Consider the following 136079-nt stretch of genomic DNA (forward strand, 5'->3'; position numbering starts at 1 on the left):
TTAGCGGCAGAAGGTTTCTTTGCAGCAGCCTTCTTTTCTCCACTGGCCTTTTTGGGTGCGGCAGCCTTCTTTTTCTTATCACCAGCTGGGGCCTTCTTCTTTTCGGCGCTCATTGCTTTAGACATTTTAAATGAACCAGATGCACCCTTACCTTTAGTTTGGATCAATTTTCCACTGGCAACAGCGCCTTTCAAATACTTCTTGATGAAGGGAGCCAATTTTTGGGCATCAACTTTGTAGGTGCTGGCCAAATATTTCTTGATGGCAGGCAATGATGAACCACCACGTTCTTTCAATGTTTTGATGGCAGCATCGACCATTTGTTGGGTTGGTGGATGAGATGGGGCAGCAGAGGGCTTCTTTGCCTTGGCAGCAGCTTTTTTAGGTGCCTTTTTCTCAACAGCGGCAACTGGAGATGCGGTGGCTTCAACTACGGCGGCGTCAGACATGTTTTTGTTTTTCACTTTGATTCACTTCAAGCACTAATATACACTAACACGCGTGTACGTTTATTATATATGATTTTTACCGTTCGAACTAGCTATTCTTGGGTACATCGGAATTATGAGAAGTACATAGTAGTCAGCTACGAAATTTTGTGAATTCTTGTGTGGAAGAGAATAAATTTTTTCACAAAAGTTTTGATAGAATAATTAAATTTATGATGACATAGTAAATATATTTAATTGGAATTTATCACATTTCTCTAGTAGAGATATCCACCTAAATGACAAAAAGAATTTCAATTAATAATATTGAAGGGCTAGAGTATTATAATCTTTTGAGTTGTAAGTTTATAAAAGTGTCATCATAAATTTCCAACTAAATTATATAAATTTTACTATTTTTATTGAAAATTGTATAAAATAAAAAAATTATAGGGAATCTTGATATGTTTTCTTTAAAGAAATACGAAAAAATTATACAATTTGCATAGTTTTCATGGTAAAATATTCAATTATATTATGTCGTCTATGACAGTGGAATTCATCATATTGGGATATTTTCCATGAATAAAAGTTTTTCTGCAAATTAATTTCAAAGCTCAAAACTAAAAATGTTTTAGGAAATTTTCATTCAAAAATATAATAGAAATCACACATTTATACTAAAATATAACATTATTAATAAAAAGTGTCAAATTGTAACGAAAAGTTAAAATAATCGTGAAGGTGTGGTATATCATGTACAGCGATGTTAACAATGTTGAATATAGTTGAAACCATAAAATTAAAATATTTGCAAAAGAAATGAAATGTATATATGAAAAATATTAAAACATCGTAGAAAAAATACATGTCGGATTATAATACCATTTTAACAAAATTTTAAATCGAAATACTATGAATAAAAATTTGCCATAGCTGATATACCACCTCTAGCCAAAGAAGTAAAGTAATTGGCTATTTTTGATATAAAATTTCGCAAAAAAAAAACTAAAAGAATTATAACAGCAGAGGGAATAAATTTAAGTCTAACGACTTTAGGAAATATATAAACAATAAACACCCTAGAAAATTCAAAAATAATCTCCGATTTGTTACGAAAAGTTTGCCATATAGGGTTAGAAAATATTTCATAAAATGTTTGCCGCATTGAATGTAGCATTAGATGAAAATAAGAAACAAATCCTCCTACTTATATCTTTTCTTCTTTTGAAAAAATAAATTAATAGAAAATAAATTGTGAATGAGTACGAAAAAATGGAAATTGTGAATGAGTACGAAAAAATGTAAAACCATTGGAAAGCAAAATCTACATCATATAACAACATTCCCTTCATATCCAACCTAATACAAAAAAAAAAAAAAACACAAATGCAATATAGTTTATTGATATCAAATAATAAAGAATAAATTCTTGTCAACTGTAAAGTATTGAAAAAAAATTTTCTCTTTTTATAAAAATATTGTGGTCCTGAAAAGGACCGATTGTTTTTGTAAAAAAAGTTGGCTTTTAATATGTCAAAAATTTAAGCACGTTCTCCACGAATACGTCTGGCCAATTGGATATCCTTGGGCATGATGGTGACACGCTTAGCATGGATAGCGCACAAGTTGGTATCTTCGAATAGACCAACCAAGTAGGCTTCGCTAGCTTCTTGCAAGGCCATGACAGCAGAACTCTGGAAACGCAAGTCAGTTTTGAAATCTTGGGCAATTTCACGAACCAAACGTTGGAAAGGCAATTTGCGGATCAACAATTCTGTGCTCTTTTGGTAACGACGGATTTCACGCAAAGCAACGGTACCAGGGCGGAAACGATGGGGCTTCTTGACACCGCCGGTGGCTGGGGCACTCTTACGAGCAGCTTTAGTAGCCAATTGCTTACGAGGGGCTTTGCCACCGGTAGATTTACGGGCAGTTTGCTTGGTACGAGCCATTTTTCACTTTAATTCTTCACTTCACAAGATATGAACACAAACACTGTCAAAACGTTATTACTTGTGTGCCGATTCAGATTCAGATTCGTTTTTATTTTCCATTAGTCTTAAATCTAATTTTACAATATTTAAATCTTGTATCTTATATTATATTGATATCTACTCCTCAGCATGAACATAGAGATTCATTTTTCTAGGAATGCATTCGTTTCGTTAAATATTAAGTAGCTCAGAAAGACTAGACCACTTTATAATGCCAATTTTGTTTGTTATTTCAATTTGTATGAATTTCCCGTTAAAAAAGGGTAAAAAAATCGGGAACACTTTTTGGTTTTTCCATTGATGCTTAACTACTACGATATTTACACTATTTACAAAAATAAAACTAAAAAATAATAAAATAAAATAAAATAGGGAATTCAAGTCTACTAATTGAAGGTGTTTACAAAAAGAAAAAAAGATTGGAATAGGAAAAAAAAAGAAACTAAGGGAACGTATTTACAAAGATTGCCGGACTATGTGGATCACGACAAGGTCATTGTGCTAGGCTGTACGTATTGCTCAAAGAGTCTAGTGACCCGAGCGTTCTATTGAAGAAAACCAGTCTTCCCTCATCATCAAATAAGAGACCATCATCATCGAGGTACTGAAGGCATATAGGGGGGAGATGGCTGCCCATCTCAGCGGCCCTCTGATAAACCTCCCTTGTAGCACAACCACCCCTGACTAAACCATTCGGGTGCGTTATATTTCTCCCAATTCTGGCCAGCGTCGACCTCACCATGAAGGCGTCTATCCTTGGCGTTCCACTTGATTCATATACCAGTTCATTAGAGGGCGAACGATAACGTCCATCTATGGAAGTGCCCCGAAGGCAGAGGCAATGTCTCAAAATCTTCCTTTCGAGTATTCTTACTCTCTCCATTTGAGTCGAGGAAACATTAAACCATATGGGGAAACCATATGATATAACTGGTCTGACAGCAACCTTGTATATTATCATTTTCACCTGTCGAGTGAGTCCCCTTCTTTGTCCCATGGCCTTTTGTAGCGCCTGATACGCCGCCCTACCTTTCCTAATTGCTTCATCCACCTGTTTGGTGAAGGAAAAGTTCTCTTGGAATTTCACACCCAGGTATTTCAGTTCACCATCATTCCGGATAACCTCATTTCTAATCCTGATCATAGGGGTGAATCCCCTAGCATTCCTATATAATGTGTTTCTTCTGCCCTTGAAGATGATAGATCTACATTTGGGTATGTTCAGTTTCAGCCTCCATCTATCGAAGTAGTCCGAGAGTACTGTTAAATACTGTTCTAGGCGGGTTTGCGCGATCCTAGCCCTCGCATGAGTAGCCGCTACCAGTATGTCATCAGCATACATTATCAACAGATCATTACCATGGGGCTGTGGGATATCTGCCAGATATAAATTATATAGTGTCGGGCCCAGGATTGATCCCTGAGGCACTCCAGCCAAGACACTCCTGGGACCCGATGTCTCCTCTTGAACTCGCACCGTGAACGATCTTCCCATGAGATAATTTCCAATCAATTTGGTCAAGTGTGATTCAATACCATAATTTCCCATTTTCTCCAAAAGGCCCTCGTGCCAGACCGTATCGAATGCTTTCTCAAAATCGAGGCTGACCGCCACCGTCGCACTACGGTCCATGAAGCCCCTGGACACTTTATCGGTCAAAACAGTTAGGGCATGCTCTGTGGATGTCTCTGCTCTAAAACCAAATTGGAAATCCCCAACCACATGGTTATCCTCAATTTGATCCTCCAATCTATCCAGAATCAAAGCTTCAAATAGTTTGCCAAGATTTGATAATAATGATATGGGCCTGTAAGACTTAGGGTCTGTTGGGTCTTTTCCTGGTTTTAATATCGGCACAACAATAGCCCTCTTCCATTTAGATGGGAAATATGCAGAGTTTAGGCATTGATTATATAAAATGGCCAGGTGTGTCCAGATTCTACGATCAATTCTCCTTACCACAAAATTAGGTATGCCATCCTCACCGGAGCTCTTTTTATTGTTCAATCTTCTCAATCTAGCACCTATCTCATCGGATTTGATGAACCTAATAGGACTTGTATATGATGCTCCAGTTCGTTCTCCATTTGCAAGTATTTGAGATCCAAAAGACACTAAAGGGGGCGGGGGATCGCCAGAAACTGCCAGTCCAGCCGTATTCACCTGTCCCTGGATGTCAGCAAAAGTTGATGCCAATAACTCCGTCTTCTCCCTATCAGAGCTAATAGTCTGGCCTCCGTTGCATATGAGATCACCAGTCGCCCTTCCTGCCTTGGTGCATGTGAGTTTCTTCACATCTTTGAAAAGATTATTACCTGGTCTAATCGACGAAAGTATCCTAACACAATGTTCCTCCTCGAATAATGTTATTCTTTCTCTTATTATCTTATCCAATAGGCGGATTTGCACTCTAATTTCTCTTGCGTCTTGATGATTGTGTATTCTGAAAATCCGTCTTCTAAGGTTTTTCTTCTGGGAGATTAAGGAAATTATGTCCCTCGGTAGTCGATTCATCCTGCCGACTCCTGGTTTTCTCTTCGGAATGCTGTTTTCCATGGCCGTCTTCACTGAAGCCGTGAGGAAGTCCACGTGCTCATCAATTTCAGATATTGTCAAATTCCGGTCCACAGGTGGGATTCTTGTAGACAAAATTTCATTCAAAGAGTCGTTAAATACACGGTTCCTCATTTTCCCATATAAGTAGATTTCATCAGGGTCCCGTACCTCTAGGTCGCTGAGCATAATATTAATCTCAACTGCCCTATGGTCCGAGTCGTAATCTAGTGTCCGTAGTCCGTTCACTGTTTGTCCTCCGTTTGGTCCGTCAGTAAGTCTTATATCAGCTGAAGTCAAGAAAATGTCTATAAATGATGTCCCAGTTGTTGGGCTATTAGTTGGTCTAATTACCAACGTTGGGCTCATATCAAGCCATCTTTTGAGAGTCCTTCCACGGGTGTTATCCAGACAATCCCCCCAATATGTGTGTCTCGCATTGAGATCACCACCAATCACTGCACAATCAGGTCCTATTATGGTCTCTAACATATCTAAATCTATCCTATTCAACACCGCCCTAGGGCTCGAATATAATGATATAAATAAAATCGCCCTATTGCCTATACCCCTAACTTTAACAATAGTACCCTCCAGATCTATGAAACGGACAGACAGTCTTTCCCCCTTTATATTTTCCCTGAGGCATATCGCCGTACCACCCCCATTACCATTATTCCTATTTTGACGAAAAACCGTGTAGCCCTCCAGTTCAAAAATATGATTGTCCTTAAGTTTATGCTCAGCGACCATTAAGACGTCAGGTTTTTTCGCCTTCACAAACATATTAAGATAGTGTCTCCTAGCTAGGGACACTATAGAGTTGACATTGATGAAAATACATTTAATGTTGTCCATTTTCACGGAAACTCCATAACAACCCCATCATGGCTTGCATCTTCTCGTCATCATTTCTCAGGCGGCTATACTCAACCCGGAACTGATCAATCCTTCTCATACAGGTCAGAAAATCCTGACCTAATACTCTTTTGACCTCATTATTGAAGCCAGCCATTGCCGCGCTAGCCTTTGCCATTTCAGTATTGTTCCCTCGAACTTCTTCTCTCCCTTCGGGGCTCATAAACAAAAATGAGGAGGGCATCGCCTGTGGTCCTCGCGTAACATTTGCATAAGACAAATTGCCAGTCCTGGGGGCACTACGTCCCGGGTTTGGAACATTGCGAGCAGGTATAGCATTATATCTCGCGGCCTTGGCTGCCTGATCAGCAGCCTTTCTTTCTGCTATTTTGCGGACTAAATCAAGTCTTCTGGGACAGTTCCTATCGCTAGCAACATGTCCTTCCATATTACAGTTAACACATCGGACTGGAATCCCAATCGTCTGTACTATTGCTCCAGTTTTCGGGTCAGTGGTGGTGAACTCCTTGTTATTGTGTTCTTTATCAGGAATCTCGCATTTTCCGGGGCCATGGGATTGACCACACTTAACACATCGAAATTCTAAATGACAATTTACTGACGAATGTCCAAATCGCTGGCAATTTCTACATTGTAATAATCCTCCTTTCTTCAGCCTGGACATGCTCACTTTGCAGTTTATGATATACTGAATCTTGCGGAACGCCTGGACATCCGACCCCATGGAGAGCTGTACGATCCATCTGTCATTCTCAAGGTTCATTAAATTCCTTATGTCTATGTCAAGGTTTTTCTTGAGTAGAAAAGCCCTAACCTCCTCAACATCATAGGTCTTTGATAACCCATTTATCGCCAAAGTATATGGTTTCCTATTCTTAGGAGTATAAGTAAAGAAACGATACATCCTATCCACTAGCATCTTACATACTTTGTCGTAATCTACAAGTTCTACCATCTTTAGACATACCATGTTACGGTTCGCAATTCTTAAGGTAAAGAGGTCATGGCCTATCAAATTTCTGATTCTATTTCCTAATTCTTTAATATTGGCATTGTATATTTTAATAACAGGTGGTCTAGTCTTACCTGATTTCCTGTTGTTTTGGTTATTGTTATTGTTGTCATCATTTCCTTGTTCTGCATTTTTTGTTGAGGCACCTATTCCCGCTCCACCTCCCTTTGGGATGGCTCCTCTGCTGGTGTCAATGTGTCTCTCGTCCTCTAAAACACTGTATCGGTTGGTTGTGACCGGTATTTCAATTTCATTTGGAGTCACCTGCATTGTGACATCTTCATATCCACACGCCATATCGAAGCCTCCGGCTACTTCGATAGCATTATTATTATTATTTAAATTCGATGGAATAATTTCATCCACAGCATTATTCGAGGCATTATTATTTCCTGCGCCATTGTTATTATCATGGACATATCTCTCCAGTTCGGCTATTCTATTCAATAAAAGTTGCCTTTCTTGTTGCAATTTTTCAATTGTCTCATTGAATTGTTTGAGAGCCAAATTGAATTTCAAGGTTTCGTACGGGGAGTCGCTGTCATCCCCAGTCTTCTTCTTCCTTTTCTTCTTACGATGCTTCTTATCCACGACGGGCTGAAAGCCATCTGAAGTACATAGGGTGGCGTCAGTTGCACATTCACCCTCGTTGTCAGGGGCACCCATATTATTATTGATTATTTCAATGGCTTTTCCATGTCCACTGTTGTTTGTTATAGTTATATTAGACATATTACCAGTCTTTTTAACTGCCCCAAGATGACCAACGGCTTCCTCACGTCCACCGCTGGCACTCATGCTTGAGGCCGTTGCAACAACCCTCCTTAGAGAGTCCAATATGAAAAAAGTTCAATTTTCACTGCCTCCTTTTCGATTCTCAAAATTTCATGTGACCAGAAAAATGTTGAAAAAATTTTCTGCTTACTATGTGATTCTCACTTTTTCAGGTAAGTGACACCAATAGTCAAAATATTCGAAGACTACTATTTCTTCTCAAAAATCCAGGTAAGTATCACAAAATTCACTGCGATTTAGATTATTTTTTGTTTCAAACTGAGTGGATTAAAATTTTGTTTCAAGCTAGTGTAGTGAAATACAAAAGCCGTCGGCAAAACACCAATTGTCAATTATCAAAAAGCCGTCGGTAAAACAGCAATTTGTGTTATATAGTTTTTTAGTCTTTATCACTTTGCACTGACACTGTGAGTATTAAAGTGAGCTGGCACCTTTACCACGACCAGTCATTTTTCACTTTTTTTTTAAATTCACTTCACAAACAGTTTCACTTCACAAACAGTTTCGTTAATGATATCTTCGAACGTATTGCCGCCGAAGCCTCTCGTTTGGCTCACTACAACAAGCGTTCCACCATCACCAGTCGGGAAATCCAAACTGCCGTTCGTCTATTATTGCCCGGTGAATTGGCTAAGCACGCTGTCAGTGAAGGTACCAAAGCCGTTACTAAGTACACCAGCTCCAAGTAAATGGCTTTATATTTCGTCGAAAATTTATTTCCTCCACCATCAAAGGCCCTTTTCAGGGCCACAAAAATCATTAAAAAAGAGATTTTCTTTGTTGATCAACTAAAAACAAAATATCTTTATTTTATTTCAATAAAAAAAAAAAATACATCTTCCATCGAATAATAAGAAATAATTGATTTTTCAACTAAGAAAAATTCAATGTTGTAATCTTCATTTTATTAAAATTCTATTATGGCATTTCATTACTATGTCTAACTTCTATTAAAATTCTAATTTGGCATTTCATTACTGTTTCTTCAATATTTCTTCTTTTTATTTTTCTTCATTATAATAACGTCGCTATAATATTTTTCTCAGAGTAAAAGACTTTATTACATTGATCGTATGCATTACTGTAAATGGCGTAGAGTTAAAGGATGTGTGTGTGTGTGTGAGTTTTGATGATGACTCTATGCGTAGGTACATGAAACCTTTTTTTCTAGAATTCTAATTGCTGTGGTTTATTACCACATCCCAATTGGCTAATCCAGTTTTGGAAAAATTCCCATAAAACATGTGATTATAAATTTCAATTTTACCGTGAAAAATAGATTAAGTACAATGTATATTTATTTAAATAAAAATTAGGTAACAAAACAAAATTGTTTGCATAAAATTTGTTCTCTTTTTCAAAGATATTTTGTAGCCCTGAAAAGGGCTGTTAGATAAACTGCTTTCGAATATCGAAAATAATCATTCTGCCATGAAATAGAAAATTTACTTCTTGGCGGCGGCTTTTTTAGCAGCTGGTTTCTTGGCAGCCTTTTTGGGTTTGGCTGCTGCTACTGTTTTTGCCTTGGGTGCTTTTGGTTTTGTGGCGGAGGCCTTGGCCTTGGCGGCGGTTTTTGCTGGTTTAGCTTTAACTGTACCGGTCTTTTTGGCAGTTTTAGCCTTAGCCTTTTCGGTCTTCTTCTTTTCTGCTGTCTTCTTAGCGGCAGAAGGTTTCTTTGCAGCAGCCTTCTTTTCTCCACTGGCCTTTTTGGGTGCGGCAGCCTTCTTTTTCTTATCACCAGCTGGGGCCTTCTTCTTTTCGGCGCTCATTGCTTTAGACATTTTAAATGAACCAGATGCACCCTTACCTTTAGTTTGGATCAATTTTCCACTGGCAACAGCGCCTTTCAAATACTTCTTGATGAAGGGAGCCAATTTTTGGGCATCAACTTTGTAGGTGCTGGCCAAATATTTCTTGATGGCAGGCAATGATGAACCACCACGTTCTTTCAATGTTTTGATGGCAGCATCGACCATTTGTTGGGTTGGTGGATGAGATGGGGCAGCAGAGGGCTTCTTTGCCTTGGCAGCAGCTTTTTTAGGTGCCTTTTTCTCAACAGCGGCAACTGGAGATGCGGTGGCTTCAACTACGGCGGCGTCAGACATGTTTTTGTTTTTCACTTTGATTCACTTCAAGCACTAATATACACTAACACGCGTGTACGTTTATTATATATGATTTTTACCGTTCGAACTAGCTATTCTTGGGTACATCGGAATTATGAGAAGTACATAGTAGTCAGCTACGAAATTTTGTGAATTCTTGTGTGGAAGAGAATAAATTTTTTCACAAAAGTTTTGATAGAATAATTAAATTTATGATGACATAGTAAATATATTTAATTGGAATTTATCACATTTCTCTAGTAGAGATATCCACCTAAATGACAAAAAGAATTTCAATTAATAATATTGAAGGGCTAGAGTATTATAATCTTTTGAGTTGTAAGTTTATAAAAGTGTCATCATAAATTTCCAACTAAATTATATAAATTTTACTATTTTTATTGAAAATTGTATAAAATAAAAAAATTATAGGGAATCTTGATATGTTTTCTTTAAAGAAATACGAAAAAATTATACAATTTGCATAGTTTTCATGGTAAAATATTCAATTATATTATGTCGTCTATGACAGTGGAATTCATCATATTGGGATATTTTCCATGAATAAAAGTTTTTCTGCAAATTAATTTCAAAGCTCAAAACTAAAAATGTTTTAGGAAATTTTCATTCAAAAATATAATAGAAATCACACATTTATACTAAAATATAACATTATTAATAAAAAGTGTCAAATTGTAACGAAAAGTTAAAATAATCGTGAAGGTGTGGTATATCATGTACAGCGATGTTAACAATGTTGAATATAGTTGAAACCATAAAATTAAAATATTTGCAAAAGAAATGAAATGTATATATGAAAAATATTAAAACATCGTAGAAAAAATACATGTCGGATTATAATACCATTTTAACAAAATTTTAAATCGAAATACTATGAATAAAAATTTGCCATAGCTGATATACCACCTCTAGCCAAAGAAGTAAAGTAATTGGCTATTTTTGATATAAAATTTCGCAAAAAAAAAACTAAAAGAATTATAACAGCAGAGGGAATAAATTTAAGTCTAACGACTTTAGGAAATATATAAACAATAAACACCCTAGAAAATTCAAAAATAATCTCCGATTTGTTACGAAAAGTTTGCCATATAGGGTTAGAAAATATTTCATAAAATGTTTGCCGCATTGAATGTAGCATTAGATGAAAATAAGAAACAAATCCTCCTACTTATATCTTTTCTTCTTTTGAAAAAATAAATTAATAGAAAATAAATTGTGAATGAGTACGAAAAAATGGAAATTGTGAATGAGTACGAAAAAATGTAAAACCATTGGAAAGCAAAATCTACATCATATAACAACATTCCCTTCATATCCAACCTAATACAAAAAAAAAAAAAAACACAAATGCAATATAGTTTATTGATATCAAATAATAAAGAATAAATTCTTGTCAACTGTAAAGTATTGAAAAAAAATTTTCTCTTTTTATAAAAATATTGTGGTCCTGAAAAGGACCGATTGTTTTTGTAAAAAAAGTTGGCTTTTAATATGTCAAAAATTTAAGCACGTTCTCCACGAATACGTCTGGCCAATTGGATATCCTTGGGCATGATGGTGACACGCTTAGCATGGATAGCGCACAAGTTGGTATCTTCGAATAGACCAACCAAGTAGGCTTCGCTAGCTTCTTGCAAGGCCATGACAGCAGAACTCTGGAAACGCAAGTCAGTTTTGAAATCTTGGGCAATTTCACGAACCAAACGTTGGAAAGGCAATTTGCGGATCAACAATTCTGTGCTCTTTTGGTAACGACGGATTTCACGCAAAGCAACGGTACCAGGGCGGAAACGATGGGGCTTCTTGACACCGCCGGTGGCTGGGGCACTCTTACGAGCAGCTTTAGTAGCCAATTGCTTACGAGGGGCTTTGCCACCGGTAGATTTACGGGCAGTTTGCTTGGTACGAGCCATTTTTCACTTTAATTCTTCACTTCACAAGATATGAACACAAACACTGTCAAAACGTTATTACTTGTGTGCCGAGCATGAACGCGCATATTTATAGAAAAATTGAGCGCGCAAACTGTTAGTTAAGGGTGTGTGTAGGGAAAGATTGAAATATTGTATCTTACAGCTGCCTGTATAAACACGAAGTATACACGAACGAACCCGAGGGTAGATCGTGTCATTAATATTAGTAAGCATTTCAGGGCATTTTTGTATAAATAGAAGCGAAATGAGGCTGGAACAGTATTAGTTCTTGTGCATCATTCGTGAAGTGAAATTTAAAAGTGAAAAATGACTGGTCGTGGTAAAGGTGGCAAAGGCTTGGGAAAAGGTGGCGCTAAACGTCATCGTAAAGTGTTGCGTGATAACATCCAAGGTATTACCAAGCCTGCAATCAGACGTTTGGCTCGTCGTGGCGGTGTAAAACGTATCTCTGGATTGATATACGAAGAAACCCGTGGTGTCCTCAAGGTGTTTTTGGAAAACGTTATTCGTGATGCTGTCACCTACACCGAACATGCTAAGCGTAAAACCGTCACCGCTATGGATGTCGTCTACGCTTTGAAGAGACAAGGCCGCACTTTGTACGGTTTCGGCGGTTAAACATTTTCTTGACGCTATTTGGAGAATATTTAAATACTTTAATACAAAAACAATCGGTCCTTTTCAGGACCACAAAATATATTTACAAAAGAGATCATCTTGTTACAAATTTATTTAATTATTTTAATAATAAAATTTTAAATTTACTTGGTTTAAATAAAATTACAAACATTTGGTTTGCCGTCGGCAAAACATTGTTACTAACCCAATGAAACAATTATGTATGGACTTACCAAAGGCGACTACTATGCTATTTTTCTGAAAAACATGACATACGCTACAAAAGAAAAACACTACGAATGTAATACATACGAAACATATATGCAATTCTCTATATGTCATTTCTCGTCCCATTCCCCAAAGAAAATGATTCTATGATTCTCTTACTCTCTTTTTGCAGAAATCAAAGAAAATGATTCTATGTTGCACTGTACTCGATCCTAGTGTCATTTGTTCTTTTGCGTGACGTTCTTACTCTCTTTTTGCAGAAATCAGTTATGTATGTATTGATACAAACAGCTTTCTCTGTCATCAACTATTTGCAACTTCCCGCTAGAAGTTACGAACACTTACGATCCTACTAGACTTCGGCTTTGCCAAAGCATACAAAAGATACATATGTAGTAAATAATCAGGGTTGATACAGATGAAAATTAAAACACTTCGGCTCAGAAAACGAATGCTCTCTTAATGAAATTGGTGGGAATTTGTTGTTTTTCGATATTAAGCTGAGTACTATGTTCAGTTTTCAAGCTGAAAACCAGCTTATTTTCACGGTTACTTTTTTTAATCAATTAATTTTGAAATATTAAATGGTTCGCAATCAATACATTGGATCCTTTCCATCCATAATTTGAAGAGACTTGATAAAAATGTTATCGTCTTCATATATATTTTTGCACTTTTAATTTAGTGTTTTGGTGAAAAACTCGAACATAGTACTCACCTTTAGGAATAAATGGCATTAGATAGGAACAAAATGAAAATATGAAGTGGCGAAATTTTTCGATGCCATGACAGATGAATATCTTCATATAAATTTTTTTATAGTAAATTTTATTGTTACAGAAAGAAAGTATGTATGAAATTATATTGTTTGAAAATATTTTTTCTCTTTTTAAAAATGTTTTGTCGTCCTGAAAAGGACGGATTGTTGTTTGATAGAGATACGATGGTCTGTATTTACATTTTCTTGTAGATAATTTAAGCCTTCTTTTCGGTCTTCTTGGGCAAGAGAACAGCTTGGATGTTTGGCAATACACCACCTTGAGCAATGGTGACACCGGACAACAATTTGTTCAATTCTTCGTCATTACGGATAGCCAATTGCAAGTGACGAGGGATAATTCTTGTCTTTTTGTTGTCACGAGCAGCGTTACCAGCCAATTCAAGAACTTCAGCGGCCAAGTATTCCATCACAGCAGCCAAGTAAACTGGAGCTCCAGCACCAACACGCTCAGCATAGTTGCCTTTGCGCAAAAGACGATGAATACGACCGACGGGGAATTGAAGCCCAGCACGATTGGAACGAGACTTTGCCTTTCCCTTAACTTTGCCACCTTTACCGCGTCCAGACATGTTTCAATTGTTTTTTCTTTTTCACTTCACTTCACAAAACACTAATGATAGCGTTTAACTAGTTGTCAGTTCTTTATATACTTTTCGTTCGAGCTATTTAATACATTTGAGGGTTGTTTTGCTGCACGAAGAGGCTCGTTTTCCGCTACCTGAATATCTTGTCCACGAAATGGTACAAATGTGTGCTCATCGCTGCGCACACACAAAATTCTCTTTTGAACAGTGTAAACAGTGTTTGTGTGAAAAAAAAAATAGTGAAAATGCCTCCAAAAGCCAGTGGTAAAGCAGCAAAGAAGGCCGGCAAAGCCCAAAAGAACATCACAAAGGGTGACAAGACCAAGAGACGCACCAAGCGTAAGGAGAGTTATGCCATCTACATTTACAAAGTGTTGAAGCAAGTACATCCCGATACTGGTATCTCTTCAAAGGCAATGAGCATCATGAACAGTTTCGTTAATGATATCTTCGAACGTATTGCCGCCGAAGCCTCTCGTTTGGCTCACTACAACAAGCGTTCCACCATCACCAGTCGGGAAATCCAAACTGCCGTTCGTCTATTATTGCCCGGTGAATTGGCTAAGCACGCTGTCAGTGAAGGTACCAAAGCCGTTACTAAGTACACCAGCTCCAAGTAAATGGCTTTATATTTCGTCGAAAATTTATTTCCTCCACCATCAAAGGCCCTTTTCAGGGCCACAAAAATCATTAAAAAAGAGATTTTCTTTGTTGATCAACTAAAAACAAAATATCTTTATTTTATTTCAATAAAAAAAAAAAATACATCTTCCATCGAATAATAAGAAATAATTGATTTTTCAACTAAGAAAAATTCAATGTTGTAATCTTCATTTTATTAAAATTCTATTATGGCATTTCATTACTATGTCTAACTTCTATTAAAATTCTAATTTGGCATTTCATTACTGTTTCTTCAATATTTCTTCTTTTTATTTTTCTTCATTATAATAACGTCGCTATAATATTTTTCTCAGAGTAAAAGACTTTATTACATTGATCGTATGCATTACTGTAAATGGCGTAGAGTTAAAGGATGTGTGTGTGTGTGTGAGTTTTGATGATGACTCTATGCGTAGGTACATGAAACCTTTTTTTCTAGAATTCTAATTGCTGTGGTTTATTACCACATCCCAATTGGCTAATCCAGTTTTGGAAAAATTCCCATAAAACATGTGATTATAAATTTCAATTTTACCGTGAAAAATAGATTAAGTACAATGTATATTTATTTAAATAAAAATTAGGTAACAAAACAAAATTGTTTGCATAAAATTTGTTCTCTTTTTCAAAGATATTTTGTAGCCCTGAAAAGGGCTGTTAGATAAACTGCTTTCGAATATCGAAAATAATCATTCTGCCATGAAATAGAAAATTTACTTCTTGGCGGCGGCTTTTTTAGCAGCTGGTTTCTTGGCAGCCTTTTTGGGTTTGGCTGCTGCTACTGTTTTTGCCTTGGGTGCTTTTGGTTTTGTGGCGGAGGCCTTGGCCTTGGCGGCGGTTTTTGCTGGTTTAGCTTTAACTGTACCGGTCTTTTTGGCAGTTTTAGCCTTAGCCTTTTCGGTCTTCTTCTTTTCTGCTGTCTTCTTAGCGGCAGAAGGTTTCTTTGCAGCAGCCTTCTTTTCTCCACTGGCCTTTTTGGGTGCGGCAGCCTTCTTTTTCTTATCACCAGCTGGGGCCTTCTTCTTTTCGGCGCTCATTGCTTTAGACATTTTAAATGAACCAGATGCACCCTTACCTTTAGTTTGGATCAATTTTCCACTGGCAACAGCGCCTTTCAAATACTTCTTGATGAAGGGAGCCAATTTTTGGGCATCAACTTTGTAGGTGCTGGCCAAATATTTCTTGATGGCAGGCAATGATGAACCACCACGTTCTTTCAATGTTTTGATGGCAGCATCGACCATTTGTTGGGTTGGTGGATGAGATGGGGCAGCAGAGGGCTTCTTTGCCTTGGCAGCAGCTTTTTTAGGTGCCTTTTTCTCAACAGCGGCAACTGGAGATGCGGTGGCTTCAACTACGGCGGCGTCAGACATGTTTTTGTTTTTCACTTTGATTCACTTCAAGCACTAATATACACTAACACGCGTGTACGTTTATTATATATGATTTTTACCGTTCGAACTAGCTATTCTTGGGTACATCGGAATTATGAGAAGTACATAGTAGTCAGCTACGAAATTTTGTGAATTCTTGTGTGGAAGAGAATAAATTTTTTCACAAAAGTTTTGATAGAATAATTAAATTTATGATGACATAGTAAATATATTTAATTGGAATTTATCACATTTCTCTAGTAGAGATATCCACCTAAATGACAAAAAGAATTTCAATTAATAATATTGAAGGGCTAGAGTATTATAATCTTTTGAGTTGTAAGTTTATAAAAGTGTCATCATAAATTTCCAACTAAATTATATAAATTTTACTATTTTTATTGAAAATTGTATAAAATAAAAAAATTATAGGGAATCTTGATATGTTTTCTTTAAAGAAATACGAAAAAATTATACAATTTGCATAGTTTTCATGGTAAAATATTCAATTATATTATGTCGTCTATGACAGTGGAATTCATCATATTGGGATATTTTCCATGAATAAAAGTTTTTCTGCAAATTAATTTCAAAGCTCAAAACTAAAAATGTTTTAGGAAATTTTCATTCAAAAATATAATAGAAATCACACATTTATACTAAAATATAACATTATTAATAAAAAGTGTCAAATTGTAACGAAAAGTTAAAATAATCGTGAAGGTGTGGTATATCATGTACAGCGATGTTAACAATGTTGAATATAGTTGAAACCATAAAATTAAAATATTTGCAAAAGAAATGAAATGTATATATGAAAAATATTAAAACATCGTAGAAAAAATACATGTCGGATTATAATACCATTTTAACAAAATTTTAAATCGAAATACTATGAATAAAAATTTGCCATAGCTGATATACCACCTCTAGCCAAAGAAGTAAAGTAATTGGCTATTTTTGATATAAAATTTCGCAAAAAAAAAACTAAAAGAATTATAACAGCAGAGGGAATAAATTTAAGTCTAACGACTTTAGGAAATATATAAACAATAAACACCCTAGAAAATTCAAAAATAATCTCCGATTTGTTACGAAAAGTTTGCCATATAGGGTTAGAAAATATTTCATAAAATGTTTGCCGCATTGAATGTAGCATTAGATGAAAATAAGAAACAAATCCTCCTACTTATATCTTTTCTTCTTTTGAAAAAATAAATTAATAGAAAATAAATTGTGAATGAGTACGAAAAAATGGAAATTGTGAATGAGTACGAAAAAATGTAAAACCATTGGAAAGCAAAATCTACATCATATAACAACATTCCCTTCATATCCAACCTAATACAAAAAAAAAAAAAAACACAAATGCAATATAGTTTATTGATATCAAATAATAAAGAATAAATTCTTGTCAACTGTAAAGTATTGAAAAAAAATTTTCTCTTTTTATAAAAATATTGTGGTCCTGAAAAGGACCGATTGTTTTTGTAAAAAAAGTTGGCTTTTAATATGTCAAAAATTTAAGCACGTTCTCCACGAATACGTCTGGCCAATTGGATATCCTTGGGCATGATGGTGACACGCTTAGCATGGATAGCGCACAAGTTGGTATCTTCGAATAGACCAACCAAGTAGGCTTCGCTAGCTTCTTGCAAGGCCATGACAGCAGAACTCTGGAAACGCAAGTCAGTTTTGAAATCTTGGGCAATTTCACGAACCAAACGTTGGAAAGGCAATTTGCGGATCAACAATTCTGTGCTCTTTTGGTAACGACGGATTTCACGCAAAGCAACGGTACCAGGGCGGAAACGATGGGGCTTCTTGACACCGCCGGTGGCTGGGGCACTCTTACGAGCAGCTTTAGTAGCCAATTGCTTACGAGGGGCTTTGCCACCGGTAGATTTACGGGCAGTTTGCTTGGTACGAGCCATTTTTCACTTTAATTCTTCACTTCACAAGATATGAACACAAACACTGTCAAAACGTTATTACTTGTGTGCCGAGCATGAACGCGCATATTTATAGAAAAATTGAGCGCGCAAACTGTTAGTTAAGGGTGTGTGTAGGGAAAGATTGAAATATTGTATCTTACAGCTGCCTGTATAAACACGAAGTATACACGAACGAACCCGAGGGTAGATCGTGTCATTAATATTAGTAAGCATTTCAGGGCATTTTTGTATAAATAGAAGCGAAATGAGGCTGGAACAGTATTAGTTCTTGTGCATCATTCGTGAAGTGAAATTTAAAAGTGAAAAATGACTGGTCGTGGTAAAGGTGGCAAAGGCTTGGGAAAAGGTGGCGCTAAACGTCATCGTAAAGTGTTGCGTGATAACATCCAAGGTATTACCAAGCCTGCAATCAGACGTTTGGCTCGTCGTGGCGGTGTAAAACGTATCTCTGGATTGATATACGAAGAAACCCGTGGTGTCCTCAAGGTGTTTTTGGAAAACGTTATTCGTGATGCTGTCACCTACACCGAACATGCTAAGCGTAAAACCGTCACCGCTATGGATGTCGTCTACGCTTTGAAGAGACAAGGCCGCACTTTGTACGGTTTCGGCGGTTAAACATTTTCTTGACGCTATTTGGAGAATATTTAAATACTTTAATACAAAAACAATCGGTCCTTTTCAGGACCACAAAATATATTTACAAAAGAGATCATCTTGTTACAAATTTATTTAATTATTTTAATAATAAAATTTTAAATTTACTTGGTTTAAATAAAATTACAAACATTTGGTTTGCCGTCGGCAAAACATTGTTACTAACCCAATGAAACAATTATGTATGGACTTACCAAAGGCGACTACTATGCTATTTTTCTGAAAAACATGACATACGCTACAAAAGAAAAACACTACGAATGTAATACATACGAAACATATATGCAATTCTCTATATGTCATTTCTCGTCCCATTCCCCAAAGAAAATGATTCTATGATTCTCTTACTCTCTTTTTGCAGAAATCAAAGAAAATGATTCTATGTTGCACTGTACTCGATCCTAGTGTCATTTGTTCTTTTGCGTGACGTTCTTACTCTCTTTTTGCAGAAATCAGTTATGTATGTATTGATACAAACAGCTTTCTCTGTCATCAACTATTTGCAACTTCCCGCTAGAAGTTACGAACACTTACGATCCTACTAGACTTCGGCTTTGCCAAAGCATACAAAAGATACATATGTAGTAAATAATCAGGGTTGATACAGATGAAAATTAAAACACTTCGGCTCAGAAAACGAATGCTCTCTTAATGAAATTGGTGGGAATTTGTTGTTTTTCGATATTAAGCTGAGTACTATGTTCAGTTTTCAAGCTGAAAACCAGCTTATTTTCACGGTTACTTTTTTTAATCAATTAATTTTGAAATATTAAATGGTTCGCAATCAATACATTGGATCCTTTCCATCCATAATTTGAAGAGACTTGATAAAAATGTTATCGTCTTCATATATATTTTTGCACTTTTAATTTAGTGTTTTGGTGAAAAACTCGAACATAGTACTCACCTTTAGGAATAAATGGCATTAGATAGGAACAAAATGAAAATATGAAGTGGCGAAATTTTTCGATGCCATGACAGATGAATATCTTCATATAAATTTTTTTATAGTAAATTTTATTGTTACAGAAAGAAAGTATGTATGAAATTATATTGTTTGAAAATATTTTTTCTCTTTTTAAAAATGTTTTGTCGTCCTGAAAAGGACGGATTGTTGTTTGATAGAGATACGATGGTCTGTATTTACATTTTCTTGTAGATAATTTAAGCCTTCTTTTCGGTCTTCTTGGGCAAGAGAACAGCTTGGATGTTTGGCAATACACCACCTTGAGCAATGGTGACACCGGACAACAATTTGTTCAATTCTTCGTCATTACGGATAGCCAATTGCAAGTGACGAGGGATAATTCTTGTCTTTTTGTTGTCACGAGCAGCGTTACCAGCCAATTCAAGAACTTCAGCGGCCAAGTATTCCATCACAGCAGCCAAGTAAACTGGAGCTCCAGCACCAACACGCTCAGCATAGTTGCCTTTGCGCAAAAGACGATGAATACGACCGACGGGGAATTGAAGCCCAGCACGATTGGAACGAGACTTTGCCTTTCCCTTAACTTTGCCACCTTTACCGCGTCCAGACATGTTTCAATTGTTTTTTCTTTTTCACTTCACTTCACAAAACACTAATGATAGCGTTTAACTAGTTGTCAGTTCTTTATATACTTTTCGTTCGAGCTATTTAATACATTTGAGGGTTGTTTTGCTGCACGAAGAGGCTCGTTTTCCGCTACCTGAATATCTTGTCCACGAAATGGTACAAATGTGTGCTCATCGCTGCGCACACACAAAATTCTCTTTTGAACAGTGTAAACAGTGTTTGTGTGAAAAAAAAAATAGTGAAAATGCCTCCAAAAGCCAGTGGTAAAGCAGCAAAGAAGGCCGGCAAAGCCCAAAAGAACATCACAAAGGGTGACAAGACCAAGAGACGCACCAAGCGTAAGGAGAGTTATGCCATCTACATTTACAAAGTGTTGAAGCAAGTACATCCCGATACTGGTATCTCTTCAAAGGCAATGAGCATCATGAACAGTTTCGTTAATGATATCTTCGAACGTATTGCCGCCGAAGCCTCTCGTTTGGCTCACTACAACAAGCGTTCCACCATCACCAGTCGGGAAATCCAAACTGCCGTTCGTCTATTATTGCCCGGTGAATTGGCTAAGCACGCTGTCAGTGAAGGTACCAAAGCCGTTACTAAGTACACCAGCTCCAAGTAAATGGCTTTATATTTCGTCGAAAATTTATTTCCTCCACCATCAAAGGCCCTTTTCAGGGCCACAAAAATCATTAAAAAAGAGATTTTCTTTGTTGATCAACTAAAAACAAAATATCTTTATTTTATTTCAATAAAAAAAAAAAATACATCTTCCATCGAATAATAAGAAATAATTGATTTTTCAACTAAGAAAAATTCAATGTTGTAATCTTCATTTTATTAAAATTCTATTATGGCATTTCATTACTATGTCTAACTTCTATTAAAATTCTAATTTGGCATTTCATTACTGTTTCTTCAATATTTCTTCTTTTTATTTTTCTTCATTATAATAACGTCGCTATAATATTTTTCTCAGAGTAAAAGACTTTATTACATTGATCGTATGCATTACTGTAAATGGCGTAGAGTTAAAGGATGTGTGTGTGTGTGTGAGTTTTGATGATGACTCTATGCGTAGGTACATGAAACCTTTTTTTCTAGAATTCTAATTGCTGTGGTTTATTACCACATCCCAATTGGCTAATCCAGTTTTGGAAAAATTCCCATAAAACATGTGATTATAAATTTCAATTTTACCGTGAAAAATAGATTAAGTACAATGTATATTTATTTAAATAAAAATTAGGTAACAAAACAAAATTGTTTGCATAAAATTTGTTCTCTTTTTCAAAGATATTTTGTAGCCCTGAAAAGGGCTGTTAGATAAACTGCTTTCGAATATCGAAAATAATCATTCTGCCATGAAATAGAAAATTTACTTCTTGGCGGCGGCTTTTTTAGCAGCTGGTTTCTTGGCAGCCTTTTTGGGTTTGGCTGCTGCTACTGTTTTTGCCTTGGGTGCTTTTGGTTTTGTGGCGGAGGCCTTGGCCTTGGCGGCGGTTTTTGCTGGTTTAGCTTTAACTGTACCGGTCTTTTTGGCAGTTTTAGCCTTAGCCTTTTCGGTCTTCTTCTTTTCTGCTGTCTTCTTAGCGGCAGAAGGTTTCTTTGCAGCAGCCTTCTTTTCTCCACTGGCCTTTTTGGGTGCGGCAGCCTTCTTTTTCTTATCACCAGCTGGGGCCTTCTTCTTTTCGGCGCTCATTGCTTTAGACATTTTAAATGAACCAGATGCACCCTTACCTTTAGTTTGGATCAATTTTCCACTGGCAACAGCGCCTTTCAAATACTTCTTGATGAAGGGAGCCAATTTTTGGGCATCAACTTTGTAGGTGCTGGCCAAATATTTCTTGATGGCAGGCAATGATGAACCACCACGTTCTTTCAATGTTTTGATGGCAGCATCGACCATTTGTTGGGTTGGTGGATGAGATGGGGCAGCAGAGGGCTTCTTTGCCTTGGCAGCAGCTTTTTTAGGTGCCTTTTTCTCAACAGCGGCAACTGGAGATGCGGTGGCTTCAACTACGGCGGCGTCAGACATGTTTTTGTTTTTCACTTTGATTCACTTCAAGCACTAATATACACTAACACGCGTGTACGTTTATTATATATGATTTTTACCGTTCGAACTAGCTATTCTTGGGTACATCGGAATTATGAGAAGTACATAGTAGTCAGCTACGAAATTTTGTGAATTCTTGTGTGGAAGAGAATAAATTTTTTCACAAAAGTTTTGATAGAATAATTAAATTTATGATGACATAGTAAATATATTTAATTGGAATTTATCACATTTCTCTAGTAGAGATATCCACCTAAATGACAAAAAGAATTTCAATTAATAATATTGAAGGGCTAGAGTATTATAATCTTTTGAGTTGTAAGTTTATAAAAGTGTCATCATAAATTTCCAACTAAATTATATAAATTTTACTATTTTTATTGAAAATTGTATAAAATAAAAAAATTATAGGGAATCTTGATATGTTTTCTTTAAAGAAATACGAAAAAATTATACAATTTGCATAGTTTTCATGGTAAAATATTCAATTATATTATGTCGTCTATGACAGTGGAATTCATCATATTGGGATATTTTCCATGAATAAAAGTTTTTCTGCAAATTAATTTCAAAGCTCAAAACTAAAAATGTTTTAGGAAATTTTCATTCAAAAATATAATAGAAATCACACATTTATACTAAAATATAACATTATTAATAAAAAGTGTCAAATTGTAACGAAAAGTTAAAATAATCGTGAAGGTGTGGTATATCATGTACAGCGATGTTAACAATGTTGAATATAGTTGAAACCATAAAATTAAAATATTTGCAAAAGAAATGAAATGTATATATGAAAAATATTAAAACATCGTAGAAAAAATACATGTCGGATTATAATACCATTTTAACAAAATTTTAAATCGAAATACTATGAATAAAAATTTGCCATAGCTGATATACCACCTCTAGCCAAAGAAGTAAAGTAATTGGCTATTTTTGATATAAAATTTCGCAAAAAAAAAACTAAAAGAATTATAACAGCAGAGGGAATAAATTTAAGTCTAACGACTTTAGGAAATATATAAACAATAAACACCCTAGAAAATTCAAAAATAATCTCCGATTTGTTACGAAAAGTTTGCCATATAGGGTTAGAAAATATTTCATAAAATGTTTGCCGCATTGAATGTAGCATTAGATGAAAATAAGAAACAAATCCTCCTACTTATATCTTTTCTTCTTTTGAAAAAATAAATTAATAGAAAATAAATTGTGAATGAGTACGAAAAAATGGAAATTGTGAATGAGTACGAAAAAATGTAAAACCATTGGAAAGCAAAATCTACATCATATAACAACATTCCCTTCATATCCAACCTAATACAAAAAAAAAAAAAAACACAAATGCAATATAGTTTATTGATATCAAATAATAAAGAATAAATTCTTGTCAACTGTAAAGTATTGAAAAAAAATTTTCTCTTTTTATAAAAATATTGTGGTCCTGAAAAGGACCGATTGTTTTTGTAAAAAAAGTTGGCTTTTAATATGTCAAAAATTTAAGCACGTTCTCCACGAATACGTCTGGCCAATTGGATATCCTTGGGCATGATGGTGACACGCTTAGCATGGATAGCGCACAAGTTGGTATCTTCGAATAGACCAACCAAGTAGGCTTCGCTAGCTTCTTGCAAGGCCATGACAGCAGAACTCTGGAAACGCAAGTCAGTTTTGAAATCTTGGGCAATTTCACGAACCAAACGTTGGAAAGGCAATTTGCGGATCAACAATTCTGTGCTCTTTTGGTAACGACGGATTTCACGCAAAGCAACGGTACCAGGGCGGAAACGATGGGGCTTCTTGACACCGCCGGTGGCTGGGGCACTCTTACGAGCAGCTTTAGTAGCCAATTGCTTACGAGGGGCTTTGCCACCGGTAGATTTACGGGCAGTTTGCTTGGTACGAGCCATTTTTCACTTTAATTCTTCACTTCACAAGATATGAACACAAACACTGTCAAAACGTTATTACTTGTGTGCCGATTTTTGATTTGATTTTCAAAAAGTTCATTTTTATTCCATTAAATCAACTATATACGTACATAAGTAGAACTGAACTTAAGAAATTAAATTATTGATAACCAATCATATGAAGTACTAACTTCCTTCATTCTCAAACTCAAATAAACTCTTGCTGCAGATCTACCACAGACACAACTTCCTAACAAAAAACAACTAAAAAATGTCATCTCCAGTCCGTCTCAAAAATTTGGGAATACAAAAAAAAAGACAAAAGTTAATATAAAATGAAAACTTAAAGCTAGGGCTTAAAACTATGGCTTAAAACTAAGGATATTTACAATATTTACAAAATATATTTACAATGTCCACCTAAGTGGTCAGGTCTACTGCGCAGTCAAATAGACCGTGTCGTCAAGGTCATAAGTCCCATACCTTCTGTGATAGAACAATAATTGTCCATCCCTGTACAACATTCCATTCTCCTCTAGGCCCAGAAGTGAGGCCGGCGACAAGTGGGTCCTGCCAGTAAGACTGTCAACGTCCCCCCGAAAGCCCAACATGTCAACAACCATTCCGTTTGGAACAGTCTCCGAGTCTCGCAAAAATACCAGAGCATCCCTCATCATCACCACATCAATACGCAACACATTCGCACAATCATACACTGCCCTCGCAGAGGGACTTCGCACCGTGCCATCATCCAAAACCATGGGTCTCATACCAACACACGCCCTCAAGATGCCTCTCTCCCATATCCTAAGTCTCTCCATCTGCGCAGACGAAATGCCAGCCCAAACGGGGAAGGCGTAGGTTATGACAGGTCGCACTATCTGACTGTAAATCAGAAGTTTGACCCGTTGAGAGAGGCCTCCCCTCATAGCAATCAGCCTCCTATACGCAAAATAAATACCCTTGCCCTTCGCCAAGGTGTAATCCAAGTGCCTACGAAACGAGAATCCAGTATCAAAGACCACGCCAAGGTACTTCAGCGAGTCCGTCACGACAACAGAAGTGCCAGCGATCAACACCTCAGGTCGAAATGACACGAAATTGGGAAATACCGTGCCAGGTCGCCCAGTGATGACGACCGCAGAACACTTCCTGACATTCAGCCTGAGTCTCCACTTGGAGAAATAGCTGTGCAAATCCTCCAAGTAGAGATTAAGACCACGCTCAATCGAACCGGCCCTGGGACCAGAAAACGCAACCATAACATCGTCTGCATACGCTAGCAGCAAGCCCCTTTCGGGTGGTTCAGGGATATCACTTGCAAAAATATTATAGAGTATCGGCCCAAGGAGTGAACCTTGGGGCACACCCACTGAAACATTCCTCCAAGTCGACATTCCATCACCTACTCTCACAGCAAAAGAGCGATCCCGCAAGAAACTTGCTACCATCCCACACAGACGCTCACCAAAGCCGAAGCGGGACATCTTGTACAAAATCCCGTCATGCCACACAGAATCAAACGCCTTGGCGAAGTCAAGGCCAACAGCAATTGTACCATACCTCCTCCCCAGAGACCTAACAACATGCGTCGAGAAAACACCCAATGCGTGAGATGTGGACAGACCTCGCCTGAACCCGAACTGGAAATCCTTGAAGACCCCATTCTCCTCCGCGAACGACCTAATCCTTTCTAGGACGAAAAATTCAAAAAGTTTGCCAAACGATGACAACATTGAGATCGGTCTGTAGCCCGAACAATCTTCACGAGAGCCGCCAGCTTTCGGTATTGGAATGACAACTGCCTTTTTCCACGCCTTTGGGAAGTATCCCAAATTAAGGCAGTGGTTAAAGAGGACAGCTAGAAATCCAAAAACCAAGATGCCAGCTCTCTTGATGACTGTATCCGGGATACCGTCCAACCCAGAAGATCTCTTGGCAGGCCTTAATGCCAAGGCCTGCCCAATATCATCAGGCCTGACAAACCCTCCGTCAGCCCAGAGAGAACGATCCGATATCATTGCCCCATCCGCAGAAAATGTGCCACAAAATGTTGTCAGAGGCGGCCCTCGTCCAATACCATCCGCAACCACGCCGACATTATTGGCGAAGTCGTCATCATTCATATTAACGGGCGCAGAAGACTGCAGGAAGTCGGCTAGAACCTCTGCTTTGTGAGCATCGACAGTCGCCTGACTACCGTCAGGACAACGCAAAGCACCAACAGAGATTCCTGTCGACAAACCGGCAGCCCTTTTCACCCGTCCATATGTCCGATTATCCACCTTAATGCCACGAAGATAACGCTTCAGCCGATCCTCCTCAAACCGTCTTATAGAACCGTCAATGACAACATTAAGCTCACCAATCATAGCCCTGATCTCAGATCGCCTCTCAGGATCTGGCGTCCTGCGAGCCGTCCTACAAAGCCCACGCCGCTCACGAATAAGGCCAACCAAATAAGGCGGAAGATCAGGAAGAGATTTCCTATTCCTAACTCTGGGCACAGAACGGTCCACAGCCTCACGAAACACATTCACCAAACCATCCACACAGTCATCAATCTCATTCACTGTGACATTTCTGTCAACCGGAAGCATGTGCCCCTCCAAACCATTCATAAGATGAGACCTAAATCTTCTCACATTCATACGTCTATAATCTAAATATCCAACTCGCTCTCGCCTAGCAACATCATTCACACTCAGAAACAAACAAATAGCCCTATGGTCTGACTCAAAATCCACCGCATCCACAAGCCCCCCAGGGTTCAACACAGGAAGACCAGGGGAGATCAAAAATAAATCTATAAATGACCCGTAATCGCCATTTGGCCTGGTAGGTCTATTCGCAGCACAAGCTACTAAATTCGGCGAATTCAGAAGGAATTCGGCGAATCTTCTACCCCTATGATCCAACTCGTTGCCACCCCAGGATGGATGCCTCGCATTGAGATCAGCACCAACAACTACTTCGCCCTCATCATATAATGAAAGAATCGCATTAAAATCATCCACACGCAAAGCAATAGACGGAGGCAGGTACAATGAAACAAACGAAATCGAAGACCCATCATTCATCCACACTCTAACAGCACACGACTCAACCACACCAGTATCAAGCACAATCTCATCACACCTGAAGTCATCTCTTACCACGACAGCCGTCCCACCTCCAGACCGACCCTGTCTATCCCTGCGAAACACCCGATAACCATCGATGGCGAATGTATGAGAGGCCGAAAGCTTATGTTCCGCCAATAGCAAAACATCTGGCTTTCGTTCTCTCATAAACATTGCCAAAAAATGTCTCTTGCTCAGGGATATGCAAGAGTTGACGTTCAGAAACACACAATTCAATTCACACATTGACAAGCACACGCATCATGGCCAAAAGGGCCTCATTCTCACCTTTTTCCTTAACCAGTCTTTCATATCGTGGAGCAAATTCCCTCATTCGGGCAAAAACTCCAATGAAATCCCCACCAAAGACACGCTGACAGGCGTCGAACATGTCGGGCTTACGATTTGAGGCACCTGATGAGGGTACCCCCTTCGTAATTCCAACGCCACTTCTGACAGCGAGGGGGGGATTTGGGCGCGCACCTAGGGCGGCAGCATATGACATGCTAGCAACGCGATCAGATTTAGCTTTGGCTTTCGCCTTAGCTTCCTCTTTACGCTTTGCAAGCGCTGCCATAATGGCTACCCTACGTGGGCACTCCAAGGAGCCAGCCGTATGCCCCACGACATCACAGTTCACACATCTCACAGGGGGGCACTCTGAAACCACTCCAGAAATCGGGTCAATAACGCCCTGAGCAGCAATCTCCCTAGAGGGGATATGACAGTCCCCCGGTCCATGAGCGCCCCCACACTTCACACAGCGAAGAGGCATACTACAATTCTCGGAGACATGTCCAAACCTTTGGCAGCGGAAACATTGGGGGGGACCCTTCGATTTGTCCTTGGTGAACCGAACTACGCAGTCGAGGACTGTCCGTAACTTGTACAGCTCCTCGACGTCACTAGTTCGGTCCACGCGCAGGACCCATTTGTCCTCAGCGATATTCTTCACACTCAGTATGCTGAGCTTGAAAGTGATTTTCTCCCCCGAGAAAAATCCTAAAACCTCCTGCTCACTATACTCACTCGAAAGTCCGTGAAGGACAATGGTGTAGGGCAAAACACACTTTGGTGTATGAGTGTGGCCCATATACTTTCGATCCCTAAAAATCGACGTGACCTTCTCAAAGTTCTTCAGACCCTTCACCTTTACATTAATCACCCCTTTTCTTACCATTTTTATATGGAAGTCACCATTCTTCAACGTCCTATTTAAAATATTGGCTATCTCCCTTATACTTGTCTCGTATAATGTTATCGCCGGCATCATACCATCAGTGTTGATTTTCTTCTCCTTCGGTGTATCTTCTTTAGGCTTGGTTGCCGCAGTCTTCTTCTTCTTATTTTTGCCTTTCGCCTCTATTAAAGTGGGGAACTGCTCATTCGCTTTCGACGCTTTGGGTATTGCGCCTGTTGGGGCCTTCTTTAATGCTTCTGCAGTTGACATCGAGGCCACTGTTGCCGGCGGTGCAACAAATTCCATCTTCGCAGTGCCGGGGACTTCGGCTGCCCCGACCGACAAAACATCATCTATCTCTTCTGAGACCATGCCATCCATACCACTTTCAATGGCAGTATCGTTGTGAGTGACTGTTCTACCAGCGCCACTCAATGCCTGAATCTCAGCTCTCAGTCTGTTATTTTCTTCGACCAGCATTGAAATGGTTCCATTTAGTTCGCTAATGGTACCATTGAGCTTCTCAACTGCTAGCTGCAAACGCAAATTCTCGTATGGCGAATCTCGCCCACTCGACTTCTTTTTGCGTTTACGCCTCTCACGCTCTCTATTGCGTGCCTCCTCATTATTAAGGCTAGTGTCAGATAATTGGCTACTAGCCTCACCAGTCATCTTCGCCTCACTGACTTTTCCACCAAGTCTTTGACTTTCACTCATTGTGACTACTTGAATGGCTTCCTCGCGTCCACCATTCAATGTAGTCACTGGAAAATCTTTCAAATTATTGAAAATTTCAATATTTGATTTTTGCTGCCTACTATGCAAATCTCACTTTTACAGGTAGGGTGTGAGATTTTTGCTGCCTACTATTTCGATTTCGGCTTCTCACAATCGCTAGTAAGGTACAATATTTTGCACAATTTTTGCTGCCTACTATATCGTCTTCCGCTTCTCAAAATCGCTGGTAAGGTGAGTGATTTTGACAAATTTTGCTGCCTACTATTTCGATTTCGGCTTCTCAAAAATCGAGGTAAGCTAACCAAATTTAGCCACCAATTTGAGATTTAATTTTGTTTCAAGCTCACTGAGATTAAATTTCTGCTTCAAACTAGTGTTACAGTGAAGTGATAGTTCCGTCGGCAAAACACCAAAAAACTGCCAAGCTTATTAAAAAAAGCCGTCGGTAAAATTACCAATCCGCCAAACTAAAAAGCCGACGGGAAAACAGCAGTTTGCTTGGTAGACACTTCTCACTTTAATTCTTCACTTCACAAGATATGAACACAAACACTGTCAAAAAGGTATTACTTGTGTGCCGAGCATGAACGCCATATTTATAGAAAAATTGAGCGCGCAAACTGTTAGTTAAGGGTGTGTGTAGTGAAAGATTGAAATATTGTATCTTACAGCTGCCTGTATATACACGAAGTATACACGAACGAACCCGAGGGTAGATCGTGTTATTAATATTAGTAAGCATTTCAAGGAATTTTTGTATAAATAGAAGCGCATAGGCTGCGGAACAGTATTAGTTCTTGTACAACGTTTGTGAAGTGAATTAAAAAAAAAGTGAAAAATGACTGGTCGTGGTAAAGGTGGCAAAGGCTTGGGAAAAGGTGGCGCTAAACGTCATCGTAAAGTGTTGCGTGATAACATCCAAGGTATTACCAAGCCTGCAATCAGACGTTTGGCTCGTCGTGGCGGTGTAAAACGTATCTCTGGATTGATATACGAAGAAACCCGTGGTGTCCTCAAGGTGTTTTTGGAAAACGTTATTCGTGATGCTGTCACCTACACCGAACATGCTAAGCGTAAAACCGTCACCGCTATGGATGTCGTCTACGCTTTGAAGAGACAAGGCCGCACTTTGTACGGTTTCGGCGGTTAAACATTTTCTTGACGCTATTTGGAGAATATTTAAATACTTTAATACAAAAACAATCGGTCCTTTTCAGGACCACAAAATATATTTACAAAAGAGATCATCTTGTTACAAATTTATTTAATTATTTTAATAATAAAATTTTAAATTTACTTGGTTTAAATAAAATTACAAACATTTGGTTTGCCGTCGGCAAAACATTGTTACTAACCCAATGAAACAATTATGTATGGACTTACCAAAGGCGACTACTATGCTATTTTTCTGAAAAACATGACATACGCTACAAAAGAAAAACACTACGAATGTAATACATACGAAACATATATGCAATTCTCTATATGTCATTTCTCGTCCCATTCCCCAAAGAAAATGATTCTATGATTCTCTTACTCTCTTTTTGCAGAAATCAAAGAAAATGATTCTATGTTGCACTGTACTCGATCCTAGTGTCATTTGTTCTTTTGCGTGACGTTCTTACTCTCTTTTTGCAGAAATCAGTTATGTATGTATTGATACAAACAGCTTTCTCTGTCATCAACTATTTGCAACTTCCCGCTAGAAGTTACGAACACTTACGATCCTACTAGACTTCGGCTTTGCCAAAGCATACAAAAGATACATATGTAGTAAATAATCAGGGTTGATACAGATGAAAATTAAAACACTTCGGCTCAGAAAACGAATGCTCTCTTAATGAAATTGGTGGGAATTTGTTGTTTTTCGATATTAAGCTGAGTACTATGTTCAGTTTTCAAGCTGAAAACCAGCTTATTTTCACGGTTACTTTTTTTAATCAATTAATTTTGAAATATTAAATGGTTCGCAATCAATACATTGGATCCTTTCCATCCATAATTTGAAGAGACTTGATAAAAATGTTATCGTCTTCATATATATTTTTGCACTTTTAATTTAGTGTTTTGGTGAAAAACTCGAACATAGTACTCACCTTTAGGAATAAATGGCATTAGATAGGAACAAAATGAAAATATGAAGTGGCGAAATTTTTCGATGCCATGACAGATGAATATCTTCATATAAATTTTTTTATAGTAAATTTTATTGTTACAGAAAGAAAGTATGTATGAAATTATATTGTTTGAAAATATTTTTTCTCTTTTTAAAAATGTTTTGTCGTCCTGAAAAGGACGGATTGTTGTTTGATAGAGATACGATGGTCTGTATTTACATTTTCTTGTAGATAATTTAAGCCTTCTTTTCGGTCTTCTTGGGCAAGAGAACAGCTTGGATGTTTGGCAATACACCACCTTGAGCAATGGTGACACCGGACAACAATTTGTTCAATTCTTCGTCATTACGGATAGCCAATTGCAAGTGACGAGGGATAATTCTTGTCTTTTTGTTGTCACGAGCAGCGTTACCAGCCAATTCAAGAACTTCAGCGGCCAAGTATTCCATCACAGCAGCCAAGTAAACTGGAGCTCCAGCACCAACACGCTCAGCATAGTTGCCTTTGCGCAAAAGACGATGAATACGACCGACGGGGAATTGAAGCCCAGCACGATTGGAACGAGACTTTGCCTTTCCCTTAACTTTGCCACCTTTACCGCGTCCAGACATGTTTCAATTGTTTTTTCTTTTTCACTTCACTTCACAAAACACTAATGATAGCGTTTAACTAGTTGTCAGTTCTTTATATACTTTTCGTTCGAGCTATTTAATACATTTGAGGGTTGTTTTGCTGCACGAAGAGGCTCGTTTTCCGCTACCTGAATATCTTGTCCACGAAATGGTACAAATGTGTGCTCATCGCTGCGCACACACAAAATTCTCTTTTGAACAGTGTAAACAGTGTTTGTGTGAAAAAAAAAATAGTGAAAATGCCTCCAAAAGCCAGTGGTAAAGCAGCAAAGAAGGCCGGCAAAGCCCAAAAGAACATCACAAAGGGTGACAAGACCAAGAGACGCACCAAGCGTAAGGAGAGTTATGCCATCTACATTTACAAAGTGTTGAAGCAAGTACATCCCGATACTGGTATCTCTTCAAAGGCAATGAGCATCATGAACAGTTTCGTTAATGATATCTTCGAACGTATTGCCGCCGAAGCCTCTCGTTTGGCTCACTACAACAAGCGTTCCACCATCACCAGTCGGGAAATCCAAACTGCCGTTCGTCTATTATTGCCCGGTGAATTGGCTAAGCACGCTGTCAGTGAAGGTACCAAAGCCGTTACTAAGTACACCAGCTCCAAGTAAATGGCTTTATATTTCGTCGAAAATTTATTTCCTCCACCATCAAAGGCCCTTTTCAGGGCCACAAAAATCATTAAAAAAGAGATTTTCTTTGTTGATCAACTAAAAACAAAATATCTTTATTTTATTTCAATAAAAAAAAAAAATACATCTTCCATCGAATAATAAGAAATAATTGATTTTTCAACTAAGAAAAATTCAATGTTGTAATCTTCATTTTATTAAAATTCTATTATGGCATTTCATTACTATGTCTAACTTCTATTAAAATTCTAATTTGGCATTTCATTACTGTTTCTTCAATATTTCTTCTTTTTATTTTTCTTCATTATAATAACGTCGCTATAATATTTTTCTCAGAGTAAAAGACTTTATTACATTGATCGTATGCATTACTGTAAATGGCGTAGAGTTAAAGGATGTGTGTGTGTGTGTGAGTTTTGATGATGACTCTATGCGTAGGTACATGAAACCTTTTTTTCTAGAATTCTAATTGCTGTGGTTTATTACCACATCCCAATTGGCTAATCCAGTTTTGGAAAAATTCCCATAAAACATGTGATTATAAATTTCAATTTTACCGTGAAAAATAGATTAAGTACAATGTATATTTATTTAAATAAAAATTAGGTAACAAAACAAAATTGTTTGCATAAAATTTGTTCTCTTTTTCAAAGATATTTTGTAGCCCTGAAAAGGGCTGTTAGATAAACTGCTTTCGAATATCGAAAATAATCATTCTGCCATGAAATAGAAAATTTACTTCTTGGCGGCGGCTTTTTTAGCAGCTGGTTTCTTGGCAGCCTTTTTGGGTTTGGCTGCTGCTACTGTTTTTGCCTTGGGTGCTTTTGGTTTTGTGGCGGAGGCCTTGGCCTTGGCGGCGGTTTTTGCTGGTTTAGCTTTAACTGTACCGGTCTTTTTGGCAGTTTTAGCCTTAGCCTTTTCGGTCTTCTTCTTTTCTGCTGTCTTCTTAGCGGCAGAAGGTTTCTTTGCAGCAGCCTTCTTTTCTCCACTGGCCTTTTTGGGTGCGGCAGCCTTCTTTTTCTTATCACCAGCTGGGGCCTTCTTCTTTTCGGCGCTCATTGCTTTAGACATTTTAAATGAACCAGATGCACCCTTACCTTTAGTTTGGATCAATTTTCCACTGGCAACAGCGCCTTTCAAATACTTCTTGATGAAGGGAGCCAATTTTTGGGCATCAACTTTGTAGGTGCTGGCCAAATATTTCTTGATGGCAGGCAATGATGAACCACCACGTTCTTTCAATGTTTTGATGGCAGCATCGACCATTTGTTGGGTTGGTGGATGAGATGGGGCAGCAGAGGGCTTCTTTGCCTTGGCAGCAGCTTTTTTAGGTGCCTTTTTCTCAACAGCGGCAACTGGAGATGCGGTGGCTTCAACTACGGCGGCGTCAGACATGTTTTTGTTTTTCACTTTGATTCACTTCAAGCACTAATATACACTAACACGCGTGTACGTTTATTATATATGATTTTTACCGTTCGAACTAGCTATTCTTGGGTACATCGGAATTATGAGAAGTACATAGTAGTCAGCTACGAAATTTTGTGAATTCTTGTGTGGAAGAGAATAAATTTTTTCACAAAAGTTTTGATAGAATAATTAAATTTATGATGACATAGTAAATATATTTAATTGGAATTTATCACATTTCTCTAGTAGAGATATCCACCTAAATGACAAAAAGAATTTCAATTAATAATATTGAAGGGCTAGAGTATTATAATCTTTTGAGTTGTAAGTTTATAAAAGTGTCATCATAAATTTCCAACTAAATTATATAAATTTTACTATTTTTATTGAAAATTGTATAAAATAAAAAAATTATAGGGAATCTTGATATGTTTTCTTTAAAGAAATACGAAAAAATTATACAATTTGCATAGTTTTCATGGTAAAATATTCAATTATATTATGTCGTCTATGACAGTGGAATTCATCATATTGGGATATTTTCCATGAATAAAAGTTTTTCTGCAAATTAATTTCAAAGCTCAAAACTAAAAATGTTTTAGGAAATTTTCATTCAAAAATATAATAGAAATCACACATTTATACTAAAATATAACATTATTAATAAAAAGTGTCAAATTGTAACGAAAAGTTAAAATAATCGTGAAGGTGTGGTATATCATGTACAGCGATGTTAACAATGTTGAATATAGTTGAAACCATAAAATTAAAATATTTGCAAAAGAAATGAAATGTATATATGAAAAATATTAAAACATCGTAGAAAAAATACATGTCGGATTATAATACCATTTTAACAAAATTTTAAATCGAAATACTATGAATAAAAATTTGCCATAGCTGATATACCACCTCTAGCCAAAGAAGTAAAGTAATTGGCTATTTTTGATATAAAATTTCGCAAAAAAAAAACTAAAAGAATTATAACAGCAGAGGGAATAAATTTAAGTCTAACGACTTTAGGAAATATATAAACAATAAACACCCTAGAAAATTCAAAAATAATCTCCGATTTGTTACGAAAAGTTTGCCATATAGGGTTAGAAAATATTTCATAAAATGTTTGCCGCATTGAATGTAGCATTAGATGAAAATAAGAAACAAATCCTCCTACTTATATCTTTTCTTCTTTTGAAAAAATAAATTAATAGAAAATAAATTGTGAATGAGTACGAAAAAATGGAAATTGTGAATGAGTACGAAAAAATGTAAAACCATTGGAAAGCAAAATCTACATCATATAACAACATTCCCTTCATATCCAACCTAATACAAAAAAAAAAAAAAACACAAATGCAATATAGTTTATTGATATCAAATAATAAAGAATAAATTCTTGTCAACTGTAAAGTATTGAAAAAAAATTTTCTCTTTTTATAAAAATATTGTGGTCCTGAAAAGGACCGATTGTTTTTGTAAAAAAAGTTGGCTTTTAATATGTCAAAAATTTAAGCACGTTCTCCACGAATACGTCTGGCCAATTGGATATCCTTGGGCATGATGGTGACACGCTTAGCATGGATAGCGCACAAGTTGGTATCTTCGAATAGACCAACCAAGTAGGCTTCGCTAGCTTCTTGCAAGGCCATGACAGCAGAACTCTGGAAACGCAAGTCAGTTTTGAAATCTTGGGCAATTTCACGAACCAAACGTTGGAAAGGCAATTTGCGGATCAACAATTCTGTGCTCTTTTGGTAACGACGGATTTCACGCAAAGCAACGGTACCAGGGCGGAAACGATGGGGCTTCTTGACACCGCCGGTGGCTGGGGCACTCTTACGAGCAGCTTTAGTAGCCAATTGCTTACGAGGGGCTTTGCCACCGGTAGATTTACGGGCAGTTTGCTTGGTACGAGCCATTTTTCACTTTAATTCTTCACTTCACAAGATATGAACACAAACACTGTCAAAACGTTATTACTTGTGTGCCGATTTGATTTTGATTTTCAAAAAGTTCATTTTTATTCCATTAAATCAACTATATACGTACATAAGTAGAACTGAACTTAAGAAATTAAATTATTGATAACCAATCATATGAAGTACTAACTTCCTTCATTCTCAAACTCAAATAAACTCTTGCTGCAGATCTACCACAGACACAACTTCCTAACAAAAAACAACTAAAAAATGTCATCTCCAGTCCGTCTCAAAAATTTGGGAATACAAAAAAAAAGACAAAAGTTAATATAAAATGAAAACTTAAAGCTAGGGCTTAAAACTATGGCTTAAAACTAAGGATATTTACAATATTTACAAAATATATTTACAATGTCCACCTAAGTGGTCAGGTCTACTGCGCAGTCAAATAGACCGTGTCGTCAAGGTCATAAGTCCCATACCTTCTGTGATAGAACAATAATTGTCCATCCCTGTACAACATTCCATTCTCCTCTAGGCCCAGAAGTGAGGCCGGCGACAAGTGGGTCCTGCCAGTAAGACTGTCAACGTCCCCCCGAAAGCCCAACATGTCAACAACCATTCCGTTTGGAACAGTCTCCGAGTCTCGCAAAAATACCAGAGCATCCCTCATCATCACCACATCAATACGCAACACATTCGCACAATCATACACTGCCCTCGCAGAGGGACTTCGCACCGTGCCATCATCCAAAACCATGGGTCTCATACCAACACACGCCCTCAAGATGCCTCTCTCCCATATCCTAAGTCTCTCCATCTGCGCAGACGAAATGCCAGCCCAAACGGGGAAGGCGTAGGTTATGACAGGTCGCACTATCTGACTGTAAATCAGAAGTTTGACCCGTTGAGAGAGGCCTCCCCTCATAGCAATCAGCCTCCTATACGCAAAATAAATACCCTTGCCCTTCGCCAAGGTGTAATCCAAGTGCCTACGAAACGAGAATCCAGTATCAAAGACCACGCCAAGGTACTTCAGCGAGTCCGTCACGACAACAGAAGTGCCAGCGATCAACACCTCAGGTCGAAATGACACGAAATTGGGAAATACCGTGCCAGGTCGCCCAGTGATGACGACCGCAGAACACTTCCTGACATTCAGCCTGAGTCTCCACTTGGAGAAATAGCTGTGCAAATCCTCCAAGTAGAGATTAAGACCACGCTCAATCGAACCGGCCCTGGGACCAGAAAACGCAACCATAACATCGTCTGCATACGCTAGCAGCAAGCCCCTTTCGGGTGGTTCAGGGATATCACTTGCAAAAATATTATAGAGTATCGGCCCAAGGAGTGAACCTTGGGGCACACCCACTGAAACATTCCTCCAAGTCGACATTCCATCACCTACTCTCACAGCAAAAGAGCGATCCCGCAAGAAACTTGCTACCATCCCACACAGACGCTCACCAAAGCCGAAGCGGGACATCTTGTACAAAATCCCGTCATGCCACACAGAATCAAACGCCTTGGCGAAGTCAAGGCCAACAGCAATTGTACCATACCTCCTCCCCAGAGACCTAACAACATGCGTCGAGAAAACACCCAATGCGTGAGATGTGGACAGACCTCGCCTGAACCCGAACTGGAAATCCTTGAAGACCCCATTCTCCTCCGCGAACGACCTAATCCTTTCTAGGACGAAAAATTCAAAAAGTTTGCCAAACGATGACAACATTGAGATCGGTCTGTAGCCCGAACAATCTTCACGAGAGCCGCCAGCTTTCGGTATTGGAATGACAACTGCCTTTTTCCACGCCTTTGGGAAGTATCCCAAATTAAGGCAGTGGTTAAAGAGGACAGCTAGAAATCCAAAAACCAAGATGCCAGCTCTCTTGATGACTGTATCCGGGATACCGTCCAACCCAGAAGATCTCTTGGCAGGCCTTAATGCCAAGGCCTGCCCAATATCATCAGGCCTGACAAACCCTCCGTCAGCCCAGAGAGAACGATCCGATATCATTGCCCCATCCGCAGAAAATGTGCCACAAAATGTTGTCAGAGGCGGCCCTCGTCCAATACCATCCGCAACCACGCCGACATTATTGGCGAAGTCGTCATCATTCATATTAACGGGCGCAGAAGACTGCAGGAAGTCGGCTAGAACCTCTGCTTTGTGAGCATCGACAGTCGCCTGACTACCGTCAGGACAACGCAAAGCACCAACAGAGATTCCTGTCGACAAACCGGCAGCCCTTTTCACCCGTCCATATGTCCGATTATCCACCTTAATGCCACGAAGATAACGCTTCAGCCGATCCTCCTCAAACCGTCTTATAGAACCGTCAATGACAACATTAAGCTCACCAATCATAGCCCTGATCTCAGATCGCCTCTCAGGATCTGGCGTCCTGCGAGCCGTCCTACAAAGCCCACGCCGCTCACGAATAAGGCCAACCAAATAAGGCGGAAGATCAGGAAGAGATTTCCTATTCCTAACTCTGGGCACAGAACGGTCCACAGCCTCACGAAACACATTCACCAAACCATCCACACAGTCATCAATCTCATTCACTGTGACATTTCTGTCAACCGGAAGCATGTGCCCCTCCAAACCATTCATAAGATGAGACCTAAATCTTCTCACATTCATACGTCTATAATCTAAATATCCAACTCGCTCTCGCCTAGCAACATCATTCACACTCAGAAACAAACAAATAGCCCTATGGTCTGACTCAAAATCCACCGCATCCACAAGCCCCCCAGGGTTCAACACAGGAAGACCAGGGGAGATCAAAAATAAATCTATAAATGACCCGTAATCGCCATTTGGCCTGGTAGGTCTATTCGCAGCACAAGCTACTAAATTCGGCGAATTCAGAAGGAATTCGGCGAATCTTCTACCCCTATGATCCAACTCGTTGCCACCCCAGGATGGATGCCTCGCATTGAGATCAGCACCAACAACTACTTCGCCCTCATCATATAATGAAAGAATCGCATTAAAATCATCCACACGCAAAGCAATAGACGGAGGCAGGTACAATGAAACAAACGAAATCGAAGACCCATCATTCATCCACACTCTAACAGCACACGACTCAACCACACCAGTATCAAGCACAATCTCATCACACCTGAAGTCATCTCTTACCACGACAGCCGTCCCACCTCCAGACCGACCCTGTCTATCCCTGCGAAACACCCGATAACCATCGATGGCGAATGTATGAGAGGCCGAAAGCTTATGTTCCGCCAATAGCAAAACATCTGGCTTTCGTTCTCTCATAAACATTGCCAAAAAATGTCTCTTGCTCAGGGATATGCAAGAGTTGACGTTCAGAAACACACAATTCAATTCACACATTGACAAGCACACGCATCATGGCCAAAAGGGCCTCATTCTCACCTTTTTCCTTAACCAGTCTTTCATATCGTGGAGCAAATTCCCTCATTCGGGCAAAAACTCCAATGAAATCCCCACCAAAGACACGCTGACAGGCGTCGAACATGTCGGGCTTACGATTTGAGGCACCTGATGAGGGTACCCCCTTCGTAATTCCAACGCCACTTCTGACAGCGAGGGGGGGATTTGGGCGCGCACCTAGGGCGGCAGCATATGACATGCTAGCAACGCGATCAGATTTAGCTTTGGCTTTCGCCTTAGCTTCCTCTTTACGCTTTGCAAGCGCTGCCATAATGGCTACCCTACGTGGGCACTCCAAGGAGCCAGCCGTATGCCCCACGACATCACAGTTCACACATCTCACAGGGGGGCACTCTGAAACCACTCCAGAAATCGGGTCAATAACGCCCTGAGCAGCAATCTCCCTAGAGGGGATATGACAGTCCCCCGGTCCATGAGCGCCCCCACACTTCACACAGCGAAGAGGCATACTACAATTCTCGGAGACATGTCCAAACCTTTGGCAGCGGAAACATTGGGGGGGACCCTTCGATTTGTCCTTGGTGAACCGAACTACGCAGTCGAGGACTGTCCGTAACTTGTACAGCTCCTCGACGTCACTAGTTCGGTCCACGCGCAGGACCCATTTGTCCTCAGCGATATTCTTCACACTCAGTATGCTGAGCTTGAAAGTGATTTTCTCCCCCGAGAAAAATCCTAAAACCTCCTGCTCACTATACTCACTCGAAAGTCCGTGAAGGACAATGGTGTAGGGCAAAACACACTTTGGTGTATGAGTGTGGCCCATATACTTTCGATCCCTAAAAATCGACGTGACCTTCTCAAAGTTCTTCAGACCCTTCACCTTTACATTAATCACCCCTTTTCTTACCATTTTTATATGGAAGTCACCATTCTTCAACGTCCTATTTAAAATATTGGCTATCTCCCTTATACTTGTCTCGTATAATGTTATCGCCGGCATCATACCATCAGTGTTGATTTTCTTCTCCTTCGGTGTATCTTCTTTAGGCTTGGTTGCCGCAGTCTTCTTCTTCTTATTTTTGCCTTTCGCCTCTATTAAAGTGGGGAACTGCTCATTCGCTTTCGACGCTTTGGGTATTGCGCCTGTTGGGGCCTTCTTTAATGCTTCTGCAGTTGACATCGAGGCCACTGTTGCCGGCGGTGCAACAAATTCCATCTTCGCAGTGCCGGGGACTTCGGCTGCCCCGACCGACAAAACATCATCTATCTCTTCTGAGACCATGCCATCCATACCACTTTCAATGGCAGTATCGTTGTGAGTGACTGTTCTACCAGCGCCACTCAATGCCTGAATCTCAGCTCTCAGTCTGTTATTTTCTTCGACCAGCATTGAAATGGTTCCATTTAGTTCGCTAATGGTACCATTGAGCTTCTCAACTGCTAGCTGCAAACGCAAATTCTCGTATGGCGAATCTCGCCCACTCGACTTCTTTTTGCGTTTACGCCTCTCACGCTCTCTATTGCGTGCCTCCTCATTATTAAGGCTAGTGTCAGATAATTGGCTACTAGCCTCACCAGTCATCTTCGCCTCACTGACTTTTCCACCAAGTCTTTGACTTTCACTCATTGTGACTACTTGAATGGCTTCCTCGCGTCCACCATTCAATGTAGTCACTGGAAAATCTTTCAAATTATTGAAAATTTCAATATTTGATTTTTGCTGCCTACTATGCAAATCTCACTTTTACAGGTAGGGTGTGAGATTTTTGCTGCCTACTATTTCGATTTCGGCTTCTCACAATCGCTAGTAAGGTACAATATTTTGCACAATTTTTGCTGCCTACTATATCGTCTTCCGCTTCTCAAAATCGCTGGTAAGGTGAGTGATTTTGACAAATTTTGCTGCCTACTATTTCGATTTCGGCTTCTCAAAAATCGAGGTAAGCTAACCAAATTTAGCCACCAATTTGAGATTTAATTTTGTTTCAAGCTCACTGAGATTAAATTTCTGCTTCAAACTAGTGTTACAGTGAAGTGATAGTTCCGTCGGCAAAACACCAAAAAACTGCCAAGCTTATTAAAAAAAGCCGTCGGTAAAATTACCAATCCGCCAAACTAAAAAGCCGACGGGAAAACAGCAGTTTGCTTGGTAGACACTTCTCACTTTAATTCTTCACTTCACAAGATATGAACACAAACACTGTCAAAACGTTATTACTTGTGTGCCGAGCATGAACGCGCATATTTATAGAAAAATTGAGCGCGCAAACTGTTAGTTAAGGGTGTGTGTAGGGAAAGATTGAAATATTGTATCTTACAGCTGCCTGTATAAACACGAAGTATACACGAACGAACCCGAGGGTAGATCGTGTCATTAATATTAGTAAGCATTTCAGGGCATTTTTGTATAAATAGAAGCGAAATGAGGCTGGAACAGTATTAGTTCTTGTGCATCATTCGTGAAGTGAAATTTAAAAGTGAAAAATGACTGGTCGTGGTAAAGGTGGCAAAGGCTTGGGAAAAGGTGGCGCTAAACGTCATCGTAAAGTGTTGCGTGATAACATCCAAGGTATTACCAAGCCTGCAATCAGACGTTTGGCTCGTCGTGGCGGTGTAAAACGTATCTCTGGATTGATATACGAAGAAACCCGTGGTGTCCTCAAGGTGTTTTTGGAAAACGTTATTCGTGATGCTGTCACCTACACCGAACATGCTAAGCGTAAAACCGTCACCGCTATGGATGTCGTCTACGCTTTGAAGAGACAAGGCCGCACTTTGTACGGTTTCGGCGGTTAAACATTTTCTTGACGCTATTTGGAGAATATTTAAATACTTTAATACAAAAACAATCGGTCCTTTTCAGGACCACAAAATATATTTACAAAAGAGATCATCTTGTTACAAATTTATTTAATTATTTTAATAATAAAATTTTAAATTTACTTGGTTTAAATAAAATTACAAACATTTGGTTTGCCGTCGGCAAAACATTGTTACTAACCCAATGAAACAATTATGTATGGACTTACCAAAGGCGACTACTATGCTATTTTTCTGAAAAACATGACATACGCTACAAAAGAAAAACACTACGAATGTAATACATACGAAACATATATGCAATTCTCTATATGTCATTTCTCGTCCCATTCCCCAAAGAAAATGATTCTATGATTCTCTTACTCTCTTTTTGCAGAAATCAAAGAAAATGATTCTATGTTGCACTGTACTCGATCCTAGTGTCATTTGTTCTTTTGCGTGACGTTCTTACTCTCTTTTTGCAGAAATCAGTTATGTATGTATTGATACAAACAGCTTTCTCTGTCATCAACTATTTGCAACTTCCCGCTAGAAGTTACGAACACTTACGATCCTACTAGACTTCGGCTTTGCCAAAGCATACAAAAGATACATATGTAGTAAATAATCAGGGTTGATACAGATGAAAATTAAAACACTTCGGCTCAGAAAACGAATGCTCTCTTAATGAAATTGGTGGGAATTTGTTGTTTTTCGATATTAAGCTGAGTACTATGTTCAGTTTTCAAGCTGAAAACCAGCTTATTTTCACGGTTACTTTTTTTAATCAATTAATTTTGAAATATTAAATGGTTCGCAATCAATACATTGGATCCTTTCCATCCATAATTTGAAGAGACTTGATAAAAATGTTATCGTCTTCATATATATTTTTGCACTTTTAATTTAGTGTTTTGGTGAAAAACTCGAACATAGTACTCACCTTTAGGAATAAATGGCATTAGATAGGAACAAAATGAAAATATGAAGTGGCGAAATTTTTCGATGCCATGACAGATGAATATCTTCATATAAATTTTTTTATAGTAAATTTTATTGTTACAGAAAGAAAGTATGTATGAAATTATATTGTTTGAAAATATTTTTTCTCTTTTTAAAAATGTTTTGTCGTCCTGAAAAGGACGGATTGTTGTTTGATAGAGATACGATGGTCTGTATTTACATTTTCTTGTAGATAATTTAAGCCTTCTTTTCGGTCTTCTTGGGCAAGAGAACAGCTTGGATGTTTGGCAATACACCACCTTGAGCAATGGTGACACCGGACAACAATTTGTTCAATTCTTCGTCATTACGGATAGCCAATTGCAAGTGACGAGGGATAATTCTTGTCTTTTTGTTGTCACGAGCAGCGTTACCAGCCAATTCAAGAACTTCAGCGGCCAAGTATTCCATCACAGCAGCCAAGTAAACTGGAGCTCCAGCACCAACACGCTCAGCATAGTTGCCTTTGCGCAAAAGACGATGAATACGACCGACGGGGAATTGAAGCCCAGCACGATTGGAACGAGACTTTGCCTTTCCCTTAACTTTGCCACCTTTACCGCGTCCAGACATGTTTCAATTGTTTTTTCTTTTTCACTTCACTTCACAAAACACTAATGATAGCGTTTAACTAGTTGTCAGTTCTTTATATACTTTTCGTTCGAGCTATTTAATACATTTGAGGGTTGTTTTGCTGCACGAAGAGGCTCGTTTTCCGCTACCTGAATATCTTGTCCACGAAATGGTACAAATGTGTGCTCATCGCTGCGCACACACAAAATTCTCTTTTGAACAGTGTAAACAGTGTTTGTGTGAAAAAAAAAATAGTGAAAATGCCTCCAAAAGCCAGTGGTAAAGCAGCAAAGAAGGCCGGCAAAGCCCAAAAGAACATCACAAAGGGTGACAAGACCAAGAGACGCACCAAGCGTAAGGAGAGTTATGCCATCTACATTTACAAAGTGTTGAAGCAAGTACATCCCGATACTGGTATCTCTTCAAAGGCAATGAGCATCATGAACAGTTTCGTTAATGATATCTTCGAACGTATTGCCGCCGAAGCCTCTCGTTTGGCTCACTACAACAAGCGTTCCACCATCACCAGTCGGGAAATCCAAACTGCCGTTCGTCTATTATTGCCCGGTGAATTGGCTAAGCACGCTGTCAGTGAAGGTACCAAAGCCGTTACTAAGTACACCAGCTCCAAGTAAATGGCTTTATATTTCGTCGAAAATTTATTTCCTCCACCATCAAAGGCCCTTTTCAGGGCCACAAAAATCATTAAAAAAGAGATTTTCTTTGTTGATCAACTAAAAACAAAATATCTTTATTTTATTTCAATAAAAAAAAAAAATACATCTTCCATCGAATAATAAGAAATAATTGATTTTTCAACTAAGAAAAATTCAATGTTGTAATCTTCATTTTATTAAAATTCTATTATGGCATTTCATTACTATGTCTAACTTCTATTAAAATTCTAATTTGGCATTTCATTACTGTTTCTTCAATATTTCTTCTTTTTATTTTTCTTCATTATAATAACGTCGCTATAATATTTTTCTCAGAGTAAAAGACTTTATTACATTGATCGTATGCATTACTGTAAATGGCGTAGAGTTAAAGGATGTGTGTGTGTGTGTGAGTTTTGATGATGACTCTATGCGTAGGTACATGAAACCTTTTTTTCTAGAATTCTAATTGCTGTGGTTTATTACCACATCCCAATTGGCTAATCCAGTTTTGGAAAAATTCCCATAAAACATGTGATTATAAATTTCAATTTTACCGTGAAAAATAGATTAAGTACAATGTATATTTATTTAAATAAAAATTAGGTAACAAAACAAAATTGTTTGCATAAAATTTGTTCTCTTTTTCAAAGATATTTTGTAGCCCTGAAAAGGGCTGTTAGATAAACTGCTTTCGAATATCGAAAATAATCATTCTGCCATGAAATAGAAAATTTACTTCTTGGCGGCGGCTTTTTTAGCAGCTGGTTTCTTGGCAGCCTTTTTGGGTTTGGCTGCTGCTACTGTTTTTGCCTTGGGTGCTTTTGGTTTTGTGGCGGAGGCCTTGGCCTTGGCGGCGGTTTTTGCTGGTTTAGCTTTAACTGTACCGGTCTTTTTGGCAGTTTTAGCCTTAGCCTTTTCGGTCTTCTTCTTTTCTGCTGTCTTCTTAGCGGCAGAAGGTTTCTTTGCAGCAGCCTTCTTTTCTCCACTGGCCTTTTTGGGTGCGGCAGCCTTCTTTTTCTTATCACCAGCTGGGGCCTTCTTCTTTTCGGCGCTCATTGCTTTAGACATTTTAAATGAACCAGATGCACCCTTACCTTTAGTTTGGATCAATTTTCCACTGGCAACAGCGCCTTTCAAATACTTCTTGATGAAGGGAGCCAATTTTTGGGCATCAACTTTGTAGGTGCTGGCCAAATATTTCTTGATGGCAGGCAATGATGAACCACCACGTTCTTTCAATGTTTTGATGGCAGCATCGACCATTTGTTGGGTTGGTGGATGAGATGGGGCAGCAGAGGGCTTCTTTGCCTTGGCAGCAGCTTTTTTAGGTGCCTTTTTCTCAACAGCGGCAACTGGAGATGCGGTGGCTTCAACTACGGCGGCGTCAGACATGTTTTTGTTTTTCACTTTGATTCACTTCAAGCACTAATATACACTAACACGCGTGTACGTTTATTATATATGATTTTTACCGTTCGAACTAGCTATTCTTGGGTACATCGGAATTATGAGAAGTACATAGTAGTCAGCTACGAAATTTTGTGAATTCTTGTGTGGAAGAGAATAAATTTTTTCACAAAAGTTTTGATAGAATAATTAAATTTATGATGACATAGTAAATATATTTAATTGGAATTTATCACATTTCTCTAGTAGAGATATCCACCTAAATGACAAAAAGAATTTCAATTAATAATATTGAAGGGCTAGAGTATTATAATCTTTTGAGTTGTAAGTTTATAAAAGTGTCATCATAAATTTCCAACTAAATTATATAAATTTTACTATTTTTATTGAAAATTGTATAAAATAAAAAAATTATAGGGAATCTTGATATGTTTTCTTTAAAGAAATACGAAAAAATTATACAATTTGCATAGTTTTCATGGTAAAATATTCAATTATATTATGTCGTCTATGACAGTGGAATTCATCATATTGGGATATTTTCCATGAATAAAAGTTTTTCTGCAAATTAATTTCAAAGCTCAAAACTAAAAATGTTTTAGGAAATTTTCATTCAAAAATATAATAGAAATCACACATTTATACTAAAATATAACATTATTAATAAAAAGTGTCAAATTGTAACGAAAAGTTAAAATAATCGTGAAGGTGTGGTATATCATGTACAGCGATGTTAACAATGTTGAATATAGTTGAAACCATAAAATTAAAATATTTGCAAAAGAAATGAAATGTATATATGAAAAATATTAAAACATCGTAGAAAAAATACATGTCGGATTATAATACCATTTTAACAAAATTTTAAATCGAAATACTATGAATAAAAATTTGCCATAGCTGATATACCACCTCTAGCCAAAGAAGTAAAGTAATTGGCTATTTTTGATATAAAATTTCGCAAAAAAAAAACTAAAAGAATTATAACAGCAGAGGGAATAAATTTAAGTCTAACGACTTTAGGAAATATATAAACAATAAACACCCTAGAAAATTCAAAAATAATCTCCGATTTGTTACGAAAAGTTTGCCATATAGGGTTAGAAAATATTTCATAAAATGTTTGCCGCATTGAATGTAGCATTAGATGAAAATAAGAAACAAATCCTCCTACTTATATCTTTTCTTCTTTTGAAAAAATAAATTAATAGAAAATAAATTGTGAATGAGTACGAAAAAATGGAAATTGTGAATGAGTACGAAAAAATGTAAAACCATTGGAAAGCAAAATCTACATCATATAACAACATTCCCTTCATATCCAACCTAATACAAAAAAAAAAAAAAACACAAATGCAATATAGTTTATTGATATCAAATAATAAAGAATAAATTCTTGTCAACTGTAAAGTATTGAAAAAAAATTTTCTCTTTTTATAAAAATATTGTGGTCCTGAAAAGGACCGATTGTTTTTGTAAAAAAAGTTGGCTTTTAATATGTCAAAAATTTAAGCACGTTCTCCACGAATACGTCTGGCCAATTGGATATCCTTGGGCATGATGGTGACACGCTTAGCATGGATAGCGCACAAGTTGGTATCTTCGAATAGACCAACCAAGTAGGCTTCGCTAGCTTCTTGCAAGGCCATGACAGCAGAACTCTGGAAACGCAAGTCAGTTTTGAAATCTTGGGCAATTTCACGAACCAAACGTTGGAAAGGCAATTTGCGGATCAACAATTCTGTGCTCTTTTGGTAACGACGGATTTCACGCAAAGCAACGGTACCAGGGCGGAAACGATGGGGCTTCTTGACACCGCCGGTGGCTGGGGCACTCTTACGAGCAGCTTTAGTAGCCAATTGCTTACGAGGGGCTTTGCCACCGGTAGATTTACGGGCAGTTTGCTTGGTACGAGCCATTTTTCACTTTAATTCTTCACTTCACAAGATATGAACACAAACACTGTCAAAACGTTATTACTTGTGTGCCGAGCATGAACGCGCATATTTATAGAAAAATTGAGCGCGCAAACTGTTAGTTAAGGGTGTGTGTAGGGAAAGATTGAAATATTGTATCTTACAGCTGCCTGTATAAACACGAAGTATACACGAACGAACCCGAGGGTAGATCGTGTCATTAATATTAGTAAGCATTTCAGGGCATTTTTGTATAAATAGAAGCGAAATGAGGCTGGAACAGTATTAGTTCTTGTGCATCATTCGTGAAGTGAAATTTAAAAGTGAAAAATGACTGGTCGTGGTAAAGGTGGCAAAGGCTTGGGAAAAGGTGGCGCTAAACGTCATCGTAAAGTGTTGCGTGATAACATCCAAGGTATTACCAAGCCTGCAATCAGACGTTTGGCTCGTCGTGGCGGTGTAAAACGTATCTCTGGATTGATATACGAAGAAACCCGTGGTGTCCTCAAGGTGTTTTTGGAAAACGTTATTCGTGATGCTGTCACCTACACCGAACATGCTAAGCGTAAAACCGTCACCGCTATGGATGTCGTCTACGCTTTGAAGAGACAAGGCCGCACTTTGTACGGTTTCGGCGGTTAAACATTTTCTTGACGCTATTTGGAGAATATTTAAATACTTTAATACAAAAACAATCGGTCCTTTTCAGGACCACAAAATATATTTACAAAAGAGATCATCTTGTTACAAATTTATTTAATTATTTTAATAATAAAATTTTAAATTTACTTGGTTTAAATAAAATTACAAACATTTGGTTTGCCGTCGGCAAAACATTGTTACTAACCCAATGAAACAATTATGTATGGACTTACCAAAGGCGACTACTATGCTATTTTTCTGAAAAACATGACATACGCTACAAAAGAAAAACACTACGAATGTAATACATACGAAACATATATGCAATTCTCTATATGTCATTTCTCGTCCCATTCCCCAAAGAAAATGATTCTATGATTCTCTTACTCTCTTTTTGCAGAAATCAAAGAAAATGATTCTATGTTGCACTGTACTCGATCCTAGTGTCATTTGTTCTTTTGCGTGACGTTCTTACTCTCTTTTTGCAGAAATCAGTTATGTATGTATTGATACAAACAGCTTTCTCTGTCATCAACTATTTGCAACTTCCCGCTAGAAGTTACGAACACTTACGATCCTACTAGACTTCGGCTTTGCCAAAGCATACAAAAGATACATATGTAGTAAATAATCAGGGTTGATACAGATGAAAATTAAAACACTTCGGCTCAGAAAACGAATGCTCTCTTAATGAAATTGGTGGGAATTTGTTGTTTTTCGATATTAAGCTGAGTACTATGTTCAGTTTTCAAGCTGAAAACCAGCTTATTTTCACGGTTACTTTTTTTAATCAATTAATTTTGAAATATTAAATGGTTCGCAATCAATACATTGGATCCTTTCCATCCATAATTTGAAGAGACTTGATAAAAATGTTATCGTCTTCATATATATTTTTGCACTTTTAATTTAGTGTTTTGGTGAAAAACTCGAACATAGTACTCACCTTTAGGAATAAATGGCATTAGATAGGAACAAAATGAAAATATGAAGTGGCGAAATTTTTCGATGCCATGACAGATGAATATCTTCATATAAATTTTTTTATAGTAAATTTTATTGTTACAGAAAGAAAGTATGTATGAAATTATATTGTTTGAAAATATTTTTTCTCTTTTTAAAAATGTTTTGTCGTCCTGAAAAGGACGGATTGTTGTTTGATAGAGATACGATGGTCTGTATTTACATTTTCTTGTAGATAATTTAAGCCTTCTTTTCGGTCTTCTTGGGCAAGAGAACAGCTTGGATGTTTGGCAATACACCACCTTGAGCAATGGTGACACCGGACAACAATTTGTTCAATTCTTCGTCATTACGGATAGCCAATTGCAAGTGACGAGGGATAATTCTTGTCTTTTTGTTGTCACGAGCAGCGTTACCAGCCAATTCAAGAACTTCAGCGGCCAAGTATTCCATCACAGCAGCCAAGTAAACTGGAGCTCCAGCACCAACACGCTCAGCATAGTTGCCTTTGCGCAAAAGACGATGAATACGACCGACGGGGAATTGAAGCCCAGCACGATTGGAACGAGACTTTGCCTTTCCCTTAACTTTGCCACCTTTACCGCGTCCAGACATGTTTCAATTGTTTTTTCTTTTTCACTTCACTTCACAAAACACTAATGATAGCGTTTAACTAGTTGTCAGTTCTTTATATACTTTTCGTTCGAGCTATTTAATACATTTGAGGGTTGTTTTGCTGCACGAAGAGGCTCGTTTTCCGCTACCTGAATATCTTGTCCACGAAATGGTACAAATGTGTGCTCATCGCTGCGCACACACAAAATTCTCTTTTGAACAGTGTAAACAGTGTTTGTGTGAAAAAAAAAATAGTGAAAATGCCTCCAAAAGCCAGTGGTAAAGCAGCAAAGAAGGCCGGCAAAGCCCAAAAGAACATCACAAAGGGTGACAAGACCAAGAGACGCACCAAGCGTAAGGAGAGTTATGCCATCTACATTTACAAAGTGTTGAAGCAAGTACATCCCGATACTGGTATCTCTTCAAAGGCAATGAGCATCATGAACAGTTTCGTTAATGATATCTTCGAACGTATTGCCGCCGAAGCCTCTCGTTTGGCTCACTACAACAAGCGTTCCACCATCACCAGTCGGGAAATCCAAACTGCCGTTCGTCTATTATTGCCCGGTGAATTGGCTAAGCACGCTGTCAGTGAAGGTACCAAAGCCGTTACTAAGTACACCAGCTCCAAGTAAATGGCTTTATATTTCGTCGAAAATTTATTTCCTCCACCATCAAAGGCCCTTTTCAGGGCCACAAAAATCATTAAAAAAGAGATTTTCTTTGTTGATCAACTAAAAACAAAATATCTTTATTTTATTTCAATAAAAAAAAAAAATACATCTTCCATCGAATAATAAGAAATAATTGATTTTTCAACTAAGAAAAATTCAATGTTGTAATCTTCATTTTATTAAAATTCTATTATGGCATTTCATTACTATGTCTAACTTCTATTAAAATTCTAATTTGGCATTTCATTACTGTTTCTTCAATATTTCTTCTTTTTATTTTTCTTCATTATAATAACGTCGCTATAATATTTTTCTCAGAGTAAAAGACTTTATTACATTGATCGTATGCATTACTGTAAATGGCGTAGAGTTAAAGGATGTGTGTGTGTGTGTGAGTTTTGATGATGACTCTATGCGTAGGTACATGAAACCTTTTTTTCTAGAATTCTAATTGCTGTGGTTTATTACCACATCCCAATTGGCTAATCCAGTTTTGGAAAAATTCCCATAAAACATGTGATTATAAATTTCAATTTTACCGTGAAAAATAGATTAAGTACAATGTATATTTATTTAAATAAAAATTAGGTAACAAAACAAAATTGTTTGCATAAAATTTGTTCTCTTTTTCAAAGATATTTTGTAGCCCTGAAAAGGGCTGTTAGATAAACTGCTTTCGAATATCGAAAATAATCATTCTGCCATGAAATAGAAAATTTACTTCTTGGCGGCGGCTTTTTTAGCAGCTGGTTTCTTGGCAGCCTTTTTGGGTTTGGCTGCTGCTACTGTTTTTGCCTTGGGTGCTTTTGGTTTTGTGGCGGAGGCCTTGGCCTTGGCGGCGGTTTTTGCTGGTTTAGCTTTAACTGTACCGGTCTTTTTGGCAGTTTTAGCCTTAGCCTTTTCGGTCTTCTTCTTTTCTGCTGTCTTCTTAGCGGCAGAAGGTTTCTTTGCAGCAGCCTTCTTTTCTCCACTGGCCTTTTTGGGTGCGGCAGCCTTCTTTTTCTTATCACCAGCTGGGGCCTTCTTCTTTTCGGCGCTCATTGCTTTAGACATTTTAAATGAACCAGATGCACCCTTACCTTTAGTTTGGATCAATTTTCCACTGGCAACAGCGCCTTTCAAATACTTCTTGATGAAGGGAGCCAATTTTTGGGCATCAACTTTGTAGGTGCTGGCCAAATATTTCTTGATGGCAGGCAATGATGAACCACCACGTTCTTTCAATGTTTTGATGGCAGCATCGACCATTTGTTGGGTTGGTGGATGAGATGGGGCAGCAGAGGGCTTCTTTGCCTTGGCAGCAGCTTTTTTAGGTGCCTTTTTCTCAACAGCGGCAACTGGAGATGCGGTGGCTTCAACTACGGCGGCGTCAGACATGTTTTTGTTTTTCACTTTGATTCACTTCAAGCACTAATATACACTAACACGCGTGTACGTTTATTATATATGATTTTTACCGTTCGAACTAGCTATTCTTGGGTACATCGGAATTATGAGAAGTACATAGTAGTCAGCTACGAAATTTTGTGAATTCTTGTGTGGAAGAGAATAAATTTTTTCACAAAAGTTTTGATAGAATAATTAAATTTATGATGACATAGTAAATATATTTAATTGGAATTTATCACATTTCTCTAGTAGAGATATCCACCTAAATGACAAAAAGAATTTCAATTAATAATATTGAAGGGCTAGAGTATTATAATCTTTTGAGTTGTAAGTTTATAAAAGTGTCATCATAAATTTCCAACTAAATTATATAAATTTTACTATTTTTATTGAAAATTGTATAAAATAAAAAAATTATAGGGAATCTTGATATGTTTTCTTTAAAGAAATACGAAAAAATTATACAATTTGCATAGTTTTCATGGTAAAATATTCAATTATATTATGTCGTCTATGACAGTGGAATTCATCATATTGGGATATTTTCCATGAATAAAAGTTTTTCTGCAAATTAATTTCAAAGCTCAAAACTAAAAATGTTTTAGGAAATTTTCATTCAAAAATATAATAGAAATCACACATTTATACTAAAATATAACATTATTAATAAAAAGTGTCAAATTGTAACGAAAAGTTAAAATAATCGTGAAGGTGTGGTATATCATGTACAGCGATGTTAACAATGTTGAATATAGTTGAAACCATAAAATTAAAATATTTGCAAAAGAAATGAAATGTATATATGAAAAATATTAAAACATCGTAGAAAAAATACATGTCGGATTATAATACCATTTTAACAAAATTTTAAATCGAAATACTATGAATAAAAATTTGCCATAGCTGATATACCACCTCTAGCCAAAGAAGTAAAGTAATTGGCTATTTTTGATATAAAATTTCGCAAAAAAAAAACTAAAAGAATTATAACAGCAGAGGGAATAAATTTAAGTCTAACGACTTTAGGAAATATATAAACAATAAACACCCTAGAAAATTCAAAAATAATCTCCGATTTGTTACGAAAAGTTTGCCATATAGGGTTAGAAAATATTTCATAAAATGTTTGCCGCATTGAATGTAGCATTAGATGAAAATAAGAAACAAATCCTCCTACTTATATCTTTTCTTCTTTTGAAAAAATAAATTAATAGAAAATAAATTGTGAATGAGTACGAAAAAATGGAAATTGTGAATGAGTACGAAAAAATGTAAAACCATTGGAAAGCAAAATCTACATCATATAACAACATTCCCTTCATATCCAACCTAATACAAAAAAAAAAAAAAACACAAATGCAATATAGTTTATTGATATCAAATAATAAAGAATAAATTCTTGTCAACTGTAAAGTATTGAAAAAAAATTTTCTCTTTTTATAAAAATATTGTGGTCCTGAAAAGGACCGATTGTTTTTGTAAAAAAAGTTGGCTTTTAATATGTCAAAAATTTAAGCACGTTCTCCACGAATACGTCTGGCCAATTGGATATCCTTGGGCATGATGGTGACACGCTTAGCATGGATAGCGCACAAGTTGGTATCTTCGAATAGACCAACCAAGTAGGCTTCGCTAGCTTCTTGCAAGGCCATGACAGCAGAACTCTGGAAACGCAAGTCAGTTTTGAAATCTTGGGCAATTTCACGAACCAAACGTTGGAAAGGCAATTTGCGGATCAACAATTCTGTGCTCTTTTGGTAACGACGGATTTCACGCAAAGCAACGGTACCAGGGCGGAAACGATGGGGCTTCTTGACACCGCCGGTGGCTGGGGCACTCTTACGAGCAGCTTTAGTAGCCAATTGCTTACGAGGGGCTTTGCCACCGGTAGATTTACGGGCAGTTTGCTTGGTACGAGCCATTTTTCACTTTAATTCTTCACTTCACAAGATATGAACACAAACACTGTCAAAACGTTATTACTTGTGTGCCGAGCATGAACGCGCATATTTATAGAAAAATTGAGCGCGCAAACTGTTAGTTAAGGGTGTGTGTAGGGAAAGATTGAAATATTGTATCTTACAGCTGCCTGTATAAACACGAAGTATACACGAACGAACCCGAGGGTAGATCGTGTCATTAATATTAGTAAGCATTTCAGGGCATTTTTGTATAAATAGAAGCGAAATGAGGCTGGAACAGTATTAGTTCTTGTGCATCATTCGTGAAGTGAAATTTAAAAGTGAAAAATGACTGGTCGTGGTAAAGGTGGCAAAGGCTTGGGAAAAGGTGGCGCTAAACGTCATCGTAAAGTGTTGCGTGATAACATCCAAGGTATTACCAAGCCTGCAATCAGACGTTTGGCTCGTCGTGGCGGTGTAAAACGTATCTCTGGATTGATATACGAAGAAACCCGTGGTGTCCTCAAGGTGTTTTTGGAAAACGTTATTCGTGATGCTGTCACCTACACCGAACATGCTAAGCGTAAAACCGTCACCGCTATGGATGTCGTCTACGCTTTGAAGAGACAAGGCCGCACTTTGTACGGTTTCGGCGGTTAAACATTTTCTTGACGCTATTTGGAGAATATTTAAATACTTTAATACAAAAACAATCGGTCCTTTTCAGGACCACAAAATATATTTACAAAAGAGATCATCTTGTTACAAATTTATTTAATTATTTTAATAATAAAATTTTAAATTTACTTGGTTTAAATAAAATTACAAACATTTGGTTTGCCGTCGGCAAAACATTGTTACTAACCCAATGAAACAATTATGTATGGACTTACCAAAGGCGACTACTATGCTATTTTTCTGAAAAACATGACATACGCTACAAAAGAAAAACACTACGAATGTAATACATACGAAACATATATGCAATTCTCTATATGTCATTTCTCGTCCCATTCCCCAAAGAAAATGATTCTATGATTCTCTTACTCTCTTTTTGCAGAAATCAAAGAAAATGATTCTATGTTGCACTGTACTCGATCCTAGTGTCATTTGTTCTTTTGCGTGACGTTCTTACTCTCTTTTTGCAGAAATCAGTTATGTATGTATTGATACAAACAGCTTTCTCTGTCATCAACTATTTGCAACTTCCCGCTAGAAGTTACGAACACTTACGATCCTACTAGACTTCGGCTTTGCCAAAGCATACAAAAGATACATATGTAGTAAATAATCAGGGTTGATACAGATGAAAATTAAAACACTTCGGCTCAGAAAACGAATGCTCTCTTAATGAAATTGGTGGGAATTTGTTGTTTTTCGATATTAAGCTGAGTACTATGTTCAGTTTTCAAGCTGAAAACCAGCTTATTTTCACGGTTACTTTTTTTAATCAATTAATTTTGAAATATTAAATGGTTCGCAATCAATACATTGGATCCTTTCCATCCATAATTTGAAGAGACTTGATAAAAATGTTATCGTCTTCATATATATTTTTGCACTTTTAATTTAGTGTTTTGGTGAAAAACTCGAACATAGTACTCACCTTTAGGAATAAATGGCATTAGATAGGAACAAAATGAAAATATGAAGTGGCGAAATTTTTCGATGCCATGACAGATGAATATCTTCATATAAATTTTTTTATAGTAAATTTTATTGTTACAGAAAGAAAGTATGTATGAAATTATATTGTTTGAAAATATTTTTTCTCTTTTTAAAAATGTTTTGTCGTCCTGAAAAGGACGGATTGTTGTTTGATAGAGATACGATGGTCTGTATTTACATTTTCTTGTAGATAATTTAAGCCTTCTTTTCGGTCTTCTTGGGCAAGAGAACAGCTTGGATGTTTGGCAATACACCACCTTGAGCAATGGTGACACCGGACAACAATTTGTTCAATTCTTCGTCATTACGGATAGCCAATTGCAAGTGACGAGGGATAATTCTTGTCTTTTTGTTGTCACGAGCAGCGTTACCAGCCAATTCAAGAACTTCAGCGGCCAAGTATTCCATCACAGCAGCCAAGTAAACTGGAGCTCCAGCACCAACACGCTCAGCATAGTTGCCTTTGCGCAAAAGACGATGAATACGACCGACGGGGAATTGAAGCCCAGCACGATTGGAACGAGACTTTGCCTTTCCCTTAACTTTGCCACCTTTACCGCGTCCAGACATGTTTCAATTGTTTTTTCTTTTTCACTTCACTTCACAAAACACTAATGATAGCGTTTAACTAGTTGTCAGTTCTTTATATACTTTTCGTTCGAGCTATTTAATACATTTGAGGGTTGTTTTGCTGCACGAAGAGGCTCGTTTTCCGCTACCTGAATATCTTGTCCACGAAATGGTACAAATGTGTGCTCATCGCTGCGCACACACAAAATTCTCTTTTGAACAGTGTAAACAGTGTTTGTGTGAAAAAAAAAATAGTGAAAATGCCTCCAAAAGCCAGTGGTAAAGCAGCAAAGAAGGCCGGCAAAGCCCAAAAGAACATCACAAAGGGTGACAAGACCAAGAGACGCACCAAGCGTAAGGAGAGTTATGCCATCTACATTTACAAAGTGTTGAAGCAAGTACATCCCGATACTGGTATCTCTTCAAAGGCAATGAGCATCATGAACAGTTTCGTTAATGATATCTTCGAACGTATTGCCGCCGAAGCCTCTCGTTTGGCTCACTACAACAAGCGTTCCACCATCACCAGTCGGGAAATCCAAACTGCCGTTCGTCTATTATTGCCCGGTGAATTGGCTAAGCACGCTGTCAGTGAAGGTACCAAAGCCGTTACTAAGTACACCAGCTCCAAGTAAATGGCTTTATATTTCGTCGAAAATTTATTTCCTCCACCATCAAAGGCCCTTTTCAGGGCCACAAAAATCATTAAAAAAGAGATTTTCTTTGTTGATCAACTAAAAACAAAATATCTTTATTTTATTTCAATAAAAAAAAAAAATACATCTTCCATCGAATAATAAGAAATAATTGATTTTTCAACTAAGAAAAATTCAATGTTGTAATCTTCATTTTATTAAAATTCTATTATGGCATTTCATTACTATGTCTAACTTCTATTAAAATTCTAATTTGGCATTTCATTACTGTTTCTTCAATATTTCTTCTTTTTATTTTTCTTCATTATAATAACGTCGCTATAATATTTTTCTCAGAGTAAAAGACTTTATTACATTGATCGTATGCATTACTGTAAATGGCGTAGAGTTAAAGGATGTGTGTGTGTGTGTGAGTTTTGATGATGACTCTATGCGTAGGTACATGAAACCTTTTTTTCTAGAATTCTAATTGCTGTGGTTTATTACCACATCCCAATTGGCTAATCCAGTTTTGGAAAAATTCCCATAAAACATGTGATTATAAATTTCAATTTTACCGTGAAAAATAGATTAAGTACAATGTATATTTATTTAAATAAAAATTAGGTAACAAAACAAAATTGTTTGCATAAAATTTGTTCTCTTTTTCAAAGATATTTTGTAGCCCTGAAAAGGGCTGTTAGATAAACTGCTTTCGAATATCGAAAATAATCATTCTGCCATGAAATAGAAAATTTACTTCTTGGCGGCGGCTTTTTTAGCAGCTGGTTTCTTGGCAGCCTTTTTGGGTTTGGCTGCTGCTACTGTTTTTGCCTTGGGTGCTTTTGGTTTTGTGGCGGAGGCCTTGGCCTTGGCGGCGGTTTTTGCTGGTTTAGCTTTAACTGTACCGGTCTTTTTGGCAGTTTTAGCCTTAGCCTTTTCGGTCTTCTTCTTTTCTGCTGTCTTCTTAGCGGCAGAAGGTTTCTTTGCAGCAGCCTTCTTTTCTCCACTGGCCTTTTTGGGTGCGGCAGCCTTCTTTTTCTTATCACCAGCTGGGGCCTTCTTCTTTTCGGCGCTCATTGCTTTAGACATTTTAAATGAACCAGATGCACCCTTACCTTTAGTTTGGATCAATTTTCCACTGGCAACAGCGCCTTTCAAATACTTCTTGATGAAGGGAGCCAATTTTTGGGCATCAACTTTGTAGGTGCTGGCCAAATATTTCTTGATGGCAGGCAATGATGAACCACCACGTTCTTTCAATGTTTTGATGGCAGCATCGACCATTTGTTGGGTTGGTGGATGAGATGGGGCAGCAGAGGGCTTCTTTGCCTTGGCAGCAGCTTTTTTAGGTGCCTTTTTCTCAACAGCGGCAACTGGAGATGCGGTGGCTTCAACTACGGCGGCGTCAGACATGTTTTTGTTTTTCACTTTGATTCACTTCAAGCACTAATATACACTAACACGCGTGTACGTTTATTATATATGATTTTTACCGTTCGAACAATATTTTTTTTGAAACAATATTTTACCGAGTGAAACAATATTTTTTATTTTTACCATTAACTATATACATAACATTTGTAATTATTGTAATATAATACCTAACTATCTTATATCATCTAGGTCTTTTTCATTAATACAGTACATAGACTCAAGCGTACTTGGCCTCTCTTTACATTGACTTAAAAACTATAACAATATTATTCCTAAAAATAGGTAATTAAAAAAGGATTCCATGTACATTTTTGTGCGGGAGAAAATTAAGGAAAATTAAAAGAAAATTAAATAATGAAAACAAAAAGAAAATGAAATCTAAAACTAAGGGAAAATGTATATACATAAAACTTAAGACTAACTATTTACAGAAATATTTACAAAGGTGATGTGACCAATAGGTCACTGATCTACAATATACACCACGTCGTCGATATCCAGCGATCCTAATCTTCTGTGGTAAAATCGAAGATTCTGGTCCCTAAATAGTCTATCCTGCTCATGGAGAGCTAGCAATGCCACTGGTGGTGGATAGACCACCCTGTCGACGTCGAAATCCCGTACGAGTGCCCTACTCACCAGTCTATTGGCCAAGCTAGACGAGTTCCCGAGGAAGCCAAGCGCCAACCTAACTAGAAAGACATCGATTCTCTCCATATCTGCGGCCCTATAAATCTCCCTACAAGGCGGCCTCCTCCACGTGCCGTCCCCAGCCCTAACGGGAAACATGCCCAAACACGACGAGAGTACCCTTCTCTCCCACCTCCTCAGCCTCTCCATCTGGGCGGAAGTCACCCCCCACCATACCGGAAAAGCATAAGACGCTATCGGCCTGACCACCTGTCTGTAGAGGAGTAGTTTCACCTCCGTGCTGAGGCCCCCCGACATACGGAAGACTTTCTGGTAGCCCCAGAAAATTTTCTTTGACTTAGCCAGAAGGTAATCAATATGTCTAGAGAACCTAAAGTCACCATGGAAAACTACTCCTAGATACTTAATGTGGTCACTAATGCGAATTGGCCGATCTCCAATGACGAGACAAGGTCTGAAACCCCTAGAACTGGGGAACAGAAGCCTTCTCTTGCCCTTGAAGATAATACCTTCGCATTTGTCCACATTAAGATCCAATCTCCAATGCGCAAAATAGTCCGCCAGCACCCCCAGGTATCTATTCAACCTTTCATTTACCGTACTAGCGGCCACTCCTGATGCAGCAACGAGTATATCATCAGCGTACACCAGGAGAAGGTCGCCAGTTGTCGGCTGAGGCAAATCGCTCAGAAAGATATTGAATAGAACTGGGCCCAATAACGACCCCTGCGGAACCCCCGCAAAGACATCCCTACACCCGGAGAGTGAGCCCCCCACTCTCACCATAAAAGACCTACCCCTAAGAAAATCGGCCACCATCCTGCATAAGCCGAAACTGAACCCCAAGCGCCGCATCTTATAAACCACAGCCCCCTGCCAGACATTATCGAAGGCCCGCGAGAAATCCAGACTAGCCGCTATCGTCACCCTACGTCCGTTCAGCCCCCGAGTAATATAGTCACCAAGCACCATCAAGGCATGTGATGTCGAGAGACCCTCCCTAAAGCCAAATTGGCAGTCCGGAAGAATATCCCTATCCTCGATGGTCTCCTTAATACCCGCCAAGACAAAATACTCGAGAAGCTTCCCAAAGGACGACAAAAGGCTGATCGGTCTATAACTACTCCTATCTGTGGGGTCCTTTCCTGGCTTCAAGATAGGAACCGTAATTGCTATCTTCCAAGCCTTCGGAAAGTATCCCACATTTAGGCAGTGGTTAAACAACACAGCCAGAAAACCCCACGTATGTCTGTCCGTTGCCCTCAAAACAAATTCAGGCACGCCATCACCCCCACTGGACTTGCAGTTGCGTCTCGTCCGTAGCGCCAAGGCCACATCCTCAGCCGTCACAAAACCGCAAGAGCGCCACGCACCAACGTCCCCCCTAGGTGCCCCATCCGCAGACAATCCACCCGAAAAAGTCACCAATGGCGACCCATCGCAAAGTCCGGCCACCTCCCTGTCCACCACCTCGTCGAAATCAGAATCCCCAGTCCTAGTCCCAGGCTGAGTGCCCTGGATCGTCTCCGCCAGCGCCTCAGCCTTCAGCCCGTCCTCGCCCAAAATGACCCCATCACCCCCAACCAAATCAGCCATAGGCGGCCTAGCCCTAACGCCGGCCGCAGCCCTCACCCTAGAATATACCCTTGAGTCAACCCTAATTCCCCTCAGATGCGTCGCGAAGCAATCCTGCTCGAAATTGCGAATCCTCTCCTGAATTATCCTATCCAAATTCCTAATGTCGGCCCTAAGCTGGCCATAACGTTCTGGATCCCCCGTCCGATAGAAGACGCGCCGAAGACGCTTCTTCTGTCTAATGAGATCCAGAATGTCGTGGGGCAGCTTTTTCAGACCCCTGGGACCTGTATGTATCTTTGGAATTGAAGCCTCCATAGCCGATTTGAATGCCTCGCTCATGGAATTGATGCACTCATCGATCTCCAAGCGTGAGACATTCCTATCAGACGGAAGCTTACAATTTGAAAGACCCACCGCCAGTTCCCGGTTAAGTCTGTGTCCGTCCATCTTACTATAGTCAAAAGTCAGTTCCCTACTTCTGCGCTCAAAATTCCCAACGTCAGTCATTAGGATTTCAAGCGCCCTATGGTCCGATTCGTAAGACAAGGTCCGTATACCCCCGTCATTGTCCCTACGGACAGTCAAGCCAGGAGAGGCAATGCAAATGTCAATATAAGAAGCAGAACCAACACCAACCCTAGTGGGACCGCTAGTGGGCACCACCCCGAGATCAGGGCACCCCGTCAGAAACCCCTGCACAATCCTGCCCCTCCCGCAGGTTGCCCCTCCTCCCCATTCCACATGTCTAGCATTCAAATCGGCGCCCAGGATGACCTCCCCCTCAGAGGCCAAAGTACCCAAACCCTCAAGATGCGAGACATCAAAAATAGTCCCCGGCCTACAGTACATAGAGACCACAAACAAAGGTGGTCTCCCACTCCTATGAACCCTAACGCAGCAGCTCTCTATCCCGCCAGAGTCAAGATGAACCCTGTCACATCTGAAGGTATCCCTGACCATAATGGCCGTCCCCCCGCCAGCGCGATCCTCCCTATACTGTACAAACGTCAAATAACCCCGCATCTCAAATCTATGTCTCGTAGTGAGCCTATGCTCCGCCATAAGCATAATGTCCGGATCATGTCGCCCCAAAAATATACCCAGGTAATGCCTCTTATGGAGAGAGACCACCGAATTAACGTTGCAAAATATTATCTTAGTCATCAAGACAATCCAAAACAAATAACATAGCCGCAGCTATATCACCCTTACCAACCAACTCCCCAATAACCGACTTGTGCCGACGTAGTCTCGTCGCACACTCCAGAAAATCCTTGCCAAATGCACGACGGCACTCCTCGCCAAAGGATGCAAACAAACCCGCCGTCCCCTGGGACGCAGGCGCAGAAGAAAAGGAAACAGCGGGGGTCGCCACCCCGCCCCCATGTCCCGTCGAACCCCCCGAGGAAACAGCAGAAGCATAAGAAACCCCCGCCCGAACCCCCCGAGCAGCCACCGCCGAAACCGGGGCGCGAGGAGCGGCCCTCCTAGCCGACTCCTCCCTCTTCCGAGCCAGAAGAGCGCGTCTCACAGGACACTCCTGCGAGCTGGCCGCATGGCCCTCAACACCACAATTCGCACATCCATACGAAAACTCCGGACGCATCACCGTCTCCCCAGAAATCGGATCAATAACCGGCGCCCCCCGTGGAGCAGTCGGCCCGCTCGGAATCACACAATTACCCGGCCCGTGACCGCCACCACATTTAACGCATCTAAACCCCATGCCGCAATTGGCAGCAACATGCCCGTAGCGCTGGCAATTATAGCATTGCGTCAGCGTCTTCATCCTGTCCCTCCTAAGTTTGACCCGAAAGTTCAGAACCGTCTTAATCCTGTAGAAAGAATCGATGTCCGAACCGTGCTCAATAACAATAATCCATTTGGACCCGCCTAGCTTGACCACTCGTCGAATAGTAATGCCAAGTCCAGTCTTACTAAAAAGTTTCTCAAAATCCCCCTTGACCTCATCTATGGTATAAGTATCAGGTACCCCCTCCATAACAGCAGAATAAGGTGCCCCCCCTTAGGATAATGCGTGAAGAAATGTATCCCCCCATCTCTAAATAGTCCCTTAAGTCTGTCGTGGTCACCCACCGAACGAACCTGGAATCTAGTCAGTCTTCGATTAACAAGTGAAATAGAGTATGCATCATGCCCTAAGCATTCCCTAACTTTCATTGCTAGCTCTCTTACATTATCAGAATATGCAGATATCGCTGGTATCGACTTACCCTCATCTCCTCTAGTCGTTGCCTGCACTTCTTCTCCCTTTGGTGTCTCACGCACGGGGTCATCCTTCTTTGCCTCCGCTTGCACAACCGAAAAGGTTAGGTTTCTCTTCTTCTTCTTCTTCGCTTTTTCTTTATTTTTGGCCGCTTCCGATGTTGATGGACCTTCCTCCGGCAGTTGTATGGGCTTCTTGCCAACTGCACCTGAATTACCCTCAATTACACGGATTCGTGGAATCGGCATTTTTTCCACGTTTTGCTGCACTGGCGGTGTGTCAGCATTAACCTCCATAGCCTCGGCAATATTGGCATTGGACTCTTTATACATAGCCAGTTCGGCCTGAAGCGATGCTACTACTCGTTTGTAGCTCTCTTCACGGCCCAGTAGCTCTCTAACTTGGCGACTAAGATCATCGATGCGGGCATATACATCAATATCGCCATCAAAAGTCGGTTTCTTGGGGCCTCTGTACGGGCTCCCATCGTCTCCTTCACTATCAGGCCTTCCCCTGACACTCATTTCCGAGAATCGCAAAAAATTTACTATATTTTAGCGATTTCACAGGTGTTCGGGCATAAAAAGTGGGTAATATAACGTTCCCACATATGCCCTTATGAAGATATAGTAATTCAGCAAGATTTCAGCCTTCTATGCAATTCTCACCTTTTTAAGGCTCGAAAAAGTCTTTATCATAAGGCGTTTATGTCTTAAGTCTTTGATAATAAAAATGCCGTCGGCAAAACACACTACACAAATGCCGTCGGCAAAATCATAAACCAAAAGTTCAGGTTTCTTGTCTTTCCTTTGAAAGTACAATTGCCGTCGGCAAAACACACTTCACAAATGCCGTCGGCAAAACAACAAGCCAAATATTCAGTTTCTTTTTCTTTATCTTTTTTCCAGTTTTTGAAAAATAAAAAATGCCGTCGGCAAAACACACTTCACAGGTGCCGTCGGTAAAATCACAAATCCAATGTTCAATTTTCTTAAGTTTTTGAAAATACAAAATGCCGTCGGCAAAGCACAATACACAAATGCCGTCGGCAAAATTACAACACAATTATTCAGTTCTTTTATTTTTATTTTTTTCAGTTTTTCAGTTTTTCTTTTTGATTTTGAAATTTTTTGAAAATCCAAAATGCCGTCGGCAAATCACAAGCCAATTATTCAGTTTTTCTTTTCGATTTCGAAAATACAAAATGCCGTCGGCAAATCACCAATCACAAATGCCGTCGGCAAATCATAAGCCAATTATTCAGTTTTTCTTGTTTGATTTTGAAAATACAAAATGCCGTCGGCAAATCACCAATCACAAATGCCGTCGGCAAATCACAAGCCAATTATTCAGTTTTTCTTTTTTGATTTTGAAAATACAAAATGCCGTCGGCAAATCACTAAACACAAATGCCGTCGGCAAATCACAAGCCAATTAATCAGTTTTTCTTTATAGATTTTGAAAATACAAAATGCCGTCGGCAAATCACTCTTGACAAATGCCGTCGGAAAAAATCACAATTAAAATGTTCGATTGTCTTTAGATTCAGAAAAATCAAATGCCGTCGGCAAAACACTAGTTGTTTTTAGGTGCCTTTTTCTCAACAGCGGCAACTGGAGATGCGGTGGCTTCAACTACGGCGGCGTCAGACATGTTTTTGTTTTTCACTTTGATTCACTTCAAGCACTAATATACACTAACACGCGTGTACGTTTATTATATATGATTTTTACCGTTCGAACTAGCTATTCTTGGGTACATCGGAATTATGAGAAGTACATAGTAGTCAGCTACGAAATTTTGTGAATTCTTGTGTGGAAGAGAATAAATTTTTTCACAAAAGTTTTGATAGAATAATTAAATTTATGATGACATAGTAAATATATTTAATTGGAATTTATCACATTTCTCTAGTAGAGATATCCACCTAAATGACAAAAAGAATTTCAATTAATAATATTGAAGGGCTAGAGTATTATAATCTTTTGAGTTGTAAGTTTATAAAAGTGTCATCATAAATTTCCAACTAAATTATATAAATTTTACTATTTTTATTGAAAATTGTATAAAATAAAAAAATTATAGGGAATCTTGATATGTTTTCTTTAAAGAAATACGAAAAAATTATACAATTTGCATAGTTTTCATGGTAAAATATTCAATTATATTATGTCGTCTATGACAGTGGAATTCATCATATTGGGATATTTTCCATGAATAAAAGTTTTTCTGCAAATTAATTTCAAAGCTCAAAACTAAAAATGTTTTAGGAAATTTTCATTCAAAAATATAATAGAAATCACACATTTATACTAAAATATAACATTATTAATAAAAAGTGTCAAATTGTAACGAAAAGTTAAAATAATCGTGAAGGTGTGGTATATCATGTACAGCGATGTTAACAATGTTGAATATAGTTGAAACCATAAAATTAAAATATTTGCAAAAGAAATGAAATGTATATATGAAAAATATTAAAACATCGTAGAAAAAATACATGTCGGATTATAATACCATTTTAACAAAATTTTAAATCGAAATACTATGAATAAAAATTTGCCATAGCTGATATACCACCTCTAGCCAAAGAAGTAAAGTAATTGGCTATTTTTGATATAAAATTTCGCAAAAAAAAAACTAAAAGAATTATAACAGCAGAGGGAATAAATTTAAGTCTAACGACTTTAGGAAATATATAAACAATAAACACCCTAGAAAATTCAAAAATAATCTCCGATTTGTTACGAAAAGTTTGCCATATAGGGTTAGAAAATATTTCATAAAATGTTTGCCGCATTGAATGTAGCATTAGATGAAAATAAGAAACAAATCCTCCTACTTATATCTTTTCTTCTTTTGAAAAAATAAATTAATAGAAAATAAATTGTGAATGAGTACGAAAAAATGGAAATTGTGAATGAGTACGAAAAAATGTAAAACCATTGGAAAGCAAAATCTACATCATATAACAACATTCCCTTCATATCCAACCTAATACAAAAAAAAAAAAAAACACAAATGCAATATAGTTTATTGATATCAAATAATAAAGAATAAATTCTTGTCAACTGTAAAGTATTGAAAAAAAATTTTCTCTTTTTATAAAAATATTGTGGTCCTGAAAAGGACCGATTGTTTTTGTAAAAAAAGTTGGCTTTTAATATGTCGAAAATTTAAGCACGTTCTCCACGAATACGTCTGGCCAATTGGATATCCTTGGGCATGATGGTGACACGCTTAGCATGGATAGCGCACAAGTTGGTATCTTCGAATAGACCAACCAAGTAGGCTTCGCTAGCTTCTTGCAAGGCCATGACAGCAGAACTCTGGAAACGCAAGTCAGTTTTGAAATCTTGGGCAATTTCACGAACCAAACGTTGGAAAGGCAATTTGCGGATCAACAATTCTGTGCTCTTTTGGTAACGACGGATTTCACGCAAAGCAACGGTACCAGGGCGGAAACGATGGGGCTTCTTGACACCGCCGGTGGCTGGGGCACTCTTACGAGCAGCTTTAGTAGCCAATTGCTTACGAGGGGCTTTGCCACCGGTAGATTTACGGGCAGTTTGCTTGGTACGAGCCATTTTTCACTTTAATTCTTCACTTCACAAGATATGAACACAAACACTGTCAAAACGTTATTACTTGTGTGCCGAGCATGAACGCGCATATTTATAGAAAAATTGAGCGCGCAAACTGTTAGTTAAGGGTGTGTGTAGGGAAAGATTGAAATATTGTATCTTACAGCTGCCTGTATAAACACGAAGTATACACGAACGAACCCGAGGGTAGATCGTGTCATTAATATTAGTAAGCATTTCAGGGCATTTTTGTATAAATAGAAGCGAAATGAGGCTGGAACAGTATTAGTTCTTGTGCATCATTCGTGAAGTGAAATTTAAAAGTGAAAAATGACTGGTCGTGGTAAAGGTGGCAAAGGCTTGGGAAAAGGTGGCGCTAAACGTCATCGTAAAGTGTTGCGTGATAACATCCAAGGTATTACCAAGCCTGCAATCAGACGTTTGGCTCGTCGTGGCGGTGTAAAACGTATCTCTGGATTGATATACGAAGAAACCCGTGGTGTCCTCAAGGTGTTTTTGGAAAACGTTATTCGTGATGCTGTCACCTACACCGAACATGCTAAGCGTAAAACCGTCACCGCTATGGATGTCGTCTACGCTTTGAAGAGACAAGGCCGCACTTTGTACGGTTTCGGCGGTTAAACATTTTCTTGACGCTATTTGGAGAATATTTAAATACTTTAATACAAAAACAATCGGTCCTTTTCAGGACCACAAAATATATTTACAAAAGAGATCATCTTGTTACAAATTTATTTAATTATTTTAATAATAAAATTTTAAATTTACTTGGTTTAAATAAAATTACAAACATTTGGTTTGCCGTCGGCAAAACATTGTTACTAACCCAATGAAACAATTATGTATGGACTTACCAAAGGCGACTACTATGCTATTTTTCTGAAAAACATGACATACGCTACAAAAGAAAAACACTACGAATGTAATACATACGAAACATATATGCAATTCTCTATATGTCATTTCTCGTCCCATTCCCCAAAGAAAATGATTCTATGATTCTCTTACTCTCTTTTTGCAGAAATCAAAGAAAATGATTCTATGTTGCACTGTACTCGATCCTAGTGTCATTTGTTCTTTTGCGTGACGTTCTTACTCTCTTTTTGCAGAAATCAGTTATGTATGTATTGATACAAACAGCTTTCTCTGTCATCAACTATTTGCAACTTCCCGCTAGAAGTTACGAACACTTACGATCCTACTAGACTTCGGCTTTGCCAAAGCATACAAAAGATACATATGTAGTAAATAATCAGGGTTGATACAGATGAAAATTAAAACACTTCGGCTCAGAAAACGAATGCTCTCTTAATGAAATTGGTGGGAATTTGTTGTTTTTCGATATTAAGCTGAGTACTATGTTCAGTTTTCAAGCTGAAAACCAGCTTATTTTCACGGTTACTTTTTTTAATCAATTAATTTTGAAATATTAAATGGTTCGCAATCAATACATTGGATCCTTTCCATCCATAATTTGAAGAGACTTGATAAAAATGTTATCGTCTTCATATATATTTTTGCACTTTTAATTTAGTGTTTTGGTGAAAAACTCGAACATAGTACTCACCTTTAGGAATAAATGGCATTAGATAGGAACAAAATGAAAATATGAAGTGGCGAAATTTTTCGATGCCATGACAGATGAATATCTTCATATAAATTTTTTTATAGTAAATTTTATTGTTACAGAAAGAAAGTATGTATGAAATTATATTGTTTGAAAATATTTTTTCTCTTTTTAAAAATGTTTTGTCGTCCTGAAAAGGACGGATTGTTGTTTGATAGAGATACGATGGTCTGTATTTACATTTTCTTGTAGATAATTTAAGCCTTCTTTTCGGTCTTCTTGGGCAAGAGAACAGCTTGGATGTTTGGCAATACACCACCTTGAGCAATGGTGACACCGGACAACAATTTGTTCAATTCTTCGTCATTACGGATAGCCAATTGCAAGTGACGAGGGATAATTCTTGTCTTTTTGTTGTCACGAGCAGCGTTACCAGCCAATTCAAGAACTTCAGCGGCCAAGTATTCCATCACAGCAGCCAAGTAAACTGGAGCTCCAGCACCAACACGCTCAGCATAGTTGCCTTTGCGCAAAAGACGATGAATACGACCGACGGGGAATTGAAGCCCAGCACGATTGGAACGAGACTTTGCCTTTCCCTTAACTTTGCCACCTTTACCGCGTCCAGACATGTTTCAATTGTTTTTTCTTTTTCACTTCACTTCACAAAACACTAATGATAGCGTTTAACTAGTTGTCAGTTCTTTATATACTTTTCGTTCGAGCTATTTAATACATTTGAGGGTTGTTTTGCTGCACGAAGAGGCTCGTTTTCCGCTACCTGAATATCTTGTCCACGAAATGGTACAAATGTGTGCTCATCGCTGCGCACACACAAAATTCTCTTTTGAACAGTGTAAACAGTGTTTGTGTGAAAAAAAAAATAGTGAAAATGCCTCCAAAAGCCAGTGGTAAAGCAGCAAAGAAGGCCGGCAAAGCCCAAAAGAACATCACAAAGGGTGACAAGACCAAGAGACGCACCAAGCGTAAGGAGAGTTATGCCATCTACATTTACAAAGTGTTGAAGCAAGTACATCCCGATACTGGTATCTCTTCAAAGGCAATGAGCATCATGAACAGTTTCGTTAATGATATCTTCGAACGTATTGCCGCCGAAGCCTCTCGTTTGGCTCACTACAACAAGCGTTCCACCATCACCAGTCGGGAAATCCAAACTGCCGTTCGTCTATTATTGCCCGGTGAATTGGCTAAGCACGCTGTCAGTGAAGGTACCAAAGCCGTTACTAAGTACACCAGCTCCAAGTAAATGGCTTTATATTTCGTCGAAAATTTATTTCCTCCACCATCAAAGGCCCTTTTCAGGGCCACAAAAATCATTAAAAAAGAGATTTTCTTTGTTGATCAACTAAAAACAAAATATCTTTATTTTATTTCAATAAAAAAAAAAAATACATCTTCCATCGAATAATAAGAAATAATTGATTTTTCAACTAAGAAAAATTCAATGTTGTAATCTTCATTTTATTAAAATTCTATTATGGCATTTCATTACTATGTCTAACTTCTATTAAAATTCTAATTTGGCATTTCATTACTGTTTCTTCAATATTTCTTCTTTTTATTTTTCTTCATTATAATAACGTCGCTATAATATTTTTCTCAGAGTAAAAGACTTTATTACATTGATCGTATGCATTACTGTAAATGGCGTAGAGTTAAAGGATGTGTGTGTGTGTGTGAGTTTTGATGATGACTCTATGCGTAGGTACATGAAACCTTTTTTTCTAGAATTCTAATTGCTGTGGTTTATTACCACATCCCAATTGGCTAATCCAGTTTTGGAAAAATTCCCATAAAACATGTGATTATAAATTTCAATTTTACCGTGAAAAATAGATTAAGTACAATGTATATTTATTTAAATAAAAATTAGGTAACAAAACAAAATTGTTTGCATAAAATTTGTTCTCTTTTTCAAAGATATTTTGTAGCCCTGAAAAGGGCTGTTAGATAAACTGCTTTCGAATATCGAAAATAATCATTCTGCCATGAAATAGAAAATTTACTTCTTGGCGGCGGCTTTTTTAGCAGCTGGTTTCTTGGCAGCCTTTTTGGGTTTGGCTGCTGCTACTGTTTTTGCCTTGGGTGCTTTTGGTTTTGTGGCGGAGGCCTTGGCCTTGGCGGCGGTTTTTGCTGGTTTAGCTTTAACTGTACCGGTCTTTTTGGCAGTTTTAGCCTTAGCCTTTTCGGTCTTCTTCTTTTCTGCTGTCTTCTTAGCGGCAGAAGGTTTCTTTGCAGCAGCCTTCTTTTCTCCACTGGCCTTTTTGGGTGCGGCAGCCTTCTTTTTCTTATCACCAGCTGGGGCCTTCTTCTTTTCGGCGCTCATTGCTTTAGACATTTTAAATGAACCAGATGCACCCTTACCTTTAGTTTGGATCAATTTTCCACTGGCAACAGCGCCTTTCAAATACTTCTTGATGAAGGGAGCCAATTTTTGGGCATCAACTTTGTAGGTGCTGGCCAAATATTTCTTGATGGCAGGCAATGATGAACCACCACGTTCTTTCAATGTTTTGATGGCAGCATCGACCATTTGTTGGGTTGGTGGATGAGATGGGGCAGCAGAGGGCTTCTTTGCCTTGGCAGCAGCTTTTTTAGGTGCCTTTTTCTCAACAGCGGCAACTGGAGATGCGGTGGCTTCAACTACGGCGGCGTCAGACATGTTTTTGTTTTTCACTTTGATTCACTTCAAGCACTAATATACACTAACACGCGTGTACGTTTATTATATATGATTTTTACCGTTCGAACTAGCTATTCTTGGGTACATCGGAATTATGAGAAGTACATAGTAGTCAGCTACGAAATTTTGTGAATTCTTGTGTGGAAGAGAATAAATTTTTTCACAAAAGTTTTGATAGAATAATTAAATTTATGATGACATAGTAAATATATTTAATTGGAATTTATCACATTTCTCTAGTAGAGATATCCACCTAAATGACAAAAAGAATTTCAATTAATAATATTGAAGGGCTAGAGTATTATAATCTTTTGAGTTGTAAGTTTATAAAAGTGTCATCATAAATTTCCAACTAAATTATATAAATTTTACTATTTTTATTGAAAATTGTATAAAATAAAAAAATTATAGGGAATCTTGATATGTTTTCTTTAAAGAAATACGAAAAAATTATACAATTTGCATAGTTTTCATGGTAAAATATTCAATTATATTATGTCGTCTATGACAGTGGAATTCATCATATTGGGATATTTTCCATGAATAAAAGTTTTTCTGCAAATTAATTTCAAAGCTCAAAACTAAAAATGTTTTAGGAAATTTTCATTCAAAAATATAATAGAAATCACACATTTATACTAAAATATAACATTATTAATAAAAAGTGTCAAATTGTAACGAAAAGTTAAAATAATCGTGAAGGTGTGGTATATCATGTACAGCGATGTTAACAATGTTGAATATAGTTGAAACCATAAAATTAAAATATTTGCAAAAGAAATGAAATGTATATATGAAAAATATTAAAACATCGTAGAAAAAATACATGTCGGATTATAATACCATTTTAACAAAATTTTAAATCGAAATACTATGAATAAAAATTTGCCATAGCTGATATACCACCTCTAGCCAAAGAAGTAAAGTAATTGGCTATTTTTGATATAAAATTTCGCAAAAAAAAAACTAAAAGAATTATAACAGCAGAGGGAATAAATTTAAGTCTAACGACTTTAGGAAATATATAAACAATAAACACCCTAGAAAATTCAAAAATAATCTCCGATTTGTTACGAAAAGTTTGCCATATAGGGTTAGAAAATATTTCATAAAATGTTTGCCGCATTGAATGTAGCATTAGATGAAAATAAGAAACAAATCCTCCTACTTATATCTTTTCTTCTTTTGAAAAAATAAATTAATAGAAAATAAATTGTGAATGAGTACGAAAAAATGGAAATTGTGAATGAGTACGAAAAAATGTAAAACCATTGGAAAGCAAAATCTACATCATATAACAACATTCCCTTCATATCCAACCTAATACAAAAAAAAAAAAAAACACAAATGCAATATAGTTTATTGATATCAAATAATAAAGAATAAATTCTTGTCAACTGTAAAGTATTGAAAAAAAATTTTCTCTTTTTATAAAAATATTGTGGTCCTGAAAAGGACCGATTGTTTTTGTAAAAAAAGTTGGCTTTTAATATGTCAAAAATTTAAGCACGTTCTCCACGAATACGTCTGGCCAATTGGATATCCTTGGGCATGATGGTGACACGCTTAGCATGGATAGCGCACAAGTTGGTATCTTCGAATAGACCAACCAAGTAGGCTTCGCTAGCTTCTTGCAAGGCCATGACAGCAGAACTCTGGAAACGCAAGTCAGTTTTGAAATCTTGGGCAATTTCACGAACCAAACGTTGGAAAGGCAATTTGCGGATCAACAATTCTGTGCTCTTTTGGTAACGACGGATTTCACGCAAAGCAACGGTACCAGGGCGGAAACGATGGGGCTTCTTGACACCGCCGGTGGCTGGGGCACTCTTACGAGCAGCTTTAGTAGCCAATTGCTTACGAGGGGCTTTGCCACCGGTAGATTTACGGGCAGTTTGCTTGGTACGAGCCATTTTTCACTTTAATTCTTCACTTCACAAGATATGAACACAAACACTGTCAAAACGTTATTACTTGTGTGCCGAGCATGAACGCGCATATTTATAGAAAAATTGAGCGCGCAAACTGTTAGTTAAGGGTGTGTGTAGGGAAAGATTGAAATATTGTATCTTACAGCTGCCTGTATAAACACGAAGTATACACGAACGAACCCGAGGGTAGATCGTGTCATTAATATTAGTAAGCATTTCAGGGCATTTTTGTATAAATAGAAGCGAAATGAGGCTGGAACAGTATTAGTTCTTGTGCATCATTCGTGAAGTGAAATTTAAAAGTGAAAAATGACTGGTCGTGGTAAAGGTGGCAAAGGCTTGGGAAAAGGTGGCGCTAAACGTCATCGTAAAGTGTTGCGTGATAACATCCAAGGTATTACCAAGCCTGCAATCAGACGTTTGGCTCGTCGTGGCGGTGTAAAACGTATCTCTGGATTGATATACGAAGAAACCCGTGGTGTCCTCAAGGTGTTTTTGGAAAACGTTATTCGTGATGCTGTCACCTACACCGAACATGCTAAGCGTAAAACCGTCACCGCTATGGATGTCGTCTACGCTTTGAAGAGACAAGGCCGCACTTTGTACGGTTTCGGCGGTTAAACATTTTCTTGACGCTATTTGGAGAATATTTAAATACTTTAATACAAAAACAATCGGTCCTTTTCAGGACCACAAAATATATTTACAAAAGAGATCATCTTGTTACAAATTTATTTAATTATTTTAATAATAAAATTTTAAATTTACTTGGTTTAAATAAAATTACAAACATTTGGTTTGCCGTCGGCAAAACATTGTTACTAACCCAATGAAACAATTATGTATGGACTTACCAAAGGCGACTACTATGCTATTTTTCTGAAAAACATGACATACGCTACAAAAGAAAAACACTACGAATGTAATACATACGAAACATATATGCAATTCTCTATATGTCATTTCTCGTCCCATTCCCCAAAGAAAATGATTCTATGATTCTCTTACTCTCTTTTTGCAGAAATCAAAGAAAATGATTCTATGTTGCACTGTACTCGATCCTAGTGTCATTTGTTCTTTTGCGTGACGTTCTTACTCTCTTTTTGCAGAAATCAGTTATGTATGTATTGATACAAACAGCTTTCTCTGTCATCAACTATTTGCAACTTCCCGCTAGAAGTTACGAACACTTACGATCCTACTAGACTTCGGCTTTGCCAAAGCATACAAAAGATACATATGTAGTAAATAATCAGGGTTGATACAGATGAAAATTAAAACACTTCGGCTCAGAAAACGAATGCTCTCTTAATGAAATTGGTGGGAATTTGTTGTTTTTCGATATTAAGCTGAGTACTATGTTCAGTTTTCAAGCTGAAAACCAGCTTATTTTCACGGTTACTTTTTTTAATCAATTAATTTTGAAATATTAAATGGTTCGCAATCAATACATTGGATCCTTTCCATCCATAATTTGAAGAGACTTGATAAAAATGTTATCGTCTTCATATATATTTTTGCACTTTTAATTTAGTGTTTTGGTGAAAAACTCGAACATAGTACTCACCTTTAGGAATAAATGGCATTAGATAGGAACAAAATGAAAATATGAAGTGGCGAAATTTTTCGATGCCATGACAGATGAATATCTTCATATAAATTTTTTTATAGTAAATTTTATTGTTACAGAAAGAAAGTATGTATGAAATTATATTGTTTGAAAATATTTTTTCTCTTTTTAAAAATGTTTTGTCGTCCTGAAAAGGACGGATTGTTGTTTGATAGAGATACGATGGTCTGTATTTACATTTTCTTGTAGATAATTTAAGCCTTCTTTTCGGTCTTCTTGGGCAAGAGAACAGCTTGGATGTTTGGCAATACACCACCTTGAGCAATGGTGACACCGGACAACAATTTGTTCAATTCTTCGTCATTACGGATAGCCAATTGCAAGTGACGAGGGATAATTCTTGTCTTTTTGTTGTCACGAGCAGCGTTACCAGCCAATTCAAGAACTTCAGCGGCCAAGTATTCCATCACAGCAGCCAAGTAAACTGGAGCTCCAGCACCAACACGCTCAGCATAGTTGCCTTTGCGCAAAAGACGATGAATACGACCGACGGGGAATTGAAGCCCAGCACGATTGGAACGAGACTTTGCCTTTCCCTTAACTTTGCCACCTTTACCGCGTCCAGACATGTTTCAATTGTTTTTTCTTTTTCACTTCACTTCACAAAACACTAATGATAGCGTTTAACTAGTTGTCAGTTCTTTATATACTTTTCGTTCGAGCTATTTAATACATTTGAGGGTTGTTTTGCTGCACGAAGAGGCTCGTTTTCCGCTACCTGAATATCTTGTCCACGAAATGGTACAAATGTGTGCTCATCGCTGCGCACACACAAAATTCTCTTTTGAACAGTGTAAACAGTGTTTGTGTGAAAAAAAAAATAGTGAAAATGCCTCCAAAAGCCAGTGGTAAAGCAGCAAAGAAGGCCGGCAAAGCCCAAAAGAACATCACAAAGGGTGACAAGACCAAGAGACGCACCAAGCGTAAGGAGAGTTATGCCATCTACATTTACAAAGTGTTGAAGCAAGTACATCCCGATACTGGTATCTCTTCAAAGGCAATGAGCATCATGAACAGTTTCGTTAATGATATCTTCGAACGTATTGCCGCCGAAGCCTCTCGTTTGGCTCACTACAACAAGCGTTCCACCATCACCAGTCGGGAAATCCAAACTGCCGTTCGTCTATTATTGCCCGGTGAATTGGCTAAGCACGCTGTCAGTGAAGGTACCAAAGCCGTTACTAAGTACACCAGCTCCAAGTAAATGGCTTTATATTTCGTCGAAAATTTATTTCCTCCACCATCAAAGGCCCTTTTCAGGGCCACAAAAATCATTAAAAAAGAGATTTTCTTTGTTGATCAACTAAAAACAAAATATCTTTATTTTATTTCAATAAAAAAAAAAAATACATCTTCCATCGAATAATAAGAAATAATTGATTTTTCAACTAAGAAAAATTCAATGTTGTAATCTTCATTTTATTAAAATTCTATTATGGCATTTCATTACTATGTCTAACTTCTATTAAAATTCTAATTTGGCATTTCATTACTGTTTCTTCAATATTTCTTCTTTTTATTTTTCTTCATTATAATAACGTCGCTATAATATTTTTCTCAGAGTAAAAGACTTTATTACATTGATCGTATGCATTACTGTAAATGGCGTAGAGTTAAAGGATGTGTGTGTGTGTGTGAGTTTTGATGATGACTCTATGCGTAGGTACATGAAACCTTTTTTTCTAGAATTCTAATTGCTGTGGTTTATTACCACATCCCAATTGGCTAATCCAGTTTTGGAAAAATTCCCATAAAACATGTGATTATAAATTTCAATTTTACCGTGAAAAATAGATTAAGTACAATGTATATTTATTTAAATAAAAATTAGGTAACAAAACAAAATTGTTTGCATAAAATTTGTTCTCTTTTTCAAAGATATTTTGTAGCCCTGAAAAGGGCTGTTAGATAAACTGCTTTCGAATATCGAAAATAATCATTCTGCCATGAAATAGAAAATTTACTTCTTGGCGGCGGCTTTTTTAGCAGCTGGTTTCTTGGCAGCCTTTTTGGGTTTGGCTGCTGCTACTGTTTTTGCCTTGGGTGCTTTTGGTTTTGTGGCGGAGGCCTTGGCCTTGGCGGCGGTTTTTGCTGGTTTAGCTTTAACTGTACCGGTCTTTTTGGCAGTTTTAGCCTTAGCCTTTTCGGTCTTCTTCTTTTCTGCTGTCTTCTTAGCGGCAGAAGGTTTCTTTGCAGCAGCCTTCTTTTCTCCACTGGCCTTTTTGGGTGCGGCAGCCTTCTTTTTCTTATCACCAGCTGGGGCCTTCTTCTTTTCGGCGCTCATTGCTTTAGACATTTTAAATGAACCAGATGCACCCTTACCTTTAGTTTGGATCAATTTTCCACTGGCAACAGCGCCTTTCAAATACTTCTTGATGAAGGGAGCCAATTTTTGGGCATCAACTTTGTAGGTGCTGGCCAAATATTTCTTGATGGCAGGCAATGATGAACCACCACGTTCTTTCAATGTTTTGATGGCAGCATCGACCATTTGTTGGGTTGGTGGATGAGATGGGGCAGCAGAGGGCTTCTTTGCCTTGGCAGCAGCTTTTTTAGGTGCCTTTTTCTCAACAGCGGCAACTGGAGATGCGGTGGCTTCAACTACGGCGGCGTCAGACATGTTTTTGTTTTTCACTTTGATTCACTTCAAGCACTAATATACACTAACACGCGTGTACGTTTATTATATATGATTTTTACCGTTCGAACTAGCTATTCTTGGGTACATCGGAATTATGAGAAGTACATAGTAGTCAGCTACGAAATTTTGTGAATTCTTGTGTGGAAGAGAATAAATTTTTTCACAAAAGTTTTGATAGAATAATTAAATTTATGATGACATAGTAAATATATTTAATTGGAATTTATCACATTTCTCTAGTAGAGATATCCACCTAAATGACAAAAAGAATTTCAATTAATAATATTGAAGGGCTAGAGTATTATAATCTTTTGAGTTGTAAGTTTATAAAAGTGTCATCATAAATTTCCAACTAAATTATATAAATTTTACTATTTTTATTGAAAATTGTATAAAATAAAAAAATTATAGGGAATCTTGATATGTTTTCTTTAAAGAAATACGAAAAAATTATACAATTTGCATAGTTTTCATGGTAAAATATTCAATTATATTATGTCGTCTATGACAGTGGAATTCATCATATTGGGATATTTTCCATGAATAAAAGTTTTTCTGCAAATTAATTTCAAAGCTCAAAACTAAAAATGTTTTAGGAAATTTTCATTCAAAAATATAATAGAAATCACACATTTATACTAAAATATAACATTATTAATAAAAAGTGTCAAATTGTAACGAAAAGTTAAAATAATCGTGAAGGTGTGGTATATCATGTACAGCGATGTTAACAATGTTGAATATAGTTGAAACCATAAAATTAAAATATTTGCAAAAGAAATGAAATGTATATATGAAAAATATTAAAACATCGTAGAAAAAATACATGTCGGATTATAATACCATTTTAACAAAATTTTAAATCGAAATACTATGAATAAAAATTTGCCATAGCTGATATACCACCTCTAGCCAAAGAAGTAAAGTAATTGGCTATTTTTGATATAAAATTTCGCAAAAAAAAAACTAAAAGAATTATAACAGCAGAGGGAATAAATTTAAGTCTAACGACTTTAGGAAATATATAAACAATAAACACCCTAGAAAATTCAAAAATAATCTCCGATTTGTTACGAAAAGTTTGCCATATAGGGTTAGAAAATATTTCATAAAATGTTTGCCGCATTGAATGTAGCATTAGATGAAAATAAGAAACAAATCCTCCTACTTATATCTTTTCTTCTTTTGAAAAAATAAATTAATAGAAAATAAATTGTGAATGAGTACGAAAAAATGGAAATTGTGAATGAGTACGAAAAAATGTAAAACCATTGGAAAGCAAAATCTACATCATATAACAACATTCCCTTCATATCCAACCTAATACAAAAAAAAAAAAAAACACAAATGCAATATAGTTTATTGATATCAAATAATAAAGAATAAATTCTTGTCAACTGTAAAGTATTGAAAAAAAATTTTCTCTTTTTATAAAAATATTGTGGTCCTGAAAAGGACCGATTGTTTTTGTAAAAAAAGTTGGCTTTTAATATGTCAAAAATTTAAGCACGTTCTCCACGAATACGTCTGGCCAATTGGATATCCTTGGGCATGATGGTGACACGCTTAGCATGGATAGCGCACAAGTTGGTATCTTCGAATAGACCAACCAAGTAGGCTTCGCTAGCTTCTTGCAAGGCCATGACAGCAGAACTCTGGAAACGCAAGTCAGTTTTGAAATCTTGGGCAATTTCACGAACCAAACGTTGGAAAGGCAATTTGCGGATCAACAATTCTGTGCTCTTTTGGTAACGACGGATTTCACGCAAAGCAACGGTACCAGGGCGGAAACGATGGGGCTTCTTGACACCGCCGGTGGCTGGGGCACTCTTACGAGCAGCTTTAGTAGCCAATTGCTTACGAGGGGCTTTGCCACCGGTAGATTTACGGGCAGTTTGCTTGGTACGAGCCATTTTTCACTTTAATTCTTCACTTCACAAGATATGAACACAAACACTGTCAAAACGTTATTACTTGTGTGCCGAGCATGAACGCGCATATTTATAGAAAAATTGAGCGCGCAAACTGTTAGTTAAGGGTGTGTGTAGGGAAAGATTGAAATATTGTATCTTACAGCTGCCTGTATAAACACGAAGTATACACGAACGAACCCGAGGGTAGATCGTGTCATTAATATTAGTAAGCATTTCAGGGCATTTTTGTATAAATAGAAGCGAAATGAGGCTGGAACAGTATTAGTTCTTGTGCATCATTCGTGAAGTGAAATTTAAAAGTGAAAAATGACTGGTCGTGGTAAAGGTGGCAAAGGCTTGGGAAAAGGTGGCGCTAAACGTCATCGTAAAGTGTTGCGTGATAACATCCAAGGTATTACCAAGCCTGCAATCAGACGTTTGGCTCGTCGTGGCGGTGTAAAACGTATCTCTGGATTGATATACGAAGAAACCCGTGGTGTCCTCAAGGTGTTTTTGGAAAACGTTATTCGTGATGCTGTCACCTACACCGAACATGCTAAGCGTAAAACCGTCACCGCTATGGATGTCGTCTACGCTTTGAAGAGACAAGGCCGCACTTTGTACGGTTTCGGCGGTTAAACATTTTCTTGACGCTATTTGGAGAATATTTAAATACTTTAATACAAAAACAATCGGTCCTTTTCAGGACCACAAAATATATTTACAAAAGAGATCATCTTGTTACAAATTTATTTAATTATTTTAATAATAAAATTTTAAATTTACTTGGTTTAAATAAAATTACAAACATTTGGTTTGCCGTCGGCAAAACATTGTTACTAACCCAATGAAACAATTATGTATGGACTTACCAAAGGCGACTACTATGCTATTTTTCTGAAAAACATGACATACGCTACAAAAGAAAAACACTACGAATGTAATACATACGAAACATATATGCAATTCTCTATATGTCATTTCTCGTCCCATTCCCCAAAGAAAATGATTCTATGATTCTCTTACTCTCTTTTTGCAGAAATCAAAGAAAATGATTCTATGTTGCACTGTACTCGATCCTAGTGTCATTTGTTCTTTTGCGTGACGTTCTTACTCTCTTTTTGCAGAAATCAGTTATGTATGTATTGATACAAACAGCTTTCTCTGTCATCAACTATTTGCAACTTCCCGCTAGAAGTTACGAACACTTACGATCCTACTAGACTTCGGCTTTGCCAAAGCATACAAAAGATACATATGTAGTAAATAATCAGGGTTGATACAGATGAAAATTAAAACACTTCGGCTCAGAAAACGAATGCTCTCTTAATGAAATTGGTGGGAATTTGTTGTTTTTCGATATTAAGCTGAGTACTATGTTCAGTTTTCAAGCTGAAAACCAGCTTATTTTCACGGTTACTTTTTTTAATCAATTAATTTTGAAATATTAAATGGTTCGCAATCAATACATTGGATCCTTTCCATCCATAATTTGAAGAGACTTGATAAAAATGTTATCGTCTTCATATATATTTTTGCACTTTTAATTTAGTGTTTTGGTGAAAAACTCGAACATAGTACTCACCTTTAGGAATAAATGGCATTAGATAGGAACAAAATGAAAATATGAAGTGGCGAAATTTTTCGATGCCATGACAGATGAATATCTTCATATAAATTTTTTTATAGTAAATTTTATTGTTACAGAAAGAAAGTATGTATGAAATTATATTGTTTGAAAATATTTTTTCTCTTTTTAAAAATGTTTTGTCGTCCTGAAAAGGACGGATTGTTGTTTGATAGAGATACGATGGTCTGTATTTACATTTTCTTGTAGATAATTTAAGCCTTCTTTTCGGTCTTCTTGGGCAAGAGAACAGCTTGGATGTTTGGCAATACACCACCTTGAGCAATGGTGACACCGGACAACAATTTGTTCAATTCTTCGTCATTACGGATAGCCAATTGCAAGTGACGAGGGATAATTCTTGTCTTTTTGTTGTCACGAGCAGCGTTACCAGCCAATTCAAGAACTTCAGCGGCCAAGTATTCCATCACAGCAGCCAAGTAAACTGGAGCTCCAGCACCAACACGCTCAGCATAGTTGCCTTTGCGCAAAAGACGATGAATACGACCGACGGGGAATTGAAGCCCAGCACGATTGGAACGAGACTTTGCCTTTCCCTTAACTTTGCCACCTTTACCGCGTCCAGACATGTTTCAATTGTTTTTTCTTTTTCACTTCACTTCACAAAACACTAATGATAGCGTTTAACTAGTTGTCAGTTCTTTATATACTTTTCGTTCGAGCTATTTAATACATTTGAGGGTTGTTTTGCTGCACGAAGAGGCTCGTTTTCCGCTACCTGAATATCTTGTCCACGAAATGGTACAAATGTGTGCTCATCGCTGCGCACACACAAAATTCTCTTTTGAACAGTGTAAACAGTGTTTGTGTGAAAAAAAAAATAGTGAAAATGCCTCCAAAAGCCAGTGGTAAAGCAGCAAAGAAGGCCGGCAAAGCCCAAAAGAACATCACAAAGGGTGACAAGACCAAGAGACGCACCAAGCGTAAGGAGAGTTATGCCATCTACATTTACAAAGTGTTGAAGCAAGTACATCCCGATACTGGTATCTCTTCAAAGGCAATGAGCATCATGAACAGTTTCGTTAATGATATCTTCGAACGTATTGCCGCCGAAGCCTCTCGTTTGGCTCACTACAACAAGCGTTCCACCATCACCAGTCGGGAAATCCAAACTGCCGTTCGTCTATTATTGCCCGGTGAATTGGCTAAGCACGCTGTCAGTGAAGGTACCAAAGCCGTTACTAAGTACACCAGCTCCAAGTAAATGGCTTTATATTTCGTCGAAAATTTATTTCCTCCACCATCAAAGGCCCTTTTCAGGGCCACAAAAATCATTAAAAAAGAGATTTTCTTTGTTGATCAACTAAAAACAAAATATCTTTATTTTATTTCAATAAAAAAAAAAAATACATCTTCCATCGAATAATAAGAAATAATTGATTTTTCAACTAAGAAAAATTCAATGTTGTAATCTTCATTTTATTAAAATTCTATTATGGCATTTCATTACTATGTCTAACTTCTATTAAAATTCTAATTTGGCATTTCATTACTGTTTCTTCAATATTTCTTCTTTTTATTTTTCTTCATTATAATAACGTCGCTATAATATTTTTCTCAGAGTAAAAGACTTTATTACATTGATCGTATGCATTACTGTAAATGGCGTAGAGTTAAAGGATGTGTGTGTGTGTGTGAGTTTTGATGATGACTCTATGCGTAGGTACATGAAACCTTTTTTTCTAGAATTCTAATTGCTGTGGTTTATTACCACATCCCAATTGGCTAATCCAGTTTTGGAAAAATTCCCATAAAACATGTGATTATAAATTTCAATTTTACCGTGAAAAATAGATTAAGTACAATGTATATTTATTTAAATAAAAATTAGGTAACAAAACAAAATTGTTTGCATAAAATTTGTTCTCTTTTTCAAAGATATTTTGTAGCCCTGAAAAGGGCTGTTAGATAAACTGCTTTCGAATATCGAAAATAATCATTCTGCCATGAAATAGAAAATTTACTTCTTGGCGGCGGCTTTTTTAGCAGCTGGTTTCTTGGCAGCGGCGGCCTTTTTGGGTTTGGCTGCTGCTACTGTTTTTGCCTTGGGTGCTTTTGGTTTTGTGGCGGAGGCCTTGGCCTTGGCGGCGGTTTTTGCTGGTTTAGCTTTAACTGTACCGGTCTTTTTGGCAGTTTTAGCCTTAGCCTTTTCGGTCTTCTTCTTTTCTGCTGTCTTCTTAGCGGCAGAAGGTTTCTTTGCAGCAGCCTTCTTTTCTCCACTGGCCTTTTTGGGTGCGGCAGCCTTCTTTTTCTTATCACCAGCTGGGGCCTTCTTCTTTTCGGCGCTCATTGCTTTAGACATTTTGAATGAACCAGATGCACCCTTACCTTTAGTTTGGATCAATTTTCCACTGGCAACAGCGCCCTTCAAATACTTCTTGATGAAGGGAGCCAATTTTTGGGCATCAACTTTGTAGGTGCTGGCCAAATATTTCTTGATGGCAGGCAATGACGAACCACCACGTTCTTTCAATGTTTTGATGGCAGCATCGACCATTTGTTGGGTTGGTGGATGAGATGGGGCAGCAGAGGGCTTCTTTGCCTTGGCAGCAGCTTTTTTAGGTGCCTTTTTCTCAACAGCGGCAACTGGAGATGCGGTGGCTTCAACTACGGCGGCGTCAGACATGTTTTTGTTTTTCACTTTGATTCACTTCAAGCACTAATATACACTAACACGCGTGTACGTTTATTATATATGATTTTTACCGTTCAACCTAGCTATTCTTGGGTACATCGGAATTATGAGAAGTACATAGTAGTCAGCTACGAAATTTTGTGAATTCTTGTGTGGAAGAGAATAAATTTTTTCACAAAAGTTTTGATAGAATAATTAAATTTATGATGACATAGTAAATATATTTAATTGGAATTTATCACATTTCTCTAGTAGAGATATCCACCTTAATGACAAAAAGGATTTCAATTAATAATATTGAAGGGCTAGAGTATTATAATCTTTTGAGTTGAAAGTTTATAAAAGTGTCATCATAAATTTCCAACTAAATTATATAAATTTTACTATTTTTATTGAAAATTGTATAAAATAAAAAAATTATAGGGAATCTTGATATGTTTTCTTTAAAAAAATACGAAAAAATTATACATTTTGCATAGTTTTCATGGTAAAATATTCAATTATATTATGTCGTCTATGACAGTGGAATTCATCATATTGGGATATTTTCCATGAATAAAAGTTTTTCTGCAAATTAATTTGAAAGCTCAAAAGTAAAAATGTTTTAGGAAATTTTCATTCAAAAATATAATAGAAATCACAAATTTCTACTAAAATATAACATTATTAATAAAAAGTGTCAAATTGTAACGAAAAGTTAAAATAATCGTGAAGGTGTGGTATATCATGTACAGCGATGTTAACAATGTTGAATATAGTTGAAACCATAAAATTAAAATATTTGCAAAAGAAATGAAATGTATATATGAAAAATATTAAAACATCGTAGAAAAAATACATGTCGGATTATAATACCATTTTAACAAAATTTTAAATCGAAATACTATGAATAAAAATTTGCCATAGCTGATATACCACCTCTAGCCAAAGAAGTAAAGTAATTGGCTATTTTTGATATAAAATTTCGCAAAAAAAAAACTAAAAGAATTATAACAGCAGAGGGAATAAATTTAAGTCTAACGACTTTAGGAAATATATAAACAATAAACACCCTAGAAAATTCAAAAATAATCTCCGATTTGTTACGAAAAGTTTGCCATATAGGGTTAGAAAATATTTCATAAAATGTTTGCCGCATTGAATGTAGCATTAGATGAAAATAAGAAACAAATCCTCCTACTTATATCTTTTCTTCTTTTGAAAAAATAAATTAATAGAAAATAAATTGTGAATGAGTACGAAAAAATGGAAATTGTGAATGAGTACGAAAAAATGTAAAACCATTGGAAAGCAAAATCTACATCATATAACAACATTCCCTTCATATCCAACCTAATACAAAAAAAAAAAAAAACACAAATGCAATATAGTTTATTGATATCAAATAATAAAGAATAAATTCTTGTCAACTGTAAAGTATTGAAAAAAAATTTTCTCTTTTTATAAAAATATTGTGGTCCTGAAAAGGACCGATTGTTTTTGTAAAAAAAGTTGGCTTTTAATATGTCAAAAATTTAAGCACGTTCTCCACGAATACGTCTGGCCAATTGGATATCCTTGGGCATGATGGTGACACGCTTAGCATGGATAGCGCACAAGTTGGTATCTTCGAATAGACCAACCAAGTAGGCTTCGCTAGCTTCTTGCAAGGCCATGACAGCAGAACTCTGGAAACGCAAGTCAGTTTTGAAATCTTGGGCAATTTCACGAACCAAACGTTGGAAAGGCAATTTGCGGATCAACAATTCTGTGCTCTTTTGGTAACGACGGATTTCACGCAAAGCAACGGTACCAGGGCGGAAACGATGGGGCTTCTTGACACCGCCGGTGGCTGGGGCACTCTTACGAGCAGCTTTAGTAGCCAATTGCTTACGAGGGGCTTTGCCACCGGTAGATTTACGGGCAGTTTGCTTGGTACGAGCCATTTTTCACTTTAATTCTTCACTTCACAAGATATGAACACAAACACTGTCAAAACGTTATTACTTGTGTGCCGAGCATGAACGCGCATATTTATAGAAAAATTGAGCGCGCAAACTGTTAGTTAAGGGTGTGTGTAGGGAAAGATTGAAATATTGTATCTTACAGCTGCCTGTATAAACACGAAGTATACACGAACGAACCCGAGGGTAGATCGTGTCATTAATATTAGTAAGCATTTCAGGGCATTTTTGTATAAATAGAAGCGAAATGAGGCTGGAACAGTATTAGTTCTTGTGCATCATTCGTGAAGTGAAATTTAAAAGTGAAAAATGACTGGTCGTGGTAAAGGTGCCAGTCCACTTTAATACTCACAGTGTCAGTGCAAAGTGATAAAGACTAAAAAACTATATAACACAAATTGCTGTTTTACCGACGGCTTTTTGATAATTGACAATTGGTGTTTTGCCGACGGCTTTTGTATTTCACTACACTAGCTTGAAACAAAATTTTAATCCACTCAGTTTGAAACAAAAAATAATCTAAATCGCAGTGAATTTTGTGATACTTACCTGGATTTTTGAGAAGAAATAGTAGTCTTCGAATATTTTGACTATTGGTGTCACTTACCTGAAAAAGTGAGAATCACATAGTAAGCAGAAAATTTTTTCAACATTTTTCTGGTCACATGAAATTTTGAGAATCGAAAAGGAGGCAGTGAAAATTGAACTTTTTTCATATTGGACTCTCTAAGGAGGGTTGTTGCAACGGCCTCAAGCATGAGTGCCAGCGGTGGACGTGAGGAAGCCGTTGGTCATCTTGGGGCAGTTAAAAAGACTGGTAATATGTCTAATATAACTATAACAAACAACAGTGGACATGGAAAAGCCATTGAAATAATCAATAATAATATGGGTGCCCCTGACAACGAGGGTGAATGTGCAACTGACGCCACCCTATGTACTTCAGATGGCTTTCAGCCCGTCGTGGATAAGAAGCATCGTAAGAAGAAAAGGAAGAAGAAGACTGGGGATGACAGCGACTCCCCGTACGAAACCTTGAAATTCAATTTGGCTCTCAAACAATTCAATGAGACAATTGAAAAATTGCAACAAGAAAGGCAACTTTTATTGAATAGAATAGCCGAACTGGAGAGATATGTCCATGATAATAACAATGGCGCAGGAAATAATAATGCCTCGAATAATGCTGTGGATGAAATTATTCCATCGAATTTAAATAATAATAATAATGCTATCGAAGTAGCCGGAGGCTTCGATATGGCGTGTGGATATGAAGATGTCACAATGCAGGTGACTCCAAATGAAATTGAAATACCGGTCACAACCAACCGATACAGTGTTTTAGAGGACGAGAGACACATTGACACCAGCAGAGGAGCCATCCCAAAGGGAGGTGGAGCGGGAATAGGTGCCTCAACAAAAAATGCAGAACAAGGAAATGATGACAACAATAACAATAACCAAAACAACAGGAAATCAGGTAAGACTAGACCACCTGTTATTAAAATATACAATGCCAATATTAAAGAATTAGGAAATAGAATCAGAAATTTGATAGGCCATGACCTCTTTACCTTAAGAATTGCGAACCGTAACATGGTATGTCTAAAGATGGTAGAACTTGTAGATTACGACAAAGTATGTAAGATGCTAGTGGATAGGATGTATCGTTTCTTTACTTATACTCCTAAGAATAGGAAACCATATACTTTGGCGATAAATGGGTTATCAAAGACCTATGATGTTGAGGAGGTTAGGGCTTTTCTACTCAAGAAAAACCTTGACATAGACATAAAGAATTTAATGAACCTTGAGAATGACAGATGGATCGTACAGCTCTCCATGGGGTCGGATGTCCAGGCGTTCCGCAAGATTCAGTATATCATAAACTGCAAAGTGAGCATGTCCAGGCTGAAGAAAGGAGGATTATTACAATGTAGAAATTGCCAGCGATTTGGACATTCGTCAGTAAATTGTCATTTAGAATTTCGATGTGTTAAGTGTGGTCAATCCCATGGCCCCGGAAAATGCGAGATTCCTGATAAAGAACACAATAACAAGGAGTTCACCACCACTGACCCGAAAACTGGAGCAATAGTACAGACGATTGGGATTCCAGTCCGATGTGTTAACTGTAATATGGAAGGACATGTTGCTAGCGATAGGAACTGTCCCAGAAGACTTGATTTAGTCCGCAAAATAGCAGAAAGAAAGGCTGCTGATCAGGCAGCCAAGGCCGCGAGATATAATGCTATACCTGCTCGCAATGTTCCAAACCCGGGACGTAGTGCCCCCAGGACTGGCAATTTGTCTTATGCAAATGTTACGCGAGGACCACAGGCGATGCCCTCCTCATTTTTGTTTATGAGCCCCGAAGGGAGAGAAGAAGTTCGAGGGAACAATACTGAAATGGCAAAGGCTAGCGCGGCAATGGCTGGCTTCAATAATGAGGTCAAAAGAGTATTAGGTCAGGATTTTCTGACCTGTATGAGAAGGATTGATCAGTTCCGGGTTGAGTATAGCCGCCTGAGAAATGATGACGAGAAGATGCAAGCCATGATGGGGTTGTTATGGAGTTTCCGTGAAAATGGACAACATTAAATGTATTTTCATCAATGTCAACTCTATAGTGTCCCTAGCTAGGAGACACTATCTTAATATGTTTGTGAAGGCGAAAAAACCTGACGTCTTAATGGTCGCTGAGCATAAACTTAAGGACAATCATATTTTTGAACTGGAGGGCTACACGGTTTTTCGTCAAAATAGGAATAATGGTAATGGGGGTGGTACGGCGATATGCCTCAGGGAAAATATAAAGGGGGAAAGACTGTCTGTCCGTTTCATAGATCTGGAGGGTACTATTGTTAAAGTTAGGGGTATAGGCAATAGGGCGATTTTATTTATATCATTATATTCGAGCCCTAGGGCGGTGTTGAATAGGATAGATTTAGATATGTTAGAGACCATAATAGGACCTGATTGTGCAGTGATTGGTGGTGATCTCAATGCGAGACACACATATTGGGGGGATTGTCTGGATAACACCCGTGGAAGGACTCTCAAAAGATGGCTTGATATGAGCCCAACGTTGGTAATTAGACCAACTAATAGCCCAACAACTGGGACATCATTTATAGACATTTTCTTGACTTCAGCTGATATAAGACTTACTGACGGACCAAACGGAGGACAAACAGTGAACGGACTACGGACACTAGATTACGACTCGGACCATAGGGCAGTTGAGATTAATATTATGCTCAGCGACCTAGAGGTACGGGACCCTGATGAAATCTACTTATATGGGAAAATGAGGAACCGTGTATTTAACGACTCTTTGAATGAAATTTTGTCTACAAGAATCCCACCTGTGGACCGGAATTTGACAATATCTGAAATTGATGAGCACGTGGACTTCCTCACGGCTTCAGTGAAGACGGCCATGGAAAACAGCATTCCGAAGAGAAAACCAGGAGTCGGCAGGATGAATCGACTACCGAGGGACATAATTTCCTTAATCTCCCAGAAGAAAAACCTTAGAAGACGGATTTTCAGAATACACAATCATCAAGACGCAAGAGAAATTAGAGTGCAAATCCGCCTATTGGATAAGATAATAAGAGAAAGAATAACATTATTCGAGGAGGAACATTGTGTTAGGATACTTTCGTCGATTAGACCAGGTAATAATCTTTTCAAAGATGTGAAGAAACTCACATGCACCAAGGCAGGAAGGGCGACTGGTGATCTCATATGCAACGGAGGCCAGACTATTAGCTCTGATAGGGAGAAGACGGAGTTATTGGCATCAACTTTTGCTGACATCCAGGGACAGGTGAATACGGCTGGACTGGCAGTTTCTGGCGATCCCCCGCCCCCTTTAGTGTCTTTTGGATCTCAAATACTTGCAAATGGAGAACGAACTGGAGCATCATATACAAGTCCTATTAGGTTCATCAAATCCGATGAGATAGGTGCTAGATTGAGAAGATTGAACAATAAAAAGAGCTCCGGTGAGGATGGCATACCTAATTTTGTGGTAAGGAGAATTGATCGTAGAATCTGGACACACCTGGCCATTTTATATAATCAATGCCTAAACTCTGCATATTTCCCATCTAAATGGAAGAGGGCTATTGTTGTGCCGATATTAAAACCAGGAAAAGACCCAACAGACCCTAAGTCTTACAGGCCCATATCATTATTATCAAATCTTGGCAAACTATTTGAAGCTTTGATTCTGGATAGATTGGAGGATCAAATTGAGGATAACCATGTGGTTGGGGATTTCCAATTTGGTTTTAGAGCAGAGACATCCACAGAGCATGCCCTAACTGTTTTGACCGATAAAGTGTCCAGGGGCTTCATGGACCGTAGTGCGACGGTGGCGGTCAGCCTCGATTTTGAGAAAGCATTCGATACGGTCTGGCACGAGGGCCTTTTGGAGAAAATGGGAAATTATGGTATTGAATCACACTTGACCAAATTGATTGGAAATTATCTCATGGGAAGATCGTTCACGGTGCGAGTTCAAGAGGAGACATCGGGTCCCAGGAGTGTCTTGGCTGGAGTGCCTCAGGGATCAATCCTGGGCCCGACACTATATAATTTATATCTGGCAGATATCCCACAGCCCCATGGTAATGATCTGTTGATAATGTATGCTGATGACATACTGGTAGCGGCTACTCATGCGAGGGCTAGGATCGCGCAAACCCGCCTAGAACAGTATTTAACAGTACTCTCGGACTACTTCGATAGATGGAGGCTGAAACTGAACATACCCAAATGTAGATCTATCATCTTCAAGGGCAGAAGAAACACATTATATAGGAATGCTAGGGGATTCACCCCTATGATCAGGATTAGAAATGAGGTTATCCGGAATGATGGTGAACTGAAATACCTGGGTGTGAAATTCCAAGAGAACTTTTCCTTCACCAAACAGGTGGATGAAGCAATTAGGAAAGGTAGGGCGGCGTATCAGGCGCTACAAAAGGCCATGGGACAAAGAAGGGGACTCACTCGACAGGTGAAAATGATAATATACAAGGTTGCTGTCAGACCAGTTATATCATATGGTTTCCCCATATGGTTTAATGTTTCCTCGACTCAAATGGAGAGAGTAAGAATACTCGAAAGGAAGATTTTGAGACATTGCCTCTGCCTTCGGGGCACTTCCATAGATGGACGTTATCGTTCGCCCTCTAATGAACTGGTATATGAATCAAGTGGAACGCCAAGGATAGACGCCTTCATGGTGAGGTCGACGCTGGCCAGAATTGGAAAAAATATAACGCACCCGAATGGTTTAGTCAGGGGTGGTTGTGCTACAAGGGAGGTTTATCAGAGGGCCGCTGAGATGGGCAGCCATCTCCCCCCTATATGCCTTCAGTACCTCGATGATGATGGTCTCTTATTTGATGATGAGGGAAGACTGGTTTTCTTCAATAGAACGCTCGGGTCACTAGACTCTTTGAGCAATACGTACAGCCTAGCACAATGACCTTGTCGTGATCCACATAGTCCGGCAATCTTTGTAAATACGTTCCCTTAGTTTCTTTTTTTTTCCTATTCCAATCTTTTTTTCTTTTTGTAAACACCTTCAATTAGTAGACTTGAATTCCCTATTTTATTTTATTTTATTATTTTTTAGTTTTATTTTTGTAAATAGTGTAAATATCGTAGTAGTTAAGCATCAATGGAAAAACCAAAAAGTGTTCCCGATTTTTTTACCCTTTTTTAACGGGAAATTCATACAAATTGAAATAACAAACAAAATTGGCATTATAAAGTGGTCTAGTCTTTCTGAGCTACTTAATATTTAACGAAACGAATGCATTCCTAGAAAAATGAATCTCTATGTTCATGCTGAGGAGTAGATATCAATATAATATAAGATACAAGATTTAAATATTGTAAAATTAGATTTAAGACTAATGGAAAATAAAAACGAATCTGAATCTGAATCTGAATCTGCGGAACAGTATTAGTTCTTGTACAACGTTTGTGAAGTGAATTTAAAAAAAAGTGAAAAATGACTGGTCGTGGTAAAGGTGGCAAAGGCTTGGGAAAAGGTGGCGCTAAACGTCATCGTAAAGTGTTGCGTGATAACATCCAAGGTATTACCAAGCCTGCAATCAGACGTTTGGCTCGTCGTGGCGGTGTAAAACGTATCTCTGGATTGATATACGAAGAAACCCGTGGTGTCCTCAAGGTGTTTTTGGAAAACGTTATTCGTGATGCTGTCACCTACACCGAACATGCTAAGCGTAAAACCGTCACCGCTATGGATGTCGTCTACGCTTTGAAGAGACAAGGCCGCACTTTGTACGGTTTCGGCGGTTAAACATTTTCTTGACGCTATTTGGAGAATATTTAAATACTTTAATACAAAAACAATCGGTCCTTTTCAGGACCACAAAATATATTTACAAAAGAGATCATCTTGTTACAAATTTATTTAATTATTTTAATAATAAAATTTTAAATTTACTTGGTTTAAATAAAATTACAAACATTTGGTTTGCCGTCGGCAAAACATTGTTACTAACCCAATGAAACAATTATGTATGGACTTACCAAAGGCGACTAATATGCTATTTTTCTGCCGTCGGCACTTGAAAAACATGACATACACTACAAAATAAAAACTCTACGAATGTAATACATACGAAACATATATGCAATTCTCTATATGTCATTTCTCGTCCCATTCCCCAAAGAAAATGATTCTATGATTCTCTTACTCTCTTTTTGCAGAAATCAAAGAAAATGATTCTATGTTGCACTGTACTCGATCCTAGTCTCATTTGTTCTTTTGCGTGACGCTCTTACTCTCTTTTTGCAGAAATCAGTTATGTATGTATTGATACAAACAGCTTTCTCTGTCATCAACTATTTGCAACTTCCCGCTAGAAGTTACGAACACTTACGATCCTACTAGACTTCGGCTTTGCCAAAGCATACAAAAGATACATATGTAGTAAATAATCAGAGCTGATACAGATGAAAATAAAATTTGTTGTTTTTCGATATTAGGAATAAATGGCATTAGATAGGAACAAAATGAAAAAATGAAGTGACGAAATTTTTCGATGCCATAACTAAACTAAATATATGTATATATATCTTCATATAAATTTTTTATAGTAAATTTTATTGTTACAGAAAAAAGTATGTATGAAATTATATTATTTGAAAATATTTTTTCTCTTTTTAAAAATGTTTTGTCGTCCTGAAAAGGACGGATTGTTGTTTGATAGAGATACGATGGTCTGTATTTACATTTTCTTGTAGATAATTTAAGCCTTCTTTTCGGTCTTCTTGGGCAAGAGAACAGCTTGGATGTTTGGCAATACACCACCTTGAGCAATGGTGACACCGGACAACAATTTGTTCAATTCTTCGTCATTACGGATAGCCAATTGCAAGTGACGAGGGATAATTCTTGTCTTTTTGTTGTCACGAGCAGCGTTACCAGCCAATTCAAGAACTTCAGCGGCCAAGTATTCCATCACAGCAGCCAAGTAAACTGGAGCTCCAGCACCAACACGCTCAGCATAGTTGCCTTTGCGCAAAAGACGATGAATACGACCGACGGGGAATTGAAGCCCAGCACGATTGGAACGAGACTTTGCCTTTCCCTTAACTTTGCCACCTTTACCGCGTCCAGACATGTTTCAATTTTTTTTTCTTTTTCACTTCACTTCACAAAACACTAATGATAGCGTTTAACTAGTTGTCAGTTCTTTATATACTTTTCGTTCGAGCTATTTAATACATTTGGGGGTTGTTTTGCTGCTCGTTTTCCGCTACCTGAATATCTTGTGCACGAAATGGTACAAATGTGTGCTCACTGCTGCGCACACACAAATTTCTCTAAGCAGTGTTAAAGTGTTTGTGTGAAAAATAATAACTAGTGAAAATGCCTCCAAAAGCCAGTGGTAAAGCAGCAAAGAAGGCCGGCAAAGCCCAAAAGAACATCACAAAGGGTGACAAGACCAAGAGACGCACCAAGCGTAAGGAGAGTTATGCCATCTACATTTACAAAGTGTTGAAGCAAGTACATCCCGATACTGGTATCTCTTCAAAGGCAATGAGCATCATGAACAGTTTCGTTAATGATATCTTCGAACGTATTGCCGCCGAAGCCTCTCGTTTGGCTCACTACAACAAGCGTTCCACCATCACCAGTCGGGAAATCCAAACTGCCGTTCGTCTATTATTGCCCGGTGAATTGGCTAAGCACGCTGTCAGTGAAGGTACCAAAGCCGTTACTAAGTACACCAGCTCCAAGTAAATGGCTTTATATTTCGTCGAAAATTTATTTCCTCCACCATCAAAGGCCCTTTTCAGGGCCACAAAAATCATTAAAAAAGAGATTTTCTTTGTTGATCAACTAAAGACAAAATATCTTTATTTTATTTCAATAAAAAAAAAATACATCTTCCATCGAATAATAAGAAATAATTGATTTTTCAACTAAGAAAAATTCAATGTTGTAATCTTCATTTTATTAAAATTCTATTATGGCATTTCATTACTATGTCTAACTTCTATTAAAATTCTAATTTGGCATTTCATTACTGTTTCTTCAATATTTCTTCTTTTTATTTTTCTTCATTATAATAACGTCGCTATAATATTTTTCTCAGAGTAAAAGACTTTATTACATTGATCGTATGCATTACTGTAAATGGCGTAGTTAAAGGATGTGTGTGTGTGTGAGAGAGAGTTTTGATGATGACTCTATGCGTAGGTACATGAAACCTTTTTTTCTAGAATTCTAATTGCTGTGGTTTATTACCACATCCCAATAGGCTAATCCAGTTTTGGAAAAATTCCCATAAAACATGTGATTATAAATTTCAATTTTACCGTGAAAAATAGATTAAGTACAATGTATATTTATTTAAATAAAAATTAGGTAACAAAACAAAATTGTTTGCATAAAATTTGTTCTCTTTTTCAAAGATATTTTGTAGCCCTGAAAAGGGCTGTTAGATAAACTGCTTTCGAATATCGAAAATAATCATTCTGCCATGAAATAGAAAATTTACTTCTTGGCGGCGGCTTTTTTAGCAGCTGGTTTCTTGGCAGCGGCGGCCTTTTTGGGTTTGGCTGCTGCTACTGTTTTTGCCTTGGGTGCTTTTGGTTTTGTGGCGGAGGCCTTGGCCTTGGCGGCGGTTTTTGCTGGTTTAGCTTTAACTGTACCGGTCTTTTTGGCAGTTTTAGCCTTAGCCTTTTCGGTCTTCTTCTTTTCTGCTGTCTTCTTAGCGGCAGAAGGTTTCTTTGCAGCAGCCTTCTTTTCTCCACTGGCCTTTTTGGGTGCGGCAGCCTTCTTTTTCTTATCACCAGCTGGGGCCTTCTTCTTTTCGGCGCTCATTGCTTTAGACATTTTGAATGAACCAGATGCACCCTTACCTTTAGTTTGGATCAATTTTCCACTGGCAACAGCGCCCTTCAAATACTTCTTGATGAAGGGAGCCAATTTTTGGGCATCAACTTTGTAGGTGCTGGCCAAATATTTCTTGATGGCAGGCAATGACGAACCACCACGTTCTTTCAATGTTTTGATGGCAGCATCGACCATTTGTTGGGTTGGTGGATGAGATGGGGCAGCAGAGGGCTTCTTTGCCTTGGCAGCAGCTTTTTTAGGTGCCTTTTTCTCAACAGCGGCAACTGGAGATGCGGTGGCTTCAACTACGGCGGCGTCAGACATGTTTTTGTTTTTCACTTTGATTCACTTCAAGCACTAATATACACTAACACGCGTGTACGTTTATTATATATGATTTTTACCGTTCGAACTAGCTATTCTTGGGTACATCGGAATTATGAGAAGTACATAGTAGTCAGCTACGAAATTTTGTGAATTCTTGTGTGGAAGAGAATAAATTTTTTCACAAAAGTTTTGATAGAATAATTAAATTTATGATGACATAGTAAATATATTTAATTGGAATTTATCACATTTCTCTAGTAGAGATATCCACCTAAATGACAAAAAGAATTTCAATTAATAATATTGAAGGGCTAGAGTATTATAATCTTTTGAGTTGTAAGTTTATAAAAGTGTCATCATAAATTTCCAACTAAATTATATAAATTTTACTATTTTTATTGAAAATTGTATAAAATAAAAAAATTATAGGGAATCTTGATATGTTTTCTTTAAAGAAATACGAAAAAATTATACAATTTGCATAGTTTTCATGGTAAAATATTCAATTATATTATGTCGTCTATGACAGTGGAATTCATCATATTGGGATATTTTCCATGAATAAAAGTTTTTCTGCAAATTAATTTCAAAGCTCAAAACTAAAAATGTTTTAGGAAATTTTCATTCAAAAATATAATAGAAATCACACATTTATACTAAAATATAACATTATTAATAAAAAGTGTCAAATTGTAACGAAAAGTTAAAATAATCGTGAAGGTGTGGTATATCATGTACAGCGATGTTAACAATGTTGAATATAGTTGAAACCATAAAATTAAAATATTTGCAAAAGAAATGAAATGTATATATGAAAAATATTAAAACATCGTAGAAAAAATACATGTCGGATTATAATACCATTTTAACAAAATTTTAAATCGAAATACTATGAATAAAAATTTGCCATAGCTGATATACCACCTCTAGCCAAAGAAGTAAAGTAATTGGCTATTTTTGATATAAAATTTCGCAAAAAAAAAACTAAAAGAATTATAACAGCAGAGGGAATAAATTTAAGTCTAACGACTTTAGGAAATATATAAACAATAAACACCCTAGAAAATTCAAAAATAATCTCCGATTTGTTACGAAAAGTTTGCCATATAGGGTTAGAAAATATTTCATAAAATGTTTGCCGCATTGAATGTAGCATTAGATGAAAATAAGAAACAAATCCTCCTACTTATATCTTTTCTTCTTTTGAAAAAATAAATTAATAGAAAATAAATTGTGAATGAGTACGAAAAAATGGAAATTGTGAATGAGTACGAAAAAATGTAAAACCATTGGAAAGCAAAATCTACATCATATAACAACATTCCCTTCATATCCAACCTAATACAAAAAAAAAAAAAAACACAAATGCAATATAGTTTATTGATATCAAATAATAAAGAATAAATTCTTGTCAACTGTAAAGTATTGAAAAAAAATTTTCTCTTTTTATAAAAATATTGTGGTCCTGAAAAGGACCGATTGTTTTTGTAAAAAAAGTTGGCTTTTAATATGTCAAAAATTTAAGCACGTTCTCCACGAATACGTCTGGCCAATTGGATATCCTTGGGCATGATGGTGACACGCTTAGCATGGATAGCGCACAAGTTGGTATCTTCGAATAGACCAACCAAGTAGGCTTCGCTAGCTTCTTGCAAGGCCATGACAGCAGAACTCTGGAAACGCAAGTCAGTTTTGAAATCTTGGGCAATTTCACGAACCAAACGTTGGAAAGGCAATTTGCGGATCAACAATTCTGTGCTCTTTTGGTAACGACGGATTTCACGCAAAGCAACGGTACCAGGGCGGAAACGATGGGGCTTCTTGACACCGCCGGTGGCTGGGGCACTCTTACGAGCAGCTTTAGTAGCCAATTGCTTACGAGGGGCTTTGCCACCGGTAGATTTACGGGCAGTTTGCTTGGTACGAGCCATTTTTCACTTTAATTCTTCACTTCACAAGATATGAACACAAACACTGTCAAAACGTTATTACTTGTGTGCCGAGCATGAACGCGCATATTTATAGAAAAATTGAGCGCGCAAACTGTTAGTTAAGGGTGTGTGTAGGGAAAGATTGAAATATTGTATCTTACAGCTGCCTGTATAAACACGAAGTATACACGAACGAACCCGAGGGTAGATCGTGTCATTAATATTAGTAAGCATTTCAGGGCATTTTTGTATAAATAGAAGCGAAATGAGGCTGGAACAGTATTAGTTCTTGTGCATCATTCGTGAAGTGAAATTTAAAAGTGAAAAATGACTGGTCGTGGTAAAGGTGGCAAAGGCTTGGGAAAAGGTGGCGCTAAACGTCATCGTAAAGTGTTGCGTGATAACATCCAAGGTATTACCAAGCCTGCAATCAGACGTTTGGCTCGTCGTGGCGGTGTAAAACGTATCTCTGGATTGATATACGAAGAAACCCGTGGTGTCCTCAAGGTGTTTTTGGAAAACGTTATTCGTGATGCTGTCACCTACACCGAACATGCTAAGCGTAAAACCGTCACCGCTATGGATGTCGTCTACGCTTTGAAGAGACAAGGCCGCACTTTGTACGGTTTCGGCGGTTAAACATTTTCTTGACGCTATTTGGAGAATATTTAAATACTTTAATACAAAAACAATCGGTCCTTTTCAGGACCACAAAATATATTTACAAAAGAGATCATCTTGTTACAAATTTATTTAATTATTTTAATAATAAAATTTTAAATTTACTTGGTTTAAATAAAATTACAAACATTTGGTTTGCCGTCGGCAAAACATTGTTACTAACCCAATGAAACAATTATGTATGGACTTACCAAAGGCGACTACTATGCTATTTTTCTGAAAAACATGACATACGCTACAAAAGAAAAACACTACGAATGTAATACATACGAAACATATATGCAATTCTCTATATGTCATTTCTCGTCCCATTCCCCAAAGAAAATGATTCTATGATTCTCTTACTCTCTTTTTGCAGAAATCAAAGAAAATGATTCTATGTTGCACTGTACTCGATCCTAGTGTCATTTGTTCTTTTGCGTGACGTTCTTACTCTCTTTTTGCAGAAATCAGTTATGTATGTATTGATACAAACAGCTTTCTCTGTCATCAACTATTTGCAACTTCCCGCTAGAAGTTACGAACACTTACGATCCTACTAGACTTCGGCTTTGCCAAAGCATACAAAAGATACATATGTAGTAAATAATCAGGGTTGATACAGATGAAAATTAAAACACTTCGGCTCAGAAAACGAATGCTCTCTTAATGAAATTGGTGGGAATTTGTTGTTTTTCGATATTAAGCTGAGTACTATGTTCAGTTTTCAAGCTGAAAACCAGCTTATTTTCACGGTTACTTTTTTTAATCAATTAATTTTGAAATATTAAATGGTTCGCAATCAATACATTGGATCCTTTCCATCCATAATTTGAAGAGACTTGATAAAAATGTTATCGTCTTCATATATATTTTTGCACTTTTAATTTAGTGTTTTGGTGAAAAACTCGAACATAGTACTCACCTTTAGGAATAAATGGCATTAGATAGGAACAAAATGAAAATATGAAGTGGCGAAATTTTTCGATGCCATGACAGATGAATATCTTCATATAAATTTTTTTATAGTAAATTTTATTGTTACAGAAAGAAAGTATGTATGAAATTATATTGTTTGAAAATATTTTTTCTCTTTTTAAAAATGTTTTGTCGTCCTGAAAAGGACGGATTGTTGTTTGATAGAGATACGATGGTCTGTATTTACATTTTCTTGTAGATAATTTAAGCCTTCTTTTCGGTCTTCTTGGGCAAGAGAACAGCTTGGATGTTTGGCAATACACCACCTTGAGCAATGGTGACACCGGACAACAATTTGTTCAATTCTTCGTCATTACGGATAGCCAATTGCAAGTGACGAGGGATAATTCTTGTCTTTTTGTTGTCACGAGCAGCGTTACCAGCCAATTCAAGAACTTCAGCGGCCAAGTATTCCATCACAGCAGCCAAGTAAACTGGAGCTCCAGCACCAACACGCTCAGCATAGTTGCCTTTGCGCAAAAGACGATGAATACGACCGACGGGGAATTGAAGCCCAGCACGATTGGAACGAGACTTTGCCTTTCCCTTAACTTTGCCACCTTTACCGCGTCCAGACATGTTTCAATTGTTTTTTCTTTTTCACTTCACTTCACAAAACACTAATGATAGCGTTTAACTAGTTGTCAGTTCTTTATATACTTTTCGTTCGAGCTATTTAATACATTTGAGGGTTGTTTTGCTGCACGAAGAGGCTCGTTTTCCGCTACCTGAATATCTTGTCCACGAAATGGTACAAATGTGTGCTCATCGCTGCGCACACACAAAATTCTCTTTTGAACAGTGTAAACAGTGTTTGTGTGAAAAAAAAAATAGTGAAAATGCCTCCAAAAGCCAGTGGTAAAGCAGCAAAGAAGGCCGGCAAAGCCCAAAAGAACATCACAAAGGGTGACAAGACCAAGAGACGCACCAAGCGTAAGGAGAGTTATGCCATCTACATTTACAAAGTGTTGAAGCAAGTACATCCCGATACTGGTATCTCTTCAAAGGCAATGAGCATCATGAACAGTTTCGTTAATGATATCTTCGAACGTATTGCCGCCGAAGCCTCTCGTTTGGCTCACTACAACAAGCGTTCCACCATCACCAGTCGGGAAATCCAAACTGCCGTTCGTCTATTATTGCCCGGTGAATTGGCTAAGCACGCTGTCAGTGAAGGTACCAAAGCCGTTACTAAGTACACCAGCTCCAAGTAAATGGCTTTATATTTCGTCGAAAATTTATTTCCTCCACCATCAAAGGCCCTTTTCAGGGCCACAAAAATCATTAAAAAAGAGATTTTCTTTGTTGATCAACTAAAAACAAAATATCTTTATTTTATTTCAATAAAAAAAAAAAATACATCTTCCATCGAATAATAAGAAATAATTGATTTTTCAACTAAGAAAAATTCAATGTTGTAATCTTCATTTTATTAAAATTCTATTATGGCATTTCATTACTATGTCTAACTTCTATTAAAATTCTAATTTGGCATTTCATTACTGTTTCTTCAATATTTCTTCTTTTTATTTTTCTTCATTATAATAACGTCGCTATAATATTTTTCTCAGAGTAAAAGACTTTATTACATTGATCGTATGCATTACTGTAAATGGCGTAGTTAAAGGATGTGTGTGTGTGTGAGAGAGAGTTTTGATGATGACTCTATGCGTAGGTACATGAAACCTTTTTTTCTAGAATTCTAATTGCTGTGGTTTATTACCACATCCCAATAGGCTAATCCAGTTTTGGAAAAATTCCCATAAAACATGTGATTATAAATTTCAATTTTACCGTGAAAAATAGATTAAGTACAATGTATATTTATTTAAATAAAAATTAGGTAACAAAACAAAATTGTTTGCATAAAATTTGTTCTCTTTTTCAAAGATATTTTGTAGCCCTGAAAAGGGCTGTTAGATAAACTGCTTTCGAATATCGAAAATAATCATTCTGCCATGAAATAGAAAATTTACTTCTTGGCGGCGGCTTTTTTAGCAGCTGGTTTCTTGGCAGCGGCGGCCTTTTTGGGTTTGGCTGCTGCTACTGTTTTTGCCTTGGGTGCTTTTGGTTTTGTGGCGGAGGCCTTGGCCTTGGCGGCGGTTTTTGCTGGTTTAGCTTTAACTGTACCGGTCTTTTTGGCAGTTTTAGCCTTAGCCTTTTCGGTCTTCTTCTTTTCTGCTGTCTTCTTAGCGGCAGAAGGTTTCTTTGCAGCAGCCTTCTTTTCTCCACTGGCCTTTTTGGGTGCGGCAGCCTTCTTTTTCTTATCACCAGCTGGGGCCTTCTTCTTTTCGGCGCTCATTGCTTTAGACATTTTGAATGAACCAGATGCACCCTTACCTTTAGTTTGGATCAATTTTCCACTGGCAACAGCGCCCTTCAAATACTTCTTGATGAAGGGAGCCAATTTTTGGGCATCAACTTTGTAGGTGCTGGCCAAATATTTCTTGATGGCAGGCAATGACGAACCACCACGTTCTTTCAATGTTTTGATGGCAGCATCGACCATTTGTTGGGTTGGTGGATGAGATGGGGCAGCAGAGGGCTTCTTTGCCTTGGCAGCAGCTTTTTTAGGTGCCTTTTTCTCAACAGCGGCAACTGGAGATGCGGTGGCTTCAACTACGGCGGCGTCAGACATGTTTTTGTTTTTCACTTTGATTCACTTCAAGCACTAATATACACTAACACGCGTGTACGTTTATTATATATGATTTTTACCGTTCAACCTAGCTATTCTTGGGTACATCGGAATTATGAGAAGTACATAGTAGTCAGCTACGAAATTTTGTGAATTCTTGTGTGGAAGAGAATAAATTTTTTCACAAAAGTTTTGATAGAATAATTAAATTTATGATGACATAGTAAATATATTTAATTGGAATTTATCACATTTCTCTAGTAGAGATATCCACCTTAATGACAAAAAGGATTTCAATTAATAATATTGAAGGGCTAGAGTATTATAATCTTTTGAGTTGAAAGTTTATAAAAGTGTCATCATAAATTTCCAACTAAATTATATAAATTTTACTATTTTTATTGAAAATTGTATAAAATAAAAAAATTATAGGGAATCTTGATATGTTTTCTTTAAAAAAATACGAAAAAATTATACATTTTGCATAGTTTTCATGGTAAAATATTCAATTATATTATGTCGTCTATGACAGTGGAATTCATCATATTGGGATATTTTCCATGAATAAAAGTTTTTCTGCAAATTAATTTGAAAGCTCAAAAGTAAAAATGTTTTAGGAAATTTTCATTCAAAAATATAATAGAAATCACAAATTTCTACTAAAATATAACATTATTAATAAAAAGTGTCAAATTGTAACCAAAAGTTAAAATAATCGTGAAGGTGTGGTATATCATGTACAGCGATGTTAACAATGTTGAATATAGTTGAAACCATAAAATTAAAATATTTGCAAAAGAAATGAAATGTATATATGAAAAATATTAAAACATCGTAGAAAAAATACATGTCGGATTATAATACCATTTTAACAAAATTTTAAATCGAAATACTATGAATAAAAATTTGCCATAGCTGATATACCACCTCTAGCCAAATTTTAAGAAGTAAAGTAATTGGGTATTTTTGATATAAAATTTCGCAAAAAAAACTAAAAGAATTATAACAACAGATGGAATAAATTTAAGTCTAACGACTTTAGGAAATATATAAACAACAAACACCCTAGAAAATTCAAAAATAATCTCCGATTTAGATTAGGGTTAGAAAATATTTCATAAAATGTTTGCCGCATTGAATGTAGCATTAGATGAAAATAAGAAACAAATCATCCTACTTATATATTTTCTTCTTTTGAAAAAATAAATTAATAGAAAATAAATTGTGAATGAGTACGAAAAAATGTAAAACCATTGGAAAGCAAAATTTACATCATATAACAACATTCCCTTCATATCCAACCTAATACAAAAAAAAAACACAAATGCAATATAGTTTATTGATATCAAATAATAAAGAATAAATTCTTGTCAACTGTAAAGTATTGAAAAAAAATTTTCTCTTTTTATAAAAATATTGTGGTCCTGAAAAGGACCGATTGTTTTTGTAAAAAAAGTTGGCTTTTAATATGTCAAAAATTTAAGCACGTTCTCCACGAATACGTCTGGCCAATTGGATATCCTTAGGCATGATGGTGACACGCTTAGCATGGATAGCGCACAAGTTGGTATCTTCGAATAGACCAACCAAGTAGGCTTCGCTAGCTTCTTGCAAGGCCATGACAGCAGAACTCTGGAAACGCAAGTCAGTTTTGAAATCTTGGGCAATTTCACGAACCAAACGTTGGAAAGGCAATTTGCGGATCAACAATTCTGTGCTCTTTTGGTAACGACGGATTTCACGCAAAGCAACGGTACCAGGGCGGAAACGATGGGGTTTCTTGACACCGCCAGTGGCTGGGGCACTCTTACGAGCAGCTTTAGTAGCCAATTGCTTACGAGGGGCTTTGCCACCGGTAGATTTACGGGCAGTTTGCTTGGTACGAGCCATTTTTCACTTTATATTTTTTTTTTCACTTCACGATATGAACACAAACACTGTCAAAAAGGTATTACTTGTGTGCCGAGCATGAACGCCATATTTATAGAAAAATTGAGCGCGCAAACTGTTAGTTAAGGGTGTGTGTAGTGAAAGATTGAAATATTGTATCTTACAGCTGCCTGTATAAACACGAAGTATACACGAACGAACCCGAGGGTAGATCGTGTCATTAATATTAGTAAGCATTTCAGGGCATTTTTGTATAAATAGAAGCGAAATGAGGCTGGAACAGTATTAGTTCTTGTGCATCATTCGTGAAGTGAAATTTAAAAGTGAAAAATGACTGGTCGTGGTAAAGGTGCCAGCTCACTTTAAATCACAGTGTTAGTGCAAAGAGACAATAAACCAAGTTTAATTTTGACACAAAGACAATAAATCAACCCTTCAAGTGATAAAAAAGAACTTTTGATTAAGCAAGTGAAGTGGAAAGATGGGGGACCAAAGCGATGGTGCTTTTGGTACACCCAAAGTTGAGAATCGCATAGTAGGCGATTCAATAATTAATAAACCAAATACTGAAAGACGAATGAGTGGTGCTTCTAGTGTGTGCCAAAGTGACTGTAATGTTGTTGAAAGTGTTTCTGAGCACAAGAAAAGAAATTCTAAAAATAAAAATAAAAGAAGAAAAGGCAAATCGTCTGATTCATCTGCAGACGATTATGAATCGATGAAGGCAGCAGCGGCTATCGAAACATTAAGTAAACAGCTCGATGCCATGCGTAAAGACTATCAAGTAGCTCTTTTGAGAATTGAAGAACTTGTTAAAATAAATGAAGAGCTTACTCGTAAATTAACTGAGGGCAATTTTAGCATTAATTTACAATTGCCCCCTTTGACTGAAAATGGTCCTGTTGTAAAACAACAACAACAACAGCAACAATTTGATGACTGGGCGACTGAGACAGCCGAATCTCTCAGTACTGCGATGGAGACAAATGAATATGTTGCAAAGCCGGCAACACTGGATAGAAGCAAGGGCGCTATTCCGAAAAATGTTAGTAAGGGGAATGGAGGAGAAGAAAGGGAGAAGCCAGCTGAAAATCAAGAAAAAGTAATTGGAAAAACGGCTCAAGCGAAAACCGCGGGAAATGAGAAACAGCAACGGGGACAAATGACAGCAGATGAAAACAACAAAAGAAACCACATTGACAACAATAATAGAAAAGGTAAGGTCGGCCCACCTATTATAAAAATATATGGATCAAATGTTAGAGATCTTACTAGAGGTTTAGAGAAACATTTAGGACATAAATTATTTTCTTTAAAAATAATGAATAGAAACTTAGTGAATCTTAAATTGACTAAAGTAGAGGATCATGCTAAGGCTATTATGTTTTTGAAAGACAAAGGGTGGGACTCTTATACATACACGCCAAGGGAGATGAGGCCTCATAGCTTAATGATTAATGGACTGTCTAGTACATATGACGAGGACGAAGTGAGGGGATTTTTACTTGCCACTGGTTTAAGTATTGGGATTGTGGGTATCACCAAGTTGTTGGGTGACAGATGGGTCGTTCGACTTTCGAATGACTCTGATATAAGGGGATTCCACAAAATAGAATTCATAGATAGGTGCAGAGTGACTATTGAGAAGAATTCGAGAGAGGGACTTATACAGTGCTATAACTGTCAGCGATATGGGCATGTCTCTGTGAACTGTTCGATGAGGTATAGGTGTGTCAAGTGCGGTGGGCCTCATGGTGCGGGAAATTGTGAGTTGCCGGAGCCTGATAGTGGGGACCAGGAGGATATTTCGGTGGATCCGGTTACTGGACAGGTTGTGCGGAAAGTGGCCAGGCCTACTTTTTGTGTGAATTGCAAGGTTGAGGGGCATGTGGCTAGTGCTAGGGACTGCCCGAAGAGGATTGAATTATTAGAGAGAATGAGAGAGAAAAAGGAGATGGAGAAGATTCGTAGGGCCCAGGTCCGGGGGGGCATGTTGCGGCCACAGGCGCCGCTCCCACCGCCCCCGCCGCCTATTGTTGCGGGTGGGACGGCTGGGACTTTTGCGAGTGTTGCTCGTGGGCAAGGACGGATAGCGAATGTTGTGAGACCTCAGACTGATTTGGCTGTCAGGGTGAATGAGAATATGCGTATGTTTGATAATGAATGTAATAGATTGTTGGGTGGTGATTTTGTGACCTGTATGAGGAAGGTATCGAACTATGCGGTGAATTTTAGGCAGATGAAGACGGACGATGAAAAGATTCGCGGCTTATTTGGACTATTTTTCACTCTTGGTTTTGATGGATAGATATAAATGTATTTTTATTAATGTCTGTTCTGTAGTGTCTCGAAGCAAGAGACATTATCTTGCGGAATTTGTTGGGGAAAATAGACCAGATGTTCTGCTTTTGGCAGAACACATGTTGAGTAATAGGCATACTATGGAGTTGAAGGGTTATAAATCGTACAGACAGGACAGGATTGGTAGAAGAGGAGGGGGTACAGCAATTTTTGTGAGGGAGACTATTAAGGGTGAACGGGTGCCATTTGACGCCATGACATTAGAGGGCACAATTTTTAGGGCTAGAAGTACTGGAGGTGGTATAGTGTATTTTGTCTCACTATACCAGCCGCCAGACTTAAACGTACTGGGGACTGATTTGGACATTCTGGCGGGTATAGTTGACGCTCATGAGGCTGTGATAGGGGGGGATTTGAATGCCAAGCATCCTGACTGGGGTGGGAACGTCACCAATGTTAGTGGCAGGACTCTTAGGGAGTGGTTGAGGGTGAGCCCTAACCTGGGGATCAGACCGACGTGCGGCCCTACGAGACAGACTATGACATGTGCGTCATATATTGACATTTTTATGACAACTTCTGGAGTTACTGTTGATATGGGACCAGACTTGACGGGACTTCAGACGCTTGACTATGAGTCAGATCACAGAGCGGTGGTGCTAGTCTGTGAGTTGGGAACACTCGAGACTGACACCCCGAGGCTGGTATATGACTTTAAGTCAATTCGTCTTGGGTTATTTAATAACCTAATGGCGGATGGACTGGACAATTGTAGGTTGCCGACTGACAGAAATGTGACAGTGGACGAAATTGACCGGGCTATACAGGGTATGACTGACACTTTTAGGGATGCGATGGGGCGCTCGATTAGGAGGGTAAGACCATATAGGGGATTGCTTGAAGAGTTGCCTGCTGATATTTTGGATCTAATGCGGCAAAAGAAGAATTTACGCCGGAGGAGATATAGGCTGTTGAACCAGAGTGAAGCCCGCATTTTGCGGGCTGAGATCCGAAATATTGACAGGATAATTCAACAACGCATATCCAATTTTGAAAAGGAATCTTATCTGAGGAGACTACGCAGTGTCAGGCCTGGGTCGAATATGTTCAGACAGGTAAAAGGTCTTGCTGGGGTACTTGGACGGAATAAAGTTGGGGACCTAACGGACAGACAGGGACGGATAATGACTACGGATGATAGCAAGGTGGAGTTGATTGCAGATGAACTGGCGGGTATACAGGGTGGGGGCCTTGGTGATGTTCCCCATGGGGCTGCGGACCGATACAGGACATTTGTTGATTTTTCTCTGGGGATGACAGCGGACGGCTTGGTGAGAGGAGACGGACGGACACAGTTGATTAGACCTGATGATGTTGGCGCTGTTCTGAGGCGTTTGAATGGCAAGAAGAGTTGTGGAGAGGACGGGGTACCAAATTTTATACTCAAACGGACGGACATAAGGACGTGGAGGTTCCTGGCGGTGGTTTTTAACCACTGCTTCGGTTTGGGCTATTACCCTAGGATGTGGAAGAGGTCGAAGGTGGTACCTGTGCTGAAACCCGGTAGGGACCCTAGGGACCCCAGGAGCTACAGACCCATATCTTTGCTCTCCAGCATTGGAAAATTGTTGGAGATTTTCATGTTGGAGAGAATTGAGATGGGTATTGAGGATATGGGTGTGCTGAGGGATGAGCAGTTTGGCTTTAGGAGGGCGACGTCGACCACCCACGCGCTGATGCTCTTGACAGAGGGGGTTATAGGCGGATTTAACGCTCGCAGTGCCACCATAGCCGTGAGTCTGGACTTTGAAAAGGCCTTTGATACCGTGTGGCAAGATGGAATTGTCAATAAGATGCGTGCCTATGGATTTGATGAACAGACTTACGGCTTGGTGGAGGATTACCTTAAGGGTAGATCTTTCACTGTGAGTGTTGGAGATGCTTTGTCTGGCCAGCGATTGGTGACTGCGGGAGTTCCACAAGGTTCTGTGTTGGGGCCTGTCTTGTATAACTTGTATTTGGCGGATATGCCTGGGCCGCCTGAGGGGGTTCGGCTATTGGTGTATGCGGACGACATTTTGGTCACGTCGTCGCACCCGAGGGCAAGGACGGCCCAGGCTTTGATAAGGGGATATTTGGTGACGCTGGTGGATTATTTTCGGCAGTGGAGGCTTGTACTGAATGTTGATAAGTGCCAGTCCATTATATTCAAGGGGGGAAGGCGCCGTTTGTATAGAAATGCTAGGGGATTTGTGCCATCGATTTCTGTCCCGGGGGGGACTGTGGCGAATGGAACCACTCTGAGGTACCTTGGGGTCACATTTGACGAAGACTGGAGCTTCGTCAGACATGTGGACGGTGCGCTGGAGAGGGCTAGGGCGGTTTTCCACGCCTTTTCTCGAGTATTGAAGTCGAGAAGAGGGTTGTGTGGAAGGGTCAAATTGGCCATATACCGACAGGTAGTCCGCCCTACCCTGGCGTATGGGTACCCGGTGTGGTGTGACATCTCCTCTCGCCAGATGGAGAGGATTCGCATTTATGAGAGGAGAATGCTTAGGCATTGTTTGGGCCTGGTGACGCGATGGGATGGACAGTTAGGGCACTATATAGGACCCTCTCTCACGGCTATCTATGGAAACAGTGGTATCCCTCGGATTGACCGCTATTTGGTGGAGAATGGTATTCGACATTTGGAACACTATCATGATCACCCTAACAGCTTGGTTAGAGATATTGGAAAGACCCAGGAGGAATTTGACGAACTTTTAGCCAGTGGCAAGAGACTACCCCCGACTTGCCTTGGACTAATGGCAGAAAACGGACGACTATATGACGAAAGAGGCAGACTTATGTACTACCATAGACGACATAGGACAGATGACATATACGACATTGTTTATGACCCGACACAATAGGCCTATACTAGGACATAGGAATTGTAAATATTGTAAATATTGTAAATATGTAAATAATTAAATTGAATTTTCCACTTTTGTTAATTTATTATTGTAAATAGTTTTATTTTTAGTTAAATAGTTGTAAGTTAGCATTAGAAATCATATTAGTAATTGCCGGTTTTTACCCTTTTTCCGGACAAAAGAAGACTTAGGGATGCGATATCGCAATGGAAATTTAGAGGCAAATAGGCTGGGCCGGCCTGCCGTATTATTTACTAAAAAATCAAGAGTTATAATCCTAGAAAAAATTTATAGATTGCTAGGAATATGAATTTGAATGATAAGTTAAAAATGTATTGTATATAAATGATTTTGGGTAAATAAAACTAAACTAAACTAAACTGCGGAACAGTATTAGTTCTTGTACAACGTTTGTGAAGTGAATTTAAAAAAAAGTGAAAAATGACTGGTCGTGGTAAAGGTGGCAAAGGCTTGGGAAAAGGTGGCGCTAAACGTCATCGTAAAGTGTTGCGTGATAACATCCAAGGTATTACCAAGCCTGCAATCAGACGTTTGGCTCGTCGTGGCGGTGTAAAACGTATCTCTGGATTGATATACGAAGAAACCCGTGGTGTCCTCAAGGTGTTTTTGGAAAACGTTATTCGTGATGCTGTCACCTACACCGAACATGCTAAGCGTAAAACCGTCACCGCTATGGATGTCGTCTACGCTTTGAAGAGACAAGGCCGCACTTTGTACGGTTTCGGCGGTTAAACATTTTCTTGACGCTATTTGGAGAATATTTAAATACTTTAATACAAAAACAATCGGTCCTTTTCAGGACCACAAAATATATTTACAAAAGAGATCATCTTGTTACAAATTTATTTAATTATTTTAATAATAAAATTTTAAATTTACTTGGTTTAAATAAAATTACAAACATTTGGTTTGCCGTCGGCAAAACATTGTTACTAACCCAATGAAACAATTATGTATGGACTTACCAAAGGCGACTAATATGCTATTTTTCTGCCGTCGGCACTTGAAAAACATGACATACACTACAAAATAAAAACTCTACGAATGTAATACATACGAAACATATATGCAATTCTCTATATGTCATTTCTCGTCCCATTCCCCAAAGAAAATGATTCTATGATTCTCTTACTCTCTTTTTGCAGAAATCAAAGAAAATGATTCTATGTTGCACTGTACTCGATCCTAGTCTCATTTGTTCTTTTGCGTGACGCTCTTACTCTCTTTTTGCAGAAATCAGTTATGTATGTATTGATACAAACAGCTTTCTCTGTCATCAACTATTTGCAACTTCCCGCTAGAAGTTACGAACACTTACGATCCTACTAGACTTCGGCTTTGCCAAAGCATACAAAAGATACATATGTAGTAAATAATCAGAGCTGATACAGATGAAAATAAAATTTGTTGTTTTTCGATATTAGGAATAAATGGCATTAGATAGGAACAAAATGAAAAAATGAAGTGACGAAATTTTTCGATGCCATAACTAAACTAAATATATGTATATATATCTTCATATAAATTTTTTATAGTAAATTTTATTGTTACAGAAAAAAGTATGTATGAAATTATATTATTTGAAAATATTTTTTCTCTTTTTAAAAATGTTTTGTCGTCCTGAAAAGGACGGATTGTTGTTTGATAGAGATACGATGGTCTGTATTTACATTTTCTTGTAGATAATTTAAGCCTTCTTTTCGGTCTTCTTGGGCAAGAGAACAGCTTGGATGTTTGGCAATACACCACCTTGAGCAATGGTGACACCGGACAACAATTTGTTCAATTCTTCGTCATTACGGATAGCCAATTGCAAGTGACGAGGGATAATTCTTGTCTTTTTGTTGTCACGAGCAGCGTTACCAGCCAATTCAAGAACTTCAGCGGCCAAGTATTCCATCACAGCAGCCAAGTAAACTGGAGCTCCAGCACCAACACGCTCAGCATAGTTGCCTTTGCGCAAAAGACGATGAATACGACCGACGGGGAATTGAAGCCCAGCACGATTGGAACGAGACTTTGCCTTTCCCTTAACTTTGCCACCTTTACCGCGTCCAGACATGTTTCAATTTTTTTTTCTTTTTCACTTCACTTCACAAAACACTAATGATAGCGTTTAACTAGTTGTCAGTTCTTTATATACTTTTCGTTCGAGCTATTTAATACATTTGGGGGTTGTTTTGCTGCTCGTTTTCCGCTACCTGAATATCTTGTGCACGAAATGGTACAAATGTGTGCTCACTGCTGCGCACACACAAATTTCTCTAAGCAGTGTTAAAGTGTTTGTGTGAAAAATAATAACTAGTGAAAATGCCTCCAAAAGCCAGTGGTAAAGCAGCAAAGAAGGCCGGCAAAGCCCAAAAGAACATCACAAAGGGTGACAAGACCAAGAGACGCACCAAGCGTAAGGAGAGTTATGCCATCTACATTTACAAAGTGTTGAAGCAAGTACATCCCGATACTGGTATCTCTTCAAAGGCAATGAGCATCATGAACAGTTTCGTTAATGATATCTTCGAACGTATTGCCGCCGAAGCCTCTCGTTTGGCTCACTACAACAAGCGTTCCACCATCACCAGTCGGGAAATCCAAACTGCCGTTCGTCTATTATTGCCCGGTGAATTGGCTAAGCACGCTGTCAGTGAAGGTACCAAAGCCGTTACTAAGTACACCAGCTCCAAGTAAATGGCTTTATATTTCGTCGAAAATTTATTTCCTCCACCATCAAAGGCCCTTTTCAGGGCCACAAAAATCATTAAAAAAGAGATTTTCTTTGTTGATCAACTAAAGACAAAATATCTTTATTTTATTTCAATAAAAAAAAAATACATCTTCCATCGAATAATAAGAAATAATTGATTTTTCAACTAAGAAAAATTCAATGTTGTAATCTTCATTTTATTAAAATTCTATTATGGCATTTCATTACTATGTCTAACTTCTATTAAAATTCTAATTTGGCATTTCATTACTGTTTCTTCAATATTTCTTCTTTTTATTTTTCTTCATTATAATAACGTCGCTATAATATTTTTCTCAGAGTAAAAGACTTTATTACATTGATCGTATGCATTACTGTAAATGGCGTAGTTAAAGGATGTGTGTGTGTGTGAGAGAGAGTTTTGATGATGACTCTATGCGTAGGTACATGAAACCTTTTTTTCTAGAATTCTAATTGCTGTGGTTTATTACCACATCCCAATAGGCTAATCCAGTTTTGGAAAAATTCCCATAAAACATGTGATTATAAATTTCAATTTTACCGTGAAAAATAGATTAAGTACAATGTATATTTATTTAAATAAAAATTAGGTAACAAAACAAAATTGTTTGCATAAAATTTGTTCTCTTTTTCAAAGATATTTTGTAGCCCTGAAAAGGGCTGTTAGATAAACTGCTTTCGAATATCGAAAATAATCATTCTGCCATGAAATAGAAAATTTACTTCTTGGCGGCGGCTTTTTTAGCAGCTGGTTTCTTGGCAGCGGCGGCCTTTTTGGGTTTGGCTGCTGCTACTGTTTTTGCCTTGGGTGCTTTTGGTTTTGTGGCGGAGGCCTTGGCCTTGGCGGCGGTTTTTGCTGGTTTAGCTTTAACTGTACCGGTCTTTTTGGCAGTTTTAGCCTTAGCCTTTTCGGTCTTCTTCTTTTCTGCTGTCTTCTTAGCGGCAGAAGGTTTCTTTGCAGCAGCCTTCTTTTCTCCACTGGCCTTTTTGGGTGCGGCAGCCTTCTTTTTCTTATCACCAGCTGGGGCCTTCTTCTTTTCGGCGCTCATTGCTTTAGACATTTTGAATGAACCAGATGCACCCTTACCTTTAGTTTGGATCAATTTTCCACTGGCAACAGCGCCCTTCAAATACTTCTTGATGAAGGGAGCCAATTTTTGGGCATCAACTTTGTAGGTGCTGGCCAAATATTTCTTGATGGCAGGCAATGACGAACCACCACGTTCTTTCAATGTTTTGATGGCAGCATCGACCATTTGTTGGGTTGGTGGATGAGATGGGGCAGCAGAGGGCTTCTTTGCCTTGGCAGCAGCTTTTTTAGGTGCCTTTTTCTCAACAGCGGCAACTGGAGATGCGGTGGCTTCAACTACGGCGGCGTCAGACATGTTTTTGTTTTTCACTTTGATTCACTTCAAGCACTAATATACACTAACACGCGTGTACGTTTATTATATATGATTTTTACCGTTCGAACTAGCTATTCTTGGGTACATCGGAATTATGAGAAGTACATAGTAGTCAGCTACGAAATTTTGTGAATTCTTGTGTGGAAGAGAATAAATTTTTTCACAAAAGTTTTGATAGAATAATTAAATTTATGATGACATAGTAAATATATTTAATTGGAATTTATCACATTTCTCTAGTAGAGATATCCACCTAAATGACAAAAAGAATTTCAATTAATAATATTGAAGGGCTAGAGTATTATAATCTTTTGAGTTGTAAGTTTATAAAAGTGTCATCATAAATTTCCAACTAAATTATATAAATTTTACTATTTTTATTGAAAATTGTATAAAATAAAAAAATTATAGGGAATCTTGATATGTTTTCTTTAAAGAAATACGAAAAAATTATACAATTTGCATAGTTTTCATGGTAAAATATTCAATTATATTATGTCGTCTATGACAGTGGAATTCATCATATTGGGATATTTTCCATGAATAAAAGTTTTTCTGCAAATTAATTTCAAAGCTCAAAACTAAAAATGTTTTAGGAAATTTTCATTCAAAAATATAATAGAAATCACACATTTATACTAAAATATAACATTATTAATAAAAAGTGTCAAATTGTAACGAAAAGTTAAAATAATCGTGAAGGTGTGGTATATCATGTACAGCGATGTTAACAATGTTGAATATAGTTGAAACCATAAAATTAAAATATTTGCAAAAGAAATGAAATGTATATATGAAAAATATTAAAACATCGTAGAAAAAATACATGTCGGATTATAATACCATTTTAACAAAATTTTAAATCGAAATACTATGAATAAAAATTTGCCATAGCTGATATACCACCTCTAGCCAAAGAAGTAAAGTAATTGGCTATTTTTGATATAAAATTTCGCAAAAAAAAAACTAAAAGAATTATAACAGCAGAGGGAATAAATTTAAGTCTAACGACTTTAGGAAATATATAAACAATAAACACCCTAGAAAATTCAAAAATAATCTCCGATTTGTTACGAAAAGTTTGCCATATAGGGTTAGAAAATATTTCATAAAATGTTTGCCGCATTGAATGTAGCATTAGATGAAAATAAGAAACAAATCCTCCTACTTATATCTTTTCTTCTTTTGAAAAAATAAATTAATAGAAAATAAATTGTGAATGAGTACGAAAAAATGGAAATTGTGAATGAGTACGAAAAAATGTAAAACCATTGGAAAGCAAAATCTACATCATATAACAACATTCCCTTCATATCCAACCTAATACAAAAAAAAAAAAAAACACAAATGCAATATAGTTTATTGATATCAAATAATAAAGAATAAATTCTTGTCAACTGTAAAGTATTGAAAAAAAATTTTCTCTTTTTATAAAAATATTGTGGTCCTGAAAAGGACCGATTGTTTTTGTAAAAAAAGTTGGCTTTTAATATGTCAAAAATTTAAGCACGTTCTCCACGAATACGTCTGGCCAATTGGATATCCTTGGGCATGATGGTGACACGCTTAGCATGGATAGCGCACAAGTTGGTATCTTCGAATAGACCAACCAAGTAGGCTTCGCTAGCTTCTTGCAAGGCCATGACAGCAGAACTCTGGAAACGCAAGTCAGTTTTGAAATCTTGGGCAATTTCACGAACCAAACGTTGGAAAGGCAATTTGCGGATCAACAATTCTGTGCTCTTTTGGTAACGACGGATTTCACGCAAAGCAACGGTACCAGGGCGGAAACGATGGGGCTTCTTGACACCGCCGGTGGCTGGGGCACTCTTACGAGCAGCTTTAGTAGCCAATTGCTTACGAGGGGCTTTGCCACCGGTAGATTTACGGGCAGTTTGCTTGGTACGAGCCATTTTTCACTTTAATTCTTCACTTCACAAGATATGAACACAAACACTGTCAAAACGTTATTACTTGTGTGCCGAGCATGAACGCGCATATTTATAGAAAAATTGAGCGCGCAAACTGTTAGTTAAGGGTGTGTGTAGGGAAAGATTGAAATATTGTATCTTACAGCTGCCTGTATAAACACGAAGTATACACGAACGAACCCGAGGGTAGATCGTGTCATTAATATTAGTAAGCATTTCAGGGCATTTTTGTATAAATAGAAGCGAAATGAGGCTGGAACAGTATTAGTTCTTGTGCATCATTCGTGAAGTGAAATTTAAAAGTGAAAAATGACTGGTCGTGGTAAAGGTGGCAAAGGCTTGGGAAAAGGTGGCGCTAAACGTCATCGTAAAGTGTTGCGTGATAACATCCAAGGTATTACCAAGCCTGCAATCAGACGTTTGGCTCGTCGTGGCGGTGTAAAACGTATCTCTGGATTGATATACGAAGAAACCCGTGGTGTCCTCAAGGTGTTTTTGGAAAACGTTATTCGTGATGCTGTCACCTACACCGAACATGCTAAGCGTAAAACCGTCACCGCTATGGATGTCGTCTACGCTTTGAAGAGACAAGGCCGCACTTTGTACGGTTTCGGCGGTTAAACATTTTCTTGACGCTATTTGGAGAATATTTAAATACTTTAATACAAAAACAATCGGTCCTTTTCAGGACCACAAAATATATTTACAAAAGAGATCATCTTGTTACAAATTTATTTAATTATTTTAATAATAAAATTTTAAATTTACTTGGTTTAAATAAAATTACAAACATTTGGTTTGCCGTCGGCAAAACATTGTTACTAACCCAATGAAACAATTATGTATGGACTTACCAAAGGCGACTACTATGCTATTTTTCTGAAAAACATGACATACGCTACAAAAGAAAAACACTACGAATGTAATACATACGAAACATATATGCAATTCTCTATATGTCATTTCTCGTCCCATTCCCCAAAGAAAATGATTCTATGATTCTCTTACTCTCTTTTTGCAGAAATCAAAGAAAATGATTCTATGTTGCACTGTACTCGATCCTAGTGTCATTTGTTCTTTTGCGTGACGTTCTTACTCTCTTTTTGCAGAAATCAGTTATGTATGTATTGATACAAACAGCTTTCTCTGTCATCAACTATTTGCAACTTCCCGCTAGAAGTTACGAACACTTACGATCCTACTAGACTTCGGCTTTGCCAAAGCATACAAAAGATACATATGTAGTAAATAATCAGGGTTGATACAGATGAAAATTAAAACACTTCGGCTCAGAAAACGAATGCTCTCTTAATGAAATTGGTGGGAATTTGTTGTTTTTCGATATTAAGCTGAGTACTATGTTCAGTTTTCAAGCTGAAAACCAGCTTATTTTCACGGTTACTTTTTTTAATCAATTAATTTTGAAATATTAAATGGTTCGCAATCAATACATTGGATCCTTTCCATCCATAATTTGAAGAGACTTGATAAAAATGTTATCGTCTTCATATATATTTTTGCACTTTTAATTTAGTGTTTTGGTGAAAAACTCGAACATAGTACTCACCTTTAGGAATAAATGGCATTAGATAGGAACAAAATGAAAATATGAAGTGGCGAAATTTTTCGATGCCATGACAGATGAATATCTTCATATAAATTTTTTTATAGTAAATTTTATTGTTACAGAAAGAAAGTATGTATGAAATTATATTGTTTGAAAATATTTTTTCTCTTTTTAAAAATGTTTTGTCGTCCTGAAAAGGACGGATTGTTGTTTGATAGAGATACGATGGTCTGTATTTACATTTTCTTGTAGATAATTTAAGCCTTCTTTTCGGTCTTCTTGGGCAAGAGAACAGCTTGGATGTTTGGCAATACACCACCTTGAGCAATGGTGACACCGGACAACAATTTGTTCAATTCTTCGTCATTACGGATAGCCAATTGCAAGTGACGAGGGATAATTCTTGTCTTTTTGTTGTCACGAGCAGCGTTACCAGCCAATTCAAGAACTTCAGCGGCCAAGTATTCCATCACAGCAGCCAAGTAAACTGGAGCTCCAGCACCAACACGCTCAGCATAGTTGCCTTTGCGCAAAAGACGATGAATACGACCGACGGGGAATTGAAGCCCAGCACGATTGGAACGAGACTTTGCCTTTCCCTTAACTTTGCCACCTTTACCGCGTCCAGACATGTTTCAATTGTTTTTTCTTTTTCACTTCACTTCACAAAACACTAATGATAGCGTTTAACTAGTTGTCAGTTCTTTATATACTTTTCGTTCGAGCTATTTAATACATTTGAGGGTTGTTTTGCTGCACGAAGAGGCTCGTTTTCCGCTACCTGAATATCTTGTCCACGAAATGGTACAAATGTGTGCTCATCGCTGCGCACACACAAAATTCTCTTTTGAACAGTGTAAACAGTGTTTGTGTGAAAAAAAAAATAGTGAAAATGCCTCCAAAAGCCAGTGGTAAAGCAGCAAAGAAGGCCGGCAAAGCCCAAAAGAACATCACAAAGGGTGACAAGACCAAGAGACGCACCAAGCGTAAGGAGAGTTATGCCATCTACATTTACAAAGTGTTGAAGCAAGTACATCCCGATACTGGTATCTCTTCAAAGGCAATGAGCATCATGAACAGTTTCGTTAATGATATCTTCGAACGTATTGCCGCCGAAGCCTCTCGTTTGGCTCACTACAACAAGCGTTCCACCATCACCAGTCGGGAAATCCAAACTGCCGTTCGTCTATTATTGCCCGGTGAATTGGCTAAGCACGCTGTCAGTGAAGGTACCAAAGCCGTTACTAAGTACACCAGCTCCAAGTAAATGGCTTTATATTTCGTCGAAAATTTATTTCCTCCACCATCAAAGGCCCTTTTCAGGGCCACAAAAATCATTAAAAAAGAGATTTTCTTTGTTGATCAACTAAAAACAAAATATCTTTATTTTATTTCAATAAAAAAAAAAAATACATCTTCCATCGAATAATAAGAAATAATTGATTTTTCAACTAAGAAAAATTCAATGTTGTAATCTTCATTTTATTAAAATTCTATTATGGCATTTCATTACTATGTCTAACTTCTATTAAAATTCTAATTTGGCATTTCATTACTGTTTCTTCAATATTTCTTCTTTTTATTTTTCTTCATTATAATAACGTCGCTATAATATTTTTCTCAGAGTAAAAGACTTTATTACATTGATCGTATGCATTACTGTAAATGGCGTAGTTAAAGGATGTGTGTGTGTGTGAGAGAGAGTTTTGATGATGACTCTATGCGTAGGTACATGAAACCTTTTTTTCTAGAATTCTAATTGCTGTGGTTTATTACCACATCCCAATAGGCTAATCCAGTTTTGGAAAAATTCCCATAAAACATGTGATTATAAATTTCAATTTTACCGTGAAAAATAGATTAAGTACAATGTATATTTATTTAAATAAAAATTAGGTAACAAAACAAAATTGTTTGCATAAAATTTGTTCTCTTTTTCAAAGATATTTTGTAGCCCTGAAAAGGGCTGTTAGATAAACTGCTTTCGAATATCGAAAATAATCATTCTGCCATGAAATAGAAAATTTACTTCTTGGCGGCGGCTTTTTTAGCAGCTGGTTTCTTGGCAGCGGCGGCCTTTTTGGGTTTGGCTGCTGCTACTGTTTTTGCCTTGGGTGCTTTTGGTTTTGTGGCGGAGGCCTTGGCCTTGGCGGCGGTTTTTGCTGGTTTAGCTTTAACTGTACCGGTCTTTTTGGCAGTTTTAGCCTTAGCCTTTTCGGTCTTCTTCTTTTCTGCTGTCTTCTTAGCGGCAGAAGGTTTCTTTGCAGCAGCCTTCTTTTCTCCACTGGCCTTTTTGGGTGCGGCAGCCTTCTTTTTCTTATCACCAGCTGGGGCCTTCTTCTTTTCGGCGCTCATTGCTTTAGACATTTTGAATGAACCAGATGCACCCTTACCTTTAGTTTGGATCAATTTTCCACTGGCAACAGCGCCCTTCAAATACTTCTTGATGAAGGGAGCCAATTTTTGGGCATCAACTTTGTAGGTGCTGGCCAAATATTTCTTGATGGCAGGCAATGACGAACCACCACGTTCTTTCAATGTTTTGATGGCAGCATCGACCATTTGTTGGGTTGGTGGATGAGATGGGGCAGCAGAGGGCTTCTTTGCCTTGGCAGCAGCTTTTTTAGGTGCCTTTTTCTCAACAGCGGCAACTGGAGATGCGGTGGCTTCAACTACGGCGGCGTCAGACATGTTTTTGTTTTTCACTTTGATTCACTTCAAGCACTAATATACACTAACACGCGTGTACGTTTATTATATATGATTTTTACCGTTCGAACTAGCTATTCTTGGGTACATCGGAATTATGAGAAGTACATAGTAGTCAGCTACGAAATTTTGTGAATTCTTGTGTGGAAGAGAATAAATTTTTTCACAAAAGTTTTGATAGAATAATTAAATTTATGATGACATAGTAAATATATTTAATTGGAATTTATCACATTTCTCTAGTAGAGATATCCACCTAAATGACAAAAAGAATTTCAATTAATAATATTGAAGGGCTAGAGTATTATAATCTTTTGAGTTGTAAGTTTATAAAAGTGTCATCATAAATTTCCAACTAAATTATATAAATTTTACTATTTTTATTGAAAATTGTATAAAATAAAAAAATTATAGGGAATCTTGATATGTTTTCTTTAAAGAAATACGAAAAAATTATACAATTTGCATAGTTTTCATGGTAAAATATTCAATTATATTATGTCGTCTATGACAGTGGAATTCATCATATTGGGATATTTTCCATGAATAAAAGTTTTTCTGCAAATTAATTTCAAAGCTCAAAACTAAAAATGTTTTAGGAAATTTTCATTCAAAAATATAATAGAAATCACACATTTATACTAAAATATAACATTATTAATAAAAAGTGTCAAATTGTAACGAAAAGTTAAAATAATCGTGAAGGTGTGGTATATCATGTACAGCGATGTTAACAATGTTGAATATAGTTGAAACCATAAAATTAAAATATTTGCAAAAGAAATGAAATGTATATATGAAAAATATTAAAACATCGTAGAAAAAATACATGTCGGATTATAATACCATTTTAACAAAATTTTAAATCGAAATACTATGAATAAAAATTTGCCATAGCTGATATACCACCTCTAGCCAAAGAAGTAAAGTAATTGGCTATTTTTGATATAAAATTTCGCAAAAAAAAAACTAAAAGAATTATAACAGCAGAGGGAATAAATTTAAGTCTAACGACTTTAGGAAATATATAAACAATAAACACCCTAGAAAATTCAAAAATAATCTCCGATTTGTTACGAAAAGTTTGCCATATAGGGTTAGAAAATATTTCATAAAATGTTTGCCGCATTGAATGTAGCATTAGATGAAAATAAGAAACAAATCCTCCTACTTATATCTTTTCTTCTTTTGAAAAAATAAATTAATAGAAAATAAATTGTGAATGAGTACGAAAAAATGGAAATTGTGAATGAGTACGAAAAAATGTAAAACCATTGGAAAGCAAAATCTACATCATATAACAACATTCCCTTCATATCCAACCTAATACAAAAAAAAAAAAAACACAAATGCAATATAGTTTATTGATATCAAATAATAAAGAATAAATTCTTGTCAACTGTAAAGTATTGAAAAAAAATTTTCTCTTTTTATAAAAATATTGTGGTCCTGAAAAGGACCGATTGTTTTTGTAAAAAAAGTTGGCTTTTAATATGTCAAAAATTTAAGCACGTTCTCCACGAATACGTCTGGCCAATTGGATATCCTTGGGCATGATGGTGACACGCTTAGCATGGATAGCGCACAAGTTGGTATCTTCGAATAGACCAACCAAGTAGGCTTCGCTAGCTTCTTGCAAGGCCATGACAGCAGAACTCTGGAAACGCAAGTCAGTTTTGAAATCTTGGGCAATTTCACGAACCAAACGTTGGAAAGGCAATTTGCGGATCAACAATTCTGTGCTCTTTTGGTAACGACGGATTTCACGCAAAGCAACGGTACCAGGGCGGAAACGATGGGGCTTCTTGACACCGCCGGTGGCTGGGGCACTCTTACGAGCAGCTTTAGTAGCCAATTGCTTACGAGGGGCTTTGCCACCGGTAGATTTACGGGCAGTTTGCTTGGTACGAGCCATTTTTCACTTTAATTCTTCACTTCACAAGATATGAACACAAACACTGTCAAAACGTTATTACTTGTGTGCCGAGCATGAACGCGCATATTTATAGAAAAATTGAGCGCGCAAACTGTTAGTTAAGGGTGTGTGTAGGGAAAGATTGAAATATTGTATCTTACAGCTGCCTGTATAAACACGAAGTATACACGAACGAACCCGAGGGTAGATCGTGTCATTAATATTAGTAAGCATTTCAGGGCATTTTTGTATAAATAGAAGCGAAATGAGGCTGGAACAGTATTAGTTCTTGTGCATCATTCGTGAAGTGAAATTTAAAAGTGAAAAATGACTGGTCGTGGTAAAGGTGCCAGTCCACTTTAATACTCACAGTGTCAGTGCAAAGTGATAAAGACTAAAAAACTATATAACACAAATTGCTGTTTTACCGACGGCTTTTTGATAATTGACAATTGGTGTTTTGCCGACGGCTTTTGTATTTCACTACACTAGCTTGAAACAAAATTTTAATCCACTCAGTTTGAAACAAAAAATAATCTAAATCGCAGTGAATTTTGTGATACTTACCTGGATTTTTGAGAAGAAATAGTAGTCTTCGAATATTTTGACTATTGGTGTCACTTACCTGAAAAAGTGAGAATCACATAGTAAGCAGAAAATTTTTTCAACATTTTTCTGGTCACATGAAATTTTGAGAATCGAAAAGGAGGCAGTGAAAATTGAACTTTTTTCATATTGGACTCTCTAAGGAGGGTTGTTGCAACGGCCTCAAGCATGAGTGCCAGCGGTGGACGTGAGGAAGCCGTTGGTCATCTTGGGGCAGTTAAAAAGACTGGTAATATGTCTAATATAACTATAACAAACAACAGTGGACATGGAAAAGCCATTGAAATAATCAATAATAATATGGGTGCCCCTGACAACGAGGGTGAATGTGCAACTGACGCCACCCTATGTACTTCAGATGGCTTTCAGCCCGTCGTGGATAAGAAGCATCGTAAGAAGAAAAGGAAGAAGAAGACTGGGGATGACAGCGACTCCCCGTACGAAACCTTGAAATTCAATTTGGCTCTCAAACAATTCAATGAGACAATTGAAAAATTGCAACAAGAAAGGCAACTTTTATTGAATAGAATAGCCGAACTGGAGAGATATGTCCATGATAATAACAATGGCGCAGGAAATAATAATGCCTCGAATAATGCTGTGGATGAAATTATTCCATCAAATTTAAATAATAATAATAATGCTATCGAAGTAGCCGGAGGCTTCGATATGGCGTGTGGATATGAAGATGTCACAATGCAGGTGACTCCAAATGAAATTGAAATACCGGTCACAACCAACCGATACAGTGTTTTAGCGGACGAGAGACACATTGACACCAGCAGAGGAGCCATCCCAAAGGGAGGTGGAGCGGGAATAGGTGCCTCAACAAAAAATGCAGAACAAGGAAATGATGACAACAATAACAATAACCAAAACAACAGGAAATCAGGTAAGACTAGACCACCTGTTATTAAAATATACAATGCCAATATTAAAGAATTAGGAAATAGAATCAGAAATTTGATAGGCCATGACCTCTTTACCTTAAAAATTGCGAACCGTAACATGGTATGTCTAAAGATGGTGGAACTTGTAGATTACGACAAAGTATGTAAGATGCTAGTGGATAGGATGTATCGTTTCTTTACTTATACTCCTAAGAATAGGAAACCATATACTTTGGCGATAAATGGGTTATCAAAGACCTATGATGTTGAGGAGGTTAGGGCTTTTCTACTCAAGAAAAACCTTGACATAGACATAAAGAATTTGATGAACCTTGAGAATGACAGATGGATCGTACAGCTCTCCATGGGGTCGGATGTCCAGGCGTTCCGCAAGATTCAGTATATCATAAACTGCAAAGTGAGCATGTCCAGGCTGAAGAAAGGAGGATTATTGCAATGTAGAAATTGCCAGCGATTTGGACATTCGTCAGTAAATTGTCATTTAGAATTTCGATGTGTTAAGTGTGGTCAATCCCATGGCCCCGGAAAATGCGAGATTCCTGATAAAGAACACAATAACAAGGAGTTCACCACCACTGACCCGAAAACTGGAGCGATAGTACAGACGATTGGGATTCCAGTCCGATGTGTTAACTGTAATATGGAAGGACATGTTGCTAGCGATAGGAACTGTCCCAGAAGACTTGATTTAGTCCGCAAAATAGCAGAAAGAAAGGCTGCTGATCAGGCAGCCAAGGCCGCGAGATATAATGCTATACCTGCTCGCAATGTTCCAAACCCGGGACGTAGTGCCCCCAGGACTGGCAATTTGTCTTATGCAAATGTTACGCGAGGACCACAGGCGATGCCCTCCTCATTTTTGTTTATGAGCCCTGAAGGGAGAGAAGAAGTTCGAGGGAACAATACTGAAATGGCAAAGGCTAGCGCGGCAATGGCTGGCTTCAATAATGAGGTCAAAAGAGTATTAGGTCAGGATTTTCTGACCTGTATGAGAAGGATTGATCAGTTCCGGGTTGAGTATAGCCGCCTGAGAAATGATGACGAGAAGATGCAAGCCATGATGGGGTTGTTATGGAGTTTCCGTGAAAATGGACAACATTAAATGTATTTTCATCAATGTCAACTCTATAGTGTCCCTAGCTAGGAGACACTATCTTAATCTGTTTGTGAAGGCGAAAAAACCTGACGTCTTAATGGTCGCTGAGCATAAACTTAAGGACAATCATACTTTTGAACTGGAGGGCTACACGGTTTTTCGTCAAAATAGGAATAATGGTAATGGGGGTGGTACGGCGATATGCCTCAGGGAAAATATAAAGGGGGAAAGACTGTCTGTCCGTTTCATAGATCTGGAGGGTACTATTGTTAAAGTTAGGGGTATAGGCAATAGGGCGATTTTATTTATATCATTATATTCGAGCCCTAGGGCGGTGTTGAATAGGATAGATTTAGATATGTTAGAGACCATAATAGGACCTGATTGTGCAGTGATTGGTGGTGATCTCAATGCGAGACACACATATTGGGGGGATTGTCTGGATAACACCCGTGGAAGGACTCTCAAAAGATGGCTTGATATGAGCCCAACGTTGGTAATTAGACCAACTAATAGCCCAACAACTGGGACATCATTTATAGACATTTTCTTGACTTCAGCTGATATAAGACTTACTGACGGACCAAACGGAGGACAAACAGTGAACGGACTACGGACACTAGATTACGACTCGGACCATAGGGCAGTTGAGATTAATATTATGCTCAGCGACCTAGAGGTACGGGACCCTGATGAAATCTACTTATATGGGAAAATGAGGAACCGTGTATTTAACGACTCTTTGAATGAAATTTTGTCTACAAGAATCCCACCTGTGGACCGGAATTTGACAATATCTGAAATTGATGAGCACGTGGACTTCCTCACGGCTTCAGTGAAGACGGCCATGGAAAACAGCATTCCGAAGAGAAAACCAGGAGTCGGCAGGATGAATCGACTACCGAGGGACATAATTTCCTTAATCTCCCAGAAGAAAAACCTTAGAAGACGGATTTTCAGAATACACAATCATCAAGACGCAAGAGAAATTAGAGTGCAAATCCGCCTATTGGATAAGATAATAAGAGAAAGAATAACATTATTCGAGGAGGAACATTGTGTTAGGATACTTTCGTCGATTAGACCAGGTAATAATCTTTTCAAAGATGTGAAGAAACTCACATGCACCAAGGCAGGAAGGGCGACTGGTGATCTCATATGCAACGGAGGCCAGACTATTAGCTCTGATAGGGAGAAGACGGAGTTATTGGCATCAACTTTTGCTGACGTCCAGGGACAAGTGAATACGGCTGGACTGGCAGTTTCTGGCGATCCCCCGCCCCCTTTAGTGTCTTTTGGATCTCAAATACTTGCAAATGGAGAACGAACTGGAGCATCATATACAAGTCCTATTAGGTTCATCAAATCCGATGAGATAGGTGCTAGATTGAGAAGATTGAACAATAAAAAGAGCTCCGGTGAGGATGGCATACCTAATTTTGTGGTAAGGAGAATTGATCGTAGAATCTGGACACACCTGGCCATTTTATATAATCAATGCCTAAACTCTGCATATTTCCCATCTAAATGGAAGAGGGCTATTGTTGTGCCGATATTAAAACCAGGAAAAGACCCAACAGACCCTAAGTCTTACAGGCCCATATCATTATTATCAAATCTTGGCAAACTATTTGAAGCTTTGATTCTGGATAGATTGGAGGATCAAATTGAGGATAACCATGTGGTTGGGGATTTCCAATTTGGTTTTAGAGCAGAGACATCCACAGAGCATGCTCTAACTGTTTTGACCGATAAAGTGTCCAGGGGCTTCATGGACCGTAGTGCGACGGTGGCGGTCAGCCTCGATTTTGAAAAAGCATTCGATACGGTCTGGCACGAGGGCCTTTTGGAGAAAATGGGAAATTATGGTATTGAATCACACTTGACCAAATTGATTGGAAATTATCTCATGGGAAGATCGTTCACGGTGCGAGTTCAAGAGGAGACATCGGGTCCCAGGAGTGTCTTGGCTGGAGTGCCTCAGGGATCAATCCTGGGCCCGACACTATATAATTTATATCTGGCAGATATCCCACAGCCCCATGGTAATGATCTGTTGATAATGTATGCTGATGACATACTGGTAGCGGCTACTCATGCGAGGGCTAGGATCGCGCAAACCCGCCTAGAACAGTATTTAACAGTACTCTCGGACTACTTCGATAGATGGAGGCTGAAACTGAACATACCCAAATGTAGATCTATCATCTTCAAGGGCAGAAGAAACACATTATATAGGAATGCTAGGGGATTCACCCCTATGATCAGGATTAGAAATGAGGTTATCCGGAATGATGGTGAACTGAAATACCTGGGTGTGAAATTCCAAGAGAACTTTTCCTTCACCAAACAGGTGGATGAAGCAATTAGGAAAGGTAGGGCGGCGTATCAGGCGCTACAAAAGGCCATGGGACAAAGAAGGGGACTCACTCGACAGGTGAAAATGATAATATACAAGGTTGCTGTCAGACCAGTTATATCATATGGTTTCCCCATATGGTTTAATGTTTCCTCGACTCAAATGGAGAGAGTAAGAATACTCGAAAGGAAGATTTTGAGACATTGCCTCTGCCTTCGGGGCACTTCCATAGATGGACGTTATCGTTCGCCCTCTAATGAACTGGTATATGAATCAAGTGGAACGCCAAGGATAGACGCCTTCATGGTGAGGTCGACGCTGGCCAGAATTGGAAAAAATATAACGCACCCGAATGGTTTAGTCAGGGGTGGTTGTGCTACAAGGGAGGTTTATCAGAGGGCCGCTGAGATGGGCAGCCATCTCCCCCCTATATGCCTTCAGTACCTCGATGATGATGGTCTCTTATTTGATGATGATGGAAGACTGGTTTTCTTCAATAGAACGCTCGGGTCACTAGACTCTTTGAGCAATACGTACAGCCTAGCACAATGACCTTGTCGTGATCCACATAGTCCGGCAATCTTTGTAAATACGTTCCCTTAGTTTCCTTTTTTTTCCTATTCCAATCTTTTTTCTTTTTGTAAATACCTTCAATTAGTAGACTTGAATCCCCTATTTTATTTTATTTTATTATTTTTTAGTTTTATTTTTGTAAATAGTGTAAATATCGTAGTAGTTAAGCATCAATGAAAAAAACCAAAAAGTGTTCCCGATTTTTTTACCCTTTTTTAACGGGAAATTCATACAAATTGAAATAACAAACAAAATTGGCATTATAAAGTGGTCTAGTCTTTCTGAGCTACTTAATATTTAACGAAACGAATGCATTCCTAGAAAAATGAATCTCTATGTTCATGCTGAGGAGTAGATATCAATATAATATAAGATACAAGATTTAAATATTGTAAAATTAGATTTAAGACTAATGGAAAATAAAAACGAATCTGAATCTGAATCTGCGGAACAGTATTAGTTCTTGTACAACGTTTGTGAAGTGAATTTAAAAAAAAGTGAAAAATGACTGGTCGTGGTAAAGGTGGCAAAGGCTTGGGAAAAGGTGGCGCTAAACGTCATCGTAAAGTGTTGCGTGATAACATCCAAGGTATTACCAAGCCTGCAATCAGACGTTTGGCTCGTCGTGGCGGTGTAAAACGTATCTCTGGATTGATATACGAAGAAACCCGTGGTGTCCTCAAGGTGTTTTTGGAAAACGTTATTCGTGATGCTGTCACCTACACCGAACATGCTAAGCGTAAAACCGTCACCGCTATGGATGTCGTCTACGCTTTGAAGAGACAAGGCCGCACTTTGTACGGTTTCGGCGGTTAAACATTTTCTTGACGCTATTTGGAGAATATTTAAATACTTTAATACAAAAACAATCGGTCCTTTTCAGGACCACAAAATATATTTACAAAAGAGATCATCTTGTTACAAATTTATTTAATTATTTTAATAATAAAATTTTAAATTTACTTGGTTTAAATAAAATTACAAACATTTGGTTTGCCGTCGGCAAAACATTGTTACTAACCCAATGAAACAATTATGTATGGACTTACCAAAGGCGACTAATATGCTATTTTTCTGCCGTCGGCACTTGAAAAACATGACATACACTACAAAATAAAAACTCTACGAATGTAATACATACGAAACATATATGCAATTCTCTATATGTCATTTCTCGTCCCATTCCCCAAAGAAAATGATTCTATGATTCTCTTACTCTCTTTTTGCAGAAATCAAAGAAAATGATTCTATGTTGCACTGTACTCGATCCTAGTCTCATTTGTTCTTTTGCGTGACGCTCTTACTCTCTTTTTGCAGAAATCAGTTATGTATGTATTGATACAAACAGCTTTCTCTGTCATCAACTATTTGCAACTTCCCGCTAGAAGTTACGAACACTTACGATCCTACTAGACTTCGGCTTTGCCAAAGCATACAAAAGATACATATGTAGTAAATAATCAGAGCTGATACAGATGAAAATAAAATTTGTTGTTTTTCGATATTAGGAATAAATGGCATTAGATAGGAACAAAATGAAAAAATGAAGTGACGAAATTTTTCGATGCCATAACTAAACTAAATATATGTATATATATCTTCATATAAATTTTTTATAGTAAATTTTATTGTTACAGAAAAAAGTATGTATGAAATTATATTATTTGAAAATATTTTTTCTCTTTTTAAAAATGTTTTGTCGTCCTGAAAAGGACGGATTGTTGTTTGATAGAGATACGATGGTCTGTATTTACATTTTCTTGTAGATAATTTAAGCCTTCTTTTCGGTCTTCTTGGGCAAGAGAACAGCTTGGATGTTTGGCAATACACCACCTTGAGCAATGGTGACACCGGACAACAATTTGTTCAATTCTTCGTCATTACGGATAGCCAATTGCAAGTGACGAGGGATAATTCTTGTCTTTTTGTTGTCACGAGCAGCGTTACCAGCCAATTCAAGAACTTCAGCGGCCAAGTATTCCATCACAGCAGCCAAGTAAACTGGAGCTCCAGCACCAACACGCTCAGCATAGTTGCCTTTGCGCAAAAGACGATGAATACGACCGACGGGGAATTGAAGCCCAGCACGATTGGAACGAGACTTTGCCTTTCCCTTAACTTTGCCACCTTTACCGCGTCCAGACATGTTTCAATTTTTTTTTCTTTTTCACTTCACTTCACAAAACACTAATGATAGCGTTTAACTAGTTGTCAGTTCTTTATATACTTTTCGTTCGAGCTATTTAATACATTTGGGGGTTGTTTTGCTGCTCGTTTTCCGCTACCTGAATATCTTGTGCACGAAATGGTACAAATGTGTGCTCACTGCTGCGCACACACAAATTTCTCTAAGCAGTGTTAAAGTGTTTGTGTGAAAAATAATAACTAGTGAAAATGCCTCCAAAAGCCAGTGGTAAAGCAGCAAAGAAGGCCGGCAAAGCCCAAAAGAACATCACAAAGGGTGACAAGACCAAGAGACGCACCAAGCGTAAGGAGAGTTATGCCATCTACATTTACAAAGTGTTGAAGCAAGTACATCCCGATACTGGTATCTCTTCAAAGGCAATGAGCATCATGAACAGTTTCGTTAATGATATCTTCGAACGTATTGCCGCCGAAGCCTCTCGTTTGGCTCACTACAACAAGCGTTCCACCATCACCAGTCGGGAAATCCAAACTGCCGTTCGTCTATTATTGCCCGGTGAATTGGCTAAGCACGCTGTCAGTGAAGGTACCAAAGCCGTTACTAAGTACACCAGCTCCAAGTAAATGGCTTTATATTTCGTCGAAAATTTATTTCCTCCACCATCAAAGGCCCTTTTCAGGGCCACAAAAATCATTAAAAAAGAGATTTTCTTTGTTGATCAACTAAAGACAAAATATCTTTATTTTATTTCAATAAAAAAAAAATACATCTTCCATCGAATAATAAGAAATAATTGATTTTTCAACTAAGAAAAATTCAATGTTGTAATCTTCATTTTATTAAAATTCTATTATGGCATTTCATTACTATGTCTAACTTCTATTAAAATTCTAATTTGGCATTTCATTACTGTTTCTTCAATATTTCTTCTTTTTATTTTTCTTCATTATAATAACGTCGCTATAATATTTTTCTCAGAGTAAAAGACTTTATTACATTGATCGTATGCATTACTGTAAATGGCGTAGTTAAAGGATGTGTGTGTGTGTGAGAGAGAGTTTTGATGATGACTCTATGCGTAGGTACATGAAACCTTTTTTTCTAGAATTCTAATTGCTGTGGTTTATTACCACATCCCAATAGGCTAATCCAGTTTTGGAAAAATTCCCATAAAACATGTGATTATAAATTTCAATTTTACCGTGAAAAATAGATTAAGTACAATGTATATTTATTTAAATAAAAATTAGGTAACAAAACAAAATTGTTTGCATAAAATTTGTTCTCTTTTTCAAAGATATTTTGTAGCCCTGAAAAGGGCTGTTAGATAAACTGCTTTCGAATATCGAAAATAATCATTCTGCCATGAAATAGAAAATTTACTTCTTGGCGGCGGCTTTTTTAGCAGCTGGTTTCTTGGCAGCGGCGGCCTTTTTGGGTTTGGCTGCTGCTACTGTTTTTGCCTTGGGTGCTTTTGGTTTTGTGGCGGAGGCCTTGGCCTTGGCGGCGGTTTTTGCTGGTTTAGCTTTAACTGTACCGGTCTTTTTGGCAGTTTTAGCCTTAGCCTTTTCGGTCTTCTTCTTTTCTGCTGTCTTCTTAGCGGCAGAAGGTTTCTTTGCAGCAGCCTTCTTTTCTCCACTGGCCTTTTTGGGTGCGGCAGCCTTCTTTTTCTTATCACCAGCTGGGGCCTTCTTCTTTTCGGCGCTCATTGCTTTAGACATTTTGAATGAACCAGATGCACCCTTACCTTTAGTTTGGATCAATTTTCCACTGGCAACAGCGCCCTTCAAATACTTCTTGATGAAGGGAGCCAATTTTTGGGCATCAACTTTGTAGGTGCTGGCCAAATATTTCTTGATGGCAGGCAATGACGAACCACCACGTTCTTTCAATGTTTTGATGGCAGCATCGACCATTTGTTGGGTTGGTGGATGAGATGGGGCAGCAGAGGGCTTCTTTGCCTTGGCAGCAGCTTTTTTAGGTGCCTTTTTCTCAACAGCGGCAACTGGAGATGCGGTGGCTTCAACTACGGCGGCGTCAGACATGTTTTTGTTTTTCACTTTGATTCACTTCAAGCACTAATATACACTAACACGCGTGTACGTTTATTATATATGATTTTTACCGTTCAAGATTCAGATTTCAGATTTCAAAATTTAGGTTTTATTGGTCAAAAATTTCTAAACTATTACAGTTGAAACCTTACAACTACAATTTTCAACTACATACATACATATATAGATTCTTATATTTAGCGTATATATAATACTTTTCTAAATTTATCTAAATATTACAAAATACGGCTTAAACTATTTATTTAAGCTAGTCTCTATTTCAAATTTTTTCTCAATTAAACAAAATTTCCCTGAAAAATGACTAATAAAAACAGGGGCCATAACGTTTTTCTATTATTTTACTTAAAAACTATCACTTAAAACTAAAATCGAAAAAATATATACAATTGCCCTTAGAGTTACTATTGTGCCAAACTGTAAACAGTGTCGTCCACGTCTAGCGTACCATATCGTCGATGATAAAACACAAGCCTCTCATCCCTAAAGAGAAGTCCCTGTCTATCTAACTGTAACAGACATATCGGCGGTCGATATGTCAAATGAGGAAGATTGGCTGGACTGATGTCCTCTACCAAGCAACCCCTCACTAGCGGATTGTCTACAAAAGATGCCCTATCTAGAAAATTTAATGCATTTCTAGTCAGAAATACATCAATCCTATCAATCTCTGCAGAGTCGTAGATGGATTGGTTGGAAGGTCTCCGCCATACACCATCCTCTCCTCTAACAGGCACTAAACCTACACAAGAAGCTAAAATTCTTCTCTCCCATATCCTGAGTAATTCCATTTGGTGTGAAGAAATTCCATACCAAATTGGAAAAGCATTAGCGATGATTGGCCTAATGATTTGTCGATAAATCAATAGTTTCACCTCCTTACTCAGGCCATTTGAGCGTCGAAAGACGCTCAAATAGCAGAAGAACATCCTCTTAACCTTGTCAAGAAGATAGCTAATATGCGACACAAAATCAAATCTGCCTTGGAGAATCACGCCTAAGTATTTAATGCTTTCACAAGTGCGAATGGTACGATCACCAATTGCAATGGCTGGCTCGTATCTTCTAGAGCGAGGATACAAGTTTCGCCTATTGCCTTTGAAAATCACACCTTCACACTTGTCCACATTAAGCCTTAGTCGCCACATATCGAAATATGTGGATAGTTCACCCAAGTATTGATTCAATCTGTCATTGACAACCGCTGCATCTGCTCCTGATGCTGCGACGAATATGTCGTCAGCATATATCAGGAGTAAATCTCCAGATGGTGGTTGCGGTATGTCACTAATAAAAATGTTGTAGAGGACTGGACCCAGTAAAGAGCCCTGGGGTACACCAGTCCTTACAACCCTATCGCTAGAGTAGTCATCGCCTACTCTAACCCTAAATGTCCTGTCCCTAAGAAAGTCCGCGACGATCCTACATAAACTAGTATCAAAGCCTAATACTCTCATTTTGTATATGAGAGCATCATGCCAGACACTATCAAATGCCCTAGAGAAATCGAGACTAACGGCGATAGTCACGCGACGTCTATTGAGCGATCTAACCACATGATCACCGAGCACAGTCAGCGCATGTGTTGTGGAGAGGCCTTGTCTAAAGCCAAATTGGCTATCAGACAAGATCGACCTATCATCTAGCGTCTCCCTAATACCGTCGAGTATGAAATACTCGAAAAGTTTACCGAGCGATGACAGTAAACTAATCGGTCTATAACTCTTACTGCTCGTTGGATCTTTTCCTGCCTTTAGGATGGGGACGGTGATCGCCCTTTTCCATAAGGCCGGAAAATAACCAATGTTCAAGCAGTGGTTATATAGAATCGCGAGAAAAGTCCATGTGTGGTGGTCAGTTTTCCTTAACACCACATCAGGAATTTTATCCTCGCCGCTAGATTTGAGATTTTTTCTTGATCTCAAAGCTGTCCTAATCCTTTCACACGAAACGAACCTATTTCTATTCGCACTAACGTCCCTTATTTCACCATCAGCCGTAAGAAACGGCGAAAAGTGAACTAAGGGATTTCTATCAACCAAGGGAAAAGTATTTTCCCTAACGGTTGTGTCAATCGGCATTCCCCGATCGGCCACATCAGCTAAATCGCCTTGTACCACGTCGGCCAAGAGATCAGCTTTACGGCAATCCTGCGAAATCGTCAATCCATCATCTGTTTTCAAATCAGGAATTGACGTTTTTCGATTTAAACCGATAGCAGATTTAACTCTGCTATATACCCTATCATTAACGCGGATACTACGAAGAAAGCGAATATTTCGCTCTTCTTCATAGTCCCTAATAGCCGAACTAATCACCGAATCTAGTTCGCGAATTTCTGCTTTGAGTATATCATACCTCAAAGGATTAGTCGTTCTATGAAGAGTTCTTCTCAGCCTCTTCTTTCGAGCGATCACCTCGAGGACATGAGGTGGCAGCTGTCTTGGGCCTCTATTCCCAGGACGAATCTTGGGAATAGATGCATCCATTGCTTCACGAAATGCCTCGCCCATAGTATCAATGCAAGCATCAATTTCTGAGCAAGTCGCATTTCGATCCACTGGCAGCTGACAACCCTCTAATGTCCTATTTAACGACCGATTAAAACGTCGCCTATCCATACGCCGAAAATTATAAATTAATTCGCGTTCCCTATCAACCGTTTCGCCACTAGAGATAATAATCTCTAGGGCTCTATGGTCAGACTCATAGTCTAACGTCCTAATTTGACCATTGGCATTGGGAACAATTATTCCAGCAGATGCCATACAAATATCGATAAAAGAGCTGGTGCTCCTACCGATTCTTGTTGGTCCTTCTGTTGGAATTATCCCTAAATCAGGACAACCCAACAGAAAATCCCTAATTAACCGGCCTCTAGCGCATGTCGTGCTTCCTCCCCAGTCAACATTTCTGGCATTGAGGTCAGCCGCGACGACCACATCATTGGCTGATGCCAATGATGCGATTGTGTCCAAATCTGATGCAACGAAATTTGCATTTGGCGCACAATATAACGAGATAACATAGAGATGGTTACCGTCCATTCTATGTATCTTTACACACGTTCCCTCTATCGAACCTAACTCTATTTCAAATCGTTCGCTTTTAATCGAATCTCTAACTAACACGGCCGTACCGCCCCCTGAGCGTTCGCGCCTAATCTGGGTATATATCGAATACCCATCCATATCAAACACGTGTCCTGAATTCAGCTTATGTTCGGCCATAAGCATGACATCAGGACAATGCCTATCTAAAAATAATTTTAGATAATGTCTCTTCAGTCGTGATACCACTGAATTGACATTTGCAAAGATTATTTTCATTTCCCTAGACATCGCATAAAGAATCGACAACAGACATCATAGCGCCGCAGATGTCCCCTTTCGTGATTAATGCTCTTACGTCATCCATACGTCGACGCAACACACTTGCACAGGCAAGGAAATCCTTGCCAAACGCCTCGCGACACTTTTCATCAAAAGTGGCAAACAAGCCAGCTGTCGATGTAAGGGTCGACGAGGCGTTGCTACCTCTGTTACCTGTGGTAACAGCTGCAGCTGCACGTGGTTTTACCGCGGTCGAGTAGGAAATTCCCGCGCGAACGTTGTTACTACCTGACCTACCTGTGTTGCTGTCCTTTATGACCGCAACACGTGCGTTGGCTGTAGAGGCTGGCTTTGGGATTTTCCCCTCAGCCTGCTTAGCCATTAAAGATTGCCTGTAAGGGCAATTCTTTGAATTTGCCGAGTGACCGCTCACTCCACAATTTGCACACCTGAGCACGAACTCAGGCTGCATACTAACCGCACCTGTCTTACTGTCCCTAACAGCCACGACGCGCGGTTTCGAAACGCCCTTAGGTATGGTGCATTTACCGGCACCATGGTCGCCCGCGCACTTAACACACCTGTAAGGCATGTTGCAACCGTTCGCGGTATGTCCGTACCTCTGGCAATTGAAGCATTGCGTCAAGCCCTTCTTCGTGTCTTTTCTCACGTAGACACGATGGCTTAGCAATCTTTCCACACCGTATAACGCGACGATATCCGATTCTTTATCTAGGTGAATAAGCCATTTGCCTTCACCTAGATTCACGACGCGTTTGATAATGATGTTAATGGGAAGAGCACATAATGCACTCTTCACATCACCATCGCTAAACGATGACGACAAGCCCTCTATCACGACCGAGTGAGCCTGTCCTTTCGGGGAATAGGTTATCGCAGAGATAGCCTTTTCCTTAATCAACTTTAAAATAGCAGAATGCTCTTCTAAAGTCGAGACCCGAACACTAGCTCCATTACGCCCGAGCAATGACAAAGTAAATTTGTCATGGCCTAGCAACGTTTTTAGGTTTTCACCGAACTCGCGAATATTCGTGTTATAAATTTTCACGATCGGCACTTTTTCACTTTTTCCGCGTTTCTCCGTCGACTCGCGTTTTTCCCTAGCTTCACACTCGCGATTGTCCGTCTTCGAAACACTGTTCACACTTTTTTCACTATTTTTCACTCTACTCACGTTATTTTCGTTTTCATTCTCCAACTTCCTCGATCTTTTTGCCTCTTCCGGCGTCTTTCCATCGATTACAGGGCCAGCGTATAGTACCACGGCCTTCCTTTTGGCCTTCTTCTTGGTGACGGTGGTCCACTGATTACCTTCATCTTTTTCTTGTGAGGCCGGCGTTGCCTTCACTTCTTCCTTCTTCTTCTCCCCGGGCATTGGCTTCTTGCACCCGGGCTGGTGCACCGGCGTTGTGCCACCAGTAGCCTTCAATCGGCTTATCTCCTCGCTCATTGCATTCATCTGCGCTTCCATTCGTTGGATGATACGGTGGCAGATGACATTCTCCTTTATGGCTTTCCGGCATTCAGCCAGTTGAGCAACCATGCCGTCAAAATGCTTCTTCTTGACGTGTACAGTATCGCCATCGTGTGTGACCTCGAAGTCGTACTCAATATCCATTTCCATGTCTCCGCTACCTGCGGTTAGAGATGCGGTGGCTTCAACTACGGCGGCGTCAGACATGTTTTTGTTTTTCACTTTGATTCACTTCAAGCACTAATATACACTAACACGCGTGTACGTTTATTATATATGATTTTTACCGTTCAACCTAGCTATTCTTGGGTACATCGGAATTATGAGAAGTACATAGTAGTCAGCTACGAAATTTTGTGAATTCTTGTGTGGAAGAGAATAAATTTTTTCACAAAAGTTTTGATAGAATAATTAAATTTATGATGACATAGTAAATATATTTAATTGGAATTTATCACATTTCTCTAGTAGAGATATCCACCTAAATGACAAAAAGGATTTCAATTAATAATATTGAAGGGCTAGAGTATTATAATCTTTTGAGTTGAAAGTTTATAAAAGTGTCATCATAAATTTCCAACTAAATTATATAAATTTTACTATTTTTATTGAAAATTGTATAAAATAAAAAAATTATAGGGAATCTTGATATGTTTTCTTTAAAAAAATACGAAAAAATTATACATTTTGCATAGTTTTCATGGTAAAATATTCAATTATATTATGTCGTCTATGACAGTGGAATTCATCATATTGGGATATTTTCCATGAATAAAAGTTTTTCTGCAAATTAATTTGAAAGCTCAAAAGTAAAAATGTTTTAGGAAATTTTCATTCAAAAATATAATAGAAATCACAAATTTCTACTAAAATATAACATTATTAATAAAAAGTGTCAAATTGTAACCAAAAGTTAAAATAATCGTGAAGGTGTGGTATATCATGTACAGCGATGTTAACAATGTTGAATATAGTTGAAACCATAAAATTAAAATATTTGCAAAAGAAATGAAATGTATATATGAAAAATATTAAAACATCGTAGAAAAAATACATGTCGGATTATAATACCATTTTAACAAAATTTTAAATCGAAATACTATGAATAAAAATTTGCCATAGCTGATATACCACCTCTAGCCAAATTTTAAGAAGTAAAGTAATTGGGTATTTTTGATATAAAATTTCGCAAAAAAAACTAAAAGAATTATAACAACAGATGGAATAAATTTAAGTCTAACGACTTTAGGAAATATATAAACAACAAACACCCTAGAAAATTCAAAAATAATCTCCGATTTAGATTAGGGTTAGAAAATATTTCATAAAATGTTTGCCGCATTGAATGTAGCATTAGATGAAAATAAGAAACAAATCATCCTACTTATATATTTTCTTCT

The 136079-nt window shown here is 37.8% G+C and overlaps 21 protein-coding genes across 22 annotated transcripts; 6 read left to right on the forward strand and 15 right to left on the reverse strand.

The window, feature by feature from the left end:
* Positions 1-1972: 1972 nt before the first annotated feature.
* Positions 1973-2383, reverse strand: LOC142242667 (histone H3). The gene has a single exon (XM_075314230.1). The coding sequence runs from the start codon at positions 2381-2383 to the stop codon at positions 1973-1975; it is 411 nt and encodes a 136-aa protein (XP_075170345.1).
* An 8910-nt stretch (positions 2384-11293) lies between these two features.
* Positions 11294-11704, reverse strand: LOC142242668 (histone H3). Its single transcript, XM_075314231.1, has one exon. The coding sequence runs from the start codon at positions 11702-11704 to the stop codon at positions 11294-11296; it is 411 nt and encodes a 136-aa protein (XP_075170346.1).
* A 2002-nt stretch (positions 11705-13706) lies between these two features.
* Positions 13707-14556, forward strand: LOC142242727 (histone H2B.1/H2B.2). Of its 2 annotated transcripts, XM_075314286.1 has the most exons (2): positions 13707-13741; positions 14181-14556. In XM_075314286.1, exon 2 carries the CDS (start codon positions 14182-14184, stop codon positions 14554-14556), a length of 375 nt encoding a protein of 124 aa, XP_075170401.1. In that variant the 5' UTR covers positions 13707-13741; position 14181. The 2 variants fall into 2 exon arrangements, with proteins under 2 accessions (XP_075170401.1, XP_075170400.1); XM_075314285.1 differs by lacking the exon at positions 13707-13741 and having other exon boundaries at positions 14182-14556.
* Positions 14557-17495: 2939 nt separating this feature from the next.
* LOC142242669 (histone H3) lies at positions 17496-17906 on the reverse strand. Its single transcript, XM_075314232.1, has one exon. It carries the CDS (start codon positions 17904-17906, stop codon positions 17496-17498), a length of 411 nt encoding a protein of 136 aa, XP_075170347.1.
* Positions 17907-20383: 2477 nt separating this feature from the next.
* On the forward strand, positions 20384-20758 carry LOC142242748 (histone H2B.1/H2B.2). Its single transcript, XM_075314306.1, has one exon. It carries the CDS (start codon positions 20384-20386, stop codon positions 20756-20758), a length of 375 nt encoding a protein of 124 aa, XP_075170421.1.
* Positions 20759-23697: 2939 nt separating this feature from the next.
* LOC142242670 (histone H3) lies at positions 23698-24108 on the reverse strand. The gene has a single exon (XM_075314233.1). It carries the CDS (start codon positions 24106-24108, stop codon positions 23698-23700), a length of 411 nt encoding a protein of 136 aa, XP_075170348.1.
* An 8028-nt stretch (positions 24109-32136) lies between these two features.
* LOC142242754 (histone H2B.1/H2B.2) lies at positions 32137-32511 on the forward strand. The gene has a single exon (XM_075314311.1). The coding sequence runs from the start codon at positions 32137-32139 to the stop codon at positions 32509-32511; it is 375 nt and encodes a 124-aa protein (XP_075170426.1).
* Positions 32512-35450: 2939 nt separating this feature from the next.
* On the reverse strand, positions 35451-35861 carry LOC142242672 (histone H3). Its single transcript, XM_075314234.1, has one exon. The coding sequence runs from the start codon at positions 35859-35861 to the stop codon at positions 35451-35453; it is 411 nt and encodes a 136-aa protein (XP_075170349.1).
* An 8025-nt stretch (positions 35862-43886) lies between these two features.
* LOC142242755 (histone H2B.1/H2B.2) lies at positions 43887-44261 on the forward strand. Its single transcript, XM_075314312.1, has one exon. The coding sequence runs from the start codon at positions 43887-43889 to the stop codon at positions 44259-44261; it is 375 nt and encodes a 124-aa protein (XP_075170427.1).
* A 2939-nt stretch (positions 44262-47200) lies between these two features.
* Positions 47201-47611, reverse strand: LOC142242673 (histone H3). The gene has a single exon (XM_075314235.1). It carries the CDS (start codon positions 47609-47611, stop codon positions 47201-47203), a length of 411 nt encoding a protein of 136 aa, XP_075170350.1.
* A 2477-nt stretch (positions 47612-50088) lies between these two features.
* Positions 50089-50463, forward strand: LOC142242753 (histone H2B.1/H2B.2). The gene has a single exon (XM_075314310.1). It carries the CDS (start codon positions 50089-50091, stop codon positions 50461-50463), a length of 375 nt encoding a protein of 124 aa, XP_075170425.1.
* Positions 50464-53402: 2939 nt separating this feature from the next.
* Positions 53403-53813, reverse strand: LOC142242674 (histone H3). Its single transcript, XM_075314236.1, has one exon. It carries the CDS (start codon positions 53811-53813, stop codon positions 53403-53405), a length of 411 nt encoding a protein of 136 aa, XP_075170351.1.
* Positions 53814-56290: 2477 nt separating this feature from the next.
* Positions 56291-56665, forward strand: LOC142242747 (histone H2B.1/H2B.2). Its single transcript, XM_075314305.1, has one exon. The coding sequence runs from the start codon at positions 56291-56293 to the stop codon at positions 56663-56665; it is 375 nt and encodes a 124-aa protein (XP_075170420.1).
* A 9069-nt stretch (positions 56666-65734) lies between these two features.
* LOC142242676 (histone H3) lies at positions 65735-66145 on the reverse strand. Its single transcript, XM_075314237.1, has one exon. It carries the CDS (start codon positions 66143-66145, stop codon positions 65735-65737), a length of 411 nt encoding a protein of 136 aa, XP_075170352.1.
* A 5791-nt stretch (positions 66146-71936) lies between these two features.
* LOC142242677 (histone H3) lies at positions 71937-72347 on the reverse strand. Its single transcript, XM_075314238.1, has one exon. It carries the CDS (start codon positions 72345-72347, stop codon positions 71937-71939), a length of 411 nt encoding a protein of 136 aa, XP_075170353.1.
* A 5791-nt stretch (positions 72348-78138) lies between these two features.
* Positions 78139-78549, reverse strand: LOC142242678 (histone H3). The gene has a single exon (XM_075314240.1). The coding sequence runs from the start codon at positions 78547-78549 to the stop codon at positions 78139-78141; it is 411 nt and encodes a 136-aa protein (XP_075170355.1).
* A 5797-nt stretch (positions 78550-84346) lies between these two features.
* Positions 84347-84757, reverse strand: LOC142242679 (histone H3). The gene has a single exon (XM_075314241.1). The coding sequence runs from the start codon at positions 84755-84757 to the stop codon at positions 84347-84349; it is 411 nt and encodes a 136-aa protein (XP_075170356.1).
* Positions 84758-96022: 11265 nt separating this feature from the next.
* LOC142242680 (histone H3) lies at positions 96023-96433 on the reverse strand. The gene has a single exon (XM_075314242.1). It carries the CDS (start codon positions 96431-96433, stop codon positions 96023-96025), a length of 411 nt encoding a protein of 136 aa, XP_075170357.1.
* Positions 96434-102188: 5755 nt separating this feature from the next.
* LOC142242682 (histone H3) lies at positions 102189-102599 on the reverse strand. The gene has a single exon (XM_075314243.1). The coding sequence runs from the start codon at positions 102597-102599 to the stop codon at positions 102189-102191; it is 411 nt and encodes a 136-aa protein (XP_075170358.1).
* A 10870-nt stretch (positions 102600-113469) lies between these two features.
* LOC142242683 (histone H3) lies at positions 113470-113880 on the reverse strand. The gene has a single exon (XM_075314244.1). The coding sequence runs from the start codon at positions 113878-113880 to the stop codon at positions 113470-113472; it is 411 nt and encodes a 136-aa protein (XP_075170359.1).
* A 5798-nt stretch (positions 113881-119678) lies between these two features.
* Positions 119679-120089, reverse strand: LOC142242684 (histone H3). The gene has a single exon (XM_075314245.1). It carries the CDS (start codon positions 120087-120089, stop codon positions 119679-119681), a length of 411 nt encoding a protein of 136 aa, XP_075170360.1.
* Between the last annotated feature and the right edge of the window lie 15990 nt (positions 120090-136079).

The sequence above is a fragment of the Haematobia irritans genome, unplaced genomic scaffold (genome assembly GCF_050003625.1).
Source record: "Haematobia irritans isolate KBUSLIRL unplaced genomic scaffold, ASM5000362v1 scaffold_6, whole genome shotgun sequence".
In the NCBI taxonomy this organism is placed as follows: Eukaryota; Metazoa; Arthropoda; class Insecta; order Diptera; family Muscidae; genus Haematobia; species Haematobia irritans.

Excerpts from the sequence above, each read along its gene's own strand:
- LOC142242667 (XM_075314230.1), bottom strand. The coding sequence starts at position 2,383 with ATGGCTCGTACCAAGCAAACTGCCCGTAAATCTACCGGTGGCAAAGCC.
- LOC142242747 (XM_075314305.1), top strand. The coding sequence starts at position 56,291 with ATGCCTCCAAAAGCCAGTGGTAAAGCAGCAAAGAAGGCCGGCAAAGCC.
- LOC142242670 (XM_075314233.1), bottom strand. The coding sequence starts at position 24,108 with ATGGCTCGTACCAAGCAAACTGCCCGTAAATCTACCGGTGGCAAAGCC.
- LOC142242682 (XM_075314243.1), bottom strand. The coding sequence starts at position 102,599 with ATGGCTCGTACCAAGCAAACTGCCCGTAAATCTACCGGTGGCAAAGCC.
- LOC142242677 (XM_075314238.1), bottom strand. The coding sequence starts at position 72,347 with ATGGCTCGTACCAAGCAAACTGCCCGTAAATCTACCGGTGGCAAAGCC.
- LOC142242669 (XM_075314232.1), bottom strand. The coding sequence starts at position 17,906 with ATGGCTCGTACCAAGCAAACTGCCCGTAAATCTACCGGTGGCAAAGCC.
- LOC142242673 (XM_075314235.1), bottom strand. The coding sequence starts at position 47,611 with ATGGCTCGTACCAAGCAAACTGCCCGTAAATCTACCGGTGGCAAAGCC.
- LOC142242676 (XM_075314237.1), bottom strand. The coding sequence starts at position 66,145 with ATGGCTCGTACCAAGCAAACTGCCCGTAAATCTACCGGTGGCAAAGCC.
- LOC142242727 (XM_075314286.1), top strand. The coding sequence starts at position 14,182 with ATGCCTCCAAAAGCCAGTGGTAAAGCAGCAAAGAAGGCCGGCAAAGCC.
- LOC142242680 (XM_075314242.1), bottom strand. The coding sequence starts at position 96,433 with ATGGCTCGTACCAAGCAAACTGCCCGTAAATCTACCGGTGGCAAAGCC.
- LOC142242683 (XM_075314244.1), bottom strand. The coding sequence starts at position 113,880 with ATGGCTCGTACCAAGCAAACTGCCCGTAAATCTACCGGTGGCAAAGCC.
- LOC142242672 (XM_075314234.1), bottom strand. The coding sequence starts at position 35,861 with ATGGCTCGTACCAAGCAAACTGCCCGTAAATCTACCGGTGGCAAAGCC.
- LOC142242678 (XM_075314240.1), bottom strand. The coding sequence starts at position 78,549 with ATGGCTCGTACCAAGCAAACTGCCCGTAAATCTACCGGTGGCAAAGCC.
- LOC142242748 (XM_075314306.1), top strand. The coding sequence starts at position 20,384 with ATGCCTCCAAAAGCCAGTGGTAAAGCAGCAAAGAAGGCCGGCAAAGCC.
- LOC142242753 (XM_075314310.1), top strand. The coding sequence starts at position 50,089 with ATGCCTCCAAAAGCCAGTGGTAAAGCAGCAAAGAAGGCCGGCAAAGCC.
- LOC142242754 (XM_075314311.1), top strand. The coding sequence starts at position 32,137 with ATGCCTCCAAAAGCCAGTGGTAAAGCAGCAAAGAAGGCCGGCAAAGCC.
- LOC142242755 (XM_075314312.1), top strand. The coding sequence starts at position 43,887 with ATGCCTCCAAAAGCCAGTGGTAAAGCAGCAAAGAAGGCCGGCAAAGCC.
- LOC142242684 (XM_075314245.1), bottom strand. The coding sequence starts at position 120,089 with ATGGCTCGTACCAAGCAAACTGCCCGTAAATCTACCGGTGGCAAAGCC.
- LOC142242674 (XM_075314236.1), bottom strand. The coding sequence starts at position 53,813 with ATGGCTCGTACCAAGCAAACTGCCCGTAAATCTACCGGTGGCAAAGCC.
- LOC142242679 (XM_075314241.1), bottom strand. The coding sequence starts at position 84,757 with ATGGCTCGTACCAAGCAAACTGCCCGTAAATCTACCGGTGGCAAAGCC.
- LOC142242668 (XM_075314231.1), bottom strand. The coding sequence starts at position 11,704 with ATGGCTCGTACCAAGCAAACTGCCCGTAAATCTACCGGTGGCAAAGCC.